Raw genomic sequence first — 144,179 nt, forward strand, 5'->3', positions numbered from 1 at the left:
GGTACTCCGGAGTAATTGCTCATGTGTTGTAATAAATTTTGCGGAATAACGTCACATATTCGGTAATCCTGCTGTGATACTAGGAATCCTCATGCATAATACATGAGGCTAGTTTTCGAAGGAAACACCATAACATTTATTCTGCACCTAACTAGGTAAAAGGTCAGCCACCAGAGCTGTTATGTAAAGCAAGGTATGACAAATATAGGTAAAAGGTTGTGCTACTACCTAGGCCTATATTGGGGTACATTGAGGCTCATAACTCCCAGTCCTCATCCGACTGGACGACACAATTAACAAATGTTAAAATATGGCATGGTAAAAGCATAAAAGATATTGCCAGAAAACAGAGACGTACTGTTTATATACCGCCAGGGCAAGTGACCAGAGCGCAATGATTGTAGAATCCAGCTCAATAATAGAATGGATCACAATTACGATGATCCATGTTGAAGAATAGACAAATCTTGCTCTATATATATATTGCAGAAGACACAATGTTGCCCAGTGAATAAATCCTGGATGTTAGTGTGGTCATACCATTGTCGACCACCACCAAAGCCTTTTCCAGGTTAACTCTGTCAATCTCACGCAATTTCTCTGTGGCTTCCTGTATAGAAATTTTCCATACTTCATTGTAAATAGTGTATAAGAAGCATTTCTAACATGGTTTCTGGGGACATAACAAAAAATCACTAAGCTCCATGCCATCTGATAGTAAGGACAAGTGTTGGTACACTGGGACAGTGTTGAGGTTTTTAGCCACTCTAGCATAACTTCCCAACACTATAAGATATCACCACCCGAGTATTCTCGTTGTACATAGCTTTTTGTCAGGATTATGGATATTATACCCTTCAGTGGTACCCCTAAAACTTGACTGACACCTATTTGTCGATAGGCCAAACTAACCATCCCTTCCAATTGGGGTCTGATGAATGTATGAACCATCATGTAGAATGTCATTCAGTGTATCCTCACTATGTTGTGTGTAATGTTGCCACATCTCAAAGTGTATAAGTGAGGGAATCTGAGGTGTGTTTGCATCCTTAATCTTGGATAATCCAAGACAAGAAGTCTTGTGCACTGTGTTAATCTGCTGTGGTATGAGACATGCTCTAAATAACACCTTAGTTCCCTGGACATGCCATTCTTTAGTCCCGCAGACAGATTGTGTATCTATGGTGTCCCTCCAAATGTCGAAACCCTGTAAAGAGAGCTGGGAAATAAAGGAAGCATAGTATTTCTGTTTTGTGTTAGTGAGCATTTTTTTCCTTGCAGGTGTATGCGCAACCTTATAGTAATTAGATGTCGGGTCTGAAGTGCTAAACCCAGAAAAATAAGCAAACTTCAGTGCGAACGCTTGTAAAGTACCTTTCAGTGGGCAATGTTCCCATTGATAATACGTGAAAACGTTCCGTGGAATACTTCCTTTGTGCAAGAAATGATGACAATAGTGTTGGAAACAATACATGATGTCAAAATCAAACTTTACGACTGCTAAATGCCTTGTGTGAATACAGAAAGTCGTACATTTAGGATTTTATCTCAGATTAGTTCTGTGATTCGGCCCCATAAATGTCGGTATTAGGCCGAATTGAGATCTGTGTTTCAGTTATATTTTGTTGCTGTTCAATTTCAATTGGCACGAGTTCCATTCGTTTGCTGGGGGTAATTCCATTACTTCATATGGTAGAATCTTCAAATGCTATTAGTCTTTCTGTCTGAACTTCCTGTGTGGTAGCAAGAAGAGATCAACGGTTTCCCAGGAGCCCACACGGCTTGCTATTCAGTATCGGACACATAGGGGCCGATTCCGATTCGGTAAACCAATCCGTACGACCAAATTGAATCCTTAGCCCTTTCCGTACGACTCGTACAAATCCTTCCGAATCGGGTAGTACGATTCGTTTGAAAAATATATGATCGAATCGTTGCGAACTGTACGAAAAGCAAGGGAAAATCCGTACGACACGGACCCTCACAGTGAACCGTACGAATCGTAAACATGCTGTACGACCCCACAAGTACGATCCGGACCGGGGAATGAGACGCGATTCGTACGGAAAACATCGCGTATGAGCGATTCGTACAGAGAGCCACACAATCACATATACACCTCACCGTACCCCTGCAATCATGGGGTGTGTACGCACCGTATTCCAATAATGCATGGCTTGTGTACGCACCGTACCCCAATAATGCATGGCCTGTGTACGCATCATACCCCAATAATGCATGGCGTGTGGACGCACCGTACCCCTGCAATCATGGAGTGTGTACACACCGTACCCCAATAATGCATGGTGTGTGCACGCACCGTACCCTTGCAATCATGGGGTGTGAACGCACCGTACCCCTGCAGTCATGGGGTATACTCGCGTACCCACGGGGGTCTGTTTCATACGCGGTTTGAGTCGAAATCTGCTTTTCTGGACGTTTTGAGCTCCCGTAGAAAAAGAGTCGTACGGAGTGCGATGAAACGAATCGTACTTGCTGGGTCGGAAAATGCTGCTTCGATCCGTACGGACGTCGCGTACTGCGTGTTCCGAGTACAATTCATACGTACGGATATCTGCTTTGGATCCAAATCGTACTTCATCGTACGTATGGGGACGTTTACGGGTACGATTCGTACAGGAAATATGCTCCGTTCGGCTATTTATAAAGGGATTTTACCGAATCAGACCCATAGTGTGTTTCACTCAGATCAATGGAGGCAAATCTCTTTTCTTTCTTGCCGGCAAGAAGCGGAAGAAGTACTGTTCTTGTTCCTTCAACAAGTCAAGTCAAGTCAAAAACCACTTTATTCGATTTTGTTAAAAATCATAAAAGCATACTACAATCAATTTAAAATGACAATTCAATTTCATAAAAAAATTACATACATCAATATCAATTAAAAACAGCTAAAAAGTACTATACAGCTAAAAGTTATACAAGTAGAAAAAAAGCACATTTCAACCATCAGTACAGACCCCCCCCATTACGTTTGCAATCGCCTCCTGCTGAACCTGACTGCAGCAACAAGATAGTTAGCCACGCTAAACATAACCAAAGGTGAATCTAACATTTGTAGATACAGGAGAGCTGGTTTTGCCTGAAGGAAGGCTTTCTCCTTCAATAAAGGCACCAAATACTTCTGTCTGGGCATATTGAAGAAATGGCAGAACAGCATTAGGTGCATATTGTCTTGCAGTGAGAAATTGTCACACTTACACACGGGTGCTTCCTCCTGCTTAAACCAACCCTGGCTGTCACAAAGAACCATATAGATCTGATTAAACTGAAATTTGACCAGAAGCCACCTGTGGAAAGGAATGTTAACTGTGGCAAGATACGGTTGAATAGTTAGGCAAGTAATGGTCAAAAAATGGGCTCTGACTGTGGGCTTTGTGAGTTGATGTTCCTCTCTCTGCAAGATCTTCAATTTAGAGAAGTGGAGCTTAACCCAGTCTAAATCAGATTTTTTCAAACTCATCGGGGCGGAAAATATCTCAGGGCGGCCAAGTTCCAAAGAGCACTTATAAATATATGACAACCAAGCAATATCTTTAGATTTGTCCAATCTTAGACAGTCCAACAGTACTTTATGATTTAGACCTAGGTTGTTATTGGTCCAAATCCTAATCCAAAGAAGAATAGGTGCCATTGAAAGAATATCTGCAATGTACCCTATTCCAAGCTCCTGGTGGACTGAGAATGTGGCTGTCGATTGAGGAAGCCCTAGTATAGACCGAAGGAACTTATTTTCCTCCCTTTGGATGGTTTCACAGTTCACATAGCCCCACAGACCTGCTCCGTACCTAGCTATCGCCAACGTTTTAGCCTTGTACAGACTTAACAATGCACCACTCGGCTTCCCTCCAAGTCTCCTTGAAAAACATAGAATTGCATTTGCCGAGCTCCTCACTGCTTTAGTTTTTGTTGTAATTTGAGGACTCCAGCTACCCCTAGTATCAAAAATTACACCAACGTAAGTAAAGATTTTGACATTAGTGATCACTTCATTGTTACAATAGAAAGATTTGGTGTTGTTTTTTACAGCCCCAAACACCATGACATGGGATTTAGAGTTGTTTACCACTAAGTCAAGTGAGGACATGAATTCACTAAATGCATTTAGAAGTCTCTGCAGGCCTAAATGTGTCCGTGCTATCAAAGCAGCATCGTCCGCGTACAGGAGAACGGGAATGCGGGTATCCCCTGCACGTGGTGTATCCAGAGTAGCAGTTAAAAGGCTTTTCTCTAATGAGTTTATATATAAAGTAAACAGCAAGGGGGCGAGGATGCAGCCTTGCCGTACACCCCTGCTCGATTTAAACCAATCTGTGCGGTTTCCGTCTTGGTCCATTCTGATCGATGCTTTTAAGTCTTTATGGAGTTCAGCCAGAAAGTGTACAAGCGGAGGATCAAGACCCAATTTCAACAGCATTGACCACAGCCGAGCACGATTAACTAAATCAAAGGCCGTGGACAGGTCCATAAATGCAACAAAAATTGACCCCTTTGATGCGGTTGTATATTTTGATATTATCATGTGGAGATTTAAACATTGGTCCTCTGTACCTCTTCCTGTACGGAACCCATACTGGACAGCTGTCAAAATGTCATTTTCCAAAGACCACTTGTTAATTCTTGCCAGCAATACTTTGCCCAGTACCTTCATGGAGGAATCCAACAAGGATATAGGGCGATAGCATTTGGGGTCACTTCTTTGGCCTTTTCTAAAAATAGGGACTATAATTGAGCATGCCCAGGTTTTTGGAAAACCCCCCTCAAGTACACAGTTAAAAACATTGGCTAATATTTCTGCCCACATCTCAGGGTTTAGTTTATAAAGATCCAGAGGAACCCCGTCTGGACCGGGGGCTTTGTTTGCAGCTGAACATTTTAACGCCCCCTCCACTTCAGTTTTACTGAAATTTAATTTAGGTAGTGAAGTTGAAAGAGAAGGCATAAAAAATGTCTCAACAGTTTCCTTACTCCCGTATATGTTAGAGAAATGTTTTAGCCACTCTGCTTCAGGAATATTTACTTCAAGGTCTGTGTATTTGTATTTGTATTTAATTTATTTATAAAGGGCTAACAATCATCCTAGGTAGGATATCACGGCGCTGAGGTTTGGTGCTGAGGGGTACGGTAACCGCATTGATTACTGATTATTCTGGTTTAGGGAAGAGTAGTGTCTTTAATTGTTTCCTAAATGATAAGAGACATTCTGTCAGTCTGAGATTGGGAGGTAGTTCATTCCACTTGGTTGCAGCTAGGTGAGAGAAAGCCCGCTCTCCCATCCTGACAGTCTTCACGTGGGTAGTGTTTGCTCTTCCTGAAGTTCTGGATCGAAGGTTCCTCGATGGTCTATGGAATTTGACTTTATTGTGTAGAATGGTAGGGCCTGTATTGTAAAGTACCTTGTGTGTGATACACAGTAATTTGAAGTTGGCTCTTTGTCGCATTGGGAGCCAATGTAGTTCTCGCATGCAACTTTTGGCCGAATCATATCTCTTCTTATTGCATACAGCCTTTGCCGCGGCATTTTGCACTATCTGCAGTTTAGAGAAAAGATAGTCTGCCATTCCAACAAACAGAGAGTTGCCGTAGTCCAGTCTGCTCATCAGCAGCGACTGGACCAGGGTCTTCCTACACTCAGTCGGAATCCAGGGGAAGACTCGTCTGAGCATTTTCAATAATGCAAAGCCTCTGCCACAGACAGTGGAGACATGTGATTTCATGGACAGAGCACTGTCCAATACCACACCCAAGTTTTTCGCTTTTATGGTAGGATTTGGGGGCAAACCCAGGTTACTTGGCCACCAGCTGTTGTCCCAGAGCTGGGGATTTTTGCCAAACAGGAGGATTTCTGACTTGTCTGCATTTAATCTCAGACAGTGCTCTTGCATCCAATTGGCCAGCTCAGTCAGGCATTTTAGTAGTCGAGTTTTAGGATCATCTTTCTCATCAATGGTGACCATCAGCTGGGTGTCGTCAGCATAAGAACACATTTCAACACCCCACTTTCTTCCAATGGCTGCCAATGAGGAAACAAATACATTAAACAGGGTTGGGCTTAATGAAGCCCCCTGAGGAACCCCATATTTAATGTTTCGCGGGGGAGAAATGAAATCACCCAGACACACTGATTGTGTTCGATCCGCCAAAAAGGATTGTAGCCATCCCAATGCCTTGTCTCGAATACCTTTCCCTTCCAGGGCTTTCAGTAGTTGGTCGTGTGGTACGGTATCAAAAGCCGCCGATAAATCCAAGAGTATCAGGACGACTGTCTTACCCTGATCCACCTGGGCCCTGATATTATCCGTCACCGCCAAAAGTGTTGTTTCAGTACTGTTGTTCGCCCTGAAACCTGTCTGAGAGACATCCAACAGTTCATTGGCTTCCAAATAAGTGGATAGCCGTCTATTGACCAGTTTCTCCAGCACTTTTGAGAGGTAAGGTAACTGGGATTGATTGGGCAAATAGAGGATTATTGATTATGGACCAGAATTTAGAACTTTGTCTGAGGGTAGTAGAATCCATTAAAGAATCCCAGGCTTCTTCTTTAATGACCTTTTTTCGAGTCTTTACCGCCACAGCATATTTCTTCCTCAGTTGAGCTACCAGTGACTTATCTCTGGGGGAATGTTTAAGCGCTTTCAAAAGAGCGGAGTGTGCCTTAGAGCATGTATGATCAAACCAACGAAAGGCTGGGGGAGGGCCCCTCTTTGGTTTAGCTGTGAGCTCTACTTCCACTCTAGCACAGATAGCCTCAAAAGCGGTAACTACCTCTTTCCCCCCCATGTCTGAGTCCCTACATGTTTCAAGTTCCACAATCATTTTTTGCTCAATTAGACCTAGAAAGTCCTTGGGACAAACATTACCCCATTTAAGACGCCTTCCCTGGTCTTTACTCTTTACATCCTTTACAGCAGTGGCCCTCTTGGCCCCTATGGTTAGACCAATGGAGGCGTCCAAGACTAACGACACCGGGTTATGATCACTGAACCCACTTACAATGGCATTATAAAACAGTACATAGCGGAGAAGACCCGGGGACATAAAAAAATAATCAATAATTGATTCACTTCCCCTCGCATTATATGTGACCACACGATCGTTTAAGTCTGCAAACCCTGGTTCGAATAAATCATTATATGATAGCAGTTCTTCCATTGCTACACCCTTTGGGCTATGCTCGAAATGTGGTAAGGTCGTGTGTTCGGGACCAGTATCATCCTCAATCTGACAATGTAGCCGACATAAATGATCATTAAAATCTCCCATCAATATGAGTTGAACAAAAGTGGTTTGTTTTGACATATAATTAGTTAAAAAAGAAGATAAATCTTCTAGGACAAAATTAGGGGGACCCCCCTGCATCGCATTATAACAGTTTATTAGAACTATCTTATTCTTATCCGCTAGGTGGATTTCCAGCAACTGAAAATAATACGAGGGGCAGGGGATTTCCTTAACACTGCCTACTAAGTTAACTGAGACTAGAAGCATCAAGCCCCCTTTATCCCTTCCCGCCAAGGAACTCTGAGCTTTAACAAAAAATGATGTATAGCCGTCCAGCCAAAAAGCATTGTCCCTAGCCCAAGTTTCCTGTAAGGCTACTATATCGTGTTCTTTTAACTTTTGTAACCACAACGGGTCTTCCTGCTTAGCGCTTAATCCTGCGATGTTTCAGGAGAGTAACCTGACATTCCCCCTGCCTGGAACTAAAAGGTCATTTGCAGCTACGGGTGGCGAGCTACGTGATGGATCAGTGAAAGCATTTATATTGCAAAGGGCGTACATGCTACAGCTATGACAGGTACAGGAGCTCTGTAAGATGGCACAAAATATTTTTGTCCACAATCTTTCTCTAACCAGGTCCCTGATCTTTAGGACCCAGACAGGTCTTGCTGGAACACATTTCAGTTCCCTAGTGGTGGTGTGTTTTACTTTGACATTGCTTTATAATGCCCGGAATTCACTGAGTTCCTGTAAAACAACCAAACGATCATTGATGTCAAATGCTTTTTCATTCACCACTGTGCTGCCACAATCAAAGTCGGGTACCCACATTCTAGTCCCATTCAGGACCTCATGTGGAGTACGGCCTTCTAGGGAACTTCTTGGCATGTTATTAAGTGCCCTGTGAACTCCATATAGGTGATTGACCCAACTGCCACCCAAACCTAGTACCCTTGCTGTTAAGGATTGCATTAAGTCCCCATTTTCCTCTCCACAATCATATTTCCCTCGGGATGATACAGAGAGGAGCTACCCAAGACCACACCTATACTTCCCATAGGTTCTTTGTAAGCCCGATAGCTAAACACAGGGTCACTGTCAGAAAGTAGTGTGCCAATTGCGTATGTCCCTATGAAGACTCCCAAATCCTTTATAGCAATTCAAGCTTCAGTCGAGAGCTGAGGCCATACCCACAGGAATCTAGAGCATTATCCACTGCCACCAAGATGCACTTGTAAGCTGCGTCTGATTGTAAGGGGCCCCAGTGGTCCAAATAGAAACATGTGAGTGGGCTGTCTGATATCAGAAGAGGTGTCTGTGGTAGGCGTGCTACGGAGGAACCCTTCATCTGCTGGCAGATGTTGCACTTCAGGACAAAGCCTGTGATCTGTTTGGTAAGACCTGGCCACCAATAACACTGTTTCAATAATGAAACTGTTGCAGTAATACCTGCGTGTGCTGAACCCAGACCCTCATGTGCATCTAGTATTAAACCTAATCTGCAATCCATATCTGGTATTACTCTATCCTCCACTCCCGAAATTTGAGCATATGGTATATTGTGTGCATCTAACTTGTAGGAGTACTTGAGTGGAAAACCTTTAGGCAAGCCCGAGCTTGAATTACACGTCGGGTTGACAGCTGCAGGCTGAGCAGATCCATCAGTGTACATTATACATTCATGCTGATCTAGAGGCATTATTTCATTCGGGAGAGGATATTCTCGTTATTACTGCAGGAATGCTTGTGTTTTTAATGTAGAATCAAATTTGCTGTCTACATCTGTTGTTGTGAAATAATTACCCCAATGTATTTATTTTGGATGCAGTGCTTTTGCGTTTGGAACACTTGCTTTTGTAACAGCCTCTAAGCATGGTACTGGAGTCATGACAATTATTTGTTTCTCCTGAGTTAGTGCGCTTTCTCTCACTATTGCAGTCTGTACTGCTGTCAGTATGTTTTCAGTTGATTTATATTGCATATCAGCGTTTTTTTACAAATGAGATTTGTATACAATGGGTATTGTTTTGCCTCATTAAAAGTTGGGTAAGTGTACCTGGATTGAGCCGCGCTTACACGGATCACCAAATTTGTGGTGTTTACACTGTGTGTAAGTGTTTGTAGCCTATTATGTCAGCTTGCAAGGAACAGAGGATTTCTGTCTGTTCTTGTGTTCAATGTCGGACTGAAAAATCAGGTCTAATCAAGTCTTAGAATGGTTTTACTTTTTTTCTGCATAATCCAAAATGTATGTTCTGCCAAATTTTTGAAATCCTAAAATGAATTGTTGGGGGCATAATATCAAGAAACAGAGTTAAAATTATCGCCGCTTTAGCGGCAGGAAACTGCTGCTAAAGCGGTGATAATGGGCTTGATAATATGCCCTTGTGAATTCCCATAGAAGCCCATGTTCTAGTGTGAACATGGGCTTCTATTGGAATTCTCAAGGGCATATTTTCTAGCCCATTATCGCCATTTTAGCGGCAGAAAACTGCTGCTAATACAGCAGTAATGTTATCGCCGTTCTTTATAATATGCCCTAAGTTTTTGGAGGTTGAATCAGTGCACAGTTTTGTAAAACATTAGCTGGCAAGCTTTTCCCTTTACTTGAGAGCTCATATCCCAAAAATAGAACATTGAGGTGGGCAAATTTTGATTATTTAAAGTTAAATTTGTAGCCCTCAGAGGTGAATCCCAGAATTATGTTGTTCACCTTCTTCAAATGATCCAATAATTCATCATCTGTCAGATAAATATTGTCTACGTAGGACAATGCCTCCTCACCTTAATTTGGTAGTAACTCTGATACTCTTGCTGAGAACATCCCGGGGTTATTGTTAGACCCTTGGAGCAATCTATTGAAGTGGCATTGAGAGCAGGGGGCCAAAAATGCTGTCAAATATTTGCTTTCAGGTGCAATATTTTGGCAAAAGAATCCATTTTAGATATCTAGTGTTGTTTTGAATTTTTTCTGCACACTGTTATTCATTAATGCGGCACTATGTGTATTTTGCACTACAAATGTTGTAGTGCATGTGTTCAAATGCCAGTAGTCTAAAACTAGATGGTATGAATTGTTGGGTGTCATTATGGGAAACAAAGGATAATTCATGGAAGAGGTACAATTTTCAATCCCACCTTGATATTCAAGTCTATCTAAGATCTTCCTAACTTGTTTTTTTGCATCATGTTTTACTGGACACTGCCTCTGTGAAGTTAGAGTCATTTTTACTGGGATTCTATGGTGAGGTGACTCAGAATCCCACCCTACATGGTTGCAGTATAATAGAGGTGCTAGTGCTACCGCCCACTGCGCGTATGACTATTTCAGTGATTCTGGAACAAGGTCAGAAAAAGATGGTAAAATTACTGTTTCTCCTTTTGGGCAGTCCATAACGAATTCAGGTGGCCAATCTTTTTTAGCAAAAGGATATTGTATCCATAAGTCAGGTTCCCCCCAAAAGAGACCTTTCACTTCTTTAGAGACGTCTCCCTCCATTTGGAGCGGTATTACATATAACTGATACGGGACACTTACCGTAGTATCAGGTGTTTCCACAGTGATATGCTCATTCAATGCTGCTGTCACCAGAAATTCAATCAGGTTCTGGCAAGCTATTGTTACTTCTTCTGCTCTGTCTAGCATAGTCAGAGCCCATTCCCCGTTCAGAAGTTGAGTCCTAAGTAGCCTAGGCATGTCCTATTTGGAAGCCAGCTACTTTCTTCTTTTTAAATGTAGGTTTATTTTTTTAGTTTATCTTCTTTTTTGATAATGTAGTATGAAATGTGATTTATATCTCTTGGCTTTGCTCGCTCTTCTGATCTGCGTTCTGACTGTCCTTCCCTCTCAAATGAACCCTGAAAGAAATGAGAGGAGCGTGTATCAGTATCATAATATCTATCAGGTTTTTCAACATTATCACGATTTCTAAGGTTATATTTCCTGTCAGAGGGCTCCTGTTGAGGGATCCACCCTGTGAATGTGATGCGTTTTGCTTGTTTTTTGCTTGGTTATTTTCACATTTCTTTTTAGAAAAATCGGGTGCTTGCACTGAGCTGTCCTTTTTAGGATTACCCATTAATTGTGGTTTCACAGGTCTAGTTCCCAAATTATCTCTTCCCTGCAAAGCATAGGTCTCTTCAATAATTTTAGATAATTTGCGCTCCTGTTGTGCAGGAGTACATTCCCTCAGGCATTGGCGTATAGCCACCGCTGCTGCCTCCCCTTCATCCCTAAGTCCAGGGCAGGTTCTGACCGTACTCATTCTGTATTTGTCTTAATACTTCTAGTATGACTATTGATGGGGTACCATGAGTGCTGGTATAGATGGCACTGAAGACTGTACCCCAATCCTCTATCTGGGGAGCTATCCCCATTGGCAAGCAGATTGTCAGTATTTTGTGTTTTTCTCGTGGGTCTGTGTGTATAAACACTGCCTCAAGCTGTGTGTAACTGGGGCAGTAGGGAGAGGCAGGAGACGTGTTTTTGTGATAGTATGCAGTGGTTTTATTTTGGACAAGAGTTGGTCAGTACACTTTAATCTTATGCCAGACTTCCTGGGGGAACGACTTCTTTCGGTTCGACTCTTGGAAAGAACACCTTCCTCCCTTCTTTTGGTTAATGTCCTTCTTCGTTCTCCCCCTTCTGACTCCGTCTTGCCCTCGTCTCCGCCGGTATGTGGAAGAAACAAGAAAAGCACGTTAGGCTCACGGCCTTTCACAGTGATAGCCAATCACACAGGTGGGGGCGGGAAGTGAGGGACGTCTTGTGAACACACCAAGCACACGTTACTAAGTTATCGGACTGTGCTCGTGACAAGGGGGGGGGTCTCTTAAGTGGTAGCACTGTGGTCTTAGGGACGTGGGGAAGGCTAGTAGCGCCTTGTCCTCCTCCCCACCCAGCCCGCTATACGGGAACGTACCTCGCGGAGCCACGCCCCTCCGGGGGAGTGGCTGGGCGGATCGCGGTGTCGGTGGCCTCCCGGCTTCGATGATTCCTCCACTCTCGCTCCTTCTGCTTCTCCCACTCTCGCTCCGGCTGCTTCCTCCTCTCTCGCTCCGGCTGCTTCCTCCGCTCTCGCTCCGGCTGCTTCCTCCGCTCTCGCCGGTAGTTCCTCCTCTCCGGATTCTCCGTCCACAGGGATTGCTTCCAGACCCGCCTCCTGTTCTTGCCTGACGTCTGGGGATACCGCCAGGAGTCGGAATCCTTCTCGCAGTCCCAGGATCTCTCTGTGCGTCCCCTCCTCCGTCGTCGGATCGTCCCGTTGCTGCAGTCTCCACTCCAGCGAATCTTCTTCCCACCACTCGCCGCCTTCTTCCTCTTTGCTCCACGCCTCGCCGCTCCTCCTGCTGACCGCTCCTCCGGTGTATAGACACACCTGGTCGGGCGCACCTTCTTCTTTTAAGGCGGAGTCTGGCCACTCCTCCTCATGTCCATGTAGCCAGTTAAAGGAGCCGTCGTCCAGGTCCTCTTCATCGCAACTGTATCGCTCTTCTACTCGGTGCCACGAGGGCGGACCCTGGGGCTGTGGAAAGAAGATGGGGGGTCACAGGTTACTTGTACTCCAGGGGGCACCTCAGGCACCCCCTTACACACCTCCCCCCCTGAACACTTCCGTTCGGGAAGGGGATAACGGGATAGAAAGTCAGCGCCCGTATTGTCTCTCCCACTTTTGTGTCGCACCGTAAAGGCATATGGCTGTAGTGCCAAGAACCAGCGCATAACCCTTGCGTTGTTTGCTTTGTTTCGGGCCATCCATTTCAGGGGGGCATGGTCTGTATACAGGGTAAACGGTCTGCCCTCCAGGTAATACGCTAGTTTGTCAACCGCCCACCTGATGGCTAGACATTCCTTTTCCACAGTGGAGTATTTCATCTCCCTGGGGAACAGTTTCCTGCTAATATATAGTACCGGGTGATCCGCCCCATCCTCCCTTTGTTGGGAAAGCACCGCCCCAATCCCATACTCAGAGGCATCTGTGTGCAGGCAAAAAGGCTGTGTGAAGTCAGGGGATGACAAGACTGGAGTGGAGGTGATACACTTCTTTAGGGAGGCGAAAGCATCCAGCATTTTGACCGTGGGGTGTAGTAGGGCCTTCTCCGGGGTTCTACATTTCAACACGTCTGTAAGGGGGGCCGATGTCTGCGCAAACAGGGGTATAAACCTGCGGTAATATCCTATCAGCCCCAGGAACGCTCTCATGTCCTTTTTTTTGTTTGGAAAAGGGGTATCGGCTATGGCCCGGACCTTTTCTATCTGGGGTTCAATCATCCCGTGGTTTAAAACGTAGCCTAGATATTTCACTTTTTGATAAGCAATTCTCGATTTCTTGGCATTGACTTTCAAGCCCGCTTCTCTCAGAGTATCAAATACTCTGTGAAGGTGAGTTAAGTGGGTTTCCCAGTCGGGGCTGAAGACCACGATGTCCTCCAGATATGCTGAAGTGAAGTCGGATAACTCTTTTAAGACGTTGTTCATCAGTCTTTGAAAAGTGGCGGGGGCGCCGTGTAGTCCGAAGGGTAGGACTGTGAACTCATAATGTCCATCGTCAGTTGAAAAGGCAGTTTTGTGGCGGTCTTCCTCGTTGAGGGGTACTTGCCAGTACCCCTTCGTTAGATCGATGGTGCTGATATACTTGGACTCCCCCAGTTTCTCTATCAGCTCGTCTATTCGTGGGATCGGGTAGGCGTTGAATGCGGAGATTTCGTTGAGAGCGCGAAAGTCCATGCAAAAACGACGTGATCCATCAGGTTTGGGGATCAACACTATAGGACTCGACCAGTTGCTCTTCGATGGGCGAATAACGCCTAAATTCAACATGTCTTGAACCTCTTGCTTGATCCCTTTTCTTCGGGCCTCGGGGACTCTGTAGGGCCTTATTTTTACTATTTTTCCTGGTTCGGTCTGTATGTGATGCGTTGCCAACGTGGTCCTTCCTGGTATGTCGGAGAACACCCCCGAGTGTTTCTGTAGAGTTTCTCTCAGCTCTCGTCTTTCTCTGTCCCTCAGGTCGTCGTTCACGACGAGTTGATCCATAGTACTAGAGGTTCTCGGTGGAAGGTCATCCGTCAAATGTATCCCCATGGGAGGGGGGGCCAGCCATTTTTTTAACAGGTTGATGTGATATACCTGTGTCTTCCTTTGGGTTATTTGAAGTTTGTAACTCGTTTTTCCAATCGTGTCCACGACGCGATATGGGCCTCCCCATTCGGCCTTGAATTTATGGGTGGAGGAGGGCATGAGCACCAGAGCCCATTCACCAACCAGCAATCGTCTCCACTTTTTTCCTTTGTCATAAAAAGTCTTTTGGTGTTTTTGACTTCTTTCTAGGTTGGCATATGCCAGTTCTCTCAGTATTCCTATCTTGGATCTGAGGTTCCTAGCGTATTCCAAGGTCTTCAGGGTCTCTTCAGGGGTCTCTTTTTCCCAAGCTTCTTTTGTCATCTCTAATAGGGATCTAGGCTGCCGACCATATAACAATTCGAATGAAGAGAACCCCAAACTGCTCTGTTTCTGTCCCCTGATTACGTACAAAGCCAGGGGTAACACTTGATCCCACTCCGCTCCGTTGATCTCCAACATTTTCCGGAGGGTCGTTTTCAGGGTTCGGTTATATCTTTCCACGAGCCCGTCGGTTTGGGGGTGATATACCGCTGTTCGGATTTGTTGAATATGTAGGAGCTGGCAGACTTCCTTCATTAAACGGGAAACGAAGGGGGTTCCCTGGTCGGTGAGTATCTCTTTAGGGAACCCCACCCGTGAAAACAACTCTAGCATTTTGTCGGCTATCAGTTTGGTTGTGGTTGCGGTCAGTGGGTAGGCCTCAGGGAATCGAGTGGCATAATCTACCACTACTAAGACGTATTGGTAACCCTTCTGGGTTTTGGGTAAGGGGCCTATCAAATCCATTCCAATTCGTTCAAAGGGAGTCCCTATAATTGGCAGGGGTTGTAGGGGTACCGCTGGGGGCCGTGTCATGTTCCGCTTTTGACACACCTCGCACTCCTGACACTACTTTATAGTGTCCTTATATATACCGGGCCAATAGAAGTGGCGGAGTAGGTTTTGCGAGGTTTTTTCGGCTCCCGTATGACCTGCCGCTAAATGAGCGTGGGAATAGAACAACACCTGCTCTCTGAAAGACACTGGTACCAGTAGTTGTTCCGGATCATCCTTCTGCCCCTGTCGGTAGAGCAGGTCGTTTTTCACAAGGAAATGAGGATACTGTATAGGGTCTTGGTCCTTGGTTCTCTCTGCAGCCTCCCACGCGTTGAAGAGGGTAGCATTGTTACATTGGAAGAATCTGAAACTGCGGTCCAGTACCCAGGGCTCTGCTGTCACTAGGGCTGGGATATGTCCCTCTGGGTTTCTTGTTTGGTCAGTGGGGCCTTCCATGAGGAGGCTTTGACTGAACATTCCTAAAAAGTCTGGGTTGTCAGTACCTATTATCAGATCCTCCGGGAGAGTTGCTAGTACCCCTACCCTTATCGTGTGGGGTCTGCCGCCCTGGGGGCTGATGGGCAACATGGCAACCGGGTAAGACCTAACATCTCCATGTACACAGCGTATATTGACCTGGTCCTGTCTTACTATCTGGGAGGGCCTCACATATCTGGATTGTACCACTGACTGGCGACAGCCAGAGTCTAATAGGGCCTGGAGGGAGGTGCCGTTTACCCCAACACTTACTCTGAAAGCCTGTCCCATTTCACTGGAGTACAACACAGCTCTGGGAAGATAGCCTACTTCCATCGGTTCTTCCTGTTGTTTCCTGCGGGGACGAAGGCGGGCAATATGTCCCCATGTGCCACAGTCAAAGCATTGAGGCCCGTTAGACAAGGGCCCCTCCGTTCTCCATGTTCTCGGCCTGTTGGTCTCAGGAGGTTTTACTGGTTTCTTCTCACCCTTTCCGAGGGTTTTATGTCTCTCATTTTCCCAAGTCTGGGAAAGTCGTGGTTGTACCCTGGAAAAAGTAGTAGCCATGTCTACTGCTTTGGCCGTGGTGAGGTGGTGGTGCTGCCGCAACCACCTCTGAGTGGCGTAAGGTAAGGCCTCAAGGAATTGTTCTAGATAGACCCTATCCATAATCTCTTCCTTTGTGCTGAGATTAGGGGTCAGCCACTTGTCTGCTGCCATTTTTAACCTCACAAACAAAGTCTTTGGGGATTCCCCGGGCACTCCTCTTTCCTTTCGGAACCGTATTCTATACGCTTCTTGATCAAGGCCCAAGTGATCCAAAATAATCAGTTTCACGTCCGTGTAAGCCGTATCACCAGTCGGATTAGCCACCTGATATGCAGCTTGTGCCTCGCCTACTAGAAGGGGAGCGAGGAAGAACGGCCATTTGGGCACCGGCCACCCACAAGCTCGAGCCGCCCGCTCGAAGTTAAGCAGGAAGGCGTCCGGATCCTCCCCCGGCTGGTATTTTTGTAAGGATACCCCGCTGATATGGGGGTTAGTCAGAGATGCTGTGCCCGGTCCTGCGAAGACTGATGGTTCCAGGGCCCGGGCGGTCACTGCAGCCTTCATTACTTCTCTATCTGCTTCGGCCGTCAGGATCTGCTGCTGTATGGCCTACTCAAGCCGTTCCTGCCCCTTGATAAGGTTTTGTACGACCTCTTCCATCTTGGTGAGACAGATGGTCCCTATGCCTGCATTCTCCACCACTGTAACTGGGGCAGTAGGGAGAGGCAGGAGACGTGTTTTTGTGATAGTATGCAGTGGTTTTATTTTGGACAAGAGTTGGTCAGTACACTTTAATCTTATGCCAGACTTCCTGGGGGAACGACTTCTTTCGGTTCGACTCTTGGAAAGAACACCTTCCTCCCTTCTTTTGGTTAATGTCCTTCTTCGTTCTCCCCCTTCTGACTCCGTCTTGCCCTCGTCTCCGCCGGTATGTGGAAGAAACAAGAAAAGCACGTTAGGCTCGCGGCCTTTCACAGTGATAGCCAATCACACAGGTGGGGGCGGGAAGTGAGGGACGTCTTGTGAACACACCAAGCACACGTTACTAAGTTATCGGACTGTGCTCGTGACAAGGGGGGGGGTCTCTTAAGTGGTAGCACTGTGGTCTTAGGGACGCGGGGAAGGCTAGTAGCGCCTTGTCCTCCTCCCCACCCAGCTCGCTATACGGGAACGTACCTCGCGGAGCCACGCCCCTCCGGGGGAGTGGCAGGGCGGATCGCGGTGTCGGTGGCCTCCCGGCTTCGATGATTCCTCCACTCTCGCTCCTTCTGCTTCTCCCACTCTCGCTCCGGCTGCTTCCTCCTCTCTCGCTCCGGCTGCTTCCTCCGCTCTCGCTCCGGCTGCTTCCTCCGCTCTCGCCGGTAGTTCCTCCTCTCCGGATTCTCTGTCCACAGGGATTGCTTCCAGACCCGCCTCCTGTTCTTGCCTGATGTCTGGGGATACCGCCAGGAGTCGGAATCCTTCTCGCAGTCCCAGGATCTCTCTGTGCGTCCCCTCCTCCGTCGTCGGATCGTCCCGTTGCTGCAGTCTCCACTCCAGCGAATCTTCTTCCCACCACTCGCAGCCTTCTTCCTCTTTGCTCCACGCCTCGCCGCTCCTCCTGCTGACCGCTCCTCCGGTGTATAGACACACCTGGTCGGGCGCACCTTCTTCTTTTAAGGCAGAGTCTGGCCACTCCTCCTCATGTCCATGTAGCCAGTTAAAGGGGCCGTCGTCCAGGTCCTCTTCATCGCAACTGTATCGCTCTTCTACTCGGTGCCACGAGGGCGGACCCTGGGGCTGTGGAAAGAAGAGGGGGGGGTCACAGGTTACTTGTACTCCAGGGGGCACCTCAGGCACCCCCTTACACAGTGCTATTTTCTGTGCGATCCAGAATGGCATTTGCTCACATTTAGTCATCATTCCATCCCATAATTGCATTCAGAGTTTGTGGGGTGATTTTAGTTGCGGTCCCTTGGAGTTGACCGGCTGGAGTGACGCTTGTAGATTGAAGTGAGAGTGTTCTCATAACGAACTGTGTAAGATTTCTGTATAGCTTTAATATTTCTTTATGAAGTGGACATAGGTCTACTGCTAGTAATTAGCCACAAGGGTCTCCCAAGCAATCCACGCCTTTGTGGGTAAAAAAAAACCAGGAATGGATCATTTTCCCTTTGAATACTATGGCACATTCTCAGGCTAACTGATACCCCGGATGGTAGGCATGTACGAGGATGCACTGGAACAGGGTGAACTGCCGGGATCCTGGTGATGTTTCCAAAAATGGGGTCATTGAGTTTCCGGTCTCGTACAGACATTGCTAAAGGTAGATTGTAAAATGCTGGGGAAAATACTGGCTGACCGTACTCCCAAATCCTTCCGTCACTTATTCACCGGTATCAGTGCGGGTTTGTACAGGGGCGAAACTCGTCCAAGAACCTATGCTGGATATTTCATATGCAGGACGGAGCGTATCCCCAGTTGCCGAGAGCAGCGTGTCTGATCCTAGACTTAGAAAAGGACTTTGACACCCTCCTATGGCTGTACATGTTCGCAGTCCTCCGGCGGACTAAATTAGGCCCGACCACACTGGCATACATGCGACTAATATACACGAAACTTACATCGAGGGTGCGACTGGGCAAATACATCTATGCTCCATTTTGGATAGAGAGAGGCACACAACAGGAGTGCCGCTCTCCCCACTACTGTTCGCTCTGCAAGTGGAACCTCTAGAGATCCGATTAAGGTGAGAGGGGGAGCTATGGGGTATCCCGATGGTGGGTGCAGTCCATGCTGTGTCATTATACGTGAACGACCTCCTACTATATGTGCACCACATCACCACCGATCTGGCCCCAATTTGGGCAACATTGATGGAATTTGCGAATGTTTCAGGTCTTAGAGTGAACTGGGACAAACCTTCAGTCTACTCATTAAGCCCTCACCTAGCCCTTTGTGACATTGCAGTCGGGAACAGATAATTGCCTGGAGCGAGGAGGCACCAAGGTACTTGGGAGTACGATTGTACCATTCCCCTAGTGATATGTACAAAGGGAACCACCGCAGGGCACTGGTAGGAATACGGTTGGCGGTGGGTTTCTGGAAGACGCCCAATCGGGCGAGTGGCAATAGCCAAAATGAGTATAGTCCCCAGGTTTCTATATCACTTTGCTAATCTCCCAGTCGTACCTCCTTGCGCCTTCTTTCGAGAGCTGGACACGCTGCTTACCTCCCTTATCTGGGGCACGGGCCGACATAGGGTGGCCCTACATAGAATGCTCCTACCAACAGACCGGGAGGGTGTAAGAGCTCCTGCCTTCGCGGCGTACTTTCTAGCGGAACAACTACAATGGCTCTCGCACTTGACTGAAGAACGCCATATGGGAGAAACGACCTCCAATGCAGGGCATGTACCCCTGCCAGCATTACGTTGCATGTTGCTGCTGGGTTCCAAACCCAAGCGCACTCATCCTCTTCAGGTACTGATAACCCGCACCTGCATGCTGAGTATTCATCCCATGTCCAGAGAAAGACCCCTGTACTCCCCACTACTTCCATTGATAGGATTCCCCTAACAGGAGGAATACTACACAGCCAAGCCCTGCGGGCGTGGACTGATTGCTCACTTACCGAAATGGAAACCCTTTACGAAGATGGGCAGCTCCAACCGTACGGCCAGTTAGCGGAGATGTATGACCTTCCCCCGGAGCAATTTTTATTACATAGACAAATTATAGCTAGCAGCCTCCCATATTGGGATCCAGCTGAAGGTGAACAACCGAGGCATCCAGTAATATACACAATACTGCACATGGATCAGGCAGACACTTAGTCACTTGGCTGTACAAAGCCTTCCGAGAACTTATTCTCAGACCATTAACCTCACTAAGACAGACATGGTAGGAGGAAATAGGTCGACCACTGCACGACAAAGAATGGGAGCAGGCCATAGAACACCCTAAAAAAGTGTCTAGGAATGCATGATTTAAAAACTTACAATTGAACATTTTACACAGGGTGTATCTGACGCCAGAGCGCCTGCAGCGCTTCTACACAGACACGCAGTTTCTATGCCCCCGATGTCAGACTCCTGAAGCGCACTTTAGACACATGTTCTGGGGGTGCCTAACAATACGACAGTACTGGGATCACATACATGAGGTGCTCCACGAAACAACGAACATAGCAGTAGTGAACAAATCGGAACCATGTGCACTGAGTGTGTTCCGAAGACGAAAAACAGAGAAAATACAGATCCGGTTTGTGTCCCTTTCTCTTCTACTACCTAAGAGAGGAATAGCCATGTATTGGCGAGCCCCAGAGGGTCCCCCGATAGGTGCCTGGGTGGGGGCGGTTAAAAAATGGGGTGGGGCAGAGGAGGAAGGGCTACGGGCCGAGGTTGAGGGCACATGTAAGCACCACATATCCATGGAATGGGCACAACTGTTATATCAGTTCAAACACCAAACCACACAAGTGGAAACTCCTGTGACACCCCCACCCCAGACAGCGCTCACTATCTACTTACAGTCGGCGGACAGACACAGCAGGTTGGGCTGAACACATATCAGAGAGAACATCACACAATCAACGCACCTGTCGCAACCCCACGATCACTAAAGTGCACCTATCACGTCCCCCTACAATCACAACCAGGAACTGCTACATGACTACAAGCCATTGCACAAGGAATCCCCTCCTGCCTGCACACCCCCCCATTGACCCCCTAAATCGCATCCTAGTTAAATGTAAAGTTATGAGTAAAGGATGCAATCCAACAGCTTTGACATTGGTTGTAATTGGTAGGAAGTGTATCCCTATCGCCGTGACATTACATTACGACCCTCAACGGTAGCAAAGGCAGATATAGCTCCAACAGCAGAGGTACATGCTCACAGGTGTACCACGGGAAGCATACGATCAATACGAACTGAATCGATAGAAATGTAACATTGGGAATGTAATATAGATACGTAATAACGATGTACAAAGTCCAATGTCAACGCAAATCTGCTAGTTGCAACAATGCAAATATACAAATGTATGTAAGCTGAAACAAGAAATACTGATTCAATGTGATTGAGATGTCAAGACTCAATGAACAAATTTAAACAAAAAAAATCTACTGCTGGTAATGTATTAGTTTCTGGATGTGGTGTGTAAGCAACTAGAACCGGCCAAGTCGCTCCATCTCTGCTGAGCAGACTGAGTCTCACTTTATCTGTGGTATGGGGGAGGGAGTATTTAAACCAATTTATATATGCTTTGGGTAAGAGAGCAGGACTTCTATGTCCTCGTATGGAGAATATTCATCCAATATTTTATCCAGTGTGTACAAATGAAATGTGTGTGTGTGTGTGTGGATCTGCAGGTGGGAATTTTATCCAAGAATAGAACGCCACTGTTCTGTATGCCTCGTGTGCCTCAATCACGAAGGTTACAGTTCCATCTAATGCTGGGAATCCAAAATCTGCTAACTTGAGAGTAAGTGTATTTCTGCAGTTTTCTGATATTTTATAGCACCTTCCTGCTCTCCTTCCTCGGCTGCATTTCCATTTAATGAGCCACAATGTCATCTCGGATAGACATTGCGAAAAGGAGTTTCAAGGAAATAGAGATAAGGTTTATGCACAATGTATGGAACTATAATCCTTCAAGCTTGAATAAACCTACAGCCGAGCCAATACGAAGGGTATACCTACTCAGCTGTGGCGGATTTTCCCTCCCCACACCAGACGTCTTGAGGTAAATGTGAGCAGGGGTATCTGAGAAAGCACTACTGAACTACTCAGATTTGACCGTTGAATAAGAACCAAACCAACGTTGGTGGTGTCATTTCGAGTAGTTCCTACATATCTATAGAGGATCTGTGCATTTAGACAACATAAACTAAGGGATTGGTATCCAGACTGATTCCAGACACCCCTAGAGGATATTGTAGTCTGTAGACCAGCTAGCTCACAGTGCCACTATAAGCCCCCCAACCTTACCAAGGAGCGAATAGTTTCTGGCAACTATTGTACATAACTACCCTGACTCCTTAGGGATCGTGGAAACAGTACAGTGCTTTTCACTCAGTCACTTATGCTTACTTGGTCTGAGAGAAATGTAAAGAATAAAAAGAGGGGACGTTTTCAATAAGCATTTGTTGAAGCAGCGTCATTCTAGTATAAAATGCATGTGCTGCAACAACCATTAGACAGAAACAGAGAGATATGGTTATAAGCACCAACAGAGTAAATTGAAGGTAGAATTCTACCATGGTGCTAAAAAATGAATAAATGTAGGCATAGAGATACTAGGAAGTAATCATGAGTACTCCTAACATGCAAAACCTAACTAGATGTACCTGAGTGTGCCTAGCATGTAAGTGGGTGTAGAAGCCAAGAATACCCCTAGCAAAGAGCCAACTCCATTACCTGATGGGAGAGAAAGAAGGACCCCATCTTGGTCTCGAGTTGGACACCCCGCTGGGGATGTCTGACCACTGCCTGCTGCAGTGTCTGGGGGTAAAGATTTCAGCGTCTCTTGTCAGCATGGCAGTTTTTCTCCTCTGGTGTGTCCAGTGAAGATGTGGGACTTATATATCCGAAAGGTACCCTCAGGGATTTTACCTGGATGTGTCATGGTACTGTGGGTCTGTTGGCCAAGGATGATGATAGTGGTGGCTCTTGTAGAGAGTTATTATGCCGAAGATGGTAATTCTGCTGTGATACTAGGAATCTTATTGCATAATACATGAGGCTAGTTTTCGAAGAAAACCATACAACATTTACTGGGCACTTAACTAGGTAAAAGTTTTGCACCAGAACCGTTATGTAGAGCAAGGTAGAACAAATGTAGGTAAAAGGTTGTGCTACTACCGAGGCCTATATTTGGGTACATTGGGGCTCATAACACCATATACACTGGAGAAGATACTGATGATGGCTCGAACAGAAGCAAAGGCAATAGCACATGCCGATCAAAGGGAAAATGGGAGAGTGCGGAGGATGGAGTAAGCTAATCTCATGGCTGGGAATGTCAGAAATCACAGGTGGAAGAAGAACTAAAGAGCCTCCTGGCGCAAGACATCATAGAGCCAGCAGATGGACCAACTCAATGGGTATCTCCGATCGTAGAGGTGCCCAAGAAGAACACCTCAACAATTTGCATCTGCGTTGATATGTGCATCTCAAACACGGCAATTGGGCGAGAAAGACATCCAGGCCCTCATCTGAACAACATGATCAGCTGTCTCACGGGAGCATGCATATTTTCAAAGCTAGATCTTTGCAAAGGGTACTATCAACTAGAGCCTGATCCACAATCACTCCGCATTACAACGTTCTCCACTCACATGGATCTCTTTCGCTACAAGAGACTCAGCTTCAGAATATCATCTGCAGCGGAAATCCTTCCAAGAGACTGTGAGGCAAGTGATAAGACCCGTAAAGAACAGCTTAAACTACAGCGATGACATACTGGTATTGGGCCGCTCAGACGAGAAGCATGACAAGGTCCTATGAGAAGTCTGCAACCCGTTGGAACTCGCTCGCCTGACCTTAAACAAGGTAAAATGTGAACTGGGGAAGGGAGAACTAGTGTTCTTTGGGCACATCTTTTCGAAGAAAGGAATGAGACCCCATCTCAGCAAAGTAGAAACACTGTGGAAAGGAGGAAGGCAGCCAGCTGATGTAGCAGATGTGAGGTAATTCTTTGGACTGGCTAGCTACTATGCTCATTACATCAAGGAAGGTGCAACAGTGAGCACCACACTTTGTGAACTAGCAGGGCAGGGCCAGCCATTTCTCTGGACCACGGCATGTGACTGGGCGTTTGAAGCTATCAGGAATGCTGTCACATCAGTGGACCACCTCACCTATTTCAACGCTTCGCTATGCACCAAGCTCACTGTTAACGCCAGCCCGGTGGGGCTAGGAGCTATTCTTGCACAGCAAATGCCAGGCAGAGACTTGCCCAGACAGATTCATGCATATGCAAACAAGATCTTATCAGACATAGAAAAGGCATACTTGCAACCAGAAAAGGAAAGTCTAGCACTGGTATGGGCATGCGAGCACTGCCACATGTTTATATATGAGAAGATGCTTACTATTGTGTCAGACCACCAAGTACTGGAGGCGATATATGGAAACCGCAATGCAAAAATTCCACTACACATCAATGGTAGGGGATATGCCTCATTGACTAAGATTTCAAAGTAGTACTCAAACCAGGAAATGAAAACAATCCTGCTGATTACATGTCAAGGCATCCCCTACCATGGGCACAAGAGATCCTGTCTATGGTGGAGGAGTACCTCAACTTTGTGCTCTAACCAAGCACCCCCGGCTCCAATAACAATTGAGGAACTGGAGCAAGAGACAATGGGTGATGCCACGCCACAAGCAGTCAAAGCAACTAAAAAAGCAACAGAGTTGAAGACATGTAAATATCAGAAGTCCAATAAGCGAAGGAGTAAGAAGGGAGGAAATGATAGTATTCAAGCTAATACAGGAGCTGTTGGAAAGGGAAAGAAAGGTTCTACTTTGAGGAACAAGGATAGTAATACCAAATAGGCTGTGACAGCAAACCGTGAGTCTGGCCAATGAGTTCCACCAGGGCATAGTGGCAACAAAGAAGATGCTAATTGAAAAAGTTTGTTTCCCAGGTGTTGACCGCCTGTTGGAAGATACAATGATGAACTATCACCTATGCCAAAATATGGGAAAGCCAGCAGAGCCAGAACAACTACACATGTCCGATCTACCCGGGCGGATTGGACGACACTGACATCTGACTTCTATGTGTTGTGGAAACTGGAGGCTACTTGTTAGTTGTCATTGATGAATACTCACTGTTCTCCATAATACAACAAGTGTCATCAACACCAGCAAAAGCCACTTTGCCAATACTGGAGGACTTATTTGCAGCATGGGGCACCCCACAAACAATGAAGACAGACAATGGTCCACTGTTCTTGGGAAAAGAGTTTCACAGGTTCATGGCGTACCTGGGAATACATGACAGGAAGATAACAACTCTGTGGCCACTAGCAAATGGCATGGTGGAAAGATTCATGGGAAATATCAAGAAAGTCTTCCAACGTGCCATACTGGCGCTGATCTCATTGGGTCAAGCACTGTGCCAAGTGCTGTGAGACTACCGAAACAGCCCAAACCATTCCACTGGGAGATGCCCAGCAGAACTGGCGTTGGGGAGAACGAGCAGAACAAGACTGCCTCAGCTGGAGGCTAAATCCCCCCTGAACACAGCAGCATTGCCGAAAGAGATCAGGAGGCAAAGAGGCAAATGAAGCAGTTTGAAGACACAGCATCATGCCACAGCATCTGAGCTGAAGACGACGGCTGAAATGCCAGAAACCATTCCCCAGAAGCTTGTCTCCTTTCTGGTGAAGAATTGGCTTGGTAGTTTAGTCTGCCCTGTTCCCATGATGCACTGGGCCAGGGACAGACTGATTTGCATATAGCCAGGTTCTGAGCTGGGATGGTGCAGTGAGCTAAACAACGGTGATGGATCAAGCCCTGATCTTTGGACTGGGTAAGAGTGGTCTGCTTAATTCAGACACCCTGTTCATCACCACCCCCTTTTCTGAATCGTTTTTGGCCACTATAGGTGTGGCAGGGTATACTCAGACATGAGTCCCTTGCTCACTGCACCATCAGGATTCAAGCAAGCCGGGCCGACGACGGCTGAAATGCCAGAAACCGGTCCCCGGAAGCTTGTCTCCTTTCTGGTGAAGAATTGGCTTGGTAGTTTAGTCTGCCCTGTCCCCATGATGCACTGGGCCAGGGACAGACTGATTTGCATATAGCCAGGTTCTGAGCTGGGATGGTGCAGTGAGCTAAATAACGGTGATGGATCAAGCCCTGATTTTTGGACTGGGTAAGAGTGGTCTGCTTAATTCAGACAGTCTGTTCATCACCACCCCCTTTTCAAAATATGGGAAAGCCAGCAGAGCCAGAACTACTACACATGTCCGATCTACCCGGGCGGATTGGACGACACTGACACCTGACTTCTATGTGTTGTGGAAACTGGAGGCTACTTGCTAGTTGTCATTGATGAACTGTTCCCCATAATACAACAAGTGTCATCAACACCAGCAAAAGCCACTTTGCCAATACTGGAGTACTTATTTGCAGCATGGGGCACCCCACAAACAATGAAGACAGACAATGGTCCACTGTTCTTGGGAAAAGAGTTTCACAGGTTCATGGCGTACCTGGGAATACATGACAGGAAGATAACAACTCTGTGGCCACTAGCAAATGGCATGGTGGAAAGATTCATGGGAAATATCAAGAAAGTCTTCCAACGTGCCATACTTGCGCTGATCTCATTGGGTCAAGTGCTGTGAGACTACCGAAACAGCCCAAACAGTTCAACTGGGAGATGCCCAGCAGAACTGGCGTTGGGGAGAACGAGCAGAACAAGACTGCCTCAGCTGGAGGCTAAATCCCCCCTGAACACAGCAGCATTGCCGAAAGAGATCAGGAGGCAAAGAGGCAAATGAAGCAGTTTGAAGACACAGCATCATGCCACAGCATCTGAGCTGAAGCAAGGGGATATAGTGCTGGTACGTCAACAGCAGTACAAAAAGAGGTGGTGATGGACGGAGCATCTGGACCACTCAAACACTCACACCCAGTCAACGGATCTGGGTTTGATCCATCACCATTCTTTAGCCCACGCTGCCACCCCAGTTCAGACATGGCCATATGCAAATCAGTCTGACCCTGTGCCTCATGGGAACAGTCCAGCCGGAACTGCTAAGCCATGCCTTCCCTGGACCGGATTCAAGCTTCCTAGGACCGGTTTCTGGAATTACAGCCGTCTTCAGCCAGGCTTGCTTGAATCCAATGGCAAAGTGAGCAAGGGACTCACGTCTGAGCATACCCTGCCAACTTATGGCGAACAAAGCGGTACAAAAAGGGGTGGTGATGGACGGAGCATCTGAACCAATCAAACACTCACACCCAGTCAACAGATCTGGGTTTGATCCATCACCGTTCTTTAGCCCACTCTGCCACCCCAGTTCAGACATGGCCATATGCAAATCAGTCTGACCCTGTGCCTCATGGGAACAGTCCAGCCCGAACTGCCAAGCCATGCCTTCCCTGGACCGGATTCAAGCTTCCTAGGGCCGGTTTCTGGCATTACAGCCGTCTTCAGCCAGGCTTGCTTGAATCCAGTGGCAAAGCGAGCAAGGGACTCACGTCTGAGCATACCCTGCCAACTTATGGCGAACAAAGCAGTACAAAAAGGGGTGGTGTTGGACGGAGCATCTGAACCAATCAAACACTCACACCCAGTCAACAGATCTGGGTTTGATCCATCACTGTTCTTTAGCTCAGACGTGAGTCCCTTGCTCACTTTGCCACTGGATTTGTCGCAGGGATTCCATTCTCATACAGAACTGTGCATAGAGACTTGGAACCTCAGTGAATTAGGGTGTACTAAAACTCAACTTAGTACCCAAAATCCCCTACCAGACTAGCTACAGTGTCTCATTGGTTATCACAGACTCCCAATGCTTAGACAAACCAGAACATGGACTTAGTACACCTCAGGTAACGTGGAACACATGAAGACTCTTTCGTTATACAATCATTTCAAACCAGAACAAGGAGTAAAAGAGGACACGTGCATATTTGAAATGTTTATTCACTAATGCAGTGTTCTCAAATGCAGTATCTTAGCTAATACAAGCAAACATATTATAATAATCAACGTAATCAGCATAGTCACTAGTCCATAGAATACAAATGGTGAAAGCATGGTAAAATCCAAAAAAAATAGGGTTCTATAACACCTAATTCTCACCCTCCCTTGCTAGTATATTATATTATATCTAAGAAGGTCTCTTTGGGTTTTTAGCAGGGCGGGCCCATACCTCAGATCTTAGTGGTAAGGGATCACATCATCTTCCATCAGCTCTCTGCATGCGAAGCACCATCAAGTGTGTGTGTATGCTCAGTGCAAAGCCATATAAAACGCGCCTAAAGCCTGAATTTGGCTGCAACTGCATGCATGTTATGTCTAGGAACGTGCGAAGATCAGACCTCACAACAACCACTGTGTTGAGATATCCTTGAAGGTTTCAGCACTCACTGTACAGACGCAGCTCACCAAGCAAGGCTGATAGCAGAGTAACAACAAATTATTCTCGCATGAATCAAAACATACTACTAGGCTCAAAGCTAAAGCAGCAGATATGGGTTGTGTGCAGAAACAGCAGAAAGGTAAAATGGCGTTTCAACCTCTAATAAGCTCATGCTAACTTAACACAGCATATAGCAAAGGACAACTATATGACAGATTTAAGCAAGCCTGGCTGAAGGCGGCTGGTATGCCAGAAACCGGTCCTAGGAGGCTTGTTTCCGTTCCAGGGAAGGCATGGCTTGGAAGTTTGGGCTGGACTGTTCCCATGAGGCACAGGGTCAGACTGATTTGCATATGGCCATATCTGAACTGGGGTGGCAGAGTGGGCTAAAGAACGGTGATTGGGTAAACCCAGATCTGTTGACTGGGTGTGAGTGTTTGATTGTTTCAGATGCTCCGTCCATCACCACCCCCTTTTGTACCACTGTGTTCGCCATAAGTTGGCAGGGTATGCTCAGACGTGAGTCGCTTGCTCACTTTGCCACTGGATTCAAGCAAGCCTGGCTGAAGACGGCTGGAATGCCAGAAACCAGTCCTAGGAAGCATGTTTCCGATCCAGGGAAGGCATGGCTTGGCAGTTCGGGCTGGACTGTTCCCATGAGGCACAGGCTCAGACTGATTTGCCTATGGCCATGTCTGAACTGGGGTGGCAGAGTGGGCTAAAGAACGGTGATGGATTAAACCCAGATATGTTGACTGGGTGTGAGGGTTTGATTGGTTCAGATGCTCTGTCCATCACCACCCCCTTTTGTATCGCTTTGTTCGCCGTAAGTTGGCAGGGTATGCTCAGACGTGAGTCCCTTGCTCACTCTGCCACTGGATTCAAGCAAGCCTGGCTGAAGACGGCTGGAATGCCAGAAACCGGTCCTAGGAAGCTTGTTTTCGGTCCAGGGAAGGCATGGCTTGGCAGTTCTGGCTGGACTGTTCCCATGAGGCACAGGCTCAGACTGATTTGCCTATGGCCATGTCTGAACTGGGGTGGCAGAGTGGGCTAAAGAACGGTGATGGATTAAACCCAGATATGTTGACTGGGTGTGAGGGTTTGATTGGTTCAGATGCTCCGTCCATCACCACCCCCTTTTGTATCGCTTTGTTCGCCATAAGTTGGCAGGGTATGCTCAGACGTGAGTCCCTTGCTCACTTTGCCACTGGATTCAAGCAAGCCTGGCTGAAGACGGCTGGAATGCCAGAAACCGGTCCTAGGAAGCTTGTTTCCGGTCCAGGGAAGGCATGGCTTGGCAGTTCGGGCTGGACTGTTCCCATGAGGCAAAGGGTCAGGCTGATTTGCATATGGCCATGTCTGAACTGGGGTGGCAGAGTGGGCTAAAGATTGGGGATGGATTAAGCCCAGATCTGTTGACTGGGTGTGAGTGTTTGAATGGTTCAGATGCTTCGTCCATCACCACCCCCTTTTGTACCGCTTTGTTCGCCATAAATTGGCAGGGTATGCTCAGACGTGAGTCCCTTGCTCACTTTGCCACTGGGTTCAAGCAAGCCTGGCTGAAGATGGCTGGAATGCCAGAAACCAGTCCTAGGAAGCTTGTTTCCGGTCCAGGGAAGGCATGGCATGGCAGTTCGGGCTGGACTGTTCCCATGAGGCACAAGGTCAGACTGATTTGCATATGGCCATGTCTGAACTGGGGTGGCAGAGTGGGCTAAATAACGGTGATGGATTAAACCCAGATCTGTTGACTGGGTGTGAGTGTTTAATAGGTTCAGATGCTCCGTCCATCACCACCCTCTTTTGTACCGCTTTGTTCGTCATAAGTTGGTAGCGTATGCTCAGACGTGAGTCCCTTGCTCACTTTGCCTTTGGATTCAAGCAAGCCTGGCTGAAGACGGCTGGAATGCCAGAAACCGGTCCTAGAAAGCTTGTTTCCGGTCCAGGGAAGGCATGGCTTGGCAGTTCGGGCTGGACTGTTCCCATGATGCACAGGGTCAGACTGATTTGTATATGGCCATGTCTGAACTGGGGTGGCAGAGTGGACTAAAGAACGGTGATGGATTAAACCCAGATCTGTTGACTGGGTGTGAGTGTTTGATTGGTTCAGATGCTCCGTCCATCACCAACCCCTTTTGTACCGCTTTGTTCGCCATAAGTTGGCAGGGTATGCTCAGACGTGAGTCCCTTGCTCAATTTGACACTGGATTCAAACAAGCCTGGCTGAAGACGGCTGGAGTGCCAGAAACCGGTCCTAGGAAGCTTGCTTCCGGTACATGGAAGGCATGGCTTGGCAGTTTGGGCTGGACTGTTCCCATGAGGCACAGGGTCAGACTGATTTGCATATGGCCATGTCTGAACTGAGGTGGCAGAGTGGGCTAAAGAACAGTGATGGATTAAACCCAGATCTGTTGACTGGGTGTGAGTGTTTGATTGATTCAGATGCTCCGTCCATCACCACCCCCTTTTGTACCGCTTTGTTCGCCATAAATTGGCAGGGTATGCTCAGACGTGAGTCCCTTGCTCACTTTGCCACTGGATTCAAGCATGCCTGGCTGAAGATGGCTGGAATGCCAGAAACCAGTCCTAGGAAGCTTGTTTCCGGTCCAGGGAAGGCATGGCATGGCAGTTCGGGCTGGACTGTTCCCATGAGGCACAGGGTCAGACTGATTAGCATATGGCCATGTGTGAACTGGGGTGGCAGAGTGAGCTAAAGAACGGTGATGAATTAAACCCAGATCTGTTGAGTGGGTGTGAGTGTTTAATTGATTCAGATGCTCCGTCCATCACCACCCCCTTTTGTACCGCTTTGTTCGCCATAAGTTGGCAGGCTATGCTCTGTTGTGAGTCCCTTGCACACTTTGCCACTGGATTCAAGCAAGCCTGGCTGAAGACGGCTGGAATGCCAGAAACCGGTCCTAGGAAGCTTGTTTCCGGTCCAGGGAAGGCATGGCTTGGCAGTTCGGGCTGGACTGTTCCCATGAGGCACAGGGTCAGACTGATTTGCATATGGCCATGTCTGAACTGGGGTGGCAGAGTGGGCCAAAGAACGGTGATGGATTAAACCCAGATCTGTTGACTGGGTGTGAGTGTTTGATTGGTTCAGATGCTCCGTCCATCACCACCCTCTTTTGTACCGCTTTGTTCGCCATAAGTTGGTAGCGTATGCTCAGACGTGAGTCCCTTGCTCACTTTGCCATTGGATTCAAGCAAGCCTGGCTGAAGACGGCTGGAATGCCAGAAACCGGTCCTAGAAAGCTTGTTTGCGGTCCAGGGAAGGCATGGCTTGGCAGTTCGGGCTGGACTGTTCCCATGAGGCACAGGGTCAGACTGATTTGCATATGGCCATGTCTGAACTGGGGTGGCAGAGTGGACTAAAGAACGGTGATGGATTAAACCCAGATCTGTTGACTGGGTGTGAGTGTTTGATTGGTTCAGATGCTCCGTCCATCACCACCCCCTTTTGTACCGCTTTGTTCGCCGTAAGTTTGCAGGGTGTGCTCAGACGTGAGTCACTTGCTCACTTTGCCACTGGATTCAAGCAAGCCTGGCTGAAGACGGCTGGAATGCCAGAAACAGGTCCTAGGAAGCTTGTTTCCGGTCCAGGGAAGGCATGGCTTTGCAGTTCGGGCTGGACTGTTCCCATGAGGCACTGGGTCAAGATTGATGTGCATATGGCCATGTCTGAACTGGGGTGGCAGAGTGGGCTAAAGAACGGTGATGGATTAAACCCAGATCTGTTGACTGGGTGTGAGTGTTTGATTGGTTCAGGTGCTCCGTCCATCACCACCCACTTTTGCACCGCTTTGTTCGCCATAAGTTGGAAGGGTATGCTCAGACGTGAGTCCCTTGCTCACTTTGCCACTGGATTCAAGCAAGCCTGGCTGAAGAAGCTTGGAATGCCAAAAACCAGTCCTAGGAAGCTTGTTTCCGGTCCAGGGAAAGCATGGCTTTGCAGTTCGGGCTGGACTGTTCCCATGAGGCACTGGGTCAAGACTGATTAGCATATGGCCATGTCTGAACTGGGGTGGCAGAGTGGGCTAAAGAACGGTGATGGATTAAACCCAGATCTGTTGACTGGGTGTGAGTGTTTGATTTGTTCAGATGCTCCGTCCATCACCACCCCCTTTTGTACCGCTTTGATCGCCATAAGTTGGCAGGGTATGCTCAGATGTGAGTCCCTTGCTCACTTTGCCACTGGATTCAAGCAAGCCTGCCTGAAGACGGCTGGAATGCCAGAAACCAGTCATAGGAAGCTTGTTTCCAGTCCAGGGAAGGCATGGCTTGGCAGTTCGGGCTGGACTGTTCCCATGAGGCACAGGGTCAGACTGATTTGCATATGGCCATGTCTGAACTGGGGTGGCAGAGTGGGCTAAAGAACAGTGATGGATTAAACCCAGACCTGTTGACTGGGCGTGAGTGTTTGATTAGTTCAGATGCTCCGTCCATCACCACCCCCTTTTGTACCGCTTGGTACGTCAACAGCAGTCAAGGAAGTCGGACAGCCCTTTCTCGAGTGAACCGCTAACAAAAATAAATGTGAAAGGGCCCTTGATAACGGTGGTAGCGGGTCCCCGCGGTATCACCAAAAATATCTCACACTTCAAGGAATTCAGGACACCAGAAGATGTGGAAGGAGAGGCAGCACCCAGGAACAAAAAAACATCAGGAAAATAGGAAGACGAGGGCAGCATAGAAAGGATTCCACACAACAGGGAAGGGCTGGACAGAGCTGGGGCTACAAGAGAGACACCAAAAGAAGGAACAGAATCCTTGTGCCCCAAGAGAGTGAGCAGAAACCCAAAGTGGCTCATTGAGGAACTTTAGCGATGGGACGGCGATTTGGCAAGATCAGAGACCAAGTAGCCCAGAGCAACAGTTGTTGTCATGATGATAAATGTGTGTTAGTAGTGACAGTGTTTTCTAGTAGATCTCTGTTTCTTTTTCTCTTTTGTTTGTTCCTTCATTTGTCCCTCTGTTACTGTTTTCTCTATCACTAGTCATCATCTGTTATTTTGCTTCCACTAAAGGGGGAGATGTCATAGTGCGGTGCAGAGGGGCACTAGGACTATGCACAGGACGAAGGCAGGAGTAGCCACCGGACACCACTTCCGGTGAGGAAGGGGGTACTTGGGCATAGCAGAGAAGTGGGGAGACGAGCGGAGGTGCCTGCATGCACTGAGACGTGAGATACATAAAGCCAGGTCCAACAACAGCCAGCTCACCTACCTGAGTCCGTGTTCAATGTCGTGGAGTCCAGGGGCAGAGCAGCAGGACACAACACCTCTAAAAAGCTTTTGGATGACCTTAGTGGCTGATGTGGGCAGAATTTGTTGGGAATGATGTTCCCAATCTTTTTTAATTTTACAATAACAGTTTCCATTCTTTTTGTTAAAAAACAATGGCTCAAGAATGCTTAATACCAACCTTCAGATGCCTCTGGCTGAAAAGGAAGCGATGAGGCCTCCTGCTGCGAGAGGTGGGCGAGCAACTGAAACAAGAGCCAGGCTTGAGCCAGATGTCTGGTTCTTTATCATCTCAAGATCTTCTTGGTCACTCGAGCCCAAACCAGGCAGAAGCTAATCATTAATGTCTTCTGCCTGCAGTCCACTGCTCTAACCTCATGGACAAAGAATGAATAAAATCAAAGCACTGACCTTTGATGTAAAAACAGAGACAGTGATACCCATCTTGTGGCTGAATTGCATAATGTGAAAACAACCGGGGATTAATCCAGGCTTGCCCGCATGGCAGGACAGTGATCTAAGGCAAATATTCTATTTCACTAAATCTCCCTTCTCTTCATCATCAAATACGAGAACACCTTCAAATATGTGGGTTCAGGATGTGCGCTGTACAAAACCCTCTTGTGTTTGATATAATAGATTATAAAGAGTCAAGGCCCCATATAGGATACACATGAAAACTGGCTTGCCTCTTAGTTCACTAGTGTCATCTAGACATTGCACACCTGCCTTAAGTTGAGCTCTCCTGACTGAAGCACACAGTGGTCTGCAGGTCACAAGTTTGAACCCCAGTAAAGTAACTTCACCCTCTATGTGGATGAGCGCGGCGCCTTTAAATTAAGCAACACCTGTCATTTCCAATGCTTAGAAATATCTGAAGTAAGGTGTTAATCATTTATTGTATTTTGAAAATATGAAGGGGGCTAATACGGGGATATGCACACACAGCCCTCTTTGACTTTCATCTTAATCGAATGATGCATAGGATGCCGAGAGTTTTCTTTTCTGTAAGGTATGTCAACAATATAGGTGCTTCTGTGCACGAGGAGTTATTTTTAGTGGCCTTTAGGTTTGCTTAGAATCATATTGTTGACCTATTTTTGTAAACAGAAACAGGGCATAAATGTTCTCTCTCTTATTTCCTAATATCTCCCACTCCTCCCAGTGCGTTCCGTGATGTCCAGTGTCCCATGGCAGGGTGTTGGCAGCAGGACAGGGGAAGCATGTAGCTTGTCAGGAGACAGATATTGTCTTTCAGGGCTGACAGCCCAGAATACCAGCCGGGAAAAAACTGTTTGGAAGCCAGATGTCTGTGGGACTTCCGACTAGAGGTAATAGGGGGGAGGGGGTGATGGCACGAAACTACGAAAGAAAAGTGAATCATTCGCACAGCTATATAAAGCTAGTGTTAGGTTCTCTCAACCAAATAATCATCCATAATGAATGTTCTGCAAATTATGGAAAATTACCAATTTTTATTTATGACATAATTTATTTGAAATAGGAGGGAACAATGGACTGTTCGAAGGACAATAATTATGCCCCAAACCTACAACAACATTTATTTTCACAATTTCTGGCTAGCTATGTTACCACTGCACATTTGACTTCACACTTCAGACACAAACTCCTTCCTGCTGGAATCAAGGGGCAAAGCTAAGTATTCCGGGCACAGGTCAGAGTTAGCTGCCCCCTACCTGTTGGGCACGGCCTGCAGCTGTACCCAAGGCTGTCCCAAGGGCTGGCAAGTCATACAAATTGTAGGTGTCGTGTCACCCACATTGGTAGAACACACATGTACATCTGCATATTTACCATTTTCTCCCGCACTTTGGATTGCCCTGTTTACCGACGGATTCTGTGTCTAGTGACCTTCTGAGGATGGAGGGAAGGAACTATGGATGCTCTCTTGAAAGGGGAACTGGATAGTGAAGGGGGAGCTCAGAGACCAGCAGTAAATAAAGTTGTGGAAGGAAAGAAAAGCTGGTGCAATGAGAGGAGAGCTGTGGCTGAGGTGGGAAAGAAGACCTAGGCTGAAGGAACAAGATGGTGGATACTGAAGGGAAGAGAGGGGAGTGCAGTTGGAGCTAAAAGAGGGGGGGGGAGAGGTGGGATGAAAAACAGTAATGATATAGGCAGCTGAAGTGGGAAGGGAAAGGAAAGCTGGTGTAAAGACAGAAAGAAGGTGAAGGAGAGTGAGCTTAGTGAAGAGGTGAAGCTTTGTCCTCCCACCCCTCCATTTATCAGTCAACCACTGGCAGAGTTTGCAGCATCTTTGTGATATCACCACATTACTCTCATTTTGTCTGGTATATTGGTATTGGTGGGGCACTGAGCAGGGTCTACATCTGTGCCCAGTGCCCCTGATCACAGTATAACCTGGGTGTTGTGCACAGACAATGGTCCTGTCCAATAGATTCCACACTGTTAAATATGTATACGTCACTTCTTTAGACATCTCCAAATTGTTAGTGTCTACAACAGCCATTCCCAAAATCTTTCCTGATTTTTGCCGCTCCCCCATGTATTGCCGAGGGCCACCCACGTTCAAAGTTAGAACATGCCATCATGTCCTCACAGCCCTTTTCACGGATCTAAATAAACTTGAGACAGATTGTGGGATGTCGCTTTCTTGTATGGCAAAGTCTAAGCTCCTCTTAGCCATAGTAACATTGCTGTGTTACTAATTATACAGAGCCGCCTATGCAAGCTCACAGTGCTTACGATGTATTCCAACCCGAAACAAGGCTTAGACTGCCATTTCTTGCAAAATGTTTATTTGTCAAGGATACCAAAGGAGCCATGGATGCCCCATCCTACATTAAGCAACCGCAGGTCATGGAATGCTTGTGCAATCACTTATTGAAGTCATAAAGATATTCATGCTGTGCTGGTTAAGAAAACACAGAGGCCTTCTGCTCTGGTGAGAAAGAGCACACTTATCCATGGGAACAGAGACCTGGGTGGTGTCCCTAGAGGGTCAAACCAGGTTAGATTTTTTTGTCAATGACAGAGCCATAGGGATTGCTAAAGAAAAACCATTTGATCAACAAAATAATAATAAGTCCCAGCGGATTTTTAAATATGATGTAAAGACCCAAAGCAGAGCAGGCCAATGACGTAAATTCAGAATGTTTGTCCCAGGAAGAAGCGGATTGCGGTCATGCATACTCCAAGGAACCACACGTGTTTTGCCAAATTTCGCTAAACATAGCAAGTACCAACATAGTGCTCACTTGGAATTGGACACTTTACCTTGCACGCTTTTACAACGCGTGCCATGACCCTGCATTTTTTACTCCGCAAAATCATTTACAGTGCAGGGCTATACAGCGCAAATCATTACCAGTTTTACCAGCCACTCTTTTGAGGGCTGGGCACACACACCCCACACCCATCCACTACAGGCTTCACAAGTGACGTGGGCCTGTTAATAAAAGGGCCCGAGTGTATGTGCTTGTGGACAGTTAAGCAAGCATATCCACTGTGCTAGCATCATTATTTCTTTAGCATCTGGTCCTAGGGCCCACGATTTTACAATGGTGACGTGTGGATGCTGACCCTCACGCCATGCCTCTTTGCAGCTTGCCACCCTGCCTGTTAAAATATGCATCAGCTCGACAGCTATGATCTGCCCTGTGGAAGAATACAGGATCAGCACTTCGGCAGCAGCCCTCTGCCATGAAAGAGGAGAGTATGGATAGTGGTCGGCTCCTGCACTCGCCTGCTCTGACCCAGCAGAAAAAGAGAGGAGGAGTGCCCCAGAACGAGGCGACAATACCTGTTGCGGCAGCTAAATTGAGTGACCCTTCCTCCACCTGCAGCACCTGTGTTGGTGGGCAGACTACAGGGACTCTCGCTGAAGACTGAAGCCCACGGTCACACTGCGGGTAAAATCACAAGGCTGCACATTGTTGCATGCCAGGAAAAGCCTTTGGAATGCATGCCCAGGTAAGGAAATAGGACAAGCCGCAGCAGAATGAATGAAACACCGGACACTCGTTTTAGTGGTAATCTTGGTCTGACCCAGATGTCCGGTCACAACCCTTCCTTTATCCTCTACACCACACTTCCGCCTGGGGCTGTACCAATTTATTTGTATCCTGGAGGTAGGCGTAGAGGACACCCCTTCATCACAAACTACATGGAGTGGTCCTCACAACATAACTTTCCTCCTTTATCACAAATTGGCTGACAATCAAATCGGACATCAAAACGATTAGATGTGATAGAGAAACAAGAGAGAGAGAGAGAGAGAGATGCAAAACGGTGAACAGAAAAAACTGTGCATTGCAACACACTTAGTCCAATATGAAACCTCTCAGTCGAGACGACACCACAGGATTGCCTCAGAGATGGTTCCTCCGACCTCCTCGACGTACACTCTCCTCTCGACAGTCTTCAGCCTGGAGGGTCATTGAGGTGCTGCAGCTGGAAGCCCTGGGTGGAGACGGGTCTTGTTGGTCAGGCAGCCCAGTGTCCTCTGCTTCGGACTCGACAATGGATCCGATATCATCCAGAGTGAGCATCCCTGCGCTGGGAGACACAGGATGTTGGTACTTCTTGAAGTGCTAAATGTTCCTCATGACTGTTTTACCACCTTTCCTGGCAGTAACCATTGTGCCTTTGAATGCCTGGATGACCCAAGGATCCAGTTCATACGGGAGTGAGAACTTGCTTTGTGGGTGTCGATTCCTTACCAACACCAAATCACCGATTGCCAGAGCCCGTCCTTTTGCATGTCGTCCCCTGGACATTTGATCATTCTTGGCCCATCGTTGCTGGGGCCATTCAGAAACTTGATCATGCAAGCTAGAGGATGGAATCACATGAGGGATGACATAATCCACCATCTGGTGGATGCACAGCGACCCGGGGCTCACCATGGTTGTGGAGTATGGTGTCAGCCGGTATTCTTTGAGGAATGTGTACAGGGCACACTTCATGTTCTGCCCCTGGGCAGTCGCTATCCTCAGTACTATGTTCAGGGTGCACATAAAGCGCTCCACTTCCCCATTCGCTTGGGACCAACGGGGTGTGATCTTGTGGTGCCGAATACCTCAGGATTGGAGGTAACTAGTGAACTCATGACTTGAGAAAGGTAGACCGTTGACCGTGCGTAGCTCTCGAATGAGACCATGGGTGGCCATTACCTTCTCGATCCGTGGTATTGTGTTGTTGGCTGTAATAGAGTCCAGAATCTCGACCTCCAAATACTTTGGATAGTAGTCTATAACTACAAGCATGTGTCTTCCACCTGGCAGACTCCTGAAGTCAGCACTTGCTCGGTGCAGGTGGGGAGGTGGTATATCTTCTGTCATAATCGGTGCATGTGGTTCAGCTGGGCCAACTGCCTGACACAGGGAGCGAGACTGGACTATCTGCTCTACGATACCGTCCAGTTCAGGGAACCACACCTTGCAGCACAGTCTGGACTTAGTTTTGACTATTCCTTGGTAAGCAATGTGAGCCAAATCCAACACCCATTGCTGTAGTGCTCTGGGAATCACCAGGCGGGCGCCCCTCATTAAGCATCCCTTGGGGGAGGCAGCCAGCTCCATGCGGACATTATACAGGGCCTTGAGTGTGTAGAAATCCACAGGAAGCAAGGTGGTAGATCAAAAGTAGTTTATTTGATCAAGCAACACAGGTACAACCGTCTGTTAAAGTCGTGGTCCAGGCCAGAGTGCTCCGCCTGTGGAATGCACTCGGAGAACACAATAGGATTCCAAGAATCCATAGTAACAGAACACAAGGGATAAACATGAATAGAAATACAACTCATCAGAGACATATGTGAAATGCTATATGCATAGAATACTACATCACCTCCTTTTCGCAAAAGAAACAAAAAATAAAAAAACAAAATAAAAACAAAGAAAACAAAAGAAAGAAAACACACAGATCAGAAAACATTACTCTCTAAACCTCAAAGGTCTATTAACAATGCGAGAACTCTTCCTGACACTGAAGTCGGTGGCAGGAGCCTTGGTGGGAAGCGAACTTGTGGAAGCTTTTGAGGAGACAGGTAAAGTTGAGGATGCTTTAGTGACAACAGGAGTACTACTAACAACCTTAGCAACTCTGTTCAAATTCCACCAGAAACCTCCCTCAACCTGTACAGCATTTCCCCCAATTTTAACCACTTTGACAGGAGACCCAAACTTGCGTTCCCCCTTGTTGACATGGACAGACTTCCTAATCCTCACACAGTCTCCAACTTCCAAAACACTCTCTTTCGTACCCTTCCTAACATCAAAATTCTCCTTTTGCTTGGACTGGGCATGCACAACATTACTCTTTACAATGGACATGAGACTCGAGACATCAGAACTAGACTTCATCCACTTGGACATCCACCCAGGACAAAATGAAGTGTTAGGCTTTCGACCTCTCATTAACTCAAAAGGAGAGATCTTAGTGGAAGAGTGAGGAGTGGTCCTATAAAACCAAATCATGCTCTTCAACGCTTTGCTGACCTCAGCATTACTACTCCTAGCCCACTTCACACAGTCGCCAATAACTCTGTTCATCCTCTCGACAAGACCATTCCCTTGAGGATGATAAAGAGAACTTTTGACATGCTTCACACCAGAATTTGACAGAAAGACAACAAACTCATGACTCACAAATTGCTTCCCATTGTCGGAAACCAACACTTCAGGAAAACCTTCCCTACTCCAAATATCACACAAGAATTCAATGACACTTTTCGTATCAGCATCTTTTACTAATTTATACTCCTGCCACTTGGAGGCATAATCAATCAAGACCAGAATGAACCTTGAACAGCCACTCAGCACAGAATAAGGTCCCATGATATCAATCCCCAGTTTAACCCAAGGACGATCCGGGCACTCAACCGGCATAAGAAGAGGAACCCAAGTCTTGAGGCTCTTATCCGAAGATTTGCAGATACAACAGTCAGCAACGAAAAGATTAATATCCGAATCCATAGCAGGCCACCAGAACATTTCGCGAATCCTACGTTTGGTAAGCGAACAACCAAGATGACCCTCATGAGCCTTCACAATGATTTCTTTTCTAAATGCAAACGGAGGAATAATCTTATCATTACGAAGTAAAATCCCATCTTCAATGGAGATCTCATGCCCAACCTTAGAAAAGGGTTGAAGAGAAGAAGACAAGACCTTCTCAGGTGGCCACCCCAACTTAACAAAATTACAAACATCCTGAAGAACACTATCTTGTTCAAAAGCCTTCCTCCACTCCACTTCGCAACAGACTTGTAGTTCAGGGATGTCTACACAGGCAACCAAACAATCATCACAGTCCTCTTCAATAAGATCGGAAAAGGAAATGTCAACATCATCATCACGCACAGCAGGTGGAAACCGGGACAGAAAATCTGCCCTTACGTTTTTCCCACCCGCAATATACACAACATCAAAATGGTACTGCAAAAGCCTGGTCACCATCCTCAAAATCCTAGGTGTGCAACATTTAGTCAGACCACCCCCCAAAATGTTGACCAACGGTTTGTGATCAGTTTGAAGTAAAAAAACGCCTTCCCCAAATGAACGGTCTAAACTTCTCAATAGCCCATGTACAAGCCAAAAACTCCTTCTCGATAACAGAGTATTGAACCTCAGCAGATCTCAGAACCTTGGATGCAAAACTGATAGTTCTTTCAACTCCACCCTCACTTTGCGTTAAGGTAGCACCAAGACCAACTTGACTCGCATCAACAGTCAAACAGCACAGCAAAGCAGGGTCAAAAGGTTTAAGGACAGAATCAGACATCAAAGACCGTTTCACCTCTTCAAAGGCCTTAATGCATTCCTCGCACCAAACAAACTTCACTCCCTTTTTCAAAAGGTTACTAATAGGACGCACGATGGTCGCGTAATGGGGAATAAACCTGGAGTAGTATTCACAAATACCAAGAAGAGACTTAACACCAGTCTTATCAGACGGGATTGGAGCTTTAGAAATAGCCTCCAAAAGTCCAGGTCTAGGCTTTATTCCGTCTTGTGTCAAAATATGACCAAGGTACTCAACTTCTGTACACATAAACTTACACTTCTCCAATTTCAACACTAGACCATGATCTTGAAACAAACCCAGAACATTATCAAGGACCGAATCATAAGAAGAAACGTCCTTGCCAAAAATCAAAACATCATCTTGAAAAACTGTCACTCCCTTAACACCTTCCAAGATATTACCCATAACTCTCTGAAAAACCGACGCGGCCGAAGCTAAGCCAAAAGGCATACGCCGATACTGAAAAGTGCCCAAAGGAGAGATAAAAGCAGTCAAGTGACGGGAATCAGGGTGCAGCTCGACCTGGTGGTAAGCACTGGCTAAATCCAGTTTAGTGAAAAACTTAGCCCCTTTAGTAGCTGCAAAAAGATCATTAATCTGAGGAAGAGGATGAGAATCCACCCAGATTACCTTGTTAACAGAGCGAAGGTCAACACAGACCCTAAGTTTACCATCCCTCTTTCGAGCTACGACTAAAGGCGAAAGCCAAAGGGAAGACTCTGCAGGCTCTATCACACCATCTCACGTTCCTTCTTCAAATCATCTCTGACGCTGAAGGGCACACCCCAATGCTTATGTTTAACAGGTGTTGACCCCTCTTTAACAATAATCTTGTGTTTGAACCCTTTTATTTTTCCCAAACTGGAACTAAAAACAGAAGGAAACTTGCACTTTAACATTTGTAAGTAGTCAGAGCAACTAGCAACAAAAACTTGTTCCTTCGCACCAGGCTTAAGCATCATACCGAAAAGACCCTGATGTAACCAGCCCAAAATGTTGAGCCCTTTAATTGCAACATAGATTTTCCCTCTAATCTTCCTCCCCTTAACACATAAAATGTCCTCAAAAAAACCAAGGAGATTAATTTTCCTTCCTTCATAGTACACAGGAGCACGGTCTGGATGAAGGAGAGGTTGTTCATCATTCCATGTATTGTCAAAAAGTCCTTTATCTATCATAGTGATCCTTGCACCTGAGTCGACTAGAAGTTTCAAAATCTTACCGCCAACAGCAATATCAACAATAGGGTTGACACAAGAGTCAGGATCACCTTCAATGACAGGCCCTTCAGAGCAATCACTAACGACAGCAATAGTTTCTGATTCTGACGAAGAATCAGAATCAACAACACCAACAACTGGTTTTTTGAAATTCTTCTTGTTTTTCAACTTTAAACAAACTTTTGCAAAATGTCCCACCTTTTTGCAGTAGTTGCAAGTAACACTGGAAGCAGGACAAGGAGACCCCTTTTGGTGTTTTGGATTACCACACCTTATACACATTTGAGAATAAGACGAAGACTCTGACTTATTCAAAACCTTCCCTTTAGTAAAGTTGGACATGGATTTCTTTTTGTTGACTCTGGTAGAAGAATTCAAATTTAAAGCGTTTATAGGTTCAACCACTTTGTCTTCTAATTCCTTGAGAGAAACCATGGACGTTTCTACACTCTTGGCTAACTTAATAGTGTCGTCTAAGGAAGGATCGCTCATGGCTAACAACTTTTGCCTAATGTTTTTATCCTTACAATGACAAACAAATTGATCCCTGATAAGCTGATCATTAAAGTTCTCAAATTTACATTCAGATGCTAATCTCCACAAGATGGAAATGTAAGCATCAATGTCTTCTGAATCAGCTTGTTTTCTCTTAAAGAAAGTGTGTCTGCGAACCATTAAGTTAGGTTGTTTGTCAAAACGAATCTTTCATTTTTGCACAGTGTCACTATAATCATCAGACACAACACCTTCAATAACAGGTAAATCTGGGAGATGCTTAAAGACAGACCTGCCCTCAAAACCCAGAGAATGTAAAAGTAGGCACTTCTTTCTTTCAGAGCGAAATCTAGATGCCCCAATCGCACCTAAATAATTTTCAAACGCATCATGCCAAATTTTCCACCTAATTGGAGGTTCACCAGGAGTTTCCAAAAAGGCTGGAGGTGGATTAACAGATTGAAGGGTAGACATAACTTTAAAAGCAAATAGGAAGGTATTCAGAAAATTAAAAAAAACGTTCTTTAAGAACTCAACCAATGTCCAAATGTGAAGATCAAAAGCCAAAAAATAAATTCCAAACAAGCTGTGCGCATCTGCGATGAGCACGTTGGAAACAAAGTACAATAAGTATGTAAGCAGAATGTTATGCAAACGAGCGGTGAGCACTAGTAATAAGAAAGCTGTGCGCACCAGGGATGACTAGCAATGAGCCCGTGAAGAACTTGAAGTGAAACTGCGAGAACCAGGAATGAGCACTGTCTTACACTTGCACTATAACTATTGTGCTGCAAAAGGCGAAATGTATATACGAGGTGAAAGCTGTGCGCACCAGCGGTGTGCACTTCGTAACCAGCGCACTGTAATTTGAATAAAACGTAAGCGGTGCGCATCAGCGATGAACAAAGGGTGGCAGAGAGTATATAACAAATTGGAAGCTGTGCGCACCAGCGGTGAGCACTTCGTAATCAGTGCGCTGTAACTTGAATAAACGTAAGCTGTGCGCATCAGCGATGAATAAAGACTGGCAGAGTAGAGAACTCGTCGCTAAGCAACGTGGACAAGAGTCATGTGGAAACGTCACAAAGCAAAGTAGCTAACGACAAATCCAGACTGCCAAAACTCCTGTCTAATAGAAAGGCTACACACAGCAACGAAGTCTGTACACAGCAACGTGATGACGCACTGCGCTCTCCTCTGAGAACAGGAACGTCAGAGCTCGAAGACTCGGACACAGAAGGTAAGGCTCGAGGAGGGCCAAACTGTACGAAGTAGTATTTTTTAAAATAACACAGTCAACGGTCGAAAGTATGAGGAAATAAGTGGAGAGGCCCCAAACGTGCAAAGTCTCAAAGAAGTCTGCACGAGTCCGAGGTCAGGCCGAGAGGCGCTACCTTCACTAGGCACAAAGACACAAAGTGAGCGATAAAGTCAAAGACACGGACAGGGACATGAAACTCTTACGGTTTTGACGATGTCCAAAGTGAGGGTAGAGGTAGGCAGAGGGAGACTGTGCCTTGACGAGTTCCTAGTAGGTCCGGATAGACTCTAGACGATCCTCGAAATAGCACGCAGTCCAGCAGGAGTTGAAGAGCTGTGAAGAAGGAAACGGCTTTCTCACACTTCCTCAAAAGATAACACCTTTGCAAGTCCAACAGAGATCATAGATGTAGAGCACGCATCGTCGCCAGTAAAATTATGTAGAAATCCACGGGAAGCAAGGTGGTAGATCAAAAGTAGTTTATTTGATCAAGTAACACAGGTACAACCGTCTGTTAAAGTCGTGGTCCAGGCCAGAGTGCTCCGCCTGTGGAATGCACTCGAAGAACACAATAGGATTCCAAGAATCCATAGTAACAGAACACAAGGGATAAACATGAATAGAAATACAACTCATCAGAGACATATGTGAAATGCTATATGCATAGAATACTACAGAGTGCTACTTGCGTTTCCTCAGTTCTGCATGTCAAGTTTTCCTGTAGGAGATGCCACCTTCCTGACCCCACTGCTAAGGTTGCCATCATCCAGCACTCATCCGCTTTGGTTGCTTCTATGATGTCTTCCAACAAGACAGGTAGGGGGCGAGATTGTTCGACCACCAGTTTGACGTACTCTTTGACCTCATCTGCTTCATCTTCTCCCCCTTAGTTACTGGCCTCGCATGCATAAACAGGAGGTTGGCTGGATTGTGCGTCCCAAGGCGATAGACCATGTTGAATGGGTATTCCTGTAGCTGCAGAATCCACTTCTCAATTCTCAGAGGAGGTTGCACATGAAGAGGGGGATTAGCGGTTTGTGGTCTGTGTGAACTGTAAATTGTTGACCATAAAGGTACAGGTCGAAGTGGCAGCACCCCCAGTGGATCGTTATAGCCTTCTTTTCGATATGTGAATACCACTGTTCAGTGTCTGTTAGGGCACGACTGGCATAGACCATCGGTGTCCACTCCCTGTTTAGTTGTTTTTGCGATAGTACTGCGCCAAGTCCAATGGGACTCGTTTCGACGGATAGCTCCCACTAACAAGCTGGGTTGGAATAGACCAACGTGGTCTCGGCCGAGAGGGTGTGTTTGGTGTCCAGGAAGGCTTTTTCCTGCACAGGGCCCAATTCCCATGTGGTGGTGTTCTTCGTGATGTCTCTTAATGGTGCTGTGAGGTCAGGGAGGTTGCGGATAAAACGGCCACAGTATGTGACCATGCCCAGGAAGCTTCTCACACCCATCACAGTGGTGGGGGCTGGTGCGGTCCTGATGTCACGGACCTTCACAGGGTCCAGCGACACTCCCTGCTGGAAAAAATGGTATCTGAAGAAAGCTAATTCCTTTTGGAGAAATGCACACTTCTCACGATGGAGGATGGGACCGCTGTCTTGTAGTCTCTGGAATACATCCCGGAGGCAGTCCATGTGTCCCTCTAAGATGGGTGTATGCACCAAAATATCGTCACTGACTTTGATGACTCCTCTTAGGCAGGAGAGCACACCTCTGATGGTGTCTTGAAAGACTTCCACTGCGCTGGAGACTCCAAAACTGAGACGCTTTTATGTGCGCAGTCCCACATGTGTGGAGAATGTCGTTATGGCTCCCGACTCGGGATCGAACAACAGATGATGATACCCGGCCGGTAGGTCCATCTTCAAAAACCACTGTGAACCACTCACTTTCGCGACTATGTCGTCCCCGTCAGTGTTATGTGACGTTCCCTCTTTATCGCGTGATTCGGCAGGTGCATGTCCACTCAGATTCTGACTTCACCTGGTTGCTTAGGTTTTCGTTCTATCACGATGGGAGATACCCAGGGAGTTGGACCTTCCACCCGCTCGATGATATCCGCTGCCTCTAGCTTCCTCTGTTCTTCCTCAACTTTTGGTCATAGATGAAAAGTCACTCGCCTGTGCTTGAGAGCAACTGACTGGGTTGAACGATCCATGTGGAGCCAGACCATGTGGTCCTTGAGGCACCCTATGCCCTCGAAGAGTGACTTGAATTCCTCCACCAGGGACTCCACATCTTCCTGATACACAGTGAATGCGAAGGCTACCAGCTGTAGGTGCTCCGCTGTGCGGCAGTTCAGCAACATCTCGGACCCCTCCTGGGTGACATAAACCTTGGCTCGGGGGACAGTGACTCGTGGGAGATGGTGGTGGGTGAATACTCCTGCCAACGGAAGAGGCGTTGTAGAGCCATATGCAAACACTTGTGTGGAGGTTGGCCGCAGAGTCGGGATGTGCTGGGAGGGTCCTTAGTATTGACTCCGCCATTATGTTTATTGTGGCCCCTGTATCGATGAGCGCCTGAATTGGGTGTCCAGTGACACTTATGCTGCATTTTGGTATTCACCGTCTGGGGCATCCGTTTGGTTGCAGGGCGTGAATGATGTGGACTGCGCCTTCCACGTCATCGTCATCCATGTCATCTTCTCTTCCCATCTCCGGGGTATCCATGGCATTGACTTGACGGCCTCGTTGTCATCTTCCCACAGCCAAGCGGCATACCTTTGCCAGGTGATTGAACCTGCCGCACATGGAGCATCGCTTTCCTTGAGCAGGGAACGGGCCTTGATGAGGGTAGACCCCTACACATGTGTAGCAAGCCCTGGATGTTGGTGGTGGTTTGCTGTGCTCAGGCTTCCTTGTGGAGGGTTTTGCAGGAGATTCGGTCACCACCGCATTCACAGGTTCTGTCTTCATCTGCCATTGGAGTGCTGCTTCCATGTGTGCAGCGCGCACCTTCGACAGTTCTATGGACCAGGCCATTGTGAAGATGTCCACCATGGAAATTCCAGGGATTTGGAGTATGTTCTCCCGTAACCTGGCAGACAAACACCCCTGAATGAATTGGGCCCTTATTTCACCGTTGGCGTCTGGTAACGTGCATGTACTCGCCAGTTCCTTTAACGGGGCTTAGAATGTGTCCACCGACTCTTCTGGTAGCTGTTGTGCCTGGCGTAGAAGGAAATGTTCGTAATCTGGGTTGGCCAGAGCCTCGAAGAGCGCGGTCAGTGCAGCTTTGAGTGTGGCATAAGGGTAAAGTGGCCCAGTCTCCACTACCGAATTGCCCAACTTGTGGATCGAGGGACCACCCAGGTGCAGCAGCATGGGTCGATGGTGCTCCGGATTCAGGCCCACCTCTGCAAAGTAGGTCTCGAGGTGCTCCAGCCAGTCCTTCCACTTGGCCACCTGCGCAGATGGCGGACCATCGACCACGAAAGCCTCCACAGGGGGAACAGTCGCCATTCTGCGTGCCTCAGTCACAGCGGGGACACACCAGCAAAGTAGTGCGACTTGTTGCAGAAGGACGATTCCTGTGGCGAGTGATATGTGGCTCTTGCCCGTTCAGCAGCACTTCACAGCACCGCACTCCTTATTTGTTCAATTGCAGTCTGCTGGGATGCCCCTTTTGGTCACACAGCCAGAGCCTCCTATTTGCCTGCAGAATTCCACACTTTCTTTATGCGTAGTCCACGTGTTCCCTGTCTCTTTTTTTTTTCTTCTTTATTTGTATTTTTTGTTTGGTACTTCCGAGGGCCCCTGCCCTCGGTCGACAGGCACAATCAGCCCTGGAGGCAGCAGGCACCGAGACTCCGGCACAAAGCTGAGTCTCCGCGTAAAGGCAGGCGTGCGCGATCGCATGGACCACGTGCCCGGAGGTCACGCAGGGGAGGCACAAAGACACGACCGAATGCTGCTCGGGGCACAGGAGAACCATGTGCAAGCCTCAGAAAGTAGCACGCAGTGGAGACACTCTGGAGAGGGCACTCACCGCAATCCTGGTGGGTCTGGCGCCCAATGGCACCGCACCCCACCGCGGCCGCTTCAGAGGCGGCACAGACGCTCCAGAATAGAGCGAGCGCACGGAGGCAGGCACAGATGTCACGCGGGTCCCAGGAACACAAACCACCCTCGTCACCAGTTGTTGCATGCCAGGGGGAGCCTTTGGAATGCACAGCCAGGTAAGGAAATAGGACAGGTCACAGCAGAATGAATGAAACACCGGACGCTCGTGTTAGTGGTAATCTTGGTCTGACCCGGATGTCCAGTCACGACCCTTCCTTTATTCTCTACACCACACTTCCTCCTGGGGCGGTACCGCTTTATTTGTATCCTGGAGGTAAGTGTAGAGGGCCAGGGGCGGCTGGTGACATTTGAAAGTGGTGAGGCGTAAATACTGCACTGTGGCGAGCGCGCGCAGCCTGCGAGGCCCAACCACCTATGGGGGATTTGGGGGTTCTCCCACGAGAACATTTTGAAAAAAGAGTGGGCAAATGGTGCATTCTTAAGCACATTTAAGAAAGAGGTATCTTGGACAATACATCTCTGGGAGTAGCCAGACAAGTCTCTTTGCACTTGCACAGATACATCTCTCTCCCTGCATTGGCATAGGCACAGTCACCCTGCACTCATAGACCCATTACTCACCCTTCCCTGACACATCACTAAGCCAGCATTCTAAAACACAAAGCAGTGGTTTGGTATAGGTAATTAGGCGCCACTTAGAGAGTCTCACAGTTTGATTTGGTGTAGGTGTTATCTCTTACGGTGCTATAAGGCAGAAGGAACCACGTATCCTTCCAAAATGAGCATACGCTTCTAACAGAAACAACTCCTTAGCACACGTATATCACAATACAGTTATGTTTAGGCGTTGCCACCCCTTTGACACAATCACAATACGTAGTTCTTGGTTAGTGCACGTATTATATTTATTCTTGAATTCTGGAAGTTCTCCACACAGCCGACATGTGTTTCGTCGTGACTGGGAGTGTAACCCAACGACTTTTTCAAGGCTGTAAAGGTCAAAATAAACAAACAAAATATATGTTGCCATTTTCATATCAACTTTTTTGGCCATAAATTATAATCTTAACTCAATATTTACACAGTTTTTGTGGCCCCTTCCATGCAAAATTCCACTCCAGTGTCCAATTGATAAGTTCCAAAGTACATTATCCAACATTTCTCCTCATTGAGAAATACAATCCACGTCCTGATAAGTGAACATACTATAAGGTATCTTATCTCATCTCTTTGATTTAAAATCACAATTTGATTGACATTTCTGTTGTTATATAACACATAATGTACCTCCATTAACATGAAGAGGTCTATGATCCTGTATAAGATGGAGAGATCACGTACGCGAGTAGACTTATTAAGGCGTGGGTTTTGTCGCGATTGTTGTGACCAACATGCATTTGGTTATATAGTCTGTGCCACCCTGAACCACCACCTTGTGTCCGGCATATTTCAAAGATATAGTGACGTATCTCGTGCTATTAGTTGTTTGCAGTATCAACACTCTGTGTTTATATGTAATAAATGTTTCATGCATAAATACCTATTTCCAGATCTGTTCCCTTTTAGCTGTGGGAAGTAAATTCATATTTAATTTTTATGTCCTTCAAGTATTATCTAGTATAGATTAGTGTGAAGGTAAATACGAAGGTCATATGTTTTTGGTAGTTGACTCACTTGGTATGCGGTGATAATTCCAACCAGAATAGGGGTTCTACGGGGGTCCTCCATTATAGTGTCCACTTTATCTTGTCCAAAGGGCTCCACTTCGCACTTTGTTTAAGTTGGCTGGAAAGAACAGTATTGTTCTTATTAGTCTATATATAACTACCAATGGTATACTGTTTCTAAATATATATCCCATTATTGTTATCTAATTTTTACAATTTTGTTAAGTGGATCCAAGTATTTCCCTGCGGGGATCCTCATCTTATCTGTAGTGACCCCCTTAATAGTACACTTCCCAAAAGTCATTTCCTTAGTCAGGGTAATATTAGTTGTTCCCTTTGTATGTTGTGATAAAGCTCCAAAGATTATGACTTTCCCCTTGCTTCGAGGTGTCTCTATCATTATTTGTGGCAACGCCTAAACATAACTGTATTGTGATATACGTGTGCTAAGGAGTTGTTTCTGACTAAGCCAGCATTCACCCATCCACATCACTCACTCTGGACTCACACAGGCACACTGCTGAACCTGCACTCACACAGACATCACTCACCCTGGACTCACACAGGCACACTGCTCACCCTGCGCATACACAGACATCACCAACCCTGCACTATCACAGACATCACTCACCCTGGACTCACACAGGCACACTACTCACCCTGCGCTCACACAGACATTACTGACCCTGCACTGTCACAGACATCACTCACACAGGCACACTGCTGACCCTGCGCTCACACAGACATCACTCACCCAGGACTCACACAGGCACACTGCTCACCCTATACTCACACAGACATCACTCACCCTGGACTCACACAGGCACACTGCTCACCCTGCACTCACACAGACATCACTCACCCTTCAATGCACTGCACTCAATAGGTTCCATGTCTTTCAGCCTGTCTAGGCCCGACATTGCCTGGTGACAGACTACAGTACATAACACCACGTCAGCTGGGGCCTCTGAGCAGCTGGGGGTGCTCAGCACAGACCCAAGAATGCAAGCAGCCCCCCCACAGACACTGGTGTTATTGTAGGCTGTTTGTCACTGCAACATCCTACACTGCAAAGGAAAGTGGGACCGTGCTGGCATTCAACCACTTTTTCCTATTCCTTGGTATCTGGCCTTTTTCTTGAGCTCATCACTTTAGTCCCTTTGCCCACCCTTGCGTTGTATCCAAAAGCCTCAATAACATGTGGGAGTGACAGTGAGTGTTGAGGCCTGTAGTCTCTCACACACAGACTCAACTAAGCACTGATCTTCCCTCGGTGCCTGGAAGCGGTCTCCTGAACAGTGGTTACACGCATTATCTTCATCTTCTTTAACAAACTGACAAATAAATGCAGTACTCACGAGGGGGGTGGCGGGGGGGTTGCGGGGGAGGGGGTCGCGGTGGGGGGTGCGCCAAGGGAGAATAACATTAAGAAAACTTACCTGATCGGCTCTGCTCCTGGTCCGCGTTGGCACCTCATCTTCAAACAGGAACAGGAACAGCAGCACCGAGTGGCAACCCCTAAGCCAATCTGCAGCGCCAGGGCACAGTTAATCCTCGCCCGCAGCACGCCCATTAGGAGACCGAGGGGCTCCTAATGGGCATGCGCTAACAAGTTAAAACACAAGTGAGCATGAGTGGGCACGGTGCGAAAATTCGCCCTCCGTCCCCACTCATGCGCACTTGTGTTGTGCTGCTGCCTGCTGTCCCCATATCTGACAATGCATGTCAGTCAACATGACGCCAGACCGCGGACTGACGTCATGCTGACTGGCATGTATTGTCAGTTCTCCCTCGGCGTCGGTCTTTGAACTTAAGTAAACTATTCAGTTTACTTAAGTTCAGAAACGTCGGAGCTGCGGGCGGCTACGCCCCCACGCCCTAATGGACGCATGTCCTCTAAGAGGACACCCCTTTATCACAAACTACATGGGGTGGGGGGGCGTGGCTTGCGCGCCGCTGTAGCATGGCGTGTCGCGCTTGAGCTCCGGGGTGAGTTGGTCCCGTAGAGCGTTTCTTTCCGCTTCTTCGTGCCCTTCTGACCTGAAACATCACTCACCAGCAGCGGAACATGTGGTAACCTTCACGACGCTGTTTTTTCCGCGTTCTCAGCCACCGAGGATATGTTTCCTGAATTATCCCTCACAGGCGCTCGCATTCCTGAAGAGCGACCGCCATTTTGTCGCGCATGACGGTCCTGTCATCGGACTTCTGAGGCGCCGCAGCGGATACAAACTTGCAGTATTCAGCGCTCGGCTGAGGGTTTCTACACACGACGGCTGAAATGGTAACATTTATGCTTTTTTCTTGATGTTACTTTCTTGCTTCTTGGCTGGTTTGTTTGAGCTGCTCGCTTTTATTTTTTCTCTCACATTCTTCATGGAGGTGTCCGTTTCGCTTTATTGAGGTGATTTCCTACGCAACTTTGCTCATACTTGAACAGCTACTCTTGCTCTGCGTGTTTTGAGCGTAAACTGCCACTTTTTCACACTGAGTCTACATATTTTGCGCAACTTTGGTGTTCTAGCCTATTCCAGTGTATTCTCTCAGGCTCCTGCTACGTCACTGTCATTATGAGTCGGTCCTTGAACAGCAAGGACTCTAAGGACCTGGGCGCATCTTTAAAAAGACTTAAGTCAGTCTCTCCGACGCCTGAATCTCCTCAGGCAGACAATGCTTCCACATTGGACACCATTTTGGCGCGCCTGAATGAAGTTCATGAAATTGCGCAGTCAACAAAAACTAACACTGACTTACTGCAAGTGGAAGTGTCTGCTATCCGGAATGACTTTAAAGCCCTTTCTCTTCGTGTATCAGCGACAGAAACACGAATAAGTTCCGCAGAGGATGGGATGCAAAAGCAATCCAGGTCCCTTTCTCAACTGGAGCGTTCTATGGTGGCGATGCGCAGAGACCTCACGGAGCAGGAAGACCGTAATAGGAGATCCAATCTCCGTATTTTTGGCCTACCGGAGGACTCAGAGAAATCATCCTCCTCTATGATTGAGTTCCTATCTCATTGGATTCCGGATACACTCCAGCTATCTTTTCACAGAGATTTTGAGATTGAAAGAGCACACCGTGTTCCAACGTTTCGTTCCAAGGCAGCCACCCAGCCAAGAGCAATCATTTTTAAGCCCTTACGACATCAACACACTGAGCTGATTCTGTCTCATATGCGCAAGATTAAACAACTCAACTGGGAGGGTCATCGCATATCCATTTCTCAAGACTTTGCCAGAGACACAGTCATAAGACGGAAAGGCTTCTTGAACCTTCGGAAACGTCTCACCGACTTGGGCATCCCTTTTTCCTTTTCAGGTCCATCCAAGTTTCGCATCACTTATAAAGGACGTCCCAGGATCTTCGATGAACCGGCAGACTTGACAACGTTCTTAGACAACCAGGAGGAAATAGAGATGGAGATTCAAAGAGCAGCGTCGCAGGCTCCTGGGGCCTCAGTGACCTGATTTGTTTCTCTCTATACTTGTGGTTGTGCTGTTTTCAAGATAAATTCCTCTTCTTTCTTTCTAGTAGTGTTTACACGCTAATTTGCTCCTCTGCTATTGTACTTTCTTTCTTTTCTTTCTCTTCTCCATACTACTCTTGAATCTCTTCTTCCTTCTCAAATCCGTCCTCTCAGCCTCTTTTTCTGGTCTATCCTTTACATGGTACTTGCCTTGTTATAGTTATTGGGTGCAGATTTCTTGGTTGTAATTAATATACTTTTTCTATTTTCACTAGCACTTTTTTTTCTCATCTTTACCTTATACTAGGTATCGTTCTAGTATAGCGGGGTAGAATTCTCCTTACTGTTTCTGCTCCTTTTCCTCTTCCATCTCTGTTTCTTCCTCGTCTCTACATGCTCCTCTCTTGCACTTATCTTTTTTCCTTCTACGATTCCACTTTATAGTATAGTTATATGTAATTGTTGTTATTATTAATATGTGATTTCGGTGCATATTCGTTACTGTATTTATGAAATGTTACATATTATTTAGGTTGTTTACTGCATAATTAAGCTTTTATTGCATTTTTTATTCTATTGTTCTTCACTATATGATCTTGTTCATGTTATGATATCACTAATCTACTCTGAAGTGTATTATTCCTCTTATAGCATCTCAGCTCCTCATTTTCAAAATGTATGTGTACTGAGTTCGGCTGTTTCTTCATATTGCTTATTTATCTTAATGAGATTTTTTTCTAATAATGGGCTGTTTCTCCTTACCGACTTTTGCTCTTAATACGGTTCCCCTACTCGCCCTTTCCACGTTCTCCCTTGCATGATATTGGTCTCTTTTAGACCTCCCCCTCTGCCTCTTCTCTTTTTCTCTTCTTGTCTTTCTTCTCTTCTGGCCTTTCTTTTTTCCTGGTTCTCCCACATGGTTGCTCCCGTAACATCTATTTTGCTTAATAGCTGGTCTACTGTTTTTTTGCACCCCGTTCTTTGTCTGTCATCAATGCTGTCTCCGTTTGTATCCCCCTTTGTTCCATGCCAGGTTTAAATGTATTATCCCTTAATGTTAAGGGTTTAAATCATCCAGTGAAACGATCTAAAATCTTGGATTACTGTAAGTCGCTCTCGGCAGACTTAGTCCTCTTTCAAGAATCTAAAATTACCAGTAGAGAAGCTTTATTTTTAAAGAAAGAATGGGTGTCGGATGTGTCTTGTTCTGATGCTTCTGGTAAACGCAATGGTGTGCTTATGTTAGTTTCGAGGAATTCAGGGTTATCAATTATCTCTTCTGAGCATGATTCTGAGGGTCGCTGGCTTTTATCTAAATTGTCGGATGGACAACATGACTTGTTTGTTATGAATATATATGCCCCGAATGTTGATAATCCAGCCTTTTGGAAATCCATTTCTAAAAAATTGCATGACACCCCTCATGCTGGCAATCTCATTGTTGGTGGCGATTTTAACTTACCAATGGATCCTTTATTGGACAGGAACTCTGCATTTCAGTTTCGTCCGCCTAAAGCACATAAACAGATGATTAACATGTGTTCCATTGCTCAATTGCATGATATTTGGCGTCTCCATAATCCCACTGGCAGTGACTTTTCTTTCTTTTCTTCCCCTCATTCCTCATTCTCTCGTATTGACTATCTCCTGGTTCACTCTTCTCTTGTCTCAGCTTCTTCCTCTCCGCTGATTCATCCCATTGTCATTTCTGATCATGCTGCGGTCACTTTTACGCTCTCGACCTTTGCGCCGAAACCGCGTGGTCGTTCCTGGAGACTTAATACGGAAGTGTTACATGACTCTTCCCAGGTGGATAAATTTTCCACGGATATAACCACTTTTTTCCGTGAAAATGAGGATTCTGTATCTTCTCCAATAACTTTATGGGACTCTTTTAAGTGTACTTTTCGGGGCCAAGTTATAGCATGCATGTCCAAACGTAACTTGGCGATTAAGGGGGAACTTACTGACTTATCTTCTAACATCAAACATCTGGAGGCCTCCTTTAGACATACCAAAGATCCGACTACCCTACAACAAATTAAGCTCCTAAAATACAAATATAATACTATTGTCACTAAAAGAGCTCATATTGGCTTCCAGGCGCAAAAGTCCAAGAAGTTACTTTTAAAGAATCGCGCTGGGAAACTCTTGGCTGCCACATTAAAGTTCCAAGATTCTTCCTATAAGTCCTCCCAGATCTCTTCTATTAAAGATCACACTGGCTCTACCAAATTCCAAACTGAGGAAATTCTTGAAGTCTTTCGCGATTTCTATAACAAATTATACACCCCCTCTAACCAGGCTTCTTTTGACAAGTGCCAAGATTTTTTAAAATCAATTCCGATTCAATCAGTCTCAGAAGAAGATCGCTCTACTCTGAATGCTCCTATCTCAACGGAGGAAATAGCGGCTGCTATCAAGGCCACCCGCTCGGGGAAAGCTCCTGGTCCAGACGGATACCCGATATTATTTTATAAAACCTTTCTCCCGCTACTTGTTCCTAAGCTACAAGCTGTCTTTGACACTTTCGTTCGTAATGGTGCTGTTTCTGGTACAGCTGCTGATGCCACAATAGTAGTGATCCCGAAAGAAGGTAAGGATCATTCAGATCCTAAGAATTTCCGCCCTATTTCGCTTCTTAATATGGAAGCGAAGATTTTTGCTAAAATCTTGGCTAAACGTCTAGAATCTTTTATTCCTAATCTAGTTCATCCCTCCCAAACTGGATTTGTTAAGGGTAGACTGGCAAGAGACAATATCCGCACTTTCTGTCATATTATTGGAGCGGCTAAGCGATCCCAACTACCTGCCGCGGCCTTGGCCCTCGATGCGGAAAAGGCCTTCGATAAGGTCTCTTGGCCTTTCCTTCGAGCTGTCTTATGTGCACATAACCTCGGGGACTCTTTTATTAACATGGTAATGTCTTTATATTCCCAACCTAAAGCTAATATTAGGGTTAATGGTTCTACATCCTCTTCTTTTAATCTTTGCCAGGGCACGAGACAAGGGTGTCCCTTATCCCCTCTCTTGTTTCTGTTATCTATTGATCCTCTCCTTCGGCTGATTGATTTACATCCTGATATCAAAGGATTTTCTTTTGGCCCTCATTGTCTTAAAACTGCTGCCTACGCTGACGATGTTCTCATTTTCTCAGATGATATAGCGTTGGCCATCCCTGCTATCTCTGACACCATTTCTTTGTTCTCTAAAGTATCCAGATACACTCTAAACAGAGATAAGACAGAAATGTTCCCTTTAAATGCCTACTGTTTTCCTGCTCATATGGGTTCGGCTGGCTTTAAGTGGCAATCTACCCATCTCAAATATCTAGGCATCTATTTCTGTTCCACGCTACATACCACGGTTGCCTATAATGAATCTCAAACTCTTACTAAAGTTCGTCGTCTTCTGGATACATGGTCTCCGAAACATATTTCGTGGTGGGGTCGCCTACAAACCCTAAAAATGATGATCACGCCGATTATTAATTTTGTCTCATCCATGATTCCGATGAAATTATCCGACTCTTTTTTTCGGGAAATCGATGGTATTACCGCCAAATTTCTTTGGAATGGCAAACGCGCTCGATTAGCATATAAATATTTACGTAGACCCTGTGATATGGGGGGTTGTAATTTCCCGGACTGGGAAAAATACCAGACGGCTTTTTTGGCCTCTCAGGGGGCCTTATGGTTCTCTCCCCCATCCCATCATATTCCTTTATGGCTACTCATAGAACAGGACTTAGCTGCACCTCTACCAATTGCCTCTCTCTGTACTACTTCCACTTTGCACATTCTGTTTTCCCGCTCTATAATTATTGATACAATTGCCGCAATTAAGAGAGTAGACAGGAAGCTGGCATTTCCTCTGCACAAAACTAGATGGTCTTCCATTTGGCGTAATTCCAAAATTAAACTTAATATCACTCCCACCCTCATGTCTTATTGGGCTACGAAAGGTGTCTCTCTTGTACAACATCTGTATAGTGACTCTGGTGAGCCCTTACCTTTTTCTACCTTAGCGCTCAAACACTCTCTAACTAATCTAGACTTCTATACCTTTCTTAAAATCAAGGTTGCCATCTCAAAAACTCGTCTTCACCCCTCCTCCCCTACCATCTCGCTATTTTGTATTTGGCTCAAAGCTGGTCATGTTGCCTCCCACATATATAAGTTTCTATCTTCTACTTCGCTTCCTGACCAGACGGTTGCACAACAAAAATGGATGCGTCATTTTGATCACAATATTACAGATCATTTATCATCTGAAGCTTGGCAATCCATTAGCAAATTTGCGCTCCGTAACAAAATAGCTCCTTCCCTAATACAGTCCAAGTTTTTCTCGATTAACTTACTCCACTGGACACCTGTACGTCTTCATTCTCTCAACCTTAAAGAAGATGATCTCTGCTGGAGTTGTGGCCTGGAGGCGGGGGATTTCCCTCATATGTTCTATAATTGTTCCTTACTTAAACCTTTCTGGGACCTTATTCAGCAACATTTATCTCTTATCTTTGACATTCAGCTCCAGCTCTCTTTTCCTCTAGTTATATTAGGTCCCTGGGCTGCTCCTACGCCCCTTCCCCTTGATTTGTTGCAATTACAGCTGTTAGATCTTCTTTTATCTATTGCGGTCAAGGTTATCCTTATGGAATGGAAATCTTTCTCGTCAGTCTCTTACCATACGTGGTGGGCATGGGTTTCCTTCTTACGCAGTGCTCACACCTCAGTAGATCTAGCACACCTATCGCCTTCCATTTCGAGTGGGGTTTGGGCATCCCTGGATAAATACATGGAACTCTCCTCGCAAGGTGTAGTCCCTCGATTTCCTGTTGGTTTGTCTACTTAATTTTTGTCTGCTAGTTACGTTACATTGGGCTATTCCTGTGGGATTCCTTCTCTCTTTCTCCCTCTTTCCTGTCCTCTCATCCCGTTCTTTCTTTCCGCTGCTATTTTCCTTTCTTTCCTTCCTTCCTCCTTTTGCTCTTTTTTCTTCCCCTGCCCCTACCCTCATCTCAGAGGCTGATATGTTCCACGTTCTGCACGATATACCCATTATTGGCTTATATTATTAACTCCATATTGATTCCCTTCTTTCCAATTTTATTTACATCTAATTGAGTTACTGATCAAATGATATCCATGTTTGTTTTTCACGTTCTACTCATATTGGAATGTATCACCTCTTTGTATTTTGACTGCTATTATTTGGATCCTTATTTCTCTCAATAAAATCTTGTTGAACTTAAAAAAAAAAAAAAAAAAACTACATGGGGTGGTCCTCACAACATAACACACATTAAAGAAGCAGCCTGAATGCACACAGGAGTACCCCCGCTTCCCTCATCATCACGGGTGCATATCTGAGAGCCTGGAGATGGATGGTAGACATTGCACTGCCCCTTGTAGCTGCACTTCACTGCAGCAAGAAAAGAGAGGGCATCCCCCAAAGCAGCCCAGACCTGCTAACACCTACCTGTTGCGTCACCACAAGAGAAAACTGCCAGGCTGCCAGTGAGAGTCATTTGCCCCACTGCCCGGTTCAGAAGCTGCCCCTGCTCATGTCTCAACCGTATCCTGCTCAACCATACCCAGCCCAGAGATTGACAGGAAGTGAAGCGCTTTCAGCACGTAATGATGCCCGGCTGCAGCACCACCTAGTGCCTGATCCCGACACTGCACCCTGAACCGCCAAAGAGGTGAAAAGAGGCCAGCATGGAGAGCAAGGAGGATACTCACAGATAAATATAAACAACCTGCCGGAGCAGCCTCCGAGGCCCCCAACTTCTCGCCCGCTGCGCTCAAACTACCAGCACCTGCTAGAGCAAGCTGAGCCCGGTGGCAGACTGGCCTAGGACATTGAAGAGTAGTGGTTGTACTAAGCCCATGGTATACCAGCACCGCCTGGGGGCCATCTGCTTTCAGGGAAGGAGAAGAAAGCGCTGCATGCCCCAAGGGGAACCTCCACTACAGCAATAATAAAGGACAGACTGCATAAAAGACTGAAGACATGACCCGGGTAGGTCAGCACCAGCAGTCCTGTAGAAACCCTCACCCATGAAACCGCAGCAGCAAAGAGCTCCCATGAAGCCCAAAGCTGCCCCAGCCCAGAAAGCAACCAGCTGAGCAGCATGCCCTGCAGCGACAGAATTAAACACAAACGTGTGTTGCAGCCACATCTCCCTAATCAAATAGAGCTGCTCTCTATCTCCCATGCTGCAGCGGAGACCATAGCTTGGACTGGTCAGGAGAGCATGGCATGCCCCCTGGTGGTGAATGGCAGCCACTGCAGGAGGCCTCTGCAAGGAAGGCGGACCGGACTGACTCTTTCCATGAAAGCGGAGGAGAGCATTGTGCACCCCTAGGGGCAAGCCACAGCAGAGACAGAAGTGTGTATGTGCAGCACACACCCAGGAAATGCCTACTATGGTCTGAATGCAGAAAGAGAGCATCTACACATCTCCCCTGCAATAGCACCGCCCGCAGTGGGCCAGTCACTATTCAGTGAGAGCCTCCAACACTACTTTAAGACTGTGCCGCACATCGGCCCGTTTCAGGCAACAGGAGAGTTGCACGTCCCCAAGTGGCAAGCTGCCACCACCGCAACACGAAGAAGAGAATGTGCAATGATGTTGTAATGTGAAGAAAAAGAAGAGTGAAAATCCTGTCATCCTGAACAACCGGATGGTGTGCTGGAGAAATCAACAAGTGAGTAAGAACGAGGACTCGCACCGCTACAAGAGTGCATCCACAGACAGAAGCCAACCACTGAGGCGGAACAATGTCCATGGAGGCAGCTCAATGGGAAAACCACATGTAAGCCGCCATCAAGCACAAAATGCATCTCTCCTCCTACGCTTCCTAGTGCAACCTTCAGTTTCCAAGTGTCGGCTGCTTGAGACAGGTGGCACACCTGCTCGAGATCGCACATGCCACGGGAGAAGAACAGCACCAGGAAAAGCACCGACCTATGTGGCTTCAAAGTCCCCCAGTCATCCTCACTCCAGGTGAGTCATCACCACCCGTTGTCCAGGTCATCCATATGGCAAACACTTCAGTCAGCGTCATGGGCATCACTAAACCTACCACAAGAGTATCTCAACACCCAAATGGAGCCTAACCCCGACAAACCACCAGAACACCCACAGGAGAAAAGCTCCACAACGTATTCCACAGGAGCATCTGTGGCATTCCACAGATGCTCCTGATGCCACAAGTTTGAACTGTTAACACCAATTGCATCACAGCAAGAGCACGCCGGACTGATCAATATCATATAAGTGGACTGTCACCCAACTAACTTGGAGCCGAGGAATCTGGATTCCAACAGCACAGTGTTTGTGTCTAGAGGTGTTCTCGTTAAACTATGGAAGTGTGCCAAGAGGCTCTGGTGCTCCCAGCTGCACTAGTCCACTGCTGTCCTGCGGACTGCCTCTTGAGACTGTGACTGTGCTGTTTTAGTTGTTTTCATTCATTCCCACAGTTTGAACTTTGTTTTGTTTTTTAATAAAGTTTGGGAGGAATGTAGTGTCCTGCTGGACCCGTTCTAATGTCTCAGCAGGTATTAATTTTACCAGCCACTCCTTTGAGGGCTGGCCACACACATACCCCACACTCATGCACTACAGGTGTCACAAGTGACGTGGACCAGTTCATGAAAGGGCCCAAGTGCACGTGCTTGTGGACAGTTAAGCAAGCATACCCACTGTGTTAGCACAATAATTTCTTTAGCATGTGGCCTATTTACAATGCCGTCCATGTTCCATCGCGCCATGCTCACTGCTTGACTGGATTTGGGTCAGTCCACCCAGAGGACCAAGCTAAAAAGAATCATAGCTCCTAGCTGGGTTTTCCATCTCACTGTAATCAAGACCATTGCCTGTTTTTTGATCGTAGAGGGTTAAGGATATGGATGCTACTAGGACAGAGGCGGTATTTTGAGAAAGTAAACTGCATCCTACAAGCTCTTTAAATCTACCCAGGGATTCTGACATCTTCAAGTTACAAGCTTCAATCTCCATAAGGCAGCCCAAAAGGTATGAGTGCCTGCTGCAGAGACTTGTGGGTAACTGCAGGTCACATGTTGAATGCAAACATGTGGCCCATTGTCCAGGGCAAACCTATATGTAAGGTATACCCATGCCACCAGCAGCAGCATGGCCTACTGTAGCACTCTCCAAGGAGAGGCAACTTCTCAGCACAAACTAACCCCTTAGAACCAGGCAAGACAATCAGTTGTACACCCACAGATTAACCTTGAATTAATTCAATGCTTAATGGTTGTTACTCGCCCTAGCTGTTCAGGGATGCAGCAGAAGAAAGACCCTAGTAGAGAGGGGACAGGCTTGACCAGCACCTCGCTGCAGGGTAATATATCAGACCACTACCTGTTAGCAGGCTTACAGCTTGGTGGAAATCAAGTCAGTGGATATAGGACGAAGTGCAAGTTTCATACTTGGTACCAATAACTTATGCTATGAAAGGCTACCTCCCATGGAGACATACAACCGCTAATGTTATCTCAGTGGGCCTAAGCACCTATATACAGTCAGTCAGTCAGTCAGTCAAAATATCTTTATTAGATTTAATAAAAAATCATACAAAGAGATAAAAACATTTTATACACTTTAAAATATAAAAAACTATTTACAATATCATACAAATCAGAGCATACATAGGGTTAATAAAAAAGGTCAATTTTAGTTCATTAAGCCAGGGTCAAGTGCAATAATTTGCGCGGTGTTAAAGGAGCCCATTATTCTGATATATTTTTTTGGGTTCTAACTGCTGCCACCAAGAAATTAGCCATACAGAATGTAATACGTATGTTATTTAATGATTGTAGGTAGAGCAGGGCTGGTCTCACTTGTGTGAAGCCAGCCTCCTTTAAGACAGGTAACAGATATTTTTTCCTTGGCTCTAAATAAAACCCACAAAACATAACAAAGTGCATGGTATCTTGGATAGAAAAGTGATCACAACAACAGGGAGGGGCTAATTCAGCTTTTTCCCACGTTTTAAAATTGCCCAAATAAAGATGTAACAAATTGAATCTAAACTTAGTCAGGAGAAACCTATGAAAAGGGATCGTAACTAAACCAAGATAAGGTGCTAGTGAAAATGAATTTACGAGCAGATAATGTCTCCTCACTGCTGGTTTCACTAGTTCCTTTTCCTCCCGACATGCTCTTGCCCTACCCATGAATTGTTTCTTGATCAGGTCAATGTCCTGGATCTTAATGTCCCGGGGGGATGTAAAGAGCTCTGGTCGTCCCAAGTCTGAAAACGCCTTCATCAGATAGGCCAACCATGGCACCCTCTTAAAGTGGTCTAAAGACAAAACATCAGCCATGATCTTGTGGTTGAGGGGCAGATCTTCATTGAGCCAGGTCTTTAGCCAAAAAATCAGGGGTGCCATGTTCAGCCCGTCAGTGAGGAAATCTAAGCCCACCTCCATATGTATAGAAAAAGTCAGTGTGGACTGAGGGACAAGCAGGAGGGTCCATATAAATCTGTTTTCCGCCTTCTGAATTGGTTCTAAGTTTACATAACCCCAAAGGGGTGAACCATATGAAGCCAAAGCAACTGATTTACTTTTATAGATCTTCAACAGGGCTTCCATAGGCCTAGCGCCTAACCTGCCCGCAATGCCCATGAGGGCAGCCGATGATCTAATCATCGCCAGCCTCTTTGCCCCGACCTGAGGTCCCCAAGATCCTCTCTGGTCGAAAAGAACCCCCAGATAGGGGAACGTGGAGACTCTGGAGACGACCTCACCCTTACATTCAAAGATTGTAGTTTTCCTCTTGCTACTGTGTCGCCCCACGACCATAGTATGAGACTTATTTGTGTTTATTTTTAAGTCCAGCTGGTCCATGAATGTGCCAAAAGCATCCAGGAGGCGTTGCAGGCAGACGCCAGTGCGGGCAATCAGCACAGCGTCGTCCGCGTACAGGAGCGCGGGGATCTTAACTGCTCCTGCACGGGGAACATCACCCTCAACCTCCTCCAGGTAAGTGCCCAAGCCATTAATGTAAATGGTGAAAAGCAAAGGGGCCAGTATACAGCCCTGCCTAACCCCTCGCATGGACTTAAAGCGGGACGTACACCTTCCTTCATTAGTGACTCTTACTGCAGCAAAAAGCTCTTGATGAAGAGACGCCATAAACTTGACCAATGCCTCATCTATCCCCATCTTCAGGAGGGTCATCCATAACTGAGACCTGTTCACCAAATCGAAGGCCGAGGAGAGGTCCATGAATGCTAAAAACAAGGACCCCTCCTTGGCCACCGTGTATTTTGAGATCAACAAGTGTAAGTTAGAGCATTGCTCAACCGTCCCTTTCTTCTCTCTAAACCCATACTGGATCTCAGCCAGCCCTCCACAACTCTCTACGTTATCCCTCAATTTAGTCAAAAGGACTCTGCCTAAGATCTTTACTGCAGAGTCCAAGAGGGATATGGGCCTATAACACCCGGGATCGTCCCGCTGGCCCTTCTTGAAAATGGGAATGATGGTGGAGATAGACCAGGTGGATGGTATGGGGTTGCCGTTTATGGCGGTAAAGACATTGGCCAAGACACCCACCCATAACTTGGGAGAATGTATGAAAAAATCGGCCGGCACCCCATCTGGTCCCGGTGCCTTATGTTTGGTAGTGGCCAAAATAGCTTTCTCCACCTCTGATCTAAGGAAATAAATGGGAGCGGCATCCGGGGCCACCAGGGGACATACTTGACCAGCCGTTTCGTTGTCTCCATACACCTTTTTGAAGTGGTCCAGCCATTTATCATCCGGGATGAAGCAATCCATGACTTCATTATTTTGGTCAGAGAAGAATGGCTTTTTGATTATTTCCCAGGATTGCCGGCTATCCTTCAAGACGGCCACGGAAAGGAGACTCTCCCAGGCTTCACGTTTGATATTATCTTGTCTAGTCTTGATAGCTAACTTGTAGTTTTTCCTCAATCTTACAATGTCATCCCTTATCCTGGGTGTTTTCTTCAATGCTGACATTAGGGACCTATGTGCTTTTGAGCAAGGAGCGTCAAACCAGCGCTGCTGGTTGGGCACTCCCTTTCTGGGTTTTGCCAGAAGACCCTGCGAGACCTGCCCACAGATGTTCTCAAAGGCCCCTATAATTTCACGATCCTGAGCATATGGGTTTTGGCACACCGCCACCTGGGCCTCAATTTTTGGGAAAACTTCCGCATAAAAGTTCTCTGGGACCACCTTGGTCCATTTAAGTCTTCTACCCTGGTCGGATGTGCGCAAAGTGTGCTCCAATCTAACTGGCCCCGGGATAGGCCCCATATAATCTCCCCACACTACCTCGAGTAAAACAGGATTGTGGTCGCTATAGTGGGAGGGCACTGTGCGATAGGTTATAACCCTGATTAGGATCCCTGGTGTTACAAAAATATAGTCAATTACTGATCCGGGGTTGGTACCCATAAAGGTAGCTATTCTGGTGCCCCCCTCTGGTTCATAAAAGTTCAAATTAGCCAGAAAGTCTTCTAGCTCCTCACCTGCTGTGGTATGCTCAAAGTGGGGACCTTCGGGACCTTCTCCCCCTTCCTTGTTGCTTGCGCCACACACTAGCTTACAATGATGAATATTAAAATCTCCCAACAGCATGTACTCTGCATCGAAATGTGTATTCTGACTGACTGACATTAAAACAGCGTCTAAGCTGGCAATGTGACTATCGCTATTGTACCTATTCCAGGAATTATAAAAGTTAATGTATAAGGTCCTCCTAGTGGGACTGATTTCCCTTTCAACAATGAGGATGTTGGGGGAGACAGTACTAATCTGTCTTAAAGAACCCTTCAATTCTAAAGAAAATAAAATTAGAAGGCCCCCCTTGGCTCTACCAGCACAGCTAGGGGTAGCCGCTTTGGCGAAGCTGGTGAACCCATCCATCCAGAAATTAGCAGACGTGTCCCACGTTTCCTGTAAGGCAATGACCTTATGCCCAGAGAGAAAGCTAATCCACCCCTTGTCATTACGTTTGGAGTTAATCCCAGCCACGTTCCAGCTTAGTAGCTTACATGCCCCAATTTCACCATTCGCTTTGCTCCCTACCTCCTCTGTCGCACCGGTGGAGTCGACTGATAGTCAGTCTATGTCCTCCAGACCCGACAGGGGGGCAAAACGGTTTGCAGTGGCCAACACCGAACCCTCCCGAACATTCTGGAAGTCACGGGGTTGACTGGTCGATGGGGTGGTTGGGCACCTGGGGGGTTGTGGGAATGTGTGAGTATTAATCCTACCCTCACCCAGGGGTGAGCGCCCTCCCATCCTGATGTTCCCAGGGCCTCTGAATTGCGACATGCACACGGGAGGAGGGTAGAAAAAACCCAGCGGGACAGGTCTTATTTGGTCCTTTAAAGAGATGTCAGAACCATCCCAAAAAAGTCTATCCGCTAGGTTAGCCCTACTAAAGTTAACAACCACACAATCTCCTTGGATTAATTTCCGTTGTTTGCCGATCCAACCCACCCTCCTTGCAAAAATGATCTCATCTGCAATGTTCTCGCCACAACATTTGTCCGTGCACCACTTATTAGTTTTAGCCATAAGGTCCGTGGCAGATTCAACCTCCCCATCCGTTAAGGGAGGGACCCCAATAAAAACGGCTACCAAGGGGGATGCTTCAGGTGGCAAGTGAAGTTTGTATTTACTATAGGATACTCTCACGGGGTCAGGAGTACAAGACAGGTACTGCGGGCATGACTGCCCTTCCAGTGTTAGAGGCGGTGAGCCCATGGCTGGGGGTAGTGTGTTGATAACCCCGGCACTACTCTTAGGTTGCGAAACCGCACATGGTACCTGTACCAAAACCCCCCTCCCAGTCACCTTCCTCTGACCCTCCCCCTCAGTACGCATCGCGCTGTCATGTGGGGCCATATGGGGTGGGGGGTTATTAATAAGTCTATCAATTAATGCACATTTCTTGAGTAATCCTTCTAGGCAAGTATTTAATGTGTCCACAATGTCTTTCGCAATCCCAACGAGTAGTGGTTCAATCCTGGAGACAAAAAGATCCTCTAATTTTTCCCCCAAATAGTCATTTAGCAAGTTTGATAGACATGCGCTGGCAACGTTGTTATCCAACAATCCCCTAGTTGGTTGGATGATTGTCTGCTTCCTCAATACAGGCTGTCTGGCTGGCGGGGTGGGGGTAGGTTCCTTGGCTGTGGGGCATATGAGCGGAGGATTGGCAATAATCACAACGGGGTCTAATGGTACCGGAGGGGGCCCATTAGGTGTTATACCGTCCAGGTCTGGAGGGGTGGATGGGGCGGTGGTTGGCAAGGGAATGGCTGACAAGCCCAGTTCCAACTCGGCATTGGCAATTTCCTTTGTTAGTTCGCCCACCACCGATGTTAGTAAGTCATGATGGAATTAGAGTGTCTTGGGACCTTAGCTTTCTTCCCACCCTCCTCCATATTTGTGGCTTTCTTGCGCTTACCCATTATCGGCAACGGATGTTAGTGGGGTGGCCCAGCCCGGCCTCCTTCGGCCCGGACGCCCGGCGTCGCCCGTGCGCGTCCTGCGACGCGGGAGTTGCCTCTTACCTTTGAGCGCCTCCGGGCGCGATGGTGGGCGGAAGTGGGCGTTGCTACCGCACTGCTACCTGGGAGCTGTAGTCTCCCCCCTCGGCGGCCGCGAGATGGAACAGGCAGCGGCGGCAGGGGAGACCGACAGCGTAGGGTCCCAAGTGCAGGGAGCGATCTCCTGAGCAGGTAGGCAGTGTGATGGTATCCCCCACAGCAGTGCGACAAAGTGAACAAGTCCCCCGCACCACCGAGGGTGCCTCTTTCCTTTGAGCGCCTCCGGGCGCGATGGTGGGCGGAAGTGGGCGTTGCTACCGCACTGCTACCTGGGAGCTGTAGTCTCCCCCCTTGGCGGCCGCGCGATGGAACAGGCAGTGGCGGCAGGGGAGACCGACAGCGTAGGGTCCCAAGTGCAGGCAGCGATCTCCTGAGCAGGTAGGCAGTGTGATGGTATCCCCCACAGCAGTGCGGCAAAGTGAACAAGCACCTATATACATCTAATAACGTTGTTACTTTTGAACAACCTTCCTGTTTGGCACCTAACAAAGGGGCATATTATCAAGGACCGGTGTTAAAATATCGCCGTTTTATCGGCAGGAAACTGCCGATAAAACGGCGATAATGGGCCTAATAATACCCCCTTGTTAATTCCCATAGAAGCCCATATTCTGGTGTTAACCTGGGCTTCTATGGGAATTAACAAGGGCGTATTATCAAGCCCATTATTTCCGTTTTATCTGCAGTTTCCTGCCGATAAAACAGCGATAATTTTTACACCGGTTCTTGATAATATGCCCCAAAAACTCTTTCCAACTTTTGCAGGTCTGGATTCTGGAGGGGTCACACGGGTTGTGGCTTTCATTTCGACTAGCTCTATTTTTTTATTTTATTATTATATATACCACTTGAAAATGTTCAATCCTCAATCGTGGGTCAACTTTCGGTCAATACGGTATTGTTGTTCTAATTCTACCTAATCCTGTTTCCTGTTCTGCCACTAATTGACGAACATAGCAGGCATGTTTCTCTAAAACTAAATACAGGAAAGACGAAAGCTTTCCCTTTATTTGTTTGCAGGGCCATTCAGCAACCTAGGGTATGAAATGGTATGAAATGGCCTGGAAGTTTGGCAGACAAATTTAGGATAACATTCTTTAGGCAGGGGTGGCTCTAGGCTCATGGCGGCCCTGGGCAGGGAGCGTAGGTAGGGGGCCCTGGAAGAGGGGGGGTGGAGCGCGGAGGCCAGTGAATGAAGAGGGGGGGGGTCAGGATGTTTGGAAGTGGAACAGAGCCAGAGGCCGCCAAATCCCTGCCAGGGGCCACCACGCAAATATGCATCCATCCTTAGAGGATTATTATATTAAGGATATATATTGGCGTGGTGGCACCTGGGGTTTGGTGGCCCTGTGCAGGTGCACAGCTTGCACATGCCTAAGGCCGCCCCTGCTTTAGGCAACTGAAAAAAGGGGCAAAGATAACATTTGAAACGGTTTAAACCTGAATCGAGGAGGGCAGTGCTAGACAAACAGGAATTGTACATTGACTAGCGCTCTTTAAATGTTTGTATTTCTAAATATTTGGTTTATTGTCTTCCACCTTGTATGTACAATAACGGCGTGTCAGCTGCATTTTATATTGTTTTTCGTTTTCTAAAGTGTTGAGAAAAGTCCAGATATTCTTCAGCTATTTTAAAGACAGATCTGAAATAAGGTGGAGATTCTGGAAGGGGCTCTTCCTCCGTGTCTAGGGCCTTTTTGCAAAACACTAGCCTCGAGCACGAAAATTTAAATGTGACAAACGATATTTTCACCAGACTATAAACATAGCCATGCAGATTTTAACTATATTCACGTGATGAGAAATGAATATTCATTTTCTTCACTTCGAATGTGAAAGATGTAAATTAGCTAGAAGCAAAATTGATTTGATCCATTTTTACAATAAAACAATCCAAAATATTTCAAAATCAGTTTGCTCACAGTTTTCTTCAGACAAGGAAGATGATGGACTAGAATTTAATTGATGTCATCTGTGTTCAGTGCTATGTGTACCATTGGTTAAACTATCCTTTTTTAGGTTTTGTCTGTACATTGCTTGTGCTGTGCTTGTGAGATCTCTTGTATCAAAAAAGAAATTCTTAAAGGGGGCATAGAACCCATCCATTACTTACCTTTACTTACCATTGGCCAGCTCCCATGTGGCTCTCATGTCACTTTACTTACCATTGACTTACTCCTATGTGGCTCTAACACCACTCTCATTTCCTTGCTTCCTATTGGTCAGCACCCCTTCCTCACTTCTGTCTTCCTCCTTGCTTCAGAGTCTTTGCATCTTCCTTCGTGGAGCTTGGACCAAGTACTGCTTCTGGTGACCAGTGCCATTCCACTGCAGGTTCCTGCAGTGTTAGTACTCTTTCTTTACTTTCACTTGATGTCATTGTCTGAAGTCCCTTTCCTTCACCTCCAGCCCCCTCTAACTTTCTGTACTGTTTCACCCAACTCTCGCCTTCTGAATCCCACTGTCTGTTGTTTTACATCTCCCCATCTCTCTTAAACTGTACTGTTAGGTTGCTGCCACATTGCTTCAGGCACAGTTGTGTCTTATACTGTGCATGGGAGATAACTTGTCTTGCTCCTGCTGGTCATCGCCCTGCTCCTCTGGCAGGCCCTGCACTGCACCACCACAGACAGCAGGCCATGTCCACTTGGCCCACAGCACCTGTTTTTAGGGTCAGGGCTGCAAGGGCATGCGCCAGCGCATGCTTCTCGCTTGCGAGACACTGTTGTTAACAAAGAAGGGCTTGGAGTCCGACCATTGTTCACCGTTTGATGGCTTCCATGGCACTCTTCTTTACAGCCTCGTAATTCGTCACTGCAGGCCTGGCATAATTTCTGTTTCTCTCTGTGGAGTAGGGGCCTATCATTGATTTATTTAACTTAGTTAGTGCCTGTCCGCTGCTCCCGATGTGATTGAAGTAATTTTTATGTTCTTTTTAACTTTTAGTGGCAGACAACCAGAAAGTGTGTGACTTGCAAAAATGTGCCCAGCAGGACAAACAAAATTGCAAAGATGTATTTTCTGTAGTTCATTTGCTTTTATTTCTCATATTTATAATCATGTATTCTTTTGTTTGTTGCTCGTAGTGGGCTGTTCTCGAAGGATGACTATTACCTTGTTCTACATATTGTAAAGCGACATTGCTTCTTTCTCATGTGTATTTTCTGATATTATGCTTTAGCACATAATCTTGCATTACACTCCAACTCTAATCTGCCGTACTCCAATCCAAGACAATCCACCCAACCTCCACCCACATCAATCCACCCCCACACAATGTAATCCACCACAGACCAATCCAATCCACCCCACTCCAAACCACTCACCCAATCCCACTCCAATCCCCTACACCCCAATCCTCCCAACCCACCCACTCCAATCAGCCCCACTCCAATCCAGAATAATCTGCCCCACTCCAATCCAAAACAATCTGCCCCACTCCAATCTGCTCTACTCAATCCAAAACAATCTGCCCCACTCAATCCAAAACAATCTGCCCCTCTCCAATATGCTAAACTCCAATCCAAAACAATCTGCCCCACTCAAAATCATAATACTTTGCCCCACTTTAATCTGCCCCACTCAAATCCAAAACAATCCACCCCACTCCAATGTGCCCCACTCCAATTTGCAGCAGTCTAATGTGCCCCATTCCAATCCACCCCACTCCACTCTAAAACATTCTGCAAGACTTCAATCTCCCCACCCCAATCTGCCCACTGCAACCCAAAACATTCTGCCCACCCAATCCATCCCACTCCAATCTGCCCCACTCCTATTCAAAACAATCGGCCTCACTCAATCTGCCCCACTCCAATCCAAAATAATCTGCCGCACTCTAATTGTCCTACTGTAATTCAAAACAATCTCCCACTCCAATCTGCCTCACTCCAATCCAAAACAATCTGGTTCACTCCAATCTGCCCCACTCCAATCCAAAACAATCTGGTCCACTCCAATCTGCCCCACTCCAAAGATCCACTCCAATCCAAAATAATCTGCCACACTCTAATTGTCCTACTCTAATTCAAAACAATCTGGTCCACTCCAATCTGCCTCACTCCAATCCAAAACAATCTGGTCCACTCCAATCTGCCCCACTCCAAAGATCCACTCCAATCCAAAACAATCTGCCACACTCTAATGGGCCCCACCCGCTCCAACTGCCCCACTCCAATTTACTCCACTCCAAACAAAAACAATCTACCCCACTCTAATCCAAAACAATCTGCCCCACTCCAAAACATTCCTCCGCACTCCAAAACATTCTTCCCCACACCAATCCGAAAAAAGATGCCCCACTTCAATCCAAAACAAACTCTCCCACGCTAATCCAAAACAATCTGCCCACTAGACTCTGCTCCACTACAATCTGAACCAATCTGCCCACTACAATCCAAAACAACCTGCCCCACTCCAATCTACAGCAATCTTCCCCTCTCCAATCCTCCCCACTCCATTCCAAAACAATCTGCCCCTCTCAATCCAAAACAATCTGCCCAACTCCAATCCAAAACAATCTGCCCCACTCCAATCCAAAACAATCTGCCCCACTCCAATCTGCCCACTCCAATTCAAAACAATCTGCCGCACTCTAATCGGTCCTACTCTAATCTGCCCTGCTTTGATTCAAAACAATCTGCCGCTCAAATCCGCCCAACTCCAATCTGCCCCACTCCAATTCAAAACAATCTGCCCCACTCCGATCCATCCAACTCCAATCATCCCTACTCCAATCCAAGACAATCTGCCCCACTCCAATCAGAAACGATCTGCCTCACTCCAATCTGCCACACACCAATCTGCCTCACTCCAATCCAGAACAATGTGACTCACACAATTCCAAAACAATCTGCCCGACTCCAATCCAAAACAATCTGCCCCCCTCCAATCCAAAACTATCCAGTTCACTCCCATACAAAGCAAAATAACCCCCACTCCAGTCACACCCACTCCAATCCAAAACAATACAACCCACATCTATCTGCCATACTCAATCCAAAGCAATCTGCCCCACTCCAATCTGCCAAACTTCAGTCCAAAACAATCTGTTCCACTCCAATCCATATTAATTTGCCCTACTCCAATATGCCCCACTCGAATCCAAAACAATCTGCCCCACTCCAATCGGCAGCACTCTAATCCGCCCCACTTCAATCCACCCCACTCCAATCCAAAATAATCTGCAACACTCCAATCTACCCTACTCTAATCCTTCCCACCCCAAACTGCCCCTCTACAATCAAAAACATTCTGCCCACTACAATATATCCCACTCCAATCCAAAATAATCTACCCCACACCAATCTGCTTCAATCCAAAACAACCTGCTGCTCAAATTCGCCCCACTCAAATCTGGCCCACTCCAATCCAAAACAATCGGCCCCACTCATCCAACTCCATTCATCCCTACTCCAATCCAAGACAATCTGCCACTCTCCAGTCTTCTCCACTCCAAAGCAAAACAATCTGCCGCAATCCACTCCGAAACAATCTTCCACACTCCAATTTGCTCCACTGCAATCTGCACCACTCCAATTAGAAAAAATCTGTTCCACTCCAATCTACCCTACTCCAATCCGCCCCACTCCAGTCCAGTCTAACTCACCCCAATCTATCCACTCCATCCCAATTCACCCAAATCAAATCCACCACAAGCCACCCCACTCCAATCTAATCTCTCTCACATCAATCCAATCTAAACCACTCCTATCCAATCCACCCGACCACTCCAATCCAAAACAATCTGCCCCACTCCAATCTGCCACACACCAATCTGCCCCACTCCAGTCCAGAACAATGTGACCCAAACAAATCCAAAACAAGGTTCCCTACTCCAAACCAAAAAAATCTGCCCCTGTGCATTCCAAAACTACCTGCCCCACTCCAATCCAAAGCAATATGCCCCATTGCAATCAGACACACTCCATTCCAAAACAATCCGACCCACGCCTATCTGCCCCACTCAATCCAAAGCAATCGGCTTCATTCCAATCTACCAAACGTCAAACCAAAACAATCTGCCCCACTCCAATCCATATCAATTTGCCCTACTCCAATGTTTCCCACTCGAACCCAAAACTATCTGCCTCACTCCAATTTGCAGCACTCCAATCTGCCCCACTTCATCCACCCCACTCCAAGCAAACATAATCTACAACACTCCAATCTGCCATACTCTAATCCTCCCCATCCCAATCTGCCCCACTACAATGAAAAACATTCTGCCCACTGCAATCCATCTCACTCTAATCTGCCCCACTACAATCCAAAACACCCACTCTAATTCACCCTACTCAAATCTGCCCCACATCTAATTCACCCCACTCCAATCCAAAACTATTGGCCCTACTGCAAGCTAAAACAATCTGCCCACTGCAATCTGCTCATCTACAATCTAAACTAATCTGCCACACTACGATCGGCCCCACTCCCATTTAAAACAACCTGCTGCACTCCAATCTGTCCCACTCTATTCCAAAACAATCGGCCCTGCTCTAAGCCAAAACAATCTATCCAACTCTGATCCAAAACAATCTGCCCCTCTCCAATCCAAAACTATTTACCCTTCTCCAATCCAAAACAATCTTCCCCACACCAATCTGCCCCACTCCAATCCGCTCCACTCGAATATGCTCCAATCTGCCCCACTCTATTCCAAAACAATCTGCCCCTCTCCAATCCAAAACAATTTGCCTCACTCCAATCCAAAGCAATTTGCCCCACTCCAATCCAAAACAATCTGCCCCACTCAACTCCACCCCCTCCAATCCAAAACAATCTGCCCACTCCAATTCATCCAACTCCAATCTGTCCCACTCTAATCCAAAACAATCTGCCCTACTGCAATCCAAAACAATCTTACCACTACAATTTGCCCCACTACAATCTAAACCAATCTCCCCCACTGCAATCAGCCCCACTGCAATCCAAAACAACCTACCCCACTCCAATCTGCCCCACTCCATTCCAAAACAATCTGCCCCTCTCCAATCCAAAACAATCTATCCAACTCTGATTCAAAACAATGTGCCCCTCTACAATCCAAAACAATTTACCCTACACCAATCTGCCCTACACCAATCTGCCCCACTCCAATCCGCCCCACTCCAATCTGCTCCAATCTGCCCCACTCCATTCCAAAACAATCTGCCCCTCTCCAATCCAAAACAATCTGCCCCACTCCAATCCAAAGCAATTTGCCCCACTCCAATCCAAAACAATCTCCCACACTCAAATGTATTTATTTATTTAAACTTTTACCGCGCACAGCTACCCACAGTGGGTTTCCAGGCGGGTTTCCGCCCACTTCAATCCAGAACAATCTGCCACTCCAATCCGCCCCACTCCAACCTACCCCACTCCAATCCAAAACAATCTGCCACTCCAATCCGCCCCACTCCAACCTGCCCCACTCCAGTCCAAAACAGTTGGCCTCACTCCAATCCATCCAGCTCCAATCCAATCCAAGACAATCTGCCCCACTACAATCCAAAACAATCCCCACTACAATCCAAAACAAACTGCCCACTCCAATTTGCCCTACTCCAATCTATCCATCTCCCATCTGCCCCACTCCAATCCAGTCCACCTCACCCCAACCCATCCACTCCATCCCAATTCACCCCACTCCAATCCACCACAAGCCACTCAACTCCAATCAAATCCACCCCACATCAATCCAATCCAGCCCAATCCAATCTAAACCACTCCAATCCAATCCACCTCACTTTCTCCTCAATCTACCCCACTTCAATCCACACCACTCCACTCCAAAACAATCTGCCCACTTCACTCTGACCCACACCAATCTGACTCACCAAAATTTAGGACAACCTATCCCTACAATCCAAAACAATCTGCCCCACTCCAATCCAAAACAATCTGCTGCATTCCAATCCAAAACGATCTGCCCACTCCAATCTTAAGCAATATGGCCCACTCCAATCAGACCCATTCCAATCCCAAAAAATCTACCCCACTCCAATCTGCCCCACTCCACCCACTCCACTCCACTCCAATCCAAAACAATGTCCCCACTCCAATCCAAAGCAAACACAAGGAGATGATGGAAGGAGCGCTGAAACTTTTCAGACACTCACCCCTAGTCATAGACCTGGGTTGAATCCATCATCATTCTTTAGCTCACTTCACCACCTCAGTTCAGACCCAGCTATATGCAAATCAGTCTTCAACTTGTGCCTCATGGGAACAGCCGAGCTGGTAACTGCCAAGCTAAGTCTTCCTTGAACCGTAAACAAGCATCCCGGGACCAGTTCCTGGGTAACACCCTTCATCAGCCAGGCTAGCTTGAATCCAGTGGCAAAGTGAGCAAGGGACCCACTTCTGGGCATACCCTGCCAATTTAGGGCAAACAAAGCAAACACAAGGAGATGATGGACTGAGCACTGAAACCTTTCAGACACTCACCCCCAGTCACAGATCTGGTTTGAATCCATCACCATTCTTTAGCTCACTTCCCCACCTCAGTTCAGACCCAGCTATATGAAAATCATCCTTGACCCTGTGCCTCATGGGAACAGTCCAGCCTGAACTGCCAAGCCAGGTCTTCCCTGAACTGGAAACAAGCATCCTGGGACCGGTTTCAACTCCAATCCAAAGCAATCCACCCCACTGCAATCCACCCCACTCCAACCCAATGCCCCTCACCCCAACCCAATGCACCTCACCCTAATCCAATCCAACCCATGCAATTATTCAACCCACCTCACTCCAGCTCAATCCACCCCACTCCACTCCAATTCAAGCCAATCCACCCCATCCAGTCCACTCTAATCCACCCCACTACAGTCCAGTCTAATCCAAACCACTTGACTCAACTCTAATTAACCCAGCTCCAAACCACTGTACTTTAATCCAATTCACCTCAACTCAATCCATCCCACACAGGTCCTATCACTTCAATTCACCCATCCCAAACAAATCCACCCCAATCCAATCCACCCTTTCCAGTCCACTCACTCCAATCCACTCCACTCAATCTAACCCACTCGGCGCCAATCCAATCCACCACAATCTACTCCAATCCAATCCACTCCACTACCTCAATACCCACCAACCCATTCCACCCAATTCCATCCCACTCCACTCTGTGCCACTCCGCTATAGGACCCTGAACTCTACGACACTCTCTGTCATGGAACTACTCCCCTCTAGTCAACTCTTCAACACTCTACTCCCCTTACTCCACTCTACTCCAATCTACTCTGACAAATCCAGTCTATGACATACTCTACTCCCCCACTCCACTCTAGAACACTCCATGCCACTAACATTTAGCCATGCTAAACAGCAGCCACACTGGTATACAACTTGGCAAAACACATTGCCCAATCCAATGGCTCTTGTATAGATGAGATATATTGGCTTTGCCAATGCTTGTTGTTGGAGTTGCAGTCTAAAGTTCTGACTGGTCGAAAGCGGTGCGTTTACTGTGGTATGTTTTTGTGCACATCATGTGTTATTATTTATTACACTTTATTTTTGGTAACGTGTATCAGTGCCTCGTAAAAGGGATCTGCTCCACCGAGATCCAGTCCGAATAACCAGTTTGTTTGCAGCCATTTATTCAGCAGTTGCTGATTTGCGTTCTTCGCTCTTTCTAGCCTTAATGGTGACTGGAGTATGATGGCATCTGCTTAGTTCTTTTGTTCCTGCAGCTTTGATATACTGGCGGCGTGGGCTATTCCTTTCACAAATGCCAAGAACATGTTCTACTAATTACTCGCCTGAGTACTGCTTGCTCCTCATTTTGCAGTCAAGAGCCTCTATTTGTCAGCCTCGGGAGTGTGGGAGCACAGAGTACTGTTTATGTCCTAACTTGTGAAGGACATCTTTCAGTCTTCTTCCCAGCCAGATCGGCACTGCTGAGCATCACTCGTTTTCTTTTCACAACTTAACAGCACAACATTTCAAGGCGTCGTCTGCCATATGCTCCACTCACTGCCAACCCACACATGTGCAAGGAGTCATAAAAATACACATGGTCTCATGCAAAGAGCATGGGTTGAAATGGAGGTATAGAAGAGGGAAGAGCCTAGAAATTGTTATTTGAGAGATCATAGTATTAAAATGACGTTTGGGATGAGTAAAGAGAGAGATGGATGAGGGAAGACAGTCTAGAAAGGGATTAAGGAGATCGCAGTGTATAATAATAATAATAAAAACACTTATAAAGCGCATGGTTACACTTATGACAGTGTGTCCCCGCGCTAATGCAATGAGGATTGAAATGAGTCAAAGGAGGGATAGAGGCAGAAAGAATTTAGAAAGGGTTATTTTGGAGATCATAGTAGCGGAATGAAGTTTGGGATGAGTCAGATATTGAAGGTAGAGATATATTGAGAGAGGTATAGGGTGACACAGAGTAGTGCAATGGTGAAAGTCCAAGTATTTTCTATCTTCTACAGTGGGAGTAAAGTAATAAATATATAGGATCAAAACTACATAGAAAGGGTGTATGTGTATAAGAAATATAATATATCGAGATTTGAAAATATATTGTCTGTCAGACTTTCAAGTGTTGCTGCATTTGAAGCTAATTCATGTGTGCATTTTCATAACTATGTTTTGTATTTTAATTGTATCCTTTCCTCAATATTTCAATAGGAAAGCACTTGTAGATTAAATAGTTATGATAATATTTACATATTATGATATATAAATAAAACAGAGACCCATAAGCATGCAATCAAATACCTTAAGAGGAAACTATGCAGTAACCAATGTTCCCTCTAATTGTTTCCCTCTGTGTGCAGCAAGGAAGGGTTTCTGTACACTGCGGCCAAAGCTATGTGCGTTGAAGACTAGTGAAAATTCACTATGCTTGTGCGTGTGGTGCGGGAGCTTCTAAAATTATTTGTGTTCACTCCAATGAAGGTTTATTTGAAAATTAATTCAAAACGTTTCATTTTGATTCAGTTTATCAACATGTGAAAGCAGTGGTGGCTAGAGTATTTTAAATGTGGTAGGGCGCAAATTTTATACCGTAGTATAATGTTTGAGCGCAGCAAGCGAGGACTGAAAAAGGAAGGTGCATGGGATTCCTCCACCGCAAGAACCTTTTTTATAAAAATTTGTTAAAATAGTGGACAACAGTACAGTGTGCAGTCTTTTAACCCAAAAATAACCACACACATAACTTAGCATGCACAGACAAATTGAGACACATTTCCTGGCTTTGTACAAAGCGAAACCAGAAAAGCTGGATACATCGCAGCTTCCCTGATCTTAAGCAAACTCTTTATTCACCAAAACTCAATTTTTTTCATTACCACATCTAAAAGTACTTTCGAATATGTGGATTCAGACAGCCATTTGTTAAAAACTATCACTTTTGTTAATTACTTCTTAGTGCACTGCTATAATGTGCCTAATAAATGTTAAAGCTTCCACATGGTAAAGAAATAATTGAATTTTGAAGAGACTTTACCATATTTTACACAATGTTTGTTGCAGGAATTGCATAGCAAATATTTCCAGGAATCAGCACATGCACGGACTCTAAGATCCAAGTCAGATCCTTGGCTCGGCCCTGCGTGGTAATTTGTTAGCTCACCCACCTCTACAATTTTATCGCGGGCACTCAAGCCCAAACAGACAGTCTTTCATGAGTATCCATGCTTCTACCATTGCAGCCTGTGGTTTGCTTGTGGACTGAACACTAATATGAGAGGGATGGAAGTGATGTGAGAGGGAGAGTTTTTGGATACGCTGAACAGCCGACTCCAAGAAGCAGCCAATTATGATTTCTTACTCATTCTCTTTGGACCACCTTCTGAATAGATTAAACTAAGGAGACCCAGGTAAGCATGATGAAAGCACACAAGACAGAAAAAATACAAAAACATTTCCTTTCCGTCTCTCACCTTCCACCTCTCACAACCTACTCTCTCTCTGCCCCAGACCCTCTTTCTTTACTTTGATTCCATGACTTTACTGTCTCTGTAGTTTACTGTCACAGCTTCCCTGACCTCCAGGGGGCCTGTAAACTGTCGGGGTCGCAAAAGACAGACCAAATGCATGCATGCTCACTGGATAATCAGACTGTGGCTGTTTGGGAAAGTTTACCTGTTGGGTGATGCTGAGGGCTCTTACACACACGCCTGTGCAATTGTACTGCTATCAGCCTACGTCAGTCTCTCTCCCAAAAACCAGAAGAGCTGCTAAGCAGGAGCACACACATATTTCCACTACTCTCCATCACCTCATACTGTAGTGTAGTTCCTATTTTCCCAATAGGCCCTGCCCATTGGAATAACATAAACAGTAGTATCGACGTAGAAGTGCGGATCTTCCAGGCCTCCACTGACTATGTTAAACTTAATTGGGGTTGTTACCAACTAGCTCAGAGGTCACTGGAAACTTTCTTGACTGAATAGGAAGTGATCAGCTTCCCTGGCACAGCCAAGAAGGGATTCAGTTTTCCAACAACCGTGCAACATGACAACTTTGCTCCTCAGATCAAGAGTCAATTTCTAGGGTCGTGTGAAACAATAGACAGTTATTTTACTCAGTCAGTGGTTGTGCAGTTTACTTTCACAATATGTAGAGAATAGAGAGACGGGCGTTTTCAATAAAGGGTAACATTTATTGAACAGTCTTTCTTCTCATACAAGAGAAATGAATTGCCACAATTGCAAGACTTGTTATTAGAAAAAGTACGTACAGTAAGATGAGTATTGCGAAATAATACTGTAAAAGCATTGATATGGTTTCTTAGCCATACAATGGTTTAAAATGAATAAAACATATATACATTCATATATACATCAGGCTAAAATACTCAACTGGTGCTCCTAACTACGCCTACCCCAGTGTACCTGACCTAAGCCTAATACTTGGGAGGGGAGTAAGTAAGTAGCTTTAGTTTAAGTTGGTTTTGCCAAGGTTTGCTTCAAGAATTCTCTCTAAGGGTTTAGTCAACACCATACCTCGGGAATAGAATGATGGAGGTCTGGTATCTCCTTCAGGGGGTCGATATCCCAGTCACCCGCAAGGGTAGACTAGAAACGCCGGAGCTGGATTTCTCTGCAGGAGAAAGACAGCGTCTCTTCTCAGCGCGTCGAGGAGGAGGAGGAGGGGCAGCGTCCACGGGCAGCTTGCATCTGCTGGGCTCTTGCAGGGGACGGCTGTTCAGCTCCTAAGTTCACCACACCATCGTTTGCTAGTTAGCAGCGATAGCAGTAGCGATAGCAGCTATGGTATCATCAGCATGACAGCTTCTTCAGCAGCAGCGAGATAGCTGGCAGCATCAGCTTCAGCGAAACGGCAACGATACAGCAGCATCAGACAGCGAACACAACAGCGTTTGCTTAAGGCAACGTTGGTAATATTTATACCTGAAAGGTGCCTTGTTTGACGTAAGTTTTTGGACATAAGACGTCAATAAAGATGTCACTAGGAAGTGATCGTCTATCAGTGCTCATTAGAGTTCTATTACTAATCAAAACACAGCAAGCGGGGATTTCCAGGTTGCTGAGTTTTTATCTTGTTGAAGAACTCGGAGTGTTAATCTAGGAATCTCAGATAGTAACTTCTGCTATGTCATTGCACTAATTGGTTGCAAAGGAAGTGGCAGAGAAAGCTATTCTGAAATGTGGCTCTGTTCTTGTGAGGCCAGAGACGAGTTTCTGAATATTGCACTTGAACGGTTATGCCAATATAGGGAATAAATGGATTTATAGCCGAATAGGGGCATAAGGTCACAGTATCGATCAGGGTCCTAGATTAGAACGCGACACCCACTCCACGAATTCATGTCCATCAAATTACTAAAACTAGAGCAATAAGATGCATGTGTAACATTGCCCACCCCAAAATACATATATGCATTTGAAATAGGCGTATTTGTAATACGTGAAAATTTAGGTACTGTATGTTTTTGAAGCATAGAAATCATTCAAAAATTATAGCATATGAAATCAATGAACGATTATGCAAAAAGAATTACACATGAAATATCTCTGAAACAGAAGAAGGGCGAGATAATTTCATCACATATAAATGCATTGCAATAAAATGTGCTAGAGGCTAGTGTAAAGTTATTATGTCTCTAGATGTGTTTAGAAATAGAAGTTGAAGCTTCTGTTCTCTATGAATAGTTTTACTTTAAGCAAAGAATTTTTCGTGCCAGAAAAAGGGTGAATATTAAAAAGTGTTCAATTCAAAAGAATTATTGCTTGAACGGGAAAAATAGAGTTCCAACGCATTTAGTAGTTTTTGTTGTTCAAAACTGAAGGCCGAATTCAGAGTTCATGGGAACGCTGTGTGTCGGAATGATTCTCTAAAGTTATTGTTTCTGTTCGGGTGAGAACATCATATCAGACAGGCTCTCAAAGAATTGGTCTACAAAATCAGGTGACAGTTCGACCAAATTCGATAGTGCTGTAACTTGGCAGGTGTGAGAATGATTGCTGTCATCAAAGTCGGGATCAGCAATGCTCACAGAAGGTCGTACCTGGGTGATGTTGCTTTTGTCACTCGCTCCACTGTTACCACCTAGTCGTAGCACAGGAGTCTCAACGAATGCCGTCATCAGGATTGGTAGCCGCTGGGGACAACACAATGCGTGAGCCATTATCGGACTTAGCAAAGTATCGATATCCATTGGTACTGCTGATGGAAGTGAAAGACAGATGTCCAACACGCACTCATCTCCGCATAGCATACATCGTAGTACAGGTAAGATGCAATTTTGCCATATCGGTCTGAATGAAAGGAACCAGGTCATGTTTAGATCTCTCAGCCTGGCCAATCCAAGGACTCTAGTTATTCTGTCCCGGTAGCGCATTGCTAGGATTGTCTCTTCCATTCCCATAGGAGTCATGTCTGAGCTGTGGCTTGCCATAACGAAGCAGGAGGGTCAAAAATAAAATCCCTGCTACAAGTCCCAAAAATAGGGGTATGCCGCCAAAAACAGAGTGGACAAAATTTGGAACGATTCCCAGAATTACTTGAAATGGTGTTAGCAGTCCCGTAAAAATCGTCTTAAATATGCCTGGGATGCCTGTGGCACTAGACATGTTAAGGAGTTGGCTCAACATTTCTACGAAATGCACGGGGCAATTTGTTGATAAAAGGTCATGAACCTCCGAAGCTGTCCTTGCAACGTGGAGATCATACGTCTCTTTTGATGACGTTATGGGCACTGTTGTCTGTAAAAGCACAGATTTCATTTTGCTTAAAGTATCAATTCGTATAGAAGAGAAATGCAGACGAGGCCAGATGGGAGTCTCTATGTCTCCAGGCCCGCTCGGGAACAATGCTTGCATACAGCATTTGACCATGGAAGTTACGCTTACGAGATAACTTTTCCCTGGCACTAGGCCACAACATCTGTGATCCGTTCTTAGAATGTAACTCCCATTCGCGAGTTGCATAAAGAAGGGCTCTATCTGAGTTGCAGGTGTGACAAGCTGGTGGCATGAAAGGTTGTTAGAATTACCTTCACAGGCTCCGTGTAAATTAATACCCTGACACAAAAGTATACCGCTTAGTGAACGTTTACAGTTTTCACCACTAAGAAATACATTTTTGTCGCTGTCACTGTAGCATGAATGTGTGTATGGTAATTTCCATGCTGACTTAACATATCCTTTACCCAATCGTTCATACTGGCCAGTAGGTATGTATTCAAGGCACTTTTTAAATCGGAAAGTTGTTATCGGAATAGCGATAATTCCGTGTATTATCCATTCAATGACAGGACTTTCTGACATTGTCAATGGTAATCTCTCAAGTTTTTCGATGCTCAGGATTGTATAGTCTGCTCCTTTCTGTGCCAAACTGATTTGTTTATCAGTAAGGTTAAAAATGGAAAACAATGACGTTGTGTTGATTAAACGCCAAAGCACATAGCCTGAATGAAGATTTTGCAGCGTCCAGCCTAATTGTACAATAGAACGTAATTGAGATTGGCCATGCTGTAACATTAGCAAGTCTCTGTCTATTATGTCAAAGGCAGAAGATACAATATTGTCCAACGAATATATTCTGGAGGACAGAGTCATTAACCCATTGTCCACTACAGAAAGTGATTTTTCCAAATTAATACGATCAATTTCTCGTATTTTTTCAGCTGTTTCAATTTGTGTGACTTTCCAAGCCTCGTTGTACGCAGCATAGATACTGGTCGCTATGAAACGCTTTTGACGCTGTTTGCGTGGTCCAAGAATGAAATCGCGCAGATCAGCACCATCTTTTAGTAAAGACAAGTGTTGCTTAATTCCAGCCATTGTGGATGATCCTAGCCATTCGAGGCAGAGTTTCCTTACACTGTATGTTGTTACTATCCCTGTATGTTGTCTCTGGGAGTATCTAGGGTCTTGTCTGGTCATTTTTAACCCCTGTGTTTTGTTCAGGAATCTATCTTGACAGTTGTTTGTGTCAGTAGGCCAGATTAACCACTTTTTCCAATCAGGATGTGTTCTGTTAAAATGTAAAATTTTAGTTACGTCTATCTCAATACCTGTTCTTGCATTTTCAGGTATTGGCTTCGGAATAGACGGTTTGTTAAGGTCTTTGATCTTAGCTAGGCCAAGACAGGATGTTTGGTGAATTGTGTCATTTAAAAACATCATTTGTTCTGGTATCATGCAGGTTCTGAATAGTGCTTCAAGGCCTTGTACCTGCCAATCTTTCGTACCCCAAATGGTTTTTGTTTCAATGTTATTTTTCCAATAATCAAAACCAAATGTCATAATTTTTTCATAAAATGCTTCTGAATATATTAATTTAGTGTTTGTCAGCATTGTTTTCATTCCTGTTTTATCTAACAGTTTGTAATAAAACGTTTCTGCATCACTGGTGTTGAACCCTGAGAAGTACTTGAATTTCTCAAAGAATGTTTTAGAACTGCTTTTAGGTGGTGTAGCACAATGTTCCCATTGATTATACTTAAAAACATTTCTAGGCTGTGCAGATTTATGCAAATAATGATCGCCATAATGTGTAAAACAGAATAACTGTTCATAACTAGACGAACCTTGTAAATAATCATGTTCTGTGAATATAGCTGACATTACTAAATCTGACATCATGTCATTAATACTGTTAAAGTCCCAATCATCAGAGAATGTACTAGGTTTTACAAAGTCACTTAAGGAAACCTTCAGTTGATGAGGATACTTCAGGATCTCGACCGGACCATAGATCTCATAGTCAGTTTTCTTCCATACTACCCCAGCGGGTATTGGAATGGCTGTGACATTTACTGTTGACAGTTCTCTTTTCTTCACGTGGGATGATCTGTGTGGTTTGAGGACTAGGTTGATGTTCTGACTTGCTGTGTCCATTCAATTGTAATAAACTTTCCTAAAATTAAAACTAAAATTAGGCATAGTAGGAATATGAGTACCCCTGAAATAATCCAATGCTCAATCAACGGTGTATCCAGATATAATTCTTTGATTAGTTGAAGGAGTTCTGTTGTATTTTCTTTAAGAGCCATTTTTGTTTCTGGCATCACTTCGGGGTTGCTTTGATCCTCGGAAAAGTTGTCGATGTCGATGAAATAACCAGAGGCAGTTCTGTCAATTGTTGGGATTGTTTTTTCAATCTGTCTCTCGGTAGCATTTTCTGATGCCACATTATTGTAGACTGGTGTTTCTTGACGAACTGTTTCAATCTGTGTCTCAAGAGGCACGAGTTCCATGGCATTATTGATGTCCTTCTCTGTGCACTGCAGGCTGATCGAATGTGATTAGTCTTTCAGTTTGAACCTCTTGGATTGTTGCAAGTTTGGGTATTCTGTTGTTTCTTGGGAGTCCACTGGGCCTACTGTTGATTATAGGCCACATGCTTGTGGTTTTACCAGGTCGATTGATACAACTCTGTTCTCCTTTTTACCAGCAAGGGGCGGTAGTACAACTGATCTTGTTCCGGTGACTGCCAAGACCGGTACTGCTTTTCTGTAAGAAGGCCCAAATTCCTTCTTCACCGCGATTTTTTCTCTGACTAGATCCCCAATCTTTGGAATCCAGACAGGCCTTGCTGGGGCTGTTGCTTGTGGTGCCTCGTCAGTGGTATCTGGCTGTTGCTTTAACTTTATGTTGCCTAAGGATTTTCTTGTTTCATTCAGTTCCTGTAAAACAGCCAAACGATCTTTGATGTCAAAGTCTGTTTTATTATCTTGTACCACTGATACCTGACTATCTAAGTCCTGAATTCTCATTCTAATTCCGAACAATAGTTCGTATGGGCTGAAACCTTTTAGAGAATTTCTTGGCAAATTGTTAAGACTGGTCTGGACACTTATTAAATGTTTGACCCACCCAGCGCCTGAACCTAATACCTTCGCTGTTATAGATCGCTTTATGTCTCAGTTTTTTATTTCTACCACACTATTCCCTTCGGGGTGCGACGGACAAGAATACCGCAACCCAATTCCCATGCTGGCCATGGCCTCCCTATAAGCTTGAGAGATGAAAGCAGGACCCTGGTCAGAATGGAACGTGGTAATTGCGTATGTGCCGATAAAGACTCGCAGATCTTTTTATAACCGTTCTAGCGTCAGCCGAGCGCTGGAGGCCACATTTTTTAAGTGTGTTTAGCCTTAATGATTAATAGGACGCAGGATGGGGTGTAGACAGCGTTACGCTGTTTCTGATTGGTAGCCGGTAGCATGGTTCACTACTGTGATCCCTGTTGCAGTTTTCACAGTTGTTTGCATATATTTGGTGTTGTACACTCATTCCCGGCCACCAGTATACTGATTGTAATTCAGTCAGGGATTCCTTGATCTTTCTGTGCCTAGGACCCAAACCCATGTGTGCGTCTGCTATTAAAAATATTCTCCTGTTCGTGTTTGGAATTACCCTATCCCCCACTCCAGGGATTCGAGCAAAAGGAACGGAGTTTGCATCGATTATGTATGCATAATTGAGTGGATAGTTCACGGGTAGTGCTGCACAGTCGCCTTTTACGGTCGTTTTTACTGCCAGCATGGTTTCCCCGTCTATGTATTTTTCTGCACGCTTTTTGTGGCTACGGAAGCCGGTTTAGTTGCTTCCGCTGTGGCTGTGTTAGCCAATGAATTCCCTGCAACGTGAACGCCATCACGTTGAAGACTCTGTGCGTGTATCACGTGAGTCTTTTGTAGTTCTTTCTGTAAAAGAGCTACCTGTTTCCAGAGCAATTTATGCTTTATTGTGGCACCTGTGTCATCTTTGTAATCATTTTCAATCCAGCTCTGCAGTTTATTATTGTAAGAGGTGACGCATAAATGAGAATCGCACACGATTAGTGTCGGGAATTCACGTTCTGCATTTTCGAGCGCCATCTTTAAAGATCTGATTTCAGCTCTCTGAGCCTAACAGTTTCTTACTGATTCAGTTTTTGTTACTTTCGGTCTGAATTTACCGCACAGCCAACGACCTTTAACAATCGCACACGCTGCATCGTAGGATTTGCTCTCTACGTTGAAATGCTGTACAAATCTATCTGTATAGATTATACAGGCGTATTGTGGGAGAGGCAGAAGTTCGATTGGCAGAGGATATTCTTCTTCATATTCTAAATCATTCAGTTCTTCGAATTGCGGGGCGAAATAGTATTTCACATCTTCCGCTCCTAGAGAATCTACACACTGTATCCATTTCGGATCCAGTGACACTGTAGGCAGGTTTACTGGGCTGAATAGCGCCTCGAAGGCGGATTCCGCTGTGAGAATATTAATCCGTTTGCCGTGTGCTAGTTCTCGTTCATTTGCTAATGCAATTTGCACTGCTTTCACAGTTCTTTCTGTGGGACTGAATGTTTTTTCTGCTTGTGTGTACAAGTGAGATTTGATTGAAATTGGTACCTTTTCTCCCTCATTAGAGGTTAGGTACGTGAATCCGCATCCTCCTGGGATGACTCGGATTACAAGATTGCGTGTTTTGTCACGTGTATCTAATTTTGTTTTAGCTAACATGTCTGTTTGCAGTGATCTCAAAATTTCTGTGTGTTTTTTAGTCCAAATGATTTGTTTAAAATCAGGTTTAATTAGTTCGTAAAGAGGTTTAACCCTCTCTGCGTAATTTATAATGTAAGTTCTTCTGAAATTCAGAAAACCTAATATGGATTGTAAATTCTTCAGCGTTTTTGGAGCTTGGAGTACAGCGCACTTCTCTAAGAAGTTGTCCGCTAGGCTTTTTCCTTCACTTGATAATTCGTATCCTAAAAATAATACTGTCAGATGGGCAATTCGAGACTTTTTAAAGTTGAATTTGTAACCCTCTGCCGCGAACCCAAGTATAATGGTGTTCACTCTTTTCAAGTGAGTATCCAAGTCGTCGTCTGTGAGATAGATATCATCTACGTAAGATAATGCCTCATCATCATATATTTATAGTAACTCTGTTACCCTAGCTGAGAATAGTCCTGGGCTGTTCTTGAACCCCTGTGGGAGTCGACAGAAATTTTTCTGCGACCCAAATGCTGAGAAAGCGGTCAAGTATCTGCTTTCTGGTGCAATGTTTTGACAAAAGAAACCATTAGATATGTCTAATGTCGTTTTATATTTTTTCCTAACTATGTTATTCATTAGGGCTGCACTATGCGAGTTTTGTACTGCAAAAGTTTTGCAACATGCATTAAGGTGTCTGTAGTCCAAAACTAGAAGATATGAATTATCTGGCTTGGAGACAGGAAACAAAGGATTGTTCATTTGAGAGGTGCATGTTTCAATCACCCCCTGGTATTCAAGTTGATCTAAGATCTCCCTGACTTGTTTTTTAGCTTCTTGCTTAATGGGATTCTGCCGTTGGGCAGTTGGTTCACTTTTTAACTGGATTTTGTGGGGAGGTGAGTCCTCATCCCATCCTACATGATTTTTATATAATGCCGGTGCCTGAGCTACTGCCCATTCCCTTGCATATGTATATTTTTTGTGAATCGGAATGTGATTCGAGAAGGCAGGCATAATCATTTCTTCGCCACGAGGGCACTCCCTGACAAACTCTGGGGGCCAATCTTTTTCAGCTAACAGAATATCATAGCCTTTTGAGAGTTTATCCCAAAATAGACCCTTTATTTAATAGACCTGAATTCATTCGTGTCCACTGTCTCCAGATGACTCATCAAGATCTTGCGAGCTATACTGATTTCTGCTGCACTGTCTAACATTGTCTGTGCCCACTCCCCGTTTTTCAACTGTGTCCTCAGTATTCTCGGCATGGTTGATTACTCTAATACTGGCTACCTTCTTTTTTGGAAATTGAGATTTTTTACTCTGAGCAGGTTCCTTGTCTTTGGACTTGGTGTGCTCTCCTGGGTCTGACCGTCCTCTTCTTTCCGATTTCTGCGAAAAAGATCGAGAGGGACGTGTATCAATACTTTGATATCTATCAGGTTTTTTCAAATTATCCCTATTTCTAAGGTTGTATCTTTTCTCAGAGGGCTCCCTCTGGGGACCCTGGTGTTCTCAAGTCGGAGTTCTTTCCCTCCGTCGAGGAGACCTTCCTCTGGACTGGAAAACGTTTTCCTTGGGAGTGGATTGTTTATTTCCATCCCAGCTCTTTTTAGGAGTGTTTAAATTATTTTTAATAAATAATTTTTCAGGATTTTCGAGCAGTTGGGGCTTTACTGGTTTCCCACCCAAGCTGTCTCTACCTAATTCTTCATAGCACTTTTCAATGATTTTGGCAAGCTCAACTGGCTGATCTGTTATATATGTTTCCTTCAACTTCTGGCGGATCGCCACAGATGCTGCTTCTCCCTTTATGTTGGCTAATAATATAGCCGAGACCTGCTTGAAGTCTTTCAGTAATTTCATACCAAGAGTTAAAGCAGGTTCTGGACCGTATTCATACTGAATCTGTTTTAGCACTTCTGGTATTACCGCCATGTGTTTTTGTGTAAATGGAAGCAAAGACTGTACCCCAAGTGTCACAGTCCTCCACGTGTGGTGCGATTCCCATAGGAAGGCAGATGGTCAAGATTCTGTGTTTCTCAATAGGGGTAGTATCCGGAAATACTGCCTCTATTTGAGTGATTTTCTGTGCTAACCAGAAAGGAATTTGTTCCCGTTTTACGGGTGTTTTACCAAGACATGATTGTATGTTCTGTGGTGTAATTTTATTAGTGTTCCCCTGATGAGGGGTCAGCTGTGGTACATTAACAGCTGGTTGGACTGTTGCAGTCCGCATTACATATTGGACTAATTGCCTATGTATTTTTATAAGTGTTTTTAGCTGTACTAACAGCTCTTCCTTTGACATTTTTACAATGTCCGGATGTGGTGTGTAGCTGGCTAGAACCGGCCATGTTGCTCCTGGTCTACCTAGTGGACCGAGCCTGGTAATATGATCATTATGTTTTAGGGCGCCATTAAACCAGAGCAGGTGCTCTTGGAATTTTAGTGGGATTTCAGTCTCCTCGAAAGGAGCGTACTCACCCGGTGGTTTCTCTATTTTGTAATAGTGAAACTATTTTGTTCTAGCGTTTGCCGCTGGAAAGTTTATCCATGAATAGAATACCTCTGTCTGCCGATATTCGTGTGCCTCTATCACGAAAATTACTGTACCACCTTGTGGTGTCAGTCCGTTTTCTATAAGTTTTAATGTTATAGACTTTCTTAAATGGACCGGGATGTCGATAGCATCCGGGCCAGTCTGTAGGAGACTCGAGTCTTCCTCTATTAGTAGGGTCGCTAGTCTAGCTGCTTCCCTTTCCTCTTCACTGTCTGACATTTTATAAATGCAGGCTTTGCAAAGTAGGTCTCCAAGGAGACAAAGATTAGGTGCACAATATTTTGGAACACTGTATCCTTCAACGTTGAATAAACCAGAGCTTTACATAGGAATCTCTTCCTACTGAGTTCGGGCGGATTTTAACCTTTCACCCACTTCAGACGTCTATTTGAGTATTTACGGGAGAAAGGGGTCTGTGTGAAAAATGCACGACTGAGTTACTCTAACGTCTTGCGTTAGTTTGTCGCCTTACCAAACGTTTGGGCGCCATGTAGTGTAGTTCCTATTTTCACAATAGGCCCTGCGCATTGGAATAACATAAACAGTAGTATCGACGTAGAAGTGCGGATCTTCCAGGCCTCCACTGACTATGTTAAACTTAATTGGGGTTGTTACCAACTAGCTCAGAGGTCACTGGAAACTTTCTTGACTGAATAGGAAGTGATCAGCTTCCCTGGCACAGCCAAGAAGGGATTCAGTTTTCCAACAACCGTGCAACATGACAACTTTGCTCCTCAGATCAAGAGTCAATCTCTAGGGTCGTGTGAAACAATAGACAGTTATTTTACTCAGTCAGTGGTTGTGCAGTTTACTTTCACAATATGTAGAGAATAGAGAGACGGGCGTTTTCAATAAAGGATAACATTTATTGAACAGTCTTTCTTCTCGTACAAGAGAAATGAATTGCCACAATTGCAAGACTTGTTATTATAAAAAGTACGTACAGTAAGATGAGTATTGCGAAATAATACTGTAAAAGCATTGATATGGTTTCTTAGCCATACAATGGTTTAAAATGAATAAAACATATATACATTCATATATACATCAGGCTAAAATACTCAACTGGTGCTCCTAACTACGCCTACCCCAGTGTACCTGACCTAAGCCTAATACTTGGGAGGGGAGTAAGTAAGTAGCTTTAGTTTAAGTTGGTTTTGCCAAGGTTTGCTTCAAGAATTCTCTCTAAGGGTTTAGTCAACACCATACCTCGGGAATAGAATGATGGAGGTCTGGTATCTCCTTCAGGGGGTCGATATCCCAGTCACCCGCAAGGGTAGACTAGAAACGCCGGAGCTGGATTTCTCTGCAGGAGAAAGACAGCGTCTCTTCTCAGCGCGTCGAGGAGGAGGAGGAGGGGCAGCGTCCACGGGCAGCTTGCATCTGCTGGGCTCTTGCAGGGGACGGCTGTTCAGCTCCTAAGTTCACCACACCATCGTTCGCTAGTTAGCAGCGATAGCAGTAGCGATAGCAGCTATGGTATCATCAGCATGACAGCTTCTTCAGCAGCAGCGAGATAGCTGGCAGCATCAGCTTCAGCGAAACGGCAACGATACAGCAGCAGCAGACAGCGAACACAACAGCGTTTGCTTAAGGCAACGTTGGTAATATTTATACCTGAAAGGTGCCTTGTTTGACGTAAGTTTTTGGACATAAGACATCAATAAAGATGTCACTAGGAAGTGATCGTCTATCAGTGCTCATTAGAGTTCTATTACTAATCAAAACACAGCAAGCGGGTATTTCCAGGTTGCTGAGTTTTTATCTTGTTGAAGAACTCGGAGTGTTAATCTAGGAATCTCAGATAGTAACTTCTGCTATGTCATTGCACTAATTGGTTGCAAAGGAAGTGGCAGAGAAAGCTATTCTGAAATGTGGCTCTGTTCGTGTGAGGCCAGAGACGAGTTTCTGAATATTGCACTTGAACGGTTATACCAATATAGGGAATAAATGGATTTATAGCCGAATACGGGCATAAGGTCACAGTATCGATCCGGGTCCTAGATTAGAACGCGACAATAACAGCAAAGATTGTTTTAAATCGTTTGTCCCACCATGGGCCCAAAGCGAACATTTGATACACAGGGTAGAAAGGTGAAACGCACTGTTTTAAACACAAACTGATTCTCTGCAGGAGATGATTACAAAGTAATCAGTGAGAATGCCTGTTAACTATGCACTTTGGTACACTCTGCCCTCTTGTTTGGGAGGGGGAAGAGGTTGATCGAACCCACACTTAAATGGGATAAAGTGACAGACTCTGGCAGGGTATGTTATACATTCCTAACTGAATTAGAAGTGTGCGCGCTCCTGGAACTGAAATGTGCGGGGGAGTAAGAAGAGCTGTGCGGCCACTCAGGCGCGCACCTTAGAGGGAGCATAGGCAGTAACCTATATAATGTTAATCATAGAATAGTATATATGTATTCATATCTATCTATCTATCTATCTATCTATCTATCTATCTATCTATCTATCTATCTATCTATCTATCTATCTATCTATCTATCTATCTATCTATCTATCTATCTAATTATCTACCACAAACGCTGACTTTTACCTGGGTGTTGCTGGAGGATTCACGGAGTTGCCTGCCCTCTATCCCTCGGGATACCGCTGCTTTCCGCCGCTGCTCGCCGCACCCGCTTCGCGGGTGCCGCTTCGCGGTTAGCAGCGAGGGGCGGAGGTTGCTTGGGCGGTCAGAGTCGCTGGGAGGAGGAATCGTCGAACAGCAAGGGCGTGTGCTAGCAGGGACTCTCAAGACCAGGAGTCCCTGCGCTGCTCAGGTGTGCACGGCCGCGCCCCCAGCGAGACACGCCCCACCGCCTGCAACGCCCCTTACTTAACAGCTCGCCTGGCGCTCAGCGGGACGCGAGCGGGATGCCGAGCGAAGCCCAGGCAAAGGGCGGGCAGTCTGTGGCAGTCAGGGGCTGTCAGAGGCTGGGCTGGGCCACCCCCCTGTCACCTACTATCTTCTGAGTTAAAGTCAGTTGCCTTTTGGTAGGGGGTTCAGCTGCCCTAATGTCTACCCGCTCAGGGAAAGCATTGAGGGGTGGGGGAGGGGGGGGGGCTGCAGGGAGCACTACGATAGGTACGATGGATAAATTCCTCACTAGAGTAGCCGCTGTTATAGAAAAAGAGATTGTGATGACGGAGCGCCGCCTCTCACAAGATCTGTTTCCGGCGAGACGCTCTTCGTTAGGAGCGGTGGCACAGGCCCTGTCTCTATCTTCCATCCATCCCACCTCCTCTCCCCCTAGGATCGTGTCCGAGCAGCCATGGCTCGCTGCAATAGGGGCAAGTATTGATAGGCTGGAAAATTTGGTAGTACAATCATTGCCCCCTAGTCTAAGCATGAGCGAATTTTGCGGATCTCGCGTTCGCGAATTTTGCGGATTTGCGGATTCGCAATCCGCAAAATCCGCGAATTTCCGCGAATTTGCGGATTTTTTTTTTTTTTGTGTTTGCGCGGGTTTCTGCCAGTTCGCGAGGGTTTTGTACAATGTCGCAAATTGCGAACTTACCTGTCGGGTCGCAAGTTTCGCGAACTTGTTGTTTCTACGTGTCCAGCCTGTTTGGGACACTCTTCTTCATCACTGCCACTCTCTGTCACCACTGCCACTCTCTGACTACTCATGCCACCCTCTGGCCCACCCATGCCACCCTCTGTTTCATCACAGCACCCTCTGGTTGTCCAGTCAGTGTACATTATTGTGGCAACAAGCACACCTTCCCTGCCTCAAGTGACCTGAATTAATTTGGGGCTGATTAATGTGTCACAGAATATTTTTTTAGCTGGCACCTGCTTCCTTAGTGCTTCCTGATTAGTGATCTTTTGAACTTGCTAAGTGCTTTCATTGTTGCAAAATTAGTTACAACACCTGCCCTGCCCCAACTGACAATAATGAATTAGGGGCTGAATAATGGATTTGAACCTCCAGCCTGGCTCCTGCTTGTCTCCCTTAGCTGTAATTCAGGACCTTTGTGGCATATATGTAACTATTCTGAGGTTCAGAGCAGGGTCACATAATAGTTGCAACCTGCAACTGAACTCTGGAGGGGCCCCTCAGGAAGCACTACAGAAAATGGCTACTAATGATGAGCCTGAACTTTTGAACCTGGTAAGTAGTTACTTTCAGTTTTGCTAAGAGCGTATTTCTGCAATTTTGCACTTATTCGCACTTATTCGCGGGGCGCGAACTCACGCGAACAGTGCGAGCAGTGCGAGCCAAATCCGCTGCTCGCGGATTTGCGGATTTTGCAGGAAATTCGCAAATCTCGCGGATTGCGGATTTCCCGAAAATCCGCAAAATCCGCGAGCGGAACGGATTTTCCGCCCACCCCTACCCTAGTCCCAGTCCTGCAGTCACGGGACTATGTTCCCCTGTGCTGCCAAGCCCTTCCACCGGCCAGGACTGCCAATTACCCCTTCAAGATCCTCCCTCGGGCTCGAACCAGCTGTGCTTGGCCCATGGCTCCTTGGTTCGCATCAAAAGGAAAAGGGCTGCGAGCACTCGGAAGGGCAGCTTTACATTTCTCCACAAGCGCCCGAGGAAGCAAGCCCCAAGAGGCCCCGTCTTAATAAATAGTTGTGGTCCTGTTACGCAGATCCCTGACCCAATAGGAAGAAATGTTCCTCCGGTAGCTGCGGTTGAAGCAGTGCAGGTATTCCCTATCCCCACTGCCTCACCAGCAGCATCACAGGAATTGCCTTCCCTAAAGCTTCTTGAGAACCTGGTTAAGTCTCTACTGGTCCCGCTTATTGATCAAGTTAAGGGTTTGGGGGAAAGGTTAGATAGGTTTGAGCAGACTAACCTAGATAACTTTTTTTCCTTGAAAACCCTTATCAAACTCCAGTGCAGAGCTAGAGAGGACAGTATGGGTGGGAATCATGGAAAGGGGGCTACAGTGGGCTCAATTCAGGCAATACCCCGTTAACGCCTGTAACCACTACAGCAGTAGGAAAGGACTTGACAATTGTCTCTGTGATACCTGCTACCGTTAAACCGGGAACTACTACTCATACTGCCCAGGTCCACGCTAGCACCCCCCAGTTACCAAAAAATGCAAAAACGAAACCAGGCCAAATGAAGCTGCAAGTGGGTGGGGCCCAACCTAAGCCAAAACGGCCAGCTCAGCCAACAGCTGATGCTAGGGGAGTTGGCCCAGTTGCAAAGGCAAAATCAGCAACGATCCATTTGGGAGCTGCTTCCTCAGCGGTTATACCGCAGAAGGCGGCCCCAAAACGTCTGCCAAAAAATCTCCCCCCTGAGTGTCACCCTTATGTTGCTGTTCTTATTAATGTCCCCATTCTGAAGGATGCCCAGTTGGAAACCCACCAGGCCCTAAAGAACAAAACCATGCACAGGCTAAAAGCCAACAAACCTCTACCCAGGGGTGTGGATGGGTTAATTCTTGGAGTGCGTAGGGTAGGTTGGGTAGGACAGGGCAAGAAATCATTTGAAGGTGATTCCGTGGTCGTTAACTTCGAAGACACTAGAGTTGCCCACGCAATCTGCAATTTTAATCAGGTTGGGGGTGGATCAGGCATTGATGTGGTGGACCTATCATACTTCTACCCGCGGCCAGTTACGAACTACCCTGGCCCATCCCTTGTAGATACCTGCCAAAACAACACTGGTAGCCAACGGTACCCCGTGATACCTCAGTTCCAGCCGCATGCAGTATGGCCCTGGTCAAGATGTGGTCCTACGGGGTATTGACTTGCTGATTCCTTCGGGGAGGCTGGGGGATCTTACATCTGGTGGGGCTCTCCATCTCTCCCGAGCGTTGATTAGTCCATCCTCCCCTACAGGAAAGCACGTAGCCCCAATAGTTAGACGGGAACCAGGTGAGGGGCGGGACATTAAAGGAGACGATAGTGGCCCTCCTATTCCGGTCGAGGCAGACACGGTCGGCACTGTCGCGTCCAGCAGTGCTGCAGCTGTAACGGACCCACCTCTTAGGGTTTTCAGCTGGAAAGTGGCTGGACTAGATAGGAAGGTGGCTTTGCCCGACTGGAATGCCCTTGTGGAGGAATATTCCATCTGCATGTTCCAGGAGACATGGAGTAGGGAGCCCACCCACAAGGCGGGTTACTCATCCCACTTTATTCCTGCTGTCTACCCGGAATCAGGCAGGGGACGTCCCTCGGGAGGCCTCCTTATTTGGGTGGCCTCTTCCCTTAATTGTAGGGTAGAGGAGCACCAAACTGACTGTCCCGATCTCCTCAATATTACCCTAAAAAATTCCAGGGGCTGTGTCATTCTAAACATCTACAACATCTATGTTCTGGGCACAAAGGGAGGTAGGCAATCGTCCACTATAACTCTCTTAGAGAGCTTGCTTAGGCTGTCCCCTTACAAATTATGTACCCTGGTCGCGGGGGACTTTAACTGCACGTTCGAGCCCCTTGGCTCGGAAGTCACCCTTGAACAGGAGGAAGAAGACCAAAGGAGGGGGATACCGGCTCTAGAGCTAACTCCAATTAAGAGATGGACGGAAGTGGCACTCCAGATTCATTCTCTCACTATGGAGTTCGACCTGAGGGCCCTTAACGGTAGGACAAGATCCCACAAAGCGGGAGCCCATACGTCTAATAGGCGTAACCATACGTCAAGAATTGATTATATTCTGCTTGACGTCCACCTATGGAGCGCGGTGAGAGATATGGAAATTATATCGTCCGTTGAGAGCGATCACAATCTGCTCTCCCTTGCCTTGACTCCCTGGTGGCTGGAGGGCATAGGGGGTCCGTTTCTACGCACCACTGTTCCCGGTGAATCAGTTGTCTCGAACTGTGGCAGACGGCTGAAGTGGGCTAAGCTCACACTCTCGGCTGAGAAGGTGACCATCATAACGCAGCTCCTAGCCGCAGTCCTAGACAATCTGGATTCCCCTGAGGGAGGGCCAGCGGAGGTGACTAGCTCGTTCTGTGATCTGACCCTGGCAATAAGTAACTTGTTTATTGTCCAAACCAGACTCACTGGGGCTAAGTCACGTCCAGGGAAAAGACAGGGTTGGTTCAACCACAAATGCAGGGATTCTAAGACACTGCTTATTGAAGCTGTGAAATCTAAGTCCCAAATAAGGACTAGGGAGGCCAGGAAGTTTTATTCCCATTGCATGAAAACCGCAAAAAAAGAGTGGGAGGATAACTTTTGGCGGGATCTTTTGGCCGCTAGTCGAGGGAAGGACGCTAAGGGATTTTGGAACTTGGTGGGCTGTAGGAATCGTCCTGATGACACTCTGAGGACTTGTACGATTCCAGCCCAGACGTGGTTTAACCACTTCAGGGCACTATACTCAGCAGTAGAAGGGCCTCTTAACGAGCCATTTTCCCTTCCCCCATTCTCATTGGATAGAGCCACCGACCCCTTTTCGGTACGGGAGGTCACAAATGTTATTAAATCCTTGGTACCCCTGAAAGCAGCTGGCCCTGATGGGCTTCCTGGGGATCTACTTCGAGCCTACCCGAGTGAATGGGGCAAACTGGTTTCTGCTCTCCCGAACGCCATCCTAGAGGGAGGTCCTGTCCCTGAGTCTTGGAAAGGGGCAGAGGTTGTTCCAATCTTTAAAAAGGGCTGTCGGGATCAACCAGGGAACTACAGGCCAATAAGCCTCATAGACTCAACCCAGAAGGTGGCGGGAAAGGCGATCCTGGGGAGGATTCTTCATTGGGTGGACGAAAACCACATATTGTCTGACTTTCAGGCAGGCTTTCGTTCCGGTACGGGAACTATCGAGCAAGTGTTCAGACTGATGCTTCTACATTGGAAGGTGGTAGAGCTGGGCAAAGGCAGTCTCTATTTGGCCTTTATTGACTTAAAGACTGCCTTTGACCTGGTTCCTAGGGAGGAACTTTGGAGGGTTCTTCAGGGTCTTGGGCTGCCCCCCTACATTCTGTTGCTCCTTATCAAATTACATAACTACAACTACGCACAGGTGCGATGGGGCCAGAATGGGGAAAAGGCCGATAGGATCCCGGTCCATAGGGGCGTCCAACAGGGATGCGTATTAGCTCCCACACTATTCTCCTTGTACGTAAATGGTGTGGTAGAGCACCTGCTTGATGAACCAGCAGATGCACCCTCGTTGGGGGGCGTGAGGATTCCAACCCTGTTGTTTGCCGATGACACGCTCCTCATTTCAAAGTCTCCCCAGGGTCTACAGAAGCTTTTGAACCGCTTTTAGGACTTTTGCTCAAAAAGAGGGCTGGTCATCAATGTGGACAAAACGAAATACTTGATCATGCACCCTCCACGGAAACTTGGTCGTCCTCCAGTCCTAAACTCTGTTCCTCTTGAGAGAGTCTCCAAATTTGACTATTTGGGAATTCGCATGAGCGATGCCATGAGCTGGTCACCCCACATCAATAAAATGACCCTTAGCCACAAAAGGGTGGGGGAGCTCTGCTAAGGGAGTATCGCAACTCATCTAAGCAATGTGTAGCTCCAGTAATTGACATTTACAAAGCCAGAGCTGTCACGGCATCACTATACGGGGATGAGTTATGGGGCCTTGTAAACTCGGAGGCCCTATCCAAGGCAGAGAACAAATTTTTGAAGGATCTTCTGGCTATCCCTCTGAGTACCCCAACAGTCCCAGTGCTTTTGGATGCGGGATGCAAACCGATCAAGGACCAGGCTCGCCTCCGGCCCCTCCTTTTATGGGCCCGCCTGTGGAGGTTCCCCGAACTGAAAACGTATGCGGATGGACTGTAAGAGGTGATGGGAATGGATGGCTGGCATAAAATCAAGTGGCTAAGGGACATCAAAAACCTTTTGGGGGAACTGGGTTTGGGGTCCTGTTGGATTACAAAATCTGCCCCACCGAAGGCAACCCTAAAAAAAATATATTGGGAGTGGGTCTCTGCCCAACTGATCGGCAATCCACGTCACTGCAACTCCACCGCAGCTTATTTGAAAATCAAAGACGTGGTTGCCTTCGAGCCCTATCTGGACTTGATTACAATACCAGTAGATCGGGCACTTTACATCAAATTCAGAGTGGGTACCTTACCCTTAGGAGACCTGCTCTCTAGATGGAACATGCCTGCGCAGGTATCACCCCATTGTGCCCTTTGTTCCATTAGGCCCGAAACGGTGGCACATTTCCTTTTTGAGTGTCTCGATTATTCCCGCCCAAGAAGACGCTGGCTCAAACCTCTTTGCAGACAATTGGGAACTCGCCAGCACATGGTGGCACTACGCATTTCATTAACTGACACTTCCGCAACCATAGTCTGTGGTGTTTCCAAATTTTTAAAATGGACATGGTTGATTCGCTTAAAAAGACTTTCCATCTCAATTTAATTCCTTTTTAATTAATTTATTCTATGGCACTTTCTTTTTTACCTGTTTTTAACTTGAAATAGTCTTTTTTTAAATGTGCTGTTTTATATACCTATGTAACGCTTTTATGATATCTGCATATCGAAATAAAGCTATCAACCAACCTAATTATCTATCTATCTCTCTCTCTCTCGCTGTATATATATGTATATATATATATATATATATATATATATATATATATATATATATATATCTATACACGTGTGTGTATGTATAAATATATATATATTTATATATATATATATATTATATATTTAACCATAAGTAATATATACATTTGCGCTAAGCAGACCTAAAGAATATTTATATATTTTAAAAAACATAGTTATTATATATATCAATCATCATTAAGCCCTCAGACAAGGACAGAAACATCATTATTATGGATACTATCTAATATGTTAGAGAAGCCCACAAACAATTGCAAATTAAGGATCATTATGAAAATGTAAAGACTAATCCTACAGATGCATATCAAGCGGAATATCATGGCATGCTCAAGGAGTGGCTCAATCAAGGGCTTTTGGAATTTGAAGGCAATATCTGGCTGAAAATTGACCACCCAAGAAATCTGGTCATATATTTTCAGCCGAAGGTGCACAATGACAAGCTACATTCACCAGGGAGACCTATAGTAAACATGGTTAATTCTCTCTTGGAAAAGACATCTAGGTCTCTTGATCTATTCTTGTGAAATTATGTTACAGAATTGTCCTCTATATACGGGACATAGGGACACAGATGATTTCTTGTATAAAATCAACAATGTTCCATAGTGCAGTACATACATCATGGCAACAATGGATGTCACTTCACTTCACAACATGAGTCTGGCTTTCATGCTTGCCAATATTTCTTGAGAGTTGTAGTACTGAAGATTTTGGACCCGCGTTATAAACATCGTCGTATCATGGCAATTTTTGTATCAACAGACCGATAATGATTGAGATACTATGCACAAGCATTTTCGTCATATTCGAGTGACGAAATCACTCGAAATTGGAGTTTCCGTCTTGAACCCTCGGGTTCTATTTTGTGAGCGGCAGCCATTTTATGATTGCCCTCACACAGGCTATGACTGAAGCCAAGATCGAGTCAGAAGGACACGTATACCTTTGCTGACTCCTCTGTGACCTGGGCGAGCTGAGTCCATTGCCTGAAGCCAAACCTGTTCGGCCTGTTCCTTTCCCAGTGGCCGAATGAGATTAGCATCAAGGCACACATGTCGTAAACCTTTTTGATCGCACACAAACTGTGTCTAATCTCACACACACCTGTCTCTGTTTGTTTCTTTATGACTTGCTTTACGATGAGGAGGTGCCCGTTTTTATTAGGGGTTTGTTGATATCTGATGGAAATACTGGGCTTTACCGGATAGTTGATTGTGGGTTGAACAAACTGAAATATGGGCTTGTCATCATGACTCTGCTTTTTCTTTGCAGTGGAAATATGTGAATGATCAACTGTAAAATAAGGAATGTTTGCCTAAAGCATAATATTTTGTATAAAAAGAGAAGGCTGACTTTGTAAGATTGAGCAGTCTCCTGAGAACATACACTGTGTTGTACTTCTAGGATAGCTGTTACTGGCTGCAGCCAATAAATACGATCTTTGACTTCACCTAATAGACTCTGTGTTTCTGTAGTCTGAAACAGGAAGGACTCATAGTCTTCGGGTGTGTACCCTGGCACCGCTGGGTTCTTAAAACCCAGTACTTCAGAGTCCGCCCAATCAAATATGTTGAAACTCTCATGACAATGCCTTCTTGTTTGATAACAAACACTACCTTCAGAAGCAAGGGACCGCTACGGGGGCTTCCTTTGTGCCAGTGTACGCCAACCTATATATGGGATGGTGGGAAAAGGAGGTTGCTTGGTCTGACAACTTTTTTAAGTTAAAAAAAAAAACAGGGTGTCAATACAGAGTACATGAGTAATTCAAGAGTGATTGGAGAAAAAGGGAAAAAGAAAGCAATAACAATTAAGTAAAGCAATATAACACAATCAATAATAAAAACTAACCACAGGCTTTAAAGCTAAATAAAGGAGATACAATGATTTTAAAATATTTTCATGCAAGAGGAGATAAAAGTAAGGCAATAATGAAAAAGAAAAGAAATGCGAAGGGTAATTAAGGGGGTTTGTAGACTTCTTGTTGGGTAGGCGGTGGATGAAACGAACAGTTGGCGCATATATCGAGGTACAGCGTAATAGGAAGCCATATGTCCGCACGTTTCGCTGCCATATTAATAGGAAAGACAAAAGCAGTATCCAACCTGTGATTATGACATACATTGTAACACCATGCTTTAAAGGAGATATTAGAAGTATTTTTCCAGTTAATTGTGATCTGTTGAAACGCAACAGCTAACAGTAAATCAACAATTTGAACATTAACTTCAGTTTCCTCACAACAAGGATAAAGGCTTCCCAGAAAGATGTGAATGTGAGAAAAGGGAATGCAAGTGTGGAAAATTACATTAATTTGAGCCCATACCTGTAACCAGAAGTCATGAACAGATTTGCAGAAGAACAGCATGTGAAATAAGGTGGCACGTGGAGAGGAGCAAGACCAGCAAATATCTGGAGCTGCAGAAAACCGCTTATTGAGGTCAATTGGTGTAAAAAGGAGTCTATTGTAGATGAAGAACAGGGACTGCGTCAAGGTCGCCGATCTGGATGATTTGCGGATCTTAGTCCATATCTTGTCACACAAAGATATCGACCAAGATGTGGCAAGGTCATATTCCCACTGTTCCTCTACCTTAGACTTAGGCCTAGCAGAGTCTTTAGTATGAAGGTACTTGTAAATAGTAGAAGCTTTGGAAGTGGTACGCAAGAAGGAATGGAGTTGTGAAGCAGAGGTGGGGGGCACGAAGGGAGTATGTGTTTGTGAAAGTCGAGTGTAAGTTGCCATCACTGTCTCTTTAAGTAGGAGATATTTGTGGGCAAAGGGCATGGTTAAATTGAAGGAGGAGCAGAGAGTTGAGAAAGGTAGGAAGGTAGAGTGCGAAAATAGTAGAGAAATCCAGATTAAACCTTTTTGCCTCCAGGACTTCCAGTAAAAGGGTTTATCATGAATAAGTAGGTGTACATTGTGCCAAATAGTGGAGTTGAGAAAATCAGCAATAGTAGCAGAGGGAAGAGAAGTAGAGGATGAAAGTAGTTTGGTAGTAAATTTGTGAATGGAAGTGGGAGGTGAAGAGGGTTTGCGCGAAAAGGAAATGTATTCAGCAAAAGAAAAAGGGGAAAGAAAGAGGCGTTCAACTTTGGCCCATAGAGGACAGGGAGAAGCGGGATCTTGTAACCAGAAGGAAGCTTGCCGCAGCAAGAATGCTTTTTGATAGGCCGGGAAGTCTGGGAAATTAACTCCGCCTTCTGATTTGGAGCGTATTAGCCTAGCAAGGGACATCCTAGACTTTTTGTTGTTCCATAAAAAGGATGACAAAACCGAATTGATTTTCTTGAAAAATTTAGAAGGAATAGGTATTGGAATGTTAGAAATTGTGTAAAGGATTATGGGAGATAACATCATCTTGATGGTGTCAAGGCGACCCCACCAAGACAAGTAAAGAGGGTGCCATCTGGTTGTGAAATCTGATATTTTTTGGATACATTTATTCAGGCAGAGAGAGACCGTTTCTGAAATAGAGGGGGTAATGTGCAAGAGGGCTGATTAACATGAATGGTTCTCCGCTGGAGTGGGTAGATGCTTTTACCTACCTGGGGGTCACCCTTCAGAAAGATCTGGGGTGGTCCAGTCAACTGGACATTGCGGTCATAAAACTCCGCCAGCAGGCAGGCATCCTTCTGAAAAAATGTACCTCCTCAACAACTAAGGCCATTAGCCCCTTATTGGAAGTATACGGGATGAAGGTCCTAGGTTCGTCCCTATATGGGCCGAACTCTGGGGTTTTGAAGACCTTAGAAAGCTAAAGCTAGCTGAAAATGAATTCCTTTGAAAAGCTACTAGCGTCCCTATAAGTACCCCGTTAATACCGCTAATGTGGGACCTTGGAAAAAAGGCGGTCCAGGATCTTGCCTTTTTGCGTCCAGTTCTTCACTGGTGCCGTTTATGGACAACAGAAGAACTTCAGCATTATGCCCATGGTTTAAAAGAGATAATGGTTAAGGACACGTGCCAAAGAATTCATTGGCTCAAGAACATCAAGTCGATACTCTTCAAATTAGGAATGACTGACTTATGGGAGGAACCGGAAAACGCTCATTTTCCCTCAAAAAAATTCCTAAAAGAAAAATATTGGGAGATGGTGTTCACAGAAGTAAGGTCAGAGGGTCTCTCCGCTCATCTAACTAGTCGTTTCATGGACATTAAAGCCCTACCGAAACTGGAACAATATTTCGATATTATTGGTAAACAACAGGATCGTAAGCTCTATTTCCAGCTTAGGGTAGGATCACTCCCAGTAAGATCTTTTACGGTTAAATGGGCAGATAAAAGTGGAATCGACAGATGTCCCAATTGCGGGGAGGAACAAGAGTCAATGAGACACTTTTTTTTTTCTGTCCCCTGTACACTGCCCCCAGAACGATGTGGATCAAGCCTTTATGTAAATTGCTTGGGATACACAGACATGCTGAGGCTCTGAGAATATTAACTACAGACCCGTCGCCTACAATTGCTGTTGCCGTGGTTAAATTCTTGAAATGGGCTTGGGTAATCCGCACAAAATACATAGCGGTAATGATGTGAAGATTAAGCTGTATTTATCCATGCATTCTTGGGTTAAACCTTGTGAATCTTTGTGCAATATTCCTCTGGATTAATGTATGTTGATGAAATTGTTTTTATCTCCCTTTTAAATTATAATTCGGCATAGTCTATTCTAGTTTAATACTTTTTTAAATATTTATTGTATGGATTTTTAACGTCTTTCTAACCAACATTTGTATAATATATGTATGTATACTTTTATGACTTAATTGTCGAATAAAGTTTGTAAAGCTTAAACAAGCCTAAGTATTTGATGTGCGTAAAACTCCATGTAAAATTAGAAGCGCTAAAATCAGGTTTGAAAGTAAACTTCGTTAAGGGTAGAATCTCGCATTTATCATTATTACGTTTCTAGCCAGATATCTGGGAGTAATCCCGCACTTCAGCAAGGAAAGCGGGAATTGATTTAGTGGGGTTAGAGATGAAAAGTAAAATATCATCTACATAAGCAGCGAGTTTAATTTGGGAGTGCATGGTGTGAAAACCATGAATATTAGGATTTTGACGAAATTTGGACAGGAAAGGCTCCAAAGCCAAGCTGAAAAGAAAAGGGGACAAAGGACAGCCTTGACGGACACCTCTAGCAAGATCAAAAAAGGAGGGAACCAGGCCATTAGCACATACTGCCACGAGTGAATTAGAGTGTAGTAGGGAAATCAAGGAAATAAATCTGGGACCGAAACCAAACCATTCGAGGGTGTGAAAGAGATAGGACCATTCAACCCTGTCAAATGCCTTTTCGGCATCTAAGGCAATCGCTGCAAGGGAATGTTGCAAAGGCGGGGATTTCGATAAAACGTTAAACAAAAGTCTAGTGTTATCAGTGATAAATCGGCCCTCGACGAATCTGGACTGCTCTTCACCCAAGAGGTCGGGAAGCAAAAGGTCCAGTCGTGCCGCGAACGACTTAGCGAATATTTTATAGTCGATATTTACTAGAGAAATGGGCCTGTAATTTTTGCAGTGTTTGACATCTTTTCCTTCTTTGGGTATGAGGCAAATGTGAGTGTCGGAGAAGGAGCCTGAGGAGCTACCTAGGGCAACGAATGTGTCTATGAGAGAGTGTAGTTTTGGAAAAAAGTAATTTTGAAAAATGGAGGAAAAATTCGACTGTGAAACCATCAGGTCCAGGGGCCTTGTCCTTTTTGAGGTGTTGGAGTGCAGTGAGCAGTTCTCGCTGGGAAATATCAGATTCTAAGTGAGAAAGATCAAGTGGAAAGTGCTCAGGTTTCTGAATAGTAGAGAAAAATGTGCTAGAGAGTGAGGAGATGGTTGAGTTTCAGAGGAGTAAAGGGTTTTGTAAAAAATTGAAAATTCTGTGAGAATGTCAACATCTTTGTGCTTGAGATCGGAATTGGTATCATAAATGGATTCAATGTTCAACTTGTTATGTTTGACTTTCAAATAATTGGCTAGAATTTTCCCAGCTTTATTTCTGCCTCCATAAAACTTTGCGCTAGCTTTCAACAAATACAAGAGGCGTCTTCAGTAGATTTTTTGTTAAAGTTCATTTTAGCGGCAACAAGGGCAGTCAGACTATCTTGTGAGTGTGAATTAAAATAGGCGTGTTCCAATCTCTTGATGTCTTGAAGGAGATCCCCGGTAGATTTGCGAGCAGCTTTTCGTTTTTCGCCACATGGCCAATTATTTAATCTCTTGCTCAAGCTTTAAAGGCATCCCAAATGGTATGCTTAGGGATGGAAGGGGTATCATTAAACAGAAAAAACTCATCAAAAAACGTGGTGAAGGAGATAGTGAACTTGGGATCCAAGAGAAGGGTATTGATAAAGCGCCATCTTTTGGGTCCAACAGCTTTAGGGAGTATATCTGTAAGGCTTTGCACTCCGCAGGATTCACGTGCAGCAACAATGCTCCACCTCCGGACCGACCGAACACCCTGAAGTATAAACACAGGGTGCTCAGACGATACGGCGAGGGAAAAAACCCCAAAAGGGGAAAAACCCAGAAAGAATAAAGTGAAGAAGGAAGGGGCAGCAGGGATAAAGAAACTGAAAGACAAAAATACACGGGTTAGTACATTGCTAAATCCTACTCTCATTAGTTCTTACTAACACCATACCAACATGTAGTCATCTGAAAATGATTGACTCTAAACCACCCTTTGCTGTATCTCCCGTCTTCCTTCCTGATCAATACAAAAAGAACAGTGTTACTATCAAGCCTAATTGGGAAGCGTAAAAGCCTAAAAATAACTGACTTAAACCTACCCCACTGTGATAACATATGAGTTTGTAAAAAGGATCCCAAAATGTAAAATGAAAGGGCAATTGCTGTGCTCGAATAATAACTGTAACGTAACACTGTTATCTGCTTCGAACAGAAACAGATGGGTTCCTTCTTTCCATGCAAATACCAAGTATACCCAAACACGGCAGTGTGTAGTTCATTCACTACCACACTCCGCTTTGGTAATTGCCTTGTCAACAATCCAATATGCAAATGAACCCTATGCCTTGGGTTCGAGACAGCAGTGCGGAGGTCCTACATTCCCCCCCTGCACTCCGCCACTTGAAGGGATGCAAATACCAAGAATACCCAAACACGGCAGTGTGTAGTTACTTCACTACCACACTCCGCTTTGGTAATTGCCTTGTCAATAAGTCCAATATGTAAATAAACCCTATGCCTTGGGTTCGTGACGGCAGTGCGGAGGTCCTACAATCCCCCCCTGCACTCCGCCACTTGAAGGGTTGAATCAACACCAATATGCTCGCCCTCTAATGAGAATGTACATAAAGAGCGAAGCGCTCGTAATCACCAACTGTTTCCTCGCAGCCGCGAGGCGAACATCCAACACACAACTATCTCCGTGATTGCGAGAACGGGAAACATATAAATGTCAAAACATAGCTCAGCACGCTAGCCAGCGCCCTGTCCTGTAACTAATAACCTGCTCCTACAAATACCGGTCAGAGTGGAATACACGGAGCCTCTGGAAATGCGCTGATCCGAGGAGCAGCCGCCGCCTTGGAACAACAGAAGAATCACTGACACCGGACTTCCTGGTCGGCCGGCAGAAATTCCGGATTCCCCGCCGGGAACTCTGGGTAATGTAGTCCCGCGCCCAGGACAGTCGGTAAATGTAGTTCGTTGTGCAGGCGCGTTGGGCTAGATCCTGACAGTACGCCCTCCTCCCAAGCGCCTCCTAGGCCCAGGCTTTGCGGGATATCTGACATGGAATGATCGCACAGCTCTAGGAGCATGGACATTGTGTACTGGTTCCCAGGAGTCCTCCTCTGCCCCGTAGCCTTTCCAAGACACCAAGTACCACAGGACACCCCTGCGAAACTTGGAGTCTTTTATGGATCTCACCTCATACTCCAGGTTCCCATCCTTGGCCAGCACAGGAGGTGCTGTTCTGCGTGAGGTAAGAGCTTTTTTCAGCAACTGTACATGAAACACGGGGTGGATTCGTAACGTGTTAGGCAACTTCAATTTGTACGCCACAGGATTGATGCCGCGCACCACAGGATAGGGCCCAATGAAGCGCGGATGAAATACGGTTCGGAGCTTGAAATGAATATATTTGGTTGATAGCCAAACCTTGTCTCCTACCTCGAACTGAGGACCAGGTACCCTATGTCTGTCCTCCCACCTTTTGTATGTTTCTTTGGCCTTCAGCAGATGTTCTTGCACTGCGCTGTGTATTTTCCTTATCGTTAGCACCCGCTCCTTCACCGTGGGTTGATCGTCTAACTCTTCCGGTATATGTATCGGCAAAGTACGTACATCATACCCATAATTTGCTTTGCATGGGGACATACCTATGGAGCTATGCCAAGCGTTGTTGTATACCATCTCCGCCATCCACAACAGCTCCACCCAAGACCCATGAGCCTCCTTCGAGTAACATCGCAAATACTTCTTTAGAGTCTGATTAAGACGTTCTGTCTGTCCATCCGTTTGTGGATGGAAGCTAGTAGACAACGCTGATTCTATGCCCAATGCACGACACCATACTCTCCAGAAACGAGCAATGAATTGTGGCCCCCTATCGGACACAATGACTCTTGGAATGCCATGCAAACGAAAGACTTGTGATGCCATTATCTGTGCTGTTTGGCTAGCTGTGGGGAGGTTCACACACGGTACGAAATGGCCCATTTTTGTCAAATTGTCCACAACCACCAGCGCTGCGGTGTTTCCCTGATGTTTCGGGAGGCCCGTGATGAAATCCAAACTAATGTTTGACCATGGGCGATCCGGCGTGGGCATTGGCATTAACAACCCTTTCTTTTTTGATGTTTCCCCCTTGCTTCTAGCACAGACTTCACATCTGCCCACCCATTGAGTGGTGTCCTTCACCAGAGTTTCCCACCAGAAATGCCTCCTAAGCAAATCCACAGTCTTTGTGATCCCTGGATGTCCAGCCGCAGGAGCTTCATGACACCAACTGAATGCCTTCTTTCTAATCTCCACATTTGGCAGAAACAAGCACTCTCCATAGAAGGGTAAGCCCTGCCTAATCTTCCTGTCTGGTTTGGCAGAAGCCCAACGAACCCAACATTCCATGGACCTAGAGTCCTTGATGTCCTCCAGAAACTTCTCGGCTCTTATTACACAAACCACCTTCGTGGAAGGGAGTATTGACTGTTCCTCTGCACTTTGTTTGGTGGGGATTCCCTGTCTAGAAAGAGCATCCGCTTTTCTGTTCTCCGAGCCAGGACGAAATGTTACTACAAAGTTATACTCGGAAAAGAACAGCATCCACCGCATCTGCCTTTGTGTAAGGTGCCTAGCAGCGGACATATACTGGAGATTCCTGTGATCTGTGTACACAGTTACTGCCTGACTTGCTCCCCACAGATACGGCCTCCACTCCTGGAAAGCCTTTTTTATCGCCAAGAGTTCTTTTTCCGCGATTGAATAGTTGACCTCAGCCGAACTCAGTTTTTTCGACAAGTAGGCTACAGGATGAAGCTGACCAGTATGTAAATCTCTCTGAGACAGGATTGCACCTATGGCTTCATCCGAAGCGTCTGCTTCAACGATGAATGGATGTTCCAAAACAGGATGCGCCAACACTGGAGCGGTAGTAAAGGCTTTTTTCAGTGCCTGAAAAGCTTGCTCAGCCTCCACTGTCCACTCAAATGACCTCCCTTTCCGTAACAGCCTAGTGATAGGGACAGCGGTTTGGGAGAAGTGTACGATGAACCTGCGATAATAGTTGGCAAACCCCAAAAAGCTCTGTACCTCTTTCACGTTCTTAGGGGCTGGCCAATCCCTCACCGCCTGTACCTTCCTCTCTGACATCGGTAATCCTTCAGGACGAAGGTTCACACCCAAAAATTCCACCTCATGCACCCCGAACTCACATTTACTCAGCTTTACATACAGACGGTGTTCTCTCAATTTATCCAGAACCTTACAAACATGGTTCGTGTGGCATGAAACGTCCTGAGAGTATATCAAGATGTCATCTATATACATCACCACGAATTGATCCACATATTCCTTTAGCACATCGTTTATAAAAAACTGAAATGCTTCAGGGGCGTTACAAAGCCCAAAAGGCATCACTAGGTATTCATACAAACCAAACCGTGTCTTGAACGCCGTTTTCCACTCATCCCCTTCTCTTACTCTGACCAGGTGATATGCCCCACGTAAGTCTAAACGGGTGTAAATCTTGGCCTCTCTCACCTGATCGAGCAAGACTGAAATGAGCGGAAGAGGGTATCGATTACGAATGGTGTTCTTATTCAACACTCTGTAGTCCACACAGGCTCTCAAGTCCCCATTGGCCTTTGATATAAAGAAAAGAGGGGAAGCTGCGGGAGAGCGAGAGGGGCGAATAAATCCCAATCGAGAATAATGGTCGATGTACTGCTTCAAATGGGAGGTTTCTGGCACAGACAAAGCATACACTCTACAGGATGGTAACGATGCCCCCTCCACTAAATCAATTCGACAGTCATATTCCCGATGAGGGGGCAGAGCTTCTGCCTTCACCTCACTGAACACATCACTGTAAGAAGCGTATACCACCGGTAGCTTGACGTCCTTTTCCGCAGCTGTTGCTGCCAAAAACGGTGTGGCTAACACGGTGACATTAGCAGACATACAAGGAGTTAAATGGTCATTACAAGTCTCTGGTTCAAACTGAATAGTTCTTGACTGCCAATTCACCACAGGGTTATGTTTATGCAACCAAGGCATGCCCAAAATAATCTCATACTGAGGAGCATCTATGATATTCAATGTCAACACCTCAGAATGCACATACCCTTGCATCACCATTGATAACCCCAAAACACCAGTCCTCTCCGTTATCTGACCTGAGGTTAAAGGCTGCCCATCCACTGCCAACACATCTTCCGGCGTCTCCCTCGGAACACGAGGCAATTCTAGACGTCTTACCAGACCTTCGTCTACAAAATTACCAGTCGCCCCGGAATCCACCATCACCATTACCGGACATCTTTCTAACTCATATTCAAACGTCATCACCACCACCAAATGAGGCTCTGTTTCCTCATCACCCAAGGAGGACAGGGAGGTAAGTTTCCATGCTTGTTCCCCGTCTACTCCCGCTGTGCGGTCCTCCTTCTGCTCGTTATCTGGTACAGTTTTAGACACCGCGACCTTCTTAAACCTACCAAAAGTCCCTGATGATTTTGGTTTAGAAGGACATTCCCGGACGTAATGCCCCTTCTTACCACAGTAAATGCACAAGCCCTGTACCCTTCTGGCTTCTCTCTCTTCTCTAGACAATGGTGCTCTGAGAGCCCCTATCTCCATCGGTTCAGACGTAGTGTCCGTACCCTCGGATACTTTCCTCGGGTTTCTTTCACCGAAATATGCTCCTCTTTCCCACCGTCTCCTGTTACTACCCCTATCCGTTAATCTACTGTCCAACCTTAACACCAGGTTTACCATGTCCACAAAGGAAGTGGGTTGAGGATCCACCTGAGCTACCACATCCTTTAAATCATCGTGTAACCCCTGATAAAACAAAGACATTTTTTTCTCCTCTGGCCATGACGCTTCGGCCACAAGCCTATTGAAGGCAGTCAGGTATCTTATCAATTCTCCTCTTCCTTGTCTTAATGTCAACAGCTCACGATCAGCACTGAAAGTGGTTGCTCTTCGATCAAAGACCCTCTCAAATTCCTTTTTGAACTCTGCCCAATTAGACAATAGAGCATCATCACGTTTCACCAACGGTACCACCCAATCAGCTGCATCCCCTGTCAAATAAGAAATCAAAAATGCCACCCTTGAATGATTTGTGGGGAACGAAGACGGTTTACAAGAAAAATGCATGAGAACCTGTGTCATAAACACATGCACCTTACGAGGATCCCCAGAAAATCGTTCAGGAGTAGCCAACGGAATGGGTGGGGGTACAGTAACCTGAACATTAGAAGTCGAAGCGGAAGCGTTGAACGGATTACCACTCAAACTCTCCACCTTCTCTCGCAAGGCTGCAGTCTCAGCCTTGGAGGAGGCTAGCTCCTGCTGTACCAGGACCAAGGCTTGTAACACATCCTCCATGGACGCCATTGTTGCTACATATGAACCAGGCAGAGTGTATATTCTTGGGTCAGTGATTCTGTAAGGCTTTGCACTCCGCAGGACTCACGTGCAGCAACAATGCTCCACCTCCGGACCGACCGAACACCCTGAAGTATAAACACAGGGTGCTCAGACGATACGGCGAGGGAAAAAACCCCAAAAGGGGAAAAACCCAGAAAGAATAAAGAGAAGAAGGAAGGGGCAGCAGGGATAAAGAAACTGAAAGACAAAAATACACGGGTTAGTACATTGCTAAATCCTACTCTCATTAGTTCTTACTAACACCATACCAACATGTAGTCACCTGAAAATGATTGACTCTAAACCACCCTTTGCTGTATCTCCCGTCTTCCTTCCTGATCAATACAAAAAGAACAGTGTTACTATCAAGCCTAATTGGGAAGCGTAAAAGCCTAAAAATAACTGACTTAAACCTACCCCACTGTGATAACATATGAGTTTGTAAAAAGGATCCCAAAATGTAAAATGAAAGGGCAATTCCTGTGCTCGAATAATAACTGTAACGTAACACTGTTATCTGTTTCGAACAGAAACAGATGGGTTCCTTCTTTCCATGCAAATACCAAGTATACCCAAACACGGCAGTGTGTAGTTCATTCACTACCACACTCCGCTTTGGTAATTGCCTTGTCAACAATCCAATATGCAAATGAACCCTATGCCTTGGGTTCGAGACGGCAGTGCGGAGGTCCTACATTCCCCCCCTGCACTCCGCCACTTGAAGGGATGCAAATACCAAGAATACCCAAACACGGCAGTGTGTAGTTACTTCACTACCACACTCCGCTTTGGTAATTGCCTTGTCAATAAGTCCAATATGTAAATGAACCCTATGCCTTGGGTTCGTGACGGCAGTGCGGAGGTCCTACAATCCCCCCCTGCACTCCGCCACTTGAAGGGTTGAATCAACACCAATATGCTCGCCCTCTAATGAGAATGTACATAAAGAGTGAAGCGCTCGTAATCACCAACTGTTTCCTCGCAGCCGCGAGGCGAACATCCAACACACAACTATCTCCGTGATTGCGAGAACGGGAAACATATAAATGTCAAAACATAGCTCAGCACGCTAGCCAGCGCGCTGTCCTGTAACTAATAACCTGCTCCTACAAATACCGGTCAGAGTGGAATACACGGAGCCTCTGGAAATGCGCTGATCCGAGGAGCAGCCGCCGCCTTGGAACAACAGAAGAATCACTGACACCGGACTTCCTGGTCGGCCGGCAGATATTCCGGAATCCCCGCCGGGAACTCTGGGTAATGTAGTCCCGCGCCCAGGACAGTCGGTAAATGTAGTTCGTTGTGCAGGCGCGTTGGGCTAGATCCTGACAATATCGACATTGATTAAAACAGGGGCATGATCTGATAGTAAAATTGGACCGATTTCGGCATTAGTGAGAGTTTGAGCAATGTTGTGGGTTACAAAGATGTAATCAATGCGTGATTGAGAATGGTGGGAAGGGGAATAGAAGGTGAAATCTTTTGACGTCGGATTACAGAGGCGCCAAGCGTCAATGAGCTTGTGTTGGGAAATAGCTTGAGTAAAGAGTTTGTGAGATTTGTTGGGAATATAAGGGGCATCGGAGTTCCTGTCTATGAAAGGGTCAAATGGTTGGTTGCAGTCTCCTGCTAGGATGAAATTGTTGTCAACAAATCGAGTGATGTGTTGAGTTTTGTCACTCCAAAAAATAGGGTTACCACCAGTGGGGGCATAGACATTGAGGAGAGAAATTGTAACACCTCTAAGGGATAGTGTGACATGTATCCACCTACCCTCAGTATCCAACTCTTGAGTAATCCAAGAGTGGGATAGGGACTTACGACATAAAATTGCCACCCCATTGCGTTTACCATCACCCTGAGAATAATAAACCTCATTCACCCACCCCCTCTTGAGTTTTGCAGATTCCGCATCTGAAAGGTGGGTTTCTTGTACAAATGCAAAATCAACATTTAATTTAGCTAGGTGAGAGAGAATTCTCTGTCGTTTGATTGGAGAATTAATACCCTTAACATTCCATGAAATTATTTTAAATGACATAGTGTACAAAATATATTGTAATAAATATGAAGAACAAATTCAGAGAAAAAGCCCATGAGAAAAAGTGAGCAAAAAAGAAGGAAATGTTTGTGGAAGATAAAGAAGAGGGAAAGAAAAAGAAGGTAATGGGGTCGAATTCAAGGAATGGGAAAGTAGACAAATTGTGAGTGAAAAAGAAGAAAAAATTAAAAAGAAATAAGTATATGCTAGGAAGTGAAAGATGCAGTGGAAGGGTAAAAAGGAGAGTCTGAGCAAAGAATAATAACACCTATAAGCAGATAGAGAAGGAAAATGTCAAGATGTGAATCATAGGAACATGAGTAAAAGATGGAGACAAAGAACAGCAAAAAGAGATGCACAAAAACAGAAGAACAAGGGAGATGAACCCAGTGAATGAATGGAGAAACAAAAGAGAAGAAGAAGCAGAAGAATTGAAACAAGTAAAGGAGAAATGACACCTTTGAGAAAAGGATAAATAAGGAGAAGGACAGGGAAGAGGAGATGAGGGCAAAGGCAAACATGCCAGACAAGGAAGGAGAACGTACTTACAGGGGAGGAAAATGAGGAGGCACAGTCAGGAAGAATACCAGACGTGAAGGAAGGGGGGTAGAGCCAACTGGAGAAGGCAGGCCGTCCAGGGTCAGCGAGCCGTCCAACCGGGGGAACAACACGGAACGTAATGTATAATAATCTGTGGAGACATGAGAAAAACATCAGGAGGACGAACCAATAAAGAGCAACAGGGAGATTGTATAATCAAAAACAGTAGACAAGGGAAGGGAAGGGCAGACAGGGGAAATTGCGACGGGAACAGAGCCAGCATAAAATGTTTAAAAGATATACAAGAACATGAAGTAAACTGTGAAACTTGAGTAACAAATAAGAGAGGCTAAACTAGAAGAAACATCAGCAACTCAGGAAAGTCGTGGGGGGAAGGAAGAGGAGGAACCAGAGATATCCATGTCAGCTGCTCAGCAAGAGTTCAAGAAACTCTGAAGTCGTACAGGATCCTCGTAAGTCGTTGTCTTGTTATTGTAGGTAACCTTAACCCCATCGACGCTCATGACGAGCTCAGCTCGTCATGATGTACACCTCTCGTACACTCATGACGAGCTGAGCTCGTCATGAACAATGGGTTTTTAAAAATTTCAGCGCACAGTGGAAATCTGCACCGCACCGATGGTGTTAAAGAGGCATGGGTGAAAGAGACCATATCTGGCTCCAATGGAGCGAAGGTCTGATCTCATATCCAGGAAGGCTTTACGACGGCTGGCCGTGGAGTTAGCGTAGTCTTGCGTAAAAAACAAGGAGGATCCTGACCATCTGAGACGAGGAGAAGCTCTGGCCGCTGAGAGGACTTTTAGAAGGTCAGTGTATTCTAGGAAATACATGATTACACCTCTTGGTCTCGACGATGTGGAAGTAGGTGAAGAAGCATGGCCAAGTCTGTGAGCCCGCTGTACGTTGAGCACAGTGTCCTCAGGTAAATGCAAGAGTTTAGGGAGAAAAGATTTGAAAAAAGCAATGGGATCGCTCCCCTCGCAACCCTCCACCAGGCCGTAGGCGCGTAGGTTATTACGTCTCCTTCGATTCTCAAGATCCTCCACCTGCTTTTGGGGAGAGGAAATCTGTGAGTGAATATGAGAAACATTGGTGGATGATTCTTGAAGAGAAGAGACACTCCGCTCCACCGATGTGACTCTAGCATCCATTTGCGACCAGTTATCAGTTAGAACTTGTAGCTTAGCATTAGTTTCTTCCATGACGGGACAAAGGGCTCTTATCTCCTCCAGCAGCAGTTCCATAGATATGGCCGAGGTAGAGTTAGATAGTGAGGTGGTGGCTTTTCCTGATGGCTGCACGGAGTGCTCCATTGTAGACTGTGGCTCGTGGGTGGTAAGTGTTTGAGAGGCTTCTAACTGAGCCAATTCAGAGAACACTTTGGAGTTTTTGATAAAGGTGCGTTTCAGGGTCTTATTGACACAGTCTGTCGTAATCCTACCCATGAGATGCGAGCCACCACTGAGGAGAATAACCAACAAACGGACCTCTGTACGCGCCGAGACAGCAAGAAGCCAAAGGTTATGAAGTAAGTCCGCTAAATAACAAGAAAAGCCAACAGAAGCTGTGGAGTCACGCAGGTAGGAGGACTGTTACAGGCAGGAATTCCAAAAAGAAGACATCGGAAATCGCAAAATGGCCGCCAGAATTGAGGAAGACAAAAATATCGCTTGCATGAGGACGAGGAGTCATGAAAGTTATTGATGTACAATAAAATGGAGCAATGGCCCACCTTGTATGAAGAGAAGAGAGCCAGGCATCATGGAAAGCCGCTGGAGGTAGAGAAACATTGCGTGTGAGACGCGCTTCAAAATCGCAATCACAAAATGGCGGCCGCGGCCGTCATGAAGCCACGGCCGGAGAGAAATCCGATGAAAAAGAAGGAAGGCAGCTACATGAAGCTCCGTGAAGGGTGATGAGGCATGCCTGGAGCTTTCCGACAGTTGAAACCTCCGTCTCCGGGTCCAAAGAGATGTGCGAACCTCCCGTTCACCTCGGCAACAACGGAGCGCTCACATGGACAACGCCATCCTCGCCGGGCGCTAAGCCACGCCCCCGCTTGGTCTGACATCTATACCCATTATATGGAGAAAGTGGTCCTTTGGGTGCGTTTTATCGATGATCTGTTCCTCATATGGGATGGAGAGAAGAATTTGCTACAGGAGTGTGCACAGAAACTAAATGACAACTAGTTGAATATTAAATTGACAGCAACCTATAGCAATAGTAATGTTGAGTCTTTTGGCATTTCATTGAAAGCTAATTGTGAGATGTTGGACACCTACGTCTACAACAAAACCACAGCTTGCAACTTGATCTTACATGGGACCAATGGTCACTCCAAAGCTCTGTAGTGGAGCATTCTGTTCAGTCAACTTCTAAGAGTTTGCAGAGTATGTTTAACGGATGCTATTAGAAGAAGAAGCCACTGACATGATTTTTTGAAAGAGGCTATCCTCATACGATTATTAGCGAAGCATACAAGAGGGTTAAAGTAAAGAACAGAGAAGACCTACTATATGGTAATGCATATTCTAAAGAGACAAGGGGTTGAATACTAAACAACAGGAGGCAATGGACTCTTCTCCCATTAGTTTCTTCTTGGAATACAATCAGGAACATCAGTCTATCGGATCAATCCTCACATGTATGTGCCATGTCTTACAACACAATGAGCACTTAAAAACGAAAAGTGTCCCACACCCTCAGATCAAACTTACTCTCTAAAAAAAGTCCAGGCTTTTGGAGAGGTGGTCATTGCAAGGCCTGTAAATATTGCACTAATAGACAAACATTTAAAACATTAAAGAAAGGATCCCAAGTGAGACAGAATTTGTTGTTTATTCTCTCCAGTGTGGCTGCCAGAATATGTATGTTGGAAGTACAACACTTAAATTAAAGATTTGGTTTTTACGACATCTCAAGGCCATCAAATATCAAAACAGAAGCTATCAGTTGGCTAAATGTTTCTGGGAGGTCCATTGTGGCGACACAAGCAGTATGACTTTCCATGGTATTTATTTATTTATTTATTTATTATTTGCACAGTTTTATATAGCGCTGGCTAGACCTGGAGGTATCAGAGTGCTTTACATGAGGATCAGTGAGTTACAGATTCCATAATTACATAGGCAAGTATAGACATAGGAGAAAAGAAGAAACATGATTTTACACAATATTGTGAGACTATTAGCGCATACACGCGTCTTACGGGGAGTGAAAAGGTAGAGGGGAAATGGTAAATGGGGGTAGGGAATGCAGGTAGAAAAACACAACGGGGAGGCGAGGAAAACGATGTCCGGCAGGGTATGTGCTGGCAGAGGGATGCACCAGATCCAAGCTCCTCTGTATTAGCATATCACAGCTCCACTGGCCATCAGCCAAAGTTGCTCGGACACCACGTCTTTACATGAGGATCAGCGAGTTACAGGTTACAAATTTACATCCGTTACAGGAGCCAGGAATAAACATAAGGAGAAAACCATCACCTTTAGCCTCAACTAGGGTCACCTGACCTAACCTGCTGACCACCTAGTGAGCCTAACCCCTTTTTTAGCTGTAACCAGGGGACCCACAGAATAAATATCGTCCGGGTACCCCTTGCTACATTTTAATATCCCACACACCATCACTTCTAGTCCAGCCCACACACCCCCACTCACCAAAAGGCAGTTGGAAAAAAGATCTCCGCTAAAGAGCCCCTCTTTGAGGTGAGCCCGTCGGGGATTGCACCGCCTCCCCGACGAGGAGCAACTGCCGATGATGAAGCATGACATCCTTCGGGGTGTGTGAGGCTATTCCATCCAACAAAATGGATGCCCCAGGATGTTATTCCAACATCTGCGGTCATGCCAGATAAATTCTCCACAGTAGGAACAGTACAGCAATCTCTTTTGTCTATTCAAAAACAGTAAATACACAGTAACAAGAGATATTAACGTATCAGCTGGAAAGTGGAGGTAGCCACAGGATCACAGAGGAAGGAGGTGGTGGAGGGAAGGAAACTGTTGGGATCTGCTTGGAATGTGCCTTGAGTTTGTGTGTGAGCTTGTGTAGCTTTGTGGTGTTTCACTCTAGAATGTAGTGTCCCACTGGTGGCAGTTGCTGCCAGGACCTGGAGGGCGTTGGACCAAACAAACATAGCTCCTACCTTCAACGCTGTGTCGTTTTTACAGTAGCAACGAGTTGGTCCAGCGCTTTCAGATTCCCTTCTGTGGTGCTCCCTGGCTGTGCTGCGCTGCTTCCTGCATCCTGGATTCTTCTGTCTGTCTCCTTCGGATCTTCCTGGTTACCCGGTCCGTCTGCCCTTCCTTCTGTCATCTGGTGTTGGCTGGTTCCTCCTGTTTGTCATTTCTGGAGCTTTCCAATTGTTTTGGCAAGTTGTGGGTGATTTCTTGGCCAGTGCGCTACTTCCGTTTCTTTTGCCAGTTGGTGTCCTGGCAGTGTGGCGAAGGCTTGCGCACCTCTTCCGGCACCCATTGTTGCCAGGATAGCTTTCCGAATACTGCAGCCACATACTACGTCTTCCACGTCAGACGCTCCGACGTGCCGTGGATTTCCCAGTGGTACACAACAAAGTTTTGCTGATGTACACACCTCCTTATTGCCAGTCCTGCATTTGCTGATTCTGCACCTTGACGCTGCTCACTCCGTGATGCGCACGCCTTTCTTTAATTCTGGTATTGTTACTTCATTTATTCATATATTGCGCATACGGTGATTCGCACACCCTTTGTTTTCCCCTGCATTCTCAGTGATTACTACCACATTTCCTCAGTGATGCACACCCCTTGTGGCAATATTGATATTGCTCATCTGGTGATGCGCAATGCCTTTGTTTTCTCTCCTCATTTCCTTTGCTTTCAGTGATGTGCACACTTCATGATATTCTTCGATGCGCACACTTATGTCACTTCATCAATTTGTTTAGGCCTATCTATTTGTTTTGGTTTATTTAAGTGCAGTTTGTGTTGGCGTTGGACAGCAACTCACCCACGCTTAGCCATGGATCAAGTTTCGGCCCCTCCACCCTTTTAACAGTCTGCAGGTTCTCCACCTGTTCAGTGGGAACAGTGGAAAGATACTTTTGAAAGATACATAGAAGCTATTGATTGGGAAACTTTTACTTCTAAAAAGAAGAAATCTCTCTTGATTTACAATTTAGGATCTGAAGGTAGGAACATTTTGAAAACCTTACCTCTAGAAGTAGTAAGTACTCTTTCAAATGGTGGTGACAATGGAGATTCCCTACTCATTGATGACCATGCTTCTGTTGTCAAGACGTTCGACAAAAGATTCAGCCCTAAAAGAAATGTTGTCCTTGAACGCCACAAGTTCTTACAACGCGCTCAAACTCTTGGTGAGTCCATTGATGACTTTGTTGCTGCTCTTAGAATCCTAGCAGTCACCTTCAACTACAGGGAATATAGAGATGAGATTATTCACGATCAATTAATTGACAGGATATCTAACAAAAAGATCCAAGAGAAAATATTGTCCTCTGATGATCCTGACTTAGAAACTGCACTCACGTTGGCTAGGAGTATTGAGCACTCCCAATTTTGTGTGAAAGAAATGGGTAGTACTGTCTCTACAAGCGAAGTCAAACTGTTAAATACCAAACCTGTCTCCAAATCATCAAAAGGATCCGCCGCTAGCCCTACTAAACTCTACTCCAAAGTCAGATCTGAACAAAACGAGACTGTGTGCTTCCGTTGTGGGAGCAAGTCACATTTAGGGAATGCCAGATTTAGTTTTGCTCTTAATCAAACCTGTTATAAATGTGGAAAGAAAGGTCATTACTCCGTTGTGAGAAGTTGGCCTGATATATGATGTCTCCAATTCTGGGGGCACCTTGTATCAGTCCAAACAATCCCTTATGGTGATGGTTGTAAGTCAACCTTATAGACAAGCTATCCTAAGGGTAGCATGGACTAAGCAGCCTTGAAGGCTTAACTCAAGAGGTCGTGTTAAGCAAGCTGTTTTACCAATCACAATCCTATAATATCAAATGAAAGGACACCACACAAGTTATATATTATAAAAAATATGTATTTATTACTAGAATAATCCTCTGTACTCTTTATGAGTGCAGAGGCACAAGATTTAAACAAAAGCACAGTTAAACATATGAAAGTTGCACAATTATGGATGAGGCCGGGGGCCACGCAAACCATATATTAAAAAAGTGGTATAAGAGATACCAATCGAACAGTGGTTAGGCCTAGGGCCTAGGGAATTGCTGGGAGCAGTCGGGACTAGCAATGCTGAAGTCGGGAAAAGGCAGCGGGATTCGGGTGCAGCGCTTAAAGCACACACATGCACCAATACAAAGTCAATGGTGCGTAAAAGTTATAAAATTACTGTTAAAGAAGACTTCCGCTCAACCTAGAAGGACGAAACTTTAGACACATATACTAGAGGGGTGTACCAGTGTAGGAACACTGGCGTTGTTGAGTTACCTCACCAACAGGAAGCGGGTGCACAGGTGCGAAGTAGTTTCGGGTTTTGTCACGCAGGTTGCTGGTGCTTGGAGCTGAAGATGCTGCAGGCATCGAGACGAGAAGTGTCCGGTGTGATCCAAGGGTGGATCGAAGTTAAAGATGATCTGAAAGCAGAAGGGACAGAGTCTGGGTCACTCAGCAGTGACCAGGGTGGAACCAGGAAGGAACCAGGCAATGTCGGGCGCAATCAGGTCATTGACAAGTAGCTTCTCTCCGCTGCCACGTGGTCTCTGGGGCACCGAGGATGTCCAGGAGTGGATCACGAGCTGTCCCACCCAGGCTCTCACTGTCGGCGGCATTGGCTTCCGGATTGGAGCAAACAACCCTTGGCAAGCGCAACCCACGCAGGATTCAAAGATGGCTTATCACTCGGACCAGGAGGGTCAGAGCGGGTGCTCCTTTTCAGGGGAGTGATTGCAAGTCTGGAACAACCAGACTCAAGAGTCAGATTTCAAGGTTCATTGGCACAGGGGCCACAAGCCAACGGGCAAGTGACCGGGCCAACGCGTTGAGCCAAAAGATGCAGAAGGGCCCCACGCAGCACTCGGTGAGTGTAGAGGGGTGAGCTTCGGTGCAAGAGAGGCTCAGGGCTGGGGCTTCTCAAACCCCAATGCACAGCTTCGAGGGTCACTTGGGGGCTGCACGGTCAGCATCTCGTGGTCTTTCCAAGATGGCGGGCCCCACGCTTCAGGTCGCCTCCACGGGTCTCAGCTGTGCAGGGACTGTGGATAGGGCTGTTAGAAGGCAGGCACGCTGGGTCTTGTTGAACTCTGTTGCTCGAGTTCTGGCGGGAACTGCAACAAAGCAAACGTTGAGGTGCTGGATGGTGCCTGTTTGCACATGGCGGTCACTCCTTGACCACAAGGGAGATTCTTCAGTCTTCTACGTCGAGTAGGATGTCGAAGGGTCCAGAACTTTGTTTCATAAGTTTCAGTCAGGATAATCTGAGTGCACTAGCACTGCTCCCACTCTTATACCAATCTAGTGGGCTGGATCACCTGTAAGGTCCCTCCTATGGGTGGGACCCAGGAAGGGGTGGTTACACCCCTTTCCCTTTGTCCAGGGTCGCGCTGGGACTGGGGCTGGAGTGCCCCAGAACCGGTTTGACTGGATTATGCAAGGGGAAGCCTTGTGCGCCCCAGGCAGTGTCTGGTTTCATTCAACCCACCCTGCCCCAGTACACTATCTCCTGTCTGGGGAGGTGTAGCACCTCCCTGCAACAGGAAACCCTTTGTCCAGGCCTCCTCTGCCAAGTTTCCGTCAGCAGCAGGAGGTCAGACTCGTGTCGGTGGCAGCAGCATCCATTTTGTGATGCTGAGGCTCTTTCAGAAATCAACCGCGTGTTAGCAAAGTAACATGTTTTCTCCCTCTAGAAGGGTGGAATGCTATCCCCGTCAACAGGACTGTCGAGGGGATAGTATTCCAAATCGTATGACACCTTACACGACATGTTTTGATAAGCAGGGAGCCAGGCCAACTAAGTCGAAAACCAGCTAAACGCAAGGCAAAAAATCTGGGGTAACCATAGTAAGGTGTCCACCTTCCTACTTCCAGAATTTGCAAAGCTGTCATAGTTAAGAAGAATTCAACTCAGGTAGTGAAGGCCATTGCAGAAAATCTGATGGATTCTGATGATGACAGTTACAAACTGTTGATGTTGTCTCCTTCATCGTCTCACGCTGAAGGCGTTGGTGAACTATCTTCTCTGGGGGGGTCTCACAAAAGGAAATCTCCTTCGTTCAACGTTAAAGTCAATGGGATTTGTCTTAGCTTTCTTGCTGATTTGGGTTCGCCTTTTACCCTCATCAACGTCAAGGATTTTAGCAAAGTAGTCTGTGTTCAATTGGAACAGTCCAACATCAAAATCTTTGCATACAGGGTTAAAAGAGTGGAAGTTTTGGGAAAGTTTTTGGCAAATCTAGTCTTTAATGCCGATCAATCGAAAGGAATGGTGTTTGTAGTCAAGGATGGTGCAAACTTGTTGGGGTGGGACGAGGAGGGTGCTCTTAACATCATCCTAGACCCGGATCATCCTGATATGGTGGTTTCCCCCAATGTCCTCAGTCATTCCAATAATCTCACACCTCCTGACTCATCCCCTGCTCACACTACTCAGAAATCCAATGGCAAGTGGCCACACATTTTTCCTGAAGTATTTAACAGTGAACTTGGGAAACTTAAAGTCTTTCAGCATCGCATCGTACTCAAGGATGGTACAAAGGGCGTAGCTCATAAGGTTCGCAAGGTACCCTTGAGTCTATGCAATGAACTCAAGTGCGAATCGGAACGACTGTGTGCTGCAAAAGTTATTAAACCTATCGAAGGCTCCGAATGTTTGCCCCCCATTGCCCCCCATTGCCCCCCATTGTTTTAGCATGGAAACCCGACAAATATCTCAGGATGTGTGTTGACTTGAGAGACCTCAACCTAACATCTGGGTTGATTGTCAATCACTACCAAACATCAATGAGACAATGAGATGCTGGCCACCCTTCAGGGTGCCGGGATTTTAACCTTCCCTGATATTTCTTCAGCGTATCACCAAGTCGAGCTGAATCTAGATACCTAACATCTTTTGTCACTCCAGAGGGTGCTTATCGCTACATTTGCATGACTTTGGCCTTGCCTCGGTTTCAGCAATGTTCCAGAGATGAATGAATAATCTATTCAGGGACATTGCTGGTGTCGTGTTTTTTCAGGACGATATCCTCATTTATGGGAAAACTGAATCCGAATACGACAAGAGGGTCAAGCATGTGTTGTAGTGTAGTTCCTATATTCCCAATAGGCTCTGCGCATTGGAATAACATAAACTATAGTTCAGACGTAGGACTGGAGTCGACTAGGTCTCTATTGAATATGCTAGACTTAATTGTGTGTGCCAGTTAGCTCAGAGGTCACTAGAAACTTTCTCGAATACACAAGAAGGGATTAGTCTCTGACAACCATATAACATGACAACTTTTTTCCCCCTGAAATAAGGAATATATCTCCAGAGTCGCGGAAACAATAGATGGCTATTTCACTCAGTCAATCGAGCATGCTTCGTTTCACCAGAGGTGCAGAGAAATAGAGAGACGGCGTTTTCAATAAAAAGGTTATTTATTGAGCAGTCTGCTTTCTCATGCAAGAGAAGTGAATTGCTACAATCGTAATACTTGCTATGAAGTAAAGTGCGTACAGTAAAATGAGTATTATGAAATAATACTGTAAAAGCATTTATATGGTTTCTAAGCCATAAGATACATAAAATAGATAAAATACATACAATGATAAATAATGACTAAAAGTACTCAACTGGTGCATTTAAAATACGCCTACCCCGGTGTACCTAACCTAAGCCTAGTACAAGGGAAGAAGTAAGTGAGGTGTAGCTTGAGTTAAATTGTTTCTGCCAAGAATCTATCCAAGAATTCTCTAAGGGTCTAATCAGCTCCGTACTTTGGTTATAGAATGGAGGAGGTCTTGTATCTCTCTCTCAGGATTCGATCTCCCAGTAACCCGCAAGGGTAGCAGGGAAACACTGGAGCTGGATTTCTCGGCAGGAGAAAAGACAGCGTCTCTCTCGGTGCATCAGCAGGGAGGGTCCGCTTCCTTCGGCACTCGCACACAGTAGGGCGTTGGGCAAGTAGTTAGTCGATCTGCTCCAAAACTACTGAGTGTTTGTTTGGGCTGATGTGGGCATACTTATACCTGGAAGGTGCCGAGTTTGACGTAAGGGTGACATAATAACATCACTAAGAACTCAAAGTTCTTTACACACTCCAGGAGTTCTGGGACAAATCAATACTGAAGCAGGGGGGATTCCCGTACTGCTGAAGGCTGGTTGTCTTCAAGAACTCGTTGTACTCTGGGAGCTTAGTGGAAGTAGCCATGCCGTATTTGGACTGCATTGGCTGTGTCTAAATATGGTTATGATTTGTATGCCTATATAAGGATATGATAAGGTATATCTATATAAGGGCATGAATCGGGAAATTTACACTAGATCCCTGGATACGTTACAACACCCACTCCACGTAGAATGTCTATCTTTACTAAATACTAAGCAGTTATAACATTTCTAAGCATGTGTTTACAATCCCACCCCAAAAATACATAAAATGCATTTGAAATGGTTTGTACACGAAAAATTAGTATTGTACTGTACGTTTTCTAAGCAGTGGTATCATTCAAATAATGCCTATAGTTTTTACATGTGAAATGCTGGCTGAATGATTCACGAAATTTACATTTATGAAATGGCTCTTAATGCAGAAGAGAAGGTAGAGACCATTTCATCACAGATTTATATAATACTGTACATGTGCTAGAGGCTAATTTAAAAATATTGTCTCTAGGTATCAAAAATAGAAATCTTGTTCTCTAAGAATAGTTCTACAGTAAGCAGATTACTCTGTGCCCCCCCCAAAAAAGGGGAAAATATTTTGGTATTGAGAAAAAATAATTTCATTGTAGTAAGTTCTGTTTATCAAAACTGAAGGCCGAAATCAAGGTTCAGGGAACGCTGTGTGCTTGTTTCTCAAGAGTTATTCTCGTTGTTAGGAGAAAACATTAACTCAGATAAGCTGGCAAAGAATTCATCTACCACCGTAGGTGAAAGTTGGGCCATTTCCGAAAAAGTGGAAATAGGGCATATGTGAGATGCATTACTGTCAGCGTTATCTGGATCAGCAAATGTTCACAGAAGGTTGTACCTGTGTGCCGCTTTCATCTCATACCTCACAGCCACCTAGTCGTAATGGTGAGGTCTCAACAAATGCCGTCATCAGAATTGGTAGCCGCTGGGGACAACACGTTGCATGAGCCGTTACCGAACCAAGCAAAGTATCGACATCCATAGGTACTGCTGATGGAAGTGAGATACAGATGTCTAACACACATTCTTCTCCGCAGAGCAGGCATCGTAGAACAGGTAAGATGCAATCTTGCCAGATTGGTCAGAATGATAAAAACCATGTGGTATTCAGATCTCTTAGACGAGCCAAGCCGAGAACCTGTGTTATCCTATTTCGGTACCGCAGTGCCTGGATCGCTTGTTTTATGGTAACCTGGGTATCGCTGGTGACTGGACTTGCCATATCGGAGCAGAAGGAACAAAAATAGAATTCCTGCTTCGAGTCCCAAAATGAGAGGCATGCCGCCGAACACAGAGTGCACAAAATTTGGAAAAATCCTCAGGACTGATTCAAAGGGTGCTAACAGTCCCAAAAAAAGTGTTTTAAATACATGTGCGATGCCACTGGTATCTGACATGTTTAAAATTTGACCTAACTTTTCTATGAAATGTACGGGGCAGTTTGTTGATAATAATGTATGTATCTCTGCTGAGGTCCTTGCAACTTGCAGATCATACGTTTCTCTAGACGAGGTCAAAGGTACAGTTTTTTTGTAAAAGAATGGCTTTCATGCTGCTTAATTTATCAATTCGAATAGAAGAATATTCAAAGAAGGCCAAATTGTTGCCTCCTTGTCCGGTTTGCTGTTTGGATACAATACTTGCATACAACAAGTGACCCTGGATGTAACACTGATGAGATAGGGCGTTTCTGGCAACATGCCACAACAGCTGTGGTCACTTAATATAACGTAGCTATCGTTGGAAAGCTGCCTGAAAACAGGTTCTATTTGTGTGGCTGGAGTGCCGTGCAGGTGGCAAGAACGATCATTAGATGAACCCTCACAGGCTCCATGTAAATTAATTTCTTGACACAAAAGTGTACCACTTAGTGATTTTTCACATTTTTTTCCGCTAAGAAATACTTCTTTGTTACCCCCACTCCAACATCTATGTGTGTAAGGTAAATTCCAGGTCGACTTGATGTATCCTTTACCCAACCTTTCATACAGGCCCGCTGGTATATGCTGTAGGCAGTATTGAAACTGGAATCTCGTTATTGGTATTGTTATGGTACCATGTATTATCCATTCAATGACAGGTTTCTCGAAAACTGTTAATGGTAATCTTTCTAGTTTTTCAATGCTCAGCACCGTGTAGTCTGCTCCTTTTTGTGCCAAAGAGATATGTTTATCTGTAAGGTTAAAGATAGAAAACAATGACGTTGTGTTGATTAGACGCCAAGGCACGTAGCCTAAACGCAGATTTTGTAACGTCCAGCCTAACTCTACAATAGAACGTAATTGGGACTGGACATGTTGTAACATTAGCATATCCTGTTCTATTATATCAATAGCAGATGATACAATGCTGTCCAAAGAATAAATTCTGGAGGACAGAGTTGTTAACCCATTGTCCACTACAGACAGTGATTTTTCCAAATGAATACGATCAATTTCTCGTATTTTTTCAGCAGTTTCAATTTGCATTATTTTCCAAGCTTCTTTGTAAGCAGCATATATACCGGCGTATATGAAACGTTTTTTGACGCTATTTGCTAGGTCCCAATAAGAAATCTCGCAAGTCAGCACCTTCTTTAAGTAATGTCAAGTGTTGCTTAATTTCAGGTAGTGTGGATTTCTGTAGCCACTCAAGGCATAGTGTTGTTATTATCCCTGGATGTTGTCTCTGGGAATATCTTGGGTCTGGCCTGTTCTATTTGAACTCCTGTGTTTTGTCCAGGAATCTATCTTGGCAGTTATTAGTGTCTGTGGGCCAGATCAACCATTTTTTCCAATCAGGATTAGTTCTATTTTGGTGTAAAATATGGGACACGTCTAACCCCTCATCTGTAGTGCTATTTCTATCAGGCATAGACTTTGGTATAGACGGGTTGTTTAAATCTTTTATCTTAGCTAGGCCAAGACAGGTTGTTTGTTGAATGGTGTCATTCAGGAACATTATTTGTTCTGAGATCATGCAGGCTCTGAATAATGATTCTAATCCCTGTATTTGCTAATCTTTTGAACCCCAGAATATTTTTGTTTCAATGTTATCTTTCCAGAATTCAAAACCAAATGTCAACATTTTTTCATAAAATTTTGCAGAATATATCTGTTTTGTATTGGTCAACTATTTTTCATTCCTGTCTTATTTACAATTTTAAAATAAAACGTTTCTGGATCTGTGACATTAAACCCTGAGAGGTATGGAAATTTCTCACAAAATGTTTTCGAGCTACCTTTTGGCGGTGTTGGAAAATGTTTCCGTTGATTATAATTTAAAACATTTCTAGGTTTTGCAGATTTATGCAAATAGTGGTGCCCAAAATGATTAAAGCAATACATTTCTTCATAATCAGATGTACCTTCTAATCATGATATGTAAACTTTGCTGACATTTCTAAATCAGACAGCATATTAATAATAGTCTCAAAGTCCCAATCATCAGAGAAACTGCTTGGTGAGACAAAGTCACTTAATGAAACCTTGAACTGATGTGGATACTTCAAGAGTTCAACCGGGCCATAAATGTTGTAATCAGTAGCGTCTCATGCTACACCACCAGGTATAGGAATGGCCGTGATGTTTACCGATGACAGGTCTCTTTTTTCAACATGAGATGACTTGTGAGGCTTTAGGACCAAGTTGATGTTCTTACTTGCTGTGTCCATTGTACTGTATTTTCCATCAATCATTCTTCTCAAGCTTAAAATTAAAATGAGCCAGAGCAGGAGGAAAAGTACACCTAACACAATCCACAATTCAATCCACGGTGAAATCAGATATATTTCTCCAAGCTGATGAAAGAGTTCTGTTATTTTTTCTTTGAGTGTCTTGTTTGCTGGCTTTTCTTTATGTTCACTAGGATCTTCGGAAAAGTCATCGAAATTGATGAAATAGCCAGAAGCGGTTCTGTCAATTGTTGGAATCGCATCAGGATTGTTATTGATCGTTGAAGTTGCTTCTTCCTTTGTCATATTAGTATAGTCAGAGGCTACATCATTGTAGACAGGTGTTTCTTGATGAACTGTTGCAATTTGGGTTTCAAGAGGCACAAGTTCCATGGCTTTGTTGCATAGTCCTTTTTATTCACTGCAGTTTATCAAATGTGATTAGTCTCTCAGTTTGAACGTCTTGAATTGTAGCAAGGTTTGGTCTTCTGCTACATCTTCGGAGTCCACTGGGCCTACTACTTATTATTGGCCACATGGTTGTGGTTTTACCAGGTCGATTGATACAACTCTGTTCTCCTTTTTACCAGCAAGGGGCGGTAGTACTACTGATCTTGTTCCGTTGATTGCTAAGACAGGTACTGCTTTTCTGTAAGAAGGCCCAAATTCCTTCTTCACCGCGATCTTCTCTCTGACCAGATCCCCAACCTTTGGAATCCAGACAGGTCTTGCTGGGACAGGTAGTTTTTCTTCAGTGGCCGTTGGCTTTAGATTTGTGTTACTCAGACTTCTTCTTGTTTCTTTTGAGTCCTGTAAAACAGCCAAACGATCTTTGATATCAAAGGTTTTTTGTTCCACCACTAAAGTTTGACGATCGAGGTCTTCGATTATAATTCTAGTACCAAACAAAAGTTCATGCGGAGTGATTCCACCCAGAGAATTTCTTGGCAGATTATGTAGACTACGTTGGACACTTATTAGATGTTTGACCCATCCATCACCAGAACCTAATACCCTCGCTGTTATAGATTGCTTTATGTCACTTTTTTTCTTTCCACTACCGCATTACCCTCAGGATGGAAGGGACTACAGTACCGCAATGCAACGCCCAAGCTGGTCATGGCCTCCTTGTAAGCCCGAGAGCTAAACGCAGGACCCTGGTCAGAATGTAGAGTGCCAATTGCGTATGTGCCGATAAAGACTCGCAAATCTTTTATAACAGTTCTGGCGTCAGCCGAGCGCTGGGGCCACATCCAAATGAATCTTGTCCTAGTAGTTGTTGGGCCGCATACGTCCATAGGGAAGTCTGCAAGTAGACAGTCTAATGCTATCTAACAGAGGTGTCTGGGCTGGACTGATTGTGCTATTGTCAGTCCCCTGGTCCGGTTCATGACTGCGATCTCTGTTGCAGTTCTGACAATCCATTGCAAAGTTATAAATTTACACGCTCATTCCCGGCCACCAGTACTTTAGTTGTAATTCTATTAGGGAAGTTAAAATCCCTTGGTGCCTCAGACCCACTCCCATGTGTGCTTCTTGAATCAAGAAAACTCTCTGCTTCCTGTTTGGAATTACTCTGTCCCCCACTCCAGGAATTTGAGCAAAAGGAACGGAGTTTGCATCAATTATGTATGTATTTCAAAGTGGATAATTTAGAGGTAACGCCACATAATTGCCTTCCATTGAGGCTTTTACTGCTAGTAGCGTTTCACTGTCTATTCTGTTTTTAGAACGCTTAATTGTAGCTACGGAAGCCATGTGGACGGCTGCCTTTTCGGCTTTATCAGCCAATGAATTCCCTGCAACTTGAACGCCATCACGCTGATGACTCAGTGTATGAATCACGTGAGTCTTTCGTAGTTCTTTCTGTAAAAGAACTACTTGTTCCCATAGCTTTTTATGCTTGATTGTGCCACCTTTTGCATCTTTGAAACCGTTTTGAACCCAGTTCTGCAAGTATTCATTGTAAGACTGGACGCAGTAATACGAATCGCACACTATGAGTGTGGGGAATTCGCGATCTGTATTCTCAAGCGCCATCATGAAAGCCTGTAGTTCAGCTCGCTGAGCTGTACAGTCTCGAGTGATTGAGTTTTTGTGACAATAGGTCGGAATTTACCTTCGCGCCAGCGACCTTTTAAATCGCGCACGCATCACTATAGGCTTGTTTACCCCCAATTGCAGGCTGTGCTGATCCGTATGTATATATTATACAGCCGTAATGTTCAAGAGGCAGAATTTCGGTCGGCAGAGGACATTCGTACTCGTATTGGAGAAATTCTTGAGTTTTTAAGCTAGGGTCAAAAACGTATTCAACATCTGTTGCAGCAAGAGAATTAACCCATTGTATCCATCGTGGATGTAAAGATTTAGCGTTTGGAATGCTCGCTCTTGTTACTGCCTAAGGCAGATACAGGTGTAACGACTGATATGCGTTTTCCCTGTGCTAGGGCTCTTTCTTTTGCTATAGCAGTTTGAGCCGCTGTCAGAATTTTCTCAGTTGAAGTGAATTTTATTTCAGCTTGTGTGTACAAGTGTGATTTGTAAGCTATTGGTACTGTTTCACCTTCATTATAGGTCAGGTACGTGAATCCGCATCTTCCTGGGATGACTCGGATTACAAGGTTGTGTTCGTTTACGCGTGTTTGCAGCTTTGTTTTAGCTATCATGTCTGTTTGTATTGAACGTACAATTTCTGTGTGTTTATGAGTCCAATTAGTTTGTTTGAAATCAGGTTTTATTAATTGGTAGAGAGGTTTAACCCTCTCTGCGTAATTCAGAACGTAAGTTCTTCCAAAATTCAGGAAACCTAGAATTGATTGCAAGTTTTTCAGCGTTTTTGGTGCTTGGAGCAGCGCACATTTCTCTGAGAAATTGGCTGCCAGGTTTTTCCCTTCACTTGATAACTCCTATCCTAGAAATAGGACAGTGAGGTGGGCAATCCGTGATTTTTTAAAGTTGAATTTGTACCCTTCAGATGCGAACCCAAGTATAATGGTGTTCACTCTTTTCAAGTGCCTGTCCAAATCATCGTCTGTTAGACAGATGTCATCGACATAAGATAATGCCTCATCATCTTACATTCGCAGTAACTCTGTTACTCTGGCTGAAAATAATCCTGGGCTATTCTTGAATCCCTGGAGGAGACGGCAAAATTGCCTCTGGGCCCCCATACTTGAGAAAGCGGTCATATACCTGCTTTCTGGTGCAATGTTTTGACAGAAGAAACCATTTGAAATATCTAATGTTGTTTTATATTTTTTGCACAATATGTTATTCATCAGTGCTGCACTGTGTGAATTTTGTACTGCAAATGTTTTGCAACAAGAGTTTAAGTGTCTGTAGTCCAGTACTAGACGATATGAATTGTCTGGTTTGGAGACAGGAAACAAAGGATTGTTCATTTGTGAGGTGCATGTTTCAATCACCCCCTGGTATTCAAGTTGATCTAAGATCTCCCTGACTTGTTTTTTAGCTTCTTGCTTAACTGGATACTGCCTTTGTGCAGTAGGTTGATTTTTTAACTGGATTTTATGGTGAGGGGATTCCTCATCCCGTCCTACATGATTTTTATATAATGCAGGACTTGGGCCACTGACCATTTTCTTGCATATGTGTATTTTTTTATGAATTGGAATATGATTTGAGAAGGCAGGCATAATCATTTCTTCACCATGTGGGCACTCCCTAACAAATTCTGGTGGCCAGTTTTTCTCAGCTAGAAGAATATCATAGCCCTTAGATGGCTTCTCCCAAAAGAGAGTTCTTATTTTCCTAGTTATGTCCACTTCTATACGCAATGTTATTTCATAAAATGCATGGGGTACACTAACTTTAGTGTCTGCAGTTTCCATCTGAATGTACTCATTTGTGTCGACTGTCTCCAGAAGATTTTTCAGGATCTTGTGAGCTATGGTTACTTCTGCTGCGCTGTCTAGCACTGTTTAGGCCCACTCCCCGTTCTTGAGTTGTGTCCTCAGGATCCTCTGCATGTTTTATCTTTATGCTTGCTACCTTCTTGTTTGGAAATTGAGATTTTTTACTTTGGTGAGCGGGTTCATTGTCTTTGGACTTGACGCGCTCTTCTTTATGTTCTGACCGTCCTATTCTTTCCAATTTCTGTGAGGAAGTCTGAAAAGATCGAGAGGGACGTGTATCAATATCTTGATATTTGTCAGGTTTTTTCAAATTATTCCTATTTCTAAGGTTATATCTTTTCTCAGAGGACTCCCGTTGTGGAGACCTACCCCCCGGTCTGGAGATCTATCTTTCCGTTGGGGAGACCTTCCTCTGGACTGAAACTCTCTAAGAGTAGTCTGTTTATTACCCTCCCACTTCTTTTTAGGAGTTATTAAATTATTTTTAATAAAAGTTTTTTCAGGATTTTCTGTTAGTTGTGATTTTAGTGGTTTCCCACCCAAACTATCTCTACCTAATTCTTCATAGGATTTTTTTATTATTCTGGCAAGTTCAAAAGGTTGGTCTGCTATTTCTGTTTCTTTTAATTTTTGGCGGATCGCCACAGATGCTGCTTCTCCTTTTATGTTGGGTAGTAGTATAGCCGAGACTTGCTTAAAGTCTTTCAGTAATTTCATACCTAGATTTAAATCAGGCTCTGGACCGTATTCCTTTTGAATCTGTCTTAGTACGTCTGGTATAACCGCCATAGACGGAACACCATATGTTTTTGTGTAAATTGAAGCAAAGACTGTTCCCCAAGTGTCACAGTCCTCCACATGTGGTGCGAACCCCATTGGTAAACAGATTGTCAGAATTCTGTGTTTTTCATGAGGTGTACTATCAGGGAATACTGCCTCTATTTGGCATTCTGTCAAGACCTGAGGGGTGAGAAAGGACCCTACCCGACTGGAGAACCATCGTTGGGTGCTGGGGGGGTCACGCCGTCAGTTTACTCCCGCCGCCGGTGCCACTATCAAGCCCGGTCGCTGTGGGGAGGAACTATGGTTCCCAGCGACCCCTGCGCCGGATCCCGATGCCCACTTCCTGCCTTGCGCGCCCGGAGGCGCATAAACTCTCGTGGCTTCCTCCGCGTCGCGGACGCGCGCGGACGGCGCCGGGCGGAGCCCGGGCAGAGAGTGGGCCGTCTGTGGCCATCAGGGGACGACAGAGGACAGGACAGGACATACCCCTTGGTCGTTAACATGGGGAAACGCAAGCTATTGAGACAGGAGAATGACTGTGAAGGTAAGAAAGCAAAGGTGGCTAAGAAACAGGATACGATAATCTCTTACCTAACCTCTGCCGTGGGGGCTCTAAATGAGGAAATTGCTATTGCTGAAAAGGAATTAGGCCTGGGTGCTACAGATACATCTCCCATCGTGTTAGACCAGGCTCTACCACCAGTTTGTGTCCTCCCTATCTCTCTTGAGCCTGCTGTTGTCATCATACAGCCTCCTCAGGCTCCCATACCCCCTCAAGAAACACCGTCTATGGATCAAGATAATTCTGGACAAGCACCAGTTCAAGAGCATAGAGATCGCAAGGGGATGAAGGGAAAACGCAGGCACGTAAAAAAGGGCAGCAGGAATAATAAATCTACCCTGGATCCGGACCTACCTGACAGAGTTGAACTGAATACAAACGATAAAAGGTCCTTGGACTACTTGGCTGATATAGTGGAGGGGATGTTTGAGTCTCGTTTGGAGCCGGCTCTCGTAGCCATTGCCAAGGATATTGTGGACACCCTAAATTCCTGTGTACACAAACTATTGGACAAATGTAAACACATTGATAACTTTATAAAGGAGTATAAAGCAGATCCCTGTAGGCCAATGATCTTGAAGGATGGGGGGGCAAAACCTAAAACGCTTTCTAGGCCGTGTGTAGTAAATGAAATACCTGTGGGGCAAATTTGTGAGGATAGAATTGGGCCCAGAGATTCACAGATAATCATAGGTGGGCAGTCTGGTCCTCCTGTAACTGCACAACCTTACATAGGGGACCAGAAGACCAGTTTCCCACCGACTACTGTCAGCAAACCTACCGTGAAAAGGAGCCGTATTTTGAATCTTCCACCAGATGTGGCACCCTTAGTAGCTGTCCTAACTGGAATTCCTCCCCTGAAACACGGAATGGAAGAAACTGATTATGATCTGTTGACTAGGGCACAAGCATGGTGTTCCCAATTTTGTAGAGGCGGAGATGATATTTTTAAGAATATCATCTCAGCAAGGCGGGCAGAGTGGGTAGGCAGGCGGCGAAAATGCTTACCAGGGGACTGCATGGTTATTAACTTTAATTTCCCCAATGTTGCAAACAGAATGTTCTGGGATGGGTCTGAACTCATGGGTACATGCATCAGGCCTTTACCACTGGGCTACTTTTATCCACCCCAAGCTGATATTCAGAACAATAGGCCAGCCCCCCGTCCCACCAGTGGTTGTACTATAGGGAGGTCTCATATAAACAATTGTTCCTACCAGGCTAGACAGGCTAACCTAAGAAAGGGGGGTTGGAATACAGTTCCCCTCAGTAAAAAATCATCCCTTGTCAATGAGAGCAGTACACATATACCCTTAGAAAATAGATTTATTCCACTGACAAATATGGAAACAAATGATTGACTAGTTAATCATGACTCAATTAATGAGGATAGAAGATCGAGGTCAGGTAGCAGATGCTCACGAAAGATTTTAAGTTGGAACATTGCAGGTCTAAAAAATAAATGTAATGATGCATCATGGATTAATTTCATTCAAGGCCATGACATAATAGCCTTGAAGAGACCTCGGACTTAGATAATAGCTTTTGCTTAGATGGCTTCTCCTCCTTTTTTGTGAAGGCTGTCCCAGGCTTGGGAGGTCGACCCAAGGGAGGATTGCACTTGCTGACCTCATTAGACCTGGTAGGATCATTTAAAAAGCTTGACTTTGCCTCTGATAATTTATTAATTGTGGAATGGGGTGGCCCCAACCATACCACTATTTAGTTAATTAATTTTTACAATGTTTTAGAGAGAGAAACACGTAACTTTCATCTCAGCGCTGTAGAGCGTTTCTTAGACGAATATAAAAGTCTGCATAGCACTTCATTCGAAACCTTGTTAATGGGAGATTTTAATATTCACCCTTGCAGATGAGATTGTCTGGTGAAACAGCAGATGGGCCCCGCTGGGTCCTCCGCCGTACATTTTGAACACACTCAACAGGGGGAAGCTCTGGAGGCACTGCTAGCCAGTTTTATCCTTTTTGAGGTAGATGGGTTTAGGGGTGAAGAGAGGATAGCGACATTCAAAGAGAGAGAGTCTGGTACCATCATTGACTATATATTTGTTTCAGTAGTCCTGATTCCTGTAGTTACCTCATACAAAGTTGAGGACTCGGCATATAGTGATCATAACCCTCTTATCCTGGAGTTGGATTTAGGGGATGTAATAATCAGACGAGATACCACTGGTATGACTACAAACACCCTGAAACTAAAAGATCAGTTCAAGAGGCTTAACTGGGCAAAGATAGTTCCTGACTCGTTTATGTCAGATCTACTTATCGAGGCAAATGCAGATTTTGCTGTCTGTCTTGATATTACGGCTTGTGGAACCAACATCATTGAAGCCTTTATTTCCATCTGTAATTGGGTCAATCAGGAATTAAAAATCAAATCCAAAGTTTTAGCATCCAACCACCCACGTTGGTTTGATGGTAACTGCTCCAAAGCACATAAAGCACTACTATATGCCCTGAAACAGAAACCAAGGAACAGGGAGGTTGTAATTAGGCTGAGGAGCGCTTATAAGCAAGCTGTAGCTGCGAGGAAGAAGGCCATTAAAATTGCAACATGGAATGATCTTAGTTCAATAGATACCCAGAAGGATAGCGGTAAATTCTGGGGCATAATTAACCATCCGTACTTCTCCAGTACAGAGAATGCTGCCCTGGACTGTGTGATTGCAGATGATTTATGGGTAGCTCATTTTAGTAAGATTTATGACAACGAGGATGTTACTACAATTATACTACCTGATCCCATACTCACACATAGTTCCCGACCGTTACAATTCGAATTGGCTGATGTTGAAAGGGCTATTGTGGACACATCAATAAATAAAGCCCCGGGTCCTGATGGGGTCCCAGCAGACTTATACAGGACTCAACCTACTTTAGGGGCCAGGGTCCTTACAAATGTTTTCAATTCAGTTAGCACTAAAGGTTTCCCCCCATCCTGGTCTACATCAACTATAATATCGGTGTTCAAAAAAGGCCTGAGATGTGACCCCTTATGTTACAGACCAATTTCCTTAATCGACTCTGCCGTTAAGATCTTGGGCAGAGTGATTCTTTCAAAACTGGAGGATTGTCTGAAATATGGAGGGGTCCTCTCTAACCTTCAGTATGGGTTTCGTGCAAAAAGAGGCACATTAGACAATGCCTCAATTTGCAGATGCTCATCAGAAAGTATACTCAGGCGAAGGATGGCATGCTCTATATGGGGTTCATGGACCTGTCATCGGCCTTCGACCTGGTAAATCGGGGGAAACTTTGGGAAATCTTGAAGAATCTGGGAATTGATATATCCTTGGTGAATTTTCTAACTACCCTTCACCGAAGATTGAAGGCGAACATCCGTGTTAACAGGGAAGGGGGGTGTACCCGCCACTTTGACTCTAAGCGGGGGGTAAGGCAGGGGTGTATCCTGGCCCCTCTGCTTTTTACCCTCTACATAAATTCCTTAGATAAACATCTGGAAACGGCCACCCAGGATACCCCCCATGTGGGTAACTCTGCAGTTCCAGTCCTCCTCTATGCAGACGACGCGGTACTGCTGGCCCACACAGGACTGGGGCTGCAGAGACTTTTAGATTCTTTTGGTGGCTTTATGGAATCATTAGATCTGAGGGTGAATAGTAAGAAATCTCATGTCATGGTGGTTGGAAAACGGCTAAAAACACACAAAACACTGCCCTTTTCCTGTAATGGTGTAGTTCTATCTATTGTCCCAGTATTTACGTACCTTGGTATCTTTTTTGACTCAAAGGGAAGCTGGGCCCCTCAAATAAATGCGAAATGCTTAGCGGTCGCAAGATCGTCCTCTGCCCTAATGGACTTTGCAAGGCGGTTGGTATCTAGGCCCATGGAGGCACTTTTATCTATTTATAAATCCAAATGCCTTTCTATAGCGCTGTACGGGGCCTCACTATGGGGCTATCTGCAACAGGATAAATTACAAAAAATTGAGAACAAGTTTTTAAGGATCCTGTTAGCTGTCCCTCAATCCACGCCTGTGTTTACATTACATACTGAGTTGGGACTGAGCTACATCTCCGATCTCATACGCTTAGCCCCAATAATGTGTTGGGCTAAAACTTGGATAAACAAGGAGATTTCACTAAATCATGCTATTTTAAAAGATGTAATGGCACTTGAAAAATCACATAAAATACCCTGGTTATCTTATATTAGAGATGTCTTTGCTAAACTGGGGCGGCCAGAGCTTTATTATTCCCCGCATCTGTTGCAAAAAAGAGATCTAAAGTGGATATAGATGAATTTTATGAGGATGGTTGAGCAAGAGCGGGAAAATGTGGAAATGAATAAACCTCTTGTCAGATCCAATTATGTTTTAAAGACTACTCCACATCTAGAACCATACCTCAGAATTGTATCAATACCACATCACCGACATCTCTTAATTAGATTTAGACTAAATATTGTTCAGTATACTCTGGGTATTTCATATGTGTGGGAGAAACCAGACCTTACACCCCCCTGTAGTTGTGATAATGTCTCTCCCCAAACCCTTTTGCATTCCATTATGTTTTGTCAGCACTGTTCTGATATCAGGAAGCAACACCTAGTGCCACTGTTAAGAGAAGCAGGGTTTACCCAAGTTAAACCAGCACTTATGTTTTTACAACTGTTAAGCACTCCGAAAGTGATGTTTGGGGTTGCTAGCTTCCTGGTGGCTGCTGTACGTAATAAGAACAAGAGAGTGGCATTTAGAGACTTGGAGAAGTGATCATATCCCTCTGTTAATGAATTTTGGTATTTTTAACTTTTAGATATGTCCATTAACACCAATTGCTTCTGTGTAACCTTTATACGTTATATGCATAATACTGTATATTAATCATGATAATATTTTAATGTTTTTAATATTTTTGTATAATGTACTTCTGTGACTGCTTTTATGATTTTTATTAATCGAAATAAAGTGCTATTGACTTGACTTGACTTGAGTAATCTTTTGAGCCAACCAGAACAGAATTTATTCCCGTTTTGCGGGTAATTTACCAATGACTGATTGTATAGTCTGTGGTGTAATTTTATTTGTGTTCCCCTGGTGAGGGGTGTGCTGTGGAATTTTTATAGCAGGTTGGACTGTTAAAGTCCACATGACATATTGGACCAATTGTCTATGTATTTTAATTAATTGTTTTAATTGAACTCTAATAGTTCTCTGTCTGACATTTCTTCAATGTCAGGATGTGGTGTATAGCTGGCTAGAACCGGCCATGTGGCTCCTGGTCTACCTAGTGGACCGAGTCTGGTAATGTGATTTTGATGTTTTAGGGCGCCATTAAACCAGAGCTGATGCTCCTGGTAAGTTAGTGGAATTTCAACGTCCTTGAAAGGAACGTATTCCGCTGGAGGTTCCTCTGCTTTGTAGTAGTGGAACTCGTGTGTTACAGCATTTGCTGCTAGAAAATTTATCCATGAATAGAATACCTCTGTCTGCCGATATTCTTGTGCCTCTACCACAAATATGACTGTACCACCTCTCGATAATACACCACTATTTATTAGTTTGTAAGTTACACTCTTTCTTACATTTACCGGGATGATTACTGCATCCGGGTTGTTTTGCTGAAGACTTGTGTCCTCAGCTAATAGTTCAGTTGCTATTCTAGCTCTCTCCCTTTCGTCGTCACTCTCCGTTATTTTGCTGATAGAAAGTTTGCAGAGAAAGTTTCAAGGAAACAAAGATTAGGTGCACAATATTTTGGAACACTGTATCCTTCAACGTTGAATAAACCAAAAAACTAATACATAGGATTCTCGTCCTACTTAGTTCTGGCGGATACTAACCTTTTACACACTCCAGACGTCTATTGGAGTTTTTACGGAAAAAGAGGTCTGGTGAAAAGCACGACTGAGTTACTTTAGTATCTAGCGTTAAATTATCGCCTTACCAAACGTTGGGCGCCATGTAGTGTAGTTCCTATATTCCCAATAGGCTCTGCGCATTGGAATAACATAAACTATAGTTTAGACGTAGGACTGACGTCGACTAGGTCTCTATTGAATATGTTAGACTTAATTGTGTGTGCCAGCTAGCGCAGAGGTCACTAGAAACTTTCTCGAATACACAAGAAGGGATTAGTCTCTGACAACCATATAACATGACAACTTTGTTCCCCGCGGAAACAATAGATGGCTATTTCACTCAGTCCATCGTGCATGCTTCGTTTCACCAGAAGTGCAGAGAAATAGAGAGACGGGCGTTTTCAATAAAAAGGTTATTTATTGAGCAGTCTGCTTTCTCATGCAAGAGAAGTGAATTGCTACAATCGTAATACTTGCTATGAAGTAAAGTGCATAAGTAAAATGAGTATTATGAAATAATACTGTAAAAGCATTTATATGGTTTCTAAGCCATAAGATATATAAAATAGATAAAATACATACAATGATAAATAATGACTAAAAGTACTCAACTGGTGCATCTAAAATACGCCTACCCTGGTGTACCTAACCTAAGCCTAGTACAAGGGAAGAAGTAAGTGAGGTGTAGCTTGAGTTAAATAGTTTCTGCCAAGAATCTATCCAAGAATTCTCTAAGGGTCTAATCAGCTCCGTACCTTGGTTATAGAATGAAGGAGGTCTTGTATCCCTCTCTCAGGACTCGATCTCCCAGTAACCCGCAAGGGTAGCAGGGAAACACTGAAGCTGGATTTCTCGGCAGGAGAAAAGACAGCGTCTCTCTCAGTGCGTCAGCAGGGAGGGTCGGCTTCCTTTGGCACTCGCATACAGCAGGGTTTTGGGCAAGTAGTTAGTCGATCTGCTCCAAAACCACTGTGTGTTTGTTAGGGCAGATGTGGGCATATATATACCTGGAAGGTGCCAAGTTTGACGTAAGGGTGGACATAATAACGTCACTAAGAACTCGAAGTTCTTTACACACTCCAGGAGTTCTGGGACAAATCAATACTGAAGCAGAGGGAATTATCGTACTGCTGAAGGCTGGTTGTCTTCAAGAACTCGTTGTACTCTGGGAGCTTAGTGGAAGTAGCCATGCCGTATTTGGACTGCATTGGCTGTGTCTAAATATGGTTATGATTCGTATGCCTATATAAGGATATGATAAGTTATATCTATATAAGGGCATGAATCTGGAAAAGTACACTAGAGCCCTAGAAAGGTTACAACAGCTGATTTGGGTTCGCCTTCTACCCTCATCAACGTCAAGGATTTTAGCAAAGTAGTCTGTGTTCAATTGGAACAGTCCAACATCAAAATCTTTGCATAGAGGGTTAAAAGAGTGGATGTTTTGGGAAAGTTTTTGGCAAATCTAGCCTTTAAAGCTGATCAATCGAATGGAATGGTGTTTGTAGTGAAGGATGGTGCGAACTTGTTGGGGTGGGAGGAGCAGGGCGCTCCTAACATCATCCTAGACAGAGATCATCCTGATATGGTGGTTCCCCCAATGCCCTCAGTCATTTCTATAATCTCACACCTCCTGACTCATCCCCTGCTCACACTACTTAGATATCCAATGACAAGTGGGCACACATTTTTCCTGAAGTATTTAACAGTGAACTTGGGAAACTTAAGGGCTTTCAGCATCGCATCGTACTCAAGGATGGTGCAAAGGGCGTAGCTCATAAGGGTCGCAAGGTACCCTTGAGTCTATGCAATGAACTCAAGTGCGAATCGGAACAACTGTGTGCAGCAGAAGTTATTGAACCTATCGAAGGCTCCGACTGTTTGGCCCCCATTGTTTTAGCACAGAAATCCGACAAATATCTCAGGATGTGTGTTGACTTGAGAGACCTTAACGCTTACATCTGGTTTGATTGTCAACCACTAGCAAACATCAATGAGACAATGAGATGCTGGCCACCCTTCAGGGTGCCGGGATTTTCACCTCCCCTGATATTTCTTCAGCGTATCACCAAGTCGAGCTGTGTAAGGAATCTAGATACCTAACATCTTTTGTCACTCCAGAGGGTGCTTATCGCTACATTCGCATGCCTTTGCCTCGGTTTCAGCAGTGTTCCAGAGATGAATGAATAATCTATTCAGGGACATTGCTGGAGTCGTGTTTTTTAGGACGATAGCCTCAATTATGGGAAAACTGAATCCAAATACGACAAGAGGGGCAAGCATGTGTAAATCATTATCAGATCTAGTGGTTTAACGTTGAGGGCAGATAAGTGCAAGTTTCTCCAAGAAGGTGTTGATTATCTTGGTCATCACATCTCACTTAAGGGAATTGAACCTAAACTGAAGATCATTGAGGCTATCCAGAATGCACCTACACCTTTGAACAAGGACCAACTTCGTTCTTATTTAGGGTTGATGGAATATTTTGCCAAATTTGGCAGCAACTTTTCCACCACAACCGCTTCCATGCGGAACTTGCTAAAGAAAATGTTCAAATATATATGGGATGTTAACTGCAATAATCATTTTGAGTCAATCAAACAAGAAATTGTACACGCTCGTCCCCTTAAACTTTTCAACATTAATGATCTATGTATTGTGTCTACTGATGCAAGTAATATTGGCTATGGGGTGGTCCTTCTCCAGAGGAGGGATGATGGTCGTTAAGAAACCATGGCCTTTGCTTCAAGGACCTTAAGGGGTGCTGAAGGCACCTATTCGACCATTAAAAAGGAAGCTTTGGGTTTGTGGTGGGGGGTTCAACACTTCAGAGATTTCTTGTGGGACCACAATTTCATCTTAAGAACCGATCATAAACACTTGGTCGATTTGTTTACTACCAAAGGTGGTGGCAGGGCCACGCCACATAGTTCTAAATAGTAATATAGACTGCAGGAGTTTCGCTGTCGGCTTGAGTATGTGGCTGGAGCTAAAAACCATGTATCTGATTGCCTTTCCAGGTTACCTCTCTCATGTGAAGATGATGTGTTGGGGTGGGATGATTTAGAGATAGTTTGTGCTGTGTGTTCGTTGGAAAACACTGTTGGCGGTGCTCTTTCTGAACATGAATGGTTGGAGAGTATGTCTGAAGATCCGATGATATGAAGGTCATTGATCTCTTAGCAGGTGTGTGGCCTGGTGATAAAGACTGCCCCTCTCAGTTAGTGCAGTACAAAAGAGTTAAGGATGAATTATCCGTGGTTGATGGGGTATTAAGGAGAGGTGATTTGTTGGTAGTACCCTTGTCCATACGCAAAAGGATTTTGAATTTGGCTTATGAAGGCCATCCTGGGATTCCAGCCATGAAACATAGGGCGAGACAAGATTTTTGGTGGCCTGCCCTGGATAAGGATATTGAGCATTTTGTTCGCAACTGCTGTGTTTGTGTTATGAGTGACAAATCCCAGGTGACCCATCCTTCCCCGGTTAAACCTGTTGTGGTGAAGAACTCTCCGTGGACTAAATTAGCCTTCAACATTGTGGGTCCGTTTGGACTTGGTGGTAGTTCTCCTAAATATGCTCTAGTTTTAATTGACTGCATGTCAAAGTGGCCTGAAGTCTGATTCGTAGACAATGTGAACTCTTCATCCTTTATCAACTTTTTACAGGATGTCTTTCAAAGGGAGGGTTTTCCTGAAGAGTTGGTGTTGAACAATGGTACCAAGTTAGTTTCCAGTGAGATGCAAAGGTTTTTCAAAGAAATAGGTGTAAGGCACATCCTTAAGTCCCTTTATCATCCCTGCAGCAACGACTTGGTTGAGCACTTCAACCGTGTCACCAAAGAACACCTGCAGCTGGCATTAGTGAACGGGTTGCATTGGTGGCAAGCAGTCAGCGACATGCTGTGGGCTGTGAGGACCACTCCCCATGTTAGTACTGTGATTGCCCCATTTACTTTACTTAGGGGAAGAGTTGCTGACTCCAAATCGAAACAAAGAATGGATGTTCAGGAGGGAGGTGGACCTGAAGAAATTGTCAGTTGTAACTAATGTCAAGGCTGCTGTCCAGGCTAAGTACGACACCAGGCCTGGAGTTTGTTGTTCTTTTCCTGTCAAGGTGGGTGATTGGGTGAGAGTTAAGAGACCCAGTTTTCTTCGCAAGGTGGAGTCACGTTTCTCTGCTCCCAAAAGAGTGCCTGTAGTAAAGAATCATGTGGTAGTGTTAGAGAATGGCAAAGTTTGGAACACGTGTGCTGTTTCCATTGTACCTGAGTCTATGCTTGACTATGTCAACAAGCAATTTGGTGTTCATTCCCCTTCTACTGTTGTGCCCACCAATGTTCATGGGAGGGAAGCTGTTCATTATGACTGTGTTCCTTCTAGAGGTGCATCCACCAGATTGAAGTTTGTTCCAGCAAAGTTTCAAGATTACATAATGCTGTAAGGTTGTTTTTTTTTGCCTGTTTTCCGCCTGCATGTCTTTTTCCCTGTTTTTCTCTCATTTTACTCATTCTCTGTACCTCATGTTTTTCGTTATTGTGAAGGAAGGGGGGCATGTTGGGATCTGCTTGGAATGTGCCTTCAGCTTGTATGTGAGCTTGTGTAGCTTTGCGGGGTTCCACTCTGGAATGTAGTGTCCCACTGGTGGCAGTTGCTGCCAGGACCTGGAGGACATTGTACCAAATAAATATAGCTCCTGCCTTCAACGCTGTGTCGTCTTTTCAGAAACACAATAGGGAGACGAAGAAAAACTAAGTCTAATGTCGGGCTGGGTAGGTGACGGCAGAGGGGGTGAACCAGAGCCAAACTCCTCTATAGCTGCCTAAACAGCTCCACAGGGCATCGGCCATGTTGCTCAGTCTCCGCGGTAAGTACAATTTTCATGGTTTCCGCCCGAGGGGCCTGGTCATAGCTCCATCTGCCCCACCAGTACCGTTGTTACTGGGGAAACCCTGAGCGTAATTCAAACATAAAGCGGTGCTTGCTCCATTGCGCTTGTCCAGCTGGTTCATCGGACCGTGCTGCAGCGCGTTCCATGCCTCCCTCAATAGTTCCTGTATTCCAGTGCGATCAGACAGTGAGGTGGGGAGATGTTTGGCAGACTGACTCTCTTTCAAGGCAGGCTGTTTCTGGCAGAATATGGTAGGATCTGAGTCTCAATGACCAGAGCCTCTCCAATCCGTTAAATGCGGGGCCCGGACCTTTCATCAGAAGGAAATAGTAGATCAATGTTCTCAGGCTTCTGCCCCACGCAGCCGCCAACTTAGAGTCATGCAGCA

This window comes from Lissotriton vulgaris, chromosome 2_1 (assembly GCF_964263255.1).
Source record: "Lissotriton vulgaris chromosome 2_1, aLisVul1.2, whole genome shotgun sequence".
NCBI lineage: Eukaryota > Metazoa > Chordata > Amphibia > Caudata > Salamandridae > Lissotriton > Lissotriton vulgaris.